We start from the raw sequence: 115,000 nt of genomic DNA, 5'->3' as shown, positions 1-115,000 counted from the left end.
GTATTTTTTTATTAGAGTACAGAGGTAGTTTTCAATGAGTGAATTTAGATTATTTTCTTTTGATAATAATCATGGTTGCTAATAAAAATGTCAATCCTGATAGTATTGCAAATGATATCCGGTAAACAGTAATTGTTTTGTATACACATTGTTTTTGTTTATATGTAAGCTATTCTGAACTGCTTGTTTGTCATCCTCCAGTATGTTCTTCTTCTCATTGTGCCATTTTGTAGTGATGCATGTATCTGAATGGAGTGCTTCCTTACAAGTCATAACGTAGAGCTGTATGTGACCGACCGGCTCGATTCGGTCTTATGTACAGTGAGGGAAAAAAGTATTTGATCCCCCTGCTGATTTTGTACGTTTGTCCACTGACAAAGAAATTATCAGTCTATAATTTTAATGGTAGGTTTATTTGAACAGTGAAAGACAGAATAACAACAAAAAAATCCAGAAAAACGCATGTCACAAATGTTATAAATTGATTTGCATTTTAATGAGGGAAATAAGTATTTGACCCCCTCTCAATCAGAAAGATTTCTGGCTCCCAGGTGTCTTTTATACAGGTAACGAGCTGAGATTAAGAGCACACTCTTAAAGGGAGTGCTCCTAATCTCAGTTTATTACCTGTATAAAAGACACCTGTCCACAGAAGCAATCAATCAATCAGATTCCAAACTCTCCACCATGGCCAAGACCAAAGAGCTCTCCAAGGATGTCAGGGACAAGATTGTAGACCTACACAAGGCTGGAATGGGCTACAAGACCATCGCCAAGCAGCTTGGTGAGAAGGTGACAACAGTTGGTGCGATTATTCGCAAATGGAAGAAACATATATATATAATAACTGTCAATCTCCCTTGGCCTGGGGCTCCATGCAAGATCTCACCTCGTGGAGTTGCAATGATCATGAGAACGGTGAGGAATCAGCCCAGAACTACACAGGAGGATCTTGTCAATGATCTCAAAGCTGCTGGGACCATAGTCACCAAGAAAACAATTGGTAACACACTACGCCGTGAAGGACTGAAATCCTGCAGCGCCCGCAAGGTCCCCCTGCTCAAGAAAGCACATATACAGGCCCGTCTGAAGTTTGCCAATTGTCACGATCGTCTACGAGAGAGGAGGACCAAAGCGCAGCGTTGGTAGCGAACATATTGATTTTAATGTAATACACGAAAATACAAAACAAAACACGATCATGACAGAAAAAACCCACCAAGATGGGACCAAGCAGCGTGTCCAGGAGCCGTCGCCAGGGAGATCCCTCACAGATCTCCTTCGCCTCCTGGACTGGGTCAAGCCGAGTGAGGAGGAGAAGGGCTTGACACTATGGCAGAAGGGCGAGAGGCTGGCGAGGGATATGGAGACCTGGTCCACGGGTAGGAGAGACGCCCCGAAAATTTTTAGGGGGGGGCTCACGACGTCGGACCAGCAGGAGGCCGCGATAGAGCGGCCCAGTGGGTTGCTGGAGAAGGCCGCCGGGTTACGGGGGCCACTGGTCGAAGAGGGGATGGAGGAAGTAGAGGCACGGCGAGAGGTACTGGCGTGTGTTGCCAGTCCGGTCCGGCCCGTTCCAGATCCCGGTGTAGGGCCAGTGGTGTGTGTCCCTAGTACAGTCCGGTCCATCCAAGCTTCCGCACCAAGCCAGTGGTGTGCGTCGTCAGTCCGGCACGGCCCGTGCCTGCTCTCCGCATCAAGCCTGTGGTGCGTCTCGTCAGCCCGGCTCTGCCCGTTCCTGCTCTACGCACCAAGCCAAAGGGGTGCGTCGCCAGCCCAGCCCGGCCTGTCCCTGCTCTACGCACCGGGCCAAAGGGGTGCGTCGCCAGCCCAGCCCGGCCGGTTCCTGCTCCGCGCATCAAAACTACGGTGTGCGTCGCCGGCCCAACCCGGACTGTTCCTGCCACTCGCACCAGGCTAAGGGTGCGAGTCGTCAACCTGGGTCAGCTCGTTCCGGCTACTCGCACCAAACCAAGGGGGCGAGTCGTCAACATGGTTCAGCCTGTGCCTGCTACGCGCACCAAGCCAGGGAGGCGAGTCGTCAGCCTGAGGAGGTCCGTTCCGGCTCCACGCACCAAGCCGAGGATGCGTATCGTCAGCCAGGTCCGGTCCGTCCCTGCCTCACGCGCCAAGTTAGGGGTGCGCGTCATCAGTCCGGATCCAGCCAGCTGGGTTGGATCGGACCGGGGCCATTACGGGGGGATGGATGTAGGATGGTGGTCAAGCCCGGAGCCAGAGCCGGAGCCGCCTCCGAGGAGCAACACCCACCCAGCCCTCCCCTATTTGGGTTCTTTGAGGCGCGGTCGCAGTCCGCGCCTTTAGGGGGGGGTACTGTCACGCTCTGGCTCCGGGACTTTGTATTATTGAGCCAGGGTGTGTTCATTTTTTGTGTTTGGGGATTATTTGGGTTGTCTATGTGGTTGTTTCCTTGTTTGGTCGTGTGACACCCAATCAGTGGTAACGAGTGTCAGCTGTCGGCTCGTTATCTCTGATTGGGAGCCATATTTAAACTGTGTGTTTTCACCTTGTGTTTGTGGGTTTTTGTTCTATGTTCCTTTACGGTCATTGTAACTGTGGACTTCACGAATCGTTTTATTGTTTTGGTTTTTGCACTTTAGTATAATAAAGTCATCATGTTCGCTCAACGCGCTGCGTATTGGTCTGCTCCTTTTGAAGACGATCGTGACACCAATGAACATCTGAATGATTCAGAGGAGAACTGGGTGAAAGTGTTGTGGTCAGATGAGACCAAAATCGAGCTCTTTGGCATCAACTCAACTCGCCGTGTTTGGAGGAGGAGGAATGCTGCCTATGACCCCAAGAACACCATCCCCACCGTCAAACATGGAGGTGGAAACATTATGCTTTGGGGGTGTTTTTCTGCTAAGGGGACAGGACAACTTCACCACATCAAAGGGACGATGGACAAGGCCATGCACCGTCAAATCTTGGGTGAGAACCTCCTTCCCTCAGCCAGGGCATTGGAAATGGGTCGTGGATGGGTATTCCAGCATGACAATGACCCAAAACACACGGCCAAGGCAACAAAGGAGTGGCTCGAGAAGAGGCACATTAAGGTCCTGGAGTGGCCTAGCCAGTCTCCATACCTTAATCCCATAGAAAATCTGTGGAGGGAGCTGAAGGTTCGAATTGCTAAACGTCAGGCTCGAAACCTTAATGACTTGGAGAAGATCTGCAAAGAGGAGTGGGACAAAATCCCTCCTGAGATGTGTGTAAACCTGGTGGCCAACTACAAGAAACGTCTGACCTCTGTGATTGCCAACAAGGGTTTTGCCACCAAGTACTAAGTCATGTTTTGCAGAGGGGTCAAATACTTATTTCCCTCATTAAAATGCAAATCAATTTATAACATTTTTGACATGCGTTTTTCTGGATTTTTTTGTTGTTATTCTGTCTCTCACTGTTCAAATAAATCTACCATTAAAATTATAGACTGATCATTTCTTTGTCAGTGGGCAAACGTACAAAATCAGCAGGGGATCAAATACTTTTTTCCCTCACTGTAGCTACATTTATCAGCAGCGTGATAGACTAGTGTCCTGTCCAGGGGGTGTACTGTACATCAAGCTGTCTCACTACAGAAACAGGAGATAGACTAGTGTCCTGTCCAGGGGGTGTACTGGTACATCAAGCTGTCTCACTACAGAAACAGGAGATAGACTAGTGTCCTGTCCAGGGGGTGGACTGTACATCAAGCTGCCTCACTACAGAAACAGGAGATAGACTAGTGTCCTGTCCAGGGGGTGTACTGGTACATCAAGCTGTCTCACTACAGAAACAGGAGATATACTAGTGTCCTGTCCAGGGGGTGTACTGTACATCAAGCTGTCTCACTACAGAAACAGGAGATAGACTAGTGTCCTGTCCAGGGGGTGTACTGTACATCAAGCTGTCTCACTACAGGAACAGGAGATAGACTAGTGTCCTGTCCAGGGGGTGTACTGGTACATCAAGCTGTCTCACTACAGAAACAGGAGATAGACTAGTGTCCTGTCCAGGGGGTGGACTGTACATCAAGCTGTCTCACTACAGAAACAGGAGATAGACTAGTGTCCTGTCCAGGGGGTGTACTGTACATCAAGCTGTCTCACTACAGAAACAGGAGATAGACTAGTGTCCTGTCCAGGGGGTGGACTGTACATCAAGCTGTCTCACTACAGAAACAGGAGATAGACTAGTGTCCTGTCCAGGGGGTGTACTGTACATCAAGCTGTCTCACTACAGAAACAGGAGATAGACTAGTGTCCTGTCCAGGGGGTGTACTGTACATCAAGCTGTCTCACTACAGAAACAGGAGATAGACTAGTGTCCTGTCCAGGGGGGTGTACTGTACATCAAGCTGTCTCACTACAGGAACAGGAGATAGACTAGTGTCCTGTCCAGGGGGTGTACTGGTACATCAAGCTGTCTCACTACAGAAACAGGAGATAGACTAGTGTCCTGTCCAGGGGGTGTACTGTACATCAAGCTGTCTCCCTACAGAAACAGGAGATAGACTAGTGTCCTGTCCAGGGGGTGTACTGTACATCAAGCTGTCTCACTACAGAAACAGGAGATAGACTAGTGTCCTGTCCAGGGGGTGTACTGTACATCAAGCTGTCTCACTACAGAAACAGGAGATAGACTAGTGTCCTGTCCAGGGGGTGTACTGTACATCAAGCTGTCTCACTACAGAAACAGGAGATAGACTAGTGTCCTGTCCAGGGGGTGTACTGTACATCAAGCTGTCTCACTACAGAAACAGGAGATAGACTAGTGTCCTGTCCAGGGGGTGGACTGTACATCAAGCTGTCTCACTACAGAAACAGGAGATAGACTAGTGTCCTGTCCAGGGGGTGGACTGTACATCAAGCTGTCTCACTACAGAAACAGGAGATAGACTAGTGTCCTGTCCAGGGGGGTGTACTGTACATCAAGCTGTCTCACTACAGAAACAGGAGATAGACTAGTGTCCTGTCCAGGGGGTGTACTGTACATCAAGCTGCCTCACTACAGAAACAGGAGATAGACTAGTGTCCTGTCCAGGGGGTGTACTGTACATCAAGCTGTCTCACTACAGAAACAGGAGATAGACTAGTGTCCTGTCCAGGGGGTGTACTGTACATCAAGCTGCCTCCCTCACTGTACAGAAACAGAAGAAAGGATCTATGGGATCTTCTGGCTCAGATTAGGCTACGTAACACGTGCACACCGCTGATATGAGTCAAACAATGCCTCTACACAGAAAACTGACTCCAAATGAACTCTATCCTGATCTACAGTTCAAGTCGGAAGATAGTTTGGCAAGTCGGCTACTTTGTGCATGACACAAGTAATTTTTCCAACAATTGTTTACAGACAGATTATTTCACTTATAATTCACTGTATCACAATTCCAGTGGGTCAGAAGTTTACATACACTAAGTTGACTGTGCCTTGAAACAGCTTGGAAAATTCCAGAAAATGATGTCATGGCTTTATAAGCTTCTGATAGGCTAATTGACATAATTTGAGTCAATTGGAGCTGTACCTGTGGATGTATTTCAAGGCCTACCTTCAAACAGTGCCTCTTTGCTTGACATCATGGGAAAATCAAAAGAAACCAGCCAAGACCTCAGACATTTTTTTGTAGACCTCCACAAGTCTGGTTCATCCTTGGGAGCAGTTCCAAACGCCTGACGGTATCACGTTCATCTGTACAAACAATAGTACACAAGTATAAACACCATGGGACCACGCAGACGTCATACCGCTCAGGAAGGAGACACGTTCTGTCTTCTAGAGATGAACGTACTTTGGTGAGAAAAGTGCAAATCAATTCCAGAACAACAGCAAAGGACCTTGTGAAGATGCTGGAGGAAACAGGTACAAAAGTATCTATATCCACAGTAAAACGAGTCCTATATCGACATAACCTGAAATGACGCTCAGCAAGGAAGAAGCCACTGCTCCAAAACCGCCATAAAAAAGCAAGACTACGTTTGCAACTGCACATGGGGACAAAGATTGTACTTTTTCGAGAAATGTCCTCTGGTCTGATGAAACAAAAATAGAACTGTTTGGCCATAATGACCATCGTTATGTTTGGAGGAAAAAAGGGGTCGCCTGCAAGCCGAAGAACACCATCCCAACCGTGAAGCACGGGATTGGCAGCATCATGCTGTGGGGGTGCTTTGCTGCAGGAGGGACTGGTGCACTTCACAAAATAGATGGCATCATGAGGAAGGAAAATGATGTGGATATATTGAAGCAACATCTCAAGACATCAGTCAGGAAGTTAAAGCTTGGTCGCAAATGGGTTTTCCAAATGGATTATGACCCCAAGCATACTTCCAAAGTTGTGGCAAAATGGCTTAAGGACAACAAAGTCAAGGTATTGGAGTGGCCATCACAAAGCCCTGACCTCAATCCTATAGAACATTTGTGGGCAGAACTGAAAAAGCGTGTGCGAGCAAGGAGGCCTATAAACCTGACTCAGTTACACCAGCTCTGTCAGGAGGAATGGGCCAAAATTCACCCAACTTATTGTGGGAAGCTTGTGGAAGGCTACCCGAAACCTTTGAGCCACGTTAAACAATTTAAAGGCAATGCTACCAAATACTAATTGAGTGTATGTAAACTTCTGACCCACTGGGAATGTGATGAAAGAAATAAAAGCTGAAATAAATAATTCTCTCTACTATTATTCTGACATTTCACATTCTTAAAGTGGTGATCCTAACTGACCTAACACAGGGAATTTTTACTAGGATTAAATGTCAGGAATTGTGAAAAACTGAGTTTAAATGTATTTGGCTAAGATGTATGTAAACTTCCGACTTCAACTGTATATCATATAGGAGATAGGATAGCTATGTCTTCTGTCCTGTATCCAACCCCCCACTGTCCCACTGCAAAGCCCCTACCTATCGGTGTAGGACGAAGTTGCCCTTAGATGCTGATCTTTGGTAAGGTTAGGAAGGAGAGGTTTAAGCTGATCCCAGATCTGCTCCTAGGAGACATATCACCCCTGAAAACTCACTTCCCCTGTATTCTATAACGTCTCCAGTTTACTACAGACATCTATCCTGTAAAGGTTCATCTGTAGGTAATAATAGTAATAATAATAATAATAATAATAATAATAATAATAACAATAATAATAATAATAATAATAATATATAATATGCCATTTAGCAGACGCTTTTATCCAAAGCGACTTACAGTCATGTGTGCATACATTTTTACGTATGGGTGGTCCCGGGGATCGAACCCACTACCCTGGCGTTACAAGCGCCATGTTCTACCAATTGAGCTACAGAGGTAAAAGGATATGCTTGTACAATAAGCTTAATATGAAAATACATTTGCACATGTCCTTTAAAAATGCAATTATTCACAGTATGTTGCATTGTTGTCGGGGGAGAAGTGATGGCCGGAGACAGACGTCACCATCCCAAAGCGGCACGATCGGGTTGAATTAACATTGGCTGGACAGCACCTCCTACTGAAGAGTTGATCTATCTACAGTTACCCTTTGGTCTCCCATCCAGGGTTTTAACCAAGCCCAGCCCTGCTTAGCCATGATATTTTCCACTGACTAATACCAATGTGGTATCATGAGAATGCTTAGCGAGAGCTCTCTTAATAACTAAATATATTTACTATCACAATCATTCCAAATCAAATGGTATTTGTCACATGCTTGGTAAACAACAGGTGTGGACTAACAGTGGAATGCTGACTTACTTCCCAACAATGGAGAGAGAAAGAAAATAGAGAAATTATAGAAAAGTAAAACACGTAATAAGAAATACACAATGAGTAACGATAACTTGGCTATATACGCGGGTTACCAGTACTATTGAACTATATACGCGGGTTACCAGTACTATTGAACTATATACGCGGGTTACCAGTACTATTGAACTATATACGCGGGTTACCAGTACTATTGAACTATATACGCGGGTTACCAGTACTATTGAACTATATACGCTGGTTACCAGTACTATTGAACTATATACGCGGGTTACCAGTACTATTGAACTATATAAGCGGGTTACCAGTACTATTGAACTATATACGCGGGTTACCAGTACTATTGAACTATATACGTGGGTTACCAGTACTATTGAACTATATACGCGGGTTACCAGTACTATTGAACTATATATGCGGGTTACCAGTACTATTGAACTATATACGCGGATTACCAGTACTATTGAACTATATACGCGGGTTACCAGTACTATTGAACTATATATGCAGGTTACCAGTACTATTGAACTATATACGCGGGTTACCAGTACTATTGAACTATATACGCGTGTTACCAGTACTATTGAACTATATACGTGGGTTACCAGTACTATTGAACTATATACGCGGGTTACCAGTACTATTGAACTATATACGCGGGTTACCAGTACTATTGAACTATATACGCGGGTTACCACTTCTGACTTCTGTGTGTGTGTGTGTGTGTAGCCAGTTTTTTGTCCCCACACTTTGGTTCTGAAATCATCATCACACACTAATTAACTTGTAATTTTTGCAGATTAAGTGTTTGAGCTAATAAAACATGATATCATCGCAAAAAGAAAAACATTACAACATGTGAAGTTTGTCAATACATTGCAGTAAATGAGAAAAGCGTCGTCCAACTGAAGCTTGTCAATAGGTTACAGTAAATGAGACAACTACAGGCCTATCACAAACCTCCCCTTCCTCAACAACTACAGGCCTATCACAAACCTCCCCTTCCTCAACAATTACAGGCCTATCACAAACCTCCCCTTCCCAAGCAAGTGGTGCGCGTCGCCAGTCCGGCCCGGCCTGTTCCTGCACATCGCACCAAGCCAGTGGTGCGCGTCGCCAGCCCGGCCCGGCCTGTTCCTGCTCCTCGCACCAAGCCAGTGGTGCGTGTTCCTAGTCCGGTCCGGCCCGTGCCTGCTCCTCACACCAGACCAGTGGTGCGTTTGTCCAGTCCGGCACGGCCCATGCCCGTTCCACCGGTGCCTGGTCCGGCACCGGTCAGCTGCTCCACTCCGGAGCCAGAGCAGTCCGCTCCACCGGTGCCTGATCCAGCTCCGGTCAGCGGCTCCACTCCGGAGCCAGAGCAGTCCGCTCCACCGGTGCCTGATCCAGCTCCGGTCAGCGGCTCCACTCCGGAGCCAGAGCAGTCCGCTCCACCGGTGCCTGATCCAGCTCCGGTCAGCAGCTCCACTCCGGAGCCAAAGGAGTCCGCTCCACCGGTGCCCAGTCAAGCTCCGGTCAGCGGCTCCAGTCCAGACCCAGACGGCATCCGCCAGAGGACCAGGAACTACCGGCCTGAGGAGAGACACATGAAAAGTGGGTGAGACACGGTAGTGAGGGCGAAGGAGCAGCCGGTACAATACCTAATTTATCAGCCGGAGGACCTTAAACGGCCCCACACACCGGGGGCTCAGTTTCTTGCAGGGCAGGCGGAGAGGGAGGTTATTAATGGACAGCCAGACATGATCACCAGGCTGGAATATGGGGGCCTCACTCTGGTGGCGGTCGGCTTGGTCCTTCTGCCAACGAATGGCCCTCTGGAGATGGACATGGCCGGCGTCCCAGGCCTGTCCGGCCTGGCGGAACCACTCGTCGACAGCGGGCGCATCGGTCTGGCTGGGTGTCCAAGGGGCCAGGGCTGGCTGGTACCCCAGGATGCACTGGAAGGGAGTGAGCCCCGTGGAAGAGTGAACGAGGGAGTTCTGGGCATATTCTGCCCAGGGAAGAAACCTCGCCCAGTCACCCTGCCGGTCCTGACAGTGGAAATGAAGAAACCTCCCCAGCTCCTGGTTCATGCACTCCACCTGCCCATTCGACTGAGGCCTATACCCACAAGTGAGGCTGGCCGTGGCCCCGATCTTCTCCAGAAAAGCTTTCCACACTCGGGAGGTGAATTGGGGGCCACGGTGTCCTCCGGAAGTCTATAATGCCGGAAGACCTGTTGGAACAGGACCTCAGCGACCTGGAGAGCAGAAGGAAGACCAGTTAGTGACAAAAAAATGGCATGATTTGGAGAACCGATCTACGACCACCAGGACTGTGGTGAAGCCGTCAGAATGTGGGAGGTTGGGGACAAAGTCTATGGACAGGTGTGACCAAGGTCACTGAGGCACTGGGAGAGGAACTAGTTTGCCTGCCGGGGCGATCCGAGGTGTCTTCGTTTGGGCACACACGTAACAGGAGTTGATATAGCGGGAGACATCAGTAGCCAAGGATGGCCACCAGTGTTTTTGTGAGAGAGAATGTAGGGTGCGCGTAATACCGGAGTGCCCTGCCGTAAGGGTAGTGAGCGCCCAGATCAGCAGGTGGTCACGGACCTTGGTGGGTACATACACGCAACGCGCCCCGATGAGAGACGAGGGCAGGATAGGACCCCCAGATACTTCCTTTCTCTGGTATGGTGCATCCTGGAGAGTGTGTCGGCTTTCACATTCTGGGATCCTGAAAGCAAGTAAGAAATTGGGCCCACCTGGCTTGACGAGAGTTCATCCGTTTCGCTGCCCGTATGTGCTCCAACTTCCGGTGGTCAGTGAGAATCCGGAATGGATGGACTGCGCCCTCCAGCCAGTGTCTCCATTCCTCCAGAGCGAGGACCACTGCCAACAGCTCCCTGTCTCCAACTCCATAGTTCCTCTCTGCGGGGGTAAGCTTTTTCGAGAAAAAGGCACAGGGATACATTTTCTCTGGCTTACCCTGCCGCTGGAAGAGGACCCCACCCACACCCTCCTCAGATGCGTCCACCTCCAGGATGAAAGGACGAGCTGGATCTGGATGTTTTAGGAGGGGCGCTGTGGTGAACCTCTCCTTCAGCCTCTTGAAGGCAGTGTCAGCCTCAGGGTTCCAGGCCAGTTTCTGAGTCCCACCCTTAAGGAGAGAGGTGAGCGGGGCGGCTATGGAGCTGAAGGACCTGATGAAAGGCCAGTATAAATTTGCGAAGCCCAGGAAGTTCTGTAGGACCTTGATGGTGGTGGGGACTGGCCATCACCTGACGGCATCCCTCTTCGCTCTTTCCATGAACACCCCCTGAGGACTGATCCTGTATCCCAGGAAGGAGATGGCCTGTTGGTGGAATTCCCATTTCTCCCCCATCACCAACAGGCTGTGTTCCCGGAGGTGGATTAAGACCGCTCAGACGTCCCTGACGTGCTCCTCGAACGTAGCCGAGTAGATCAGGATATCATCGATGTACACCACTACATGTCTACTCAGCATGTCCCGGAACACGTCATTGACGAAGGACTGGAACACGGAAGGTGCGTTGGCGAGGCCGTAGGGCATGACGCAGTATTCATAGTGGCCTGAGGTAGTGCTGAATGCCGTCTTCCACTCGTCTCCTTCCCGGATTCGGATCAGGTTGTAGGCACTCCTCAGGTCCAACTTGGTAAAGTACCGGGCCCCTAGCAGCTGCTCGATGGCCGACGGAACCAGAGGGAGGGGGTACAGGTGCTTGGTGGTGACTGCGTTCAGACCCCGGTAGTCAATGCACGGCCTCTGTCCTCCGTCTTCTTTGGCCACGAAGAAGAAGCTGGCGGAGGCAGGAGAGGTAGAGCGTCTGATGAACCCCTGTTTCAGGGTCTCCACCACATACTTCTCCATGGCCTCAGTCTTCGCTATGGAAAGGGAGTAAATGCGACTCTTCTGGGGGTGTTGTCCCTCCAGCAGGTCAATGGTGCAGTCCCAGGGCCTGTGAGGAGGGAGACACTTGGCCTTGGAGGCAGAGAAGACATCGGAGAGATCTGCGTACTCATGTGGAATGTTGGGCTGGAGGGCAGACTCCGGACTCTCCACTGACGTGGAACAACAAACCACTGGCAGGTAGGTCCTCCGGCATGATCCAGTTGATGGTGGGGTTGTGTAGTCTGAGCCAGGGCAATCCCAAGACGATCCGGTGAAGGGGTGACGTGACGATGTGGAAGGACAGCTTCTTGTGGTGCTCCGGTACTGTGGGAATGGTGATGGTGATGGAGAGCGTGATGTGCGTAATGGTGCCTGATCCAAGTCGTTAATTGTCCAGCGAGGTGACGTGTAGCGGAGAAGGCAGTGGCACGGTGGCCAACCCCCATTCAGAGACCAGCTACCTATCGATAAGGTTCCCCGCTGATCTGGAATCTATCATTGCCGTGGAAAGTGAAGAGAAGGAAGAACCATTCACCGTTAGGGGAACGAAAAACAATGGTTTGGTGACAGGTGATGACGGAACACTCACGGAGCGGCGACGGGAGTCATACCGCCTAGATAGGGAGCCGCCAGGAGATCTGTGGTCCGTGTTGGTGTAGGGGGTGCTGCCCACCTCTATGGGTGAGGACTCGGAGGCAGGGCGGCTTCCATAGCTCAGATGGGGTGAGCGTCGAGGCTCCGGGTGGTGTTGGGAATGCCGTCGATCTTTCAACATGTCGTCAAGACGAATGGACGTGGCAAGTTCCGTCGTGATGTCCTCCCGTAAGCCTCTCCTGAAGGCTATGCGCAGAGCACGCTTATTCCAGCCAGATGACGCCGACACCGTGCGAAAGCTCACGGCGTACTCGAATGCGGCCTCCTCTATTTGTTGTAGCCGGAGGAGACGCTCACCCCCGTCCTTTCCCTCAGTGGGATGATCGAACACCGCCCTGAAACGAGCGAGGAAGGTGGAGTAGGGAAGCGCCGCGGCCTCACCTCCTTCCTATCCTGGCTTTGTCCGATGGAGATGCCCCAGGCTGATGCGCCAGATACAGTGATACCTGTAGCAGGAAGCCTCTATATTTAGTAGTTTTCCCGTCATAGCGCTCCGGCAGGGCGAGGGGTCCCTCAGACGTTGGTGATAGCCCGGGAGGAGGTGGACTGGGTGCACTCACCGCTCCCTGAGGTGGAACCGGAGCGATGGTCAGTTTATGCAGCGTTTGGAGCACTTCCTGCATGGCGGCGTTCAGCTGGGCAATCCGCTGCTGGTGCTGGTCCAGGCACTGGGAAACTCCAGGAGGATTACCTGCTGCATCCATCTTCATGTGGTGTGTGATTCTGTGACGAGTACTGAGGATACGAAGAGGCAGGACGCAGACGCAGAATCAACAATGTAAAGGTTTACTTAACACTGAGCAAGAGAACAACAAAGAGCGAGAACACGACACGACATTAACAATCACACACAACACAACACTGAACAGTCCAGGGCTATATAGGGGTGGTGATGAGATGATGAGGTGCAGGTGCGCTGGAGGTGATTAGGGTGCGTTGGGTTTCCATTCCGGTGTTGCCGAGGTGGTGCGCTCAGATCGGTGGCTCAGTAGACCGGCGAATCAGAGCGCCGGAGGGGAGCAACGGGAGGAGACGTGACAGGTAGAAATCCTGGGGGATAGATACCCTGTACGCAGAAAAGAATTGATAAAAACGTCCAAAATAATGGGAGCACCGCACTAAGAAAATGAATACAGTATGGCCAAATGGAGGAACGTTTGATGTCTCAGTATGTGAAGAAATGGGCACATTGGTAAAGAACTATAAAGCAGGTGACAAAAGGGAAAAAGAGACAGAAAGAAAGAGAAAGGGCAATGCTAAAGATGTCCCAGGCAGAAGGAGAAGGGCTACTAAACAGAATGTGAAAGGCTAGGAGCATGTTGAGAAAGGGTGATGAAAAGAGAAACAGAAAGAAAGTGGACTGGTCCATAGGACCCCCACCATACACCAGCGGACAGCACTCACTAGTGTCTGGAGTGGTAGGAATAAAATGAGAAATAGAACTGGAAGAGGAGAGAGGGTGTAGAAAGGTTTAGAAAGACTGAAATGAACTGAAATGAACTGATTTCTTTGATGATGAAAAATATGAGAAACAGTTATAAAATCTTTGATATGTTGATGTATTTTAAATAGTTCCATGCACTTCAACAAACTGCCTGATCACGAAACAATGACCTCACCAATGACCTCACCAATGACCTCATTACCTAGTGATATGGCTCCTGAGTAGAAAATCAACCCCTAGCCTCTATCTCTTCTAGAGACCTAACCTAATCTCCTAGCCCTTATCTCCTAGGCCTTATCGCTTAGCCCCTATCTCCTAGCCCCTATCTTCTGACCCCTATCTCCTAGTCTCCTATCTCCTAGCCCCGATCTCCTAACCCCTATCTCCTAGCCCCTATCTCCTAAACCCTATCTCCTAGCCCCATCTCCTAACCCCTATCTCCTAGCATACTATCTCCTAACCCCTATCTCCTAGCCCCTATCTCCTAACCCCTATATCCTAGCCTCCTAGCCTCCTCTCTCCTAACCCCAATCTCCTAGCCCCTATCTGATAGCCCCTATCTCCTAACGCCTTTGGGTCCACTCTACTCTATTCTACTCTATTATATTATATTATATTCTACTGTATTCTATTGTACTATATTCTACTCTATTCTACTCTACTCTACTCTATTCTACTATACTCTATTCTATTCTACTCTATTCTACTATACTCGATTCTATTCTACTCTACTCTATTCTATTCTACTCTACTCTACTCTACTCTATTCTATTATATTCTACTCTATTCTACTCTATTCTACTCTATTCTATTCTATTCTACTATACTCTACTCTATTCTACTCCACTCTACTCTACTCTACTCTACTCTATTCTACTATACTCTACTATATTATATTCTATTCTATTCTACTCTACTCTATTCTACTCTATTCTATTCTACTCTATTCTACTCTACTCTACTCTACTCTATTCTATTCTATTCTATTCTATTCTATTCTATTCTATTCTACTCTACTATACTCTACTCTGTTCTACTCTTTTCTACTCTATTCTACTCTATTCTACTATACTCTACTCTATTATATTATATTATATTCTATTCTATTCTACTCTACTCTACTCTATTCTATTCTACTATACTCTACTCTATTCTACTCTATTCTACTCTATTCTACTCTATTCTACTATACTCTACTCTATTCTATTCTACTCTACTCTATTCTACTCTATTCTACTATACTCTACTCTACTCTATTCTACTCTACTCTACTCTACTCTACTCTACTCTACTCTACTCTACTATACTCTACTCTACTCTATTCTACTATACTCTACTCTATTCTATTCTACTCTACTCTACTCTACTCTACTCTATTCTACTATACTCTACTCTACTCTATTCTACTCTATTCTACTCTATTATATTCTACTCTACTCTATTCTACTCTATTCTACTATACTCTACTCTATTCTATTCTACTCTACTCTATTCTACTCTATTCTACTATACTCTACTCTATTCTACTCTACTCTACTCTACTCTACTCTACTCTACTCTACTCTACTCTGTTCTATTATATTCTACTCTATTCTACTCTACTCTATTATACTCTATTCTATTCTATTCTATTCTACTCTACTCTACTCTATTCTACTCTATTCTACTCTATTCTACTCTATTCTACTATACTCTACTCTATTCTATTCTATTCTATTCTATTCTATTATATTCTACTCTATTCTATTCTATTCTACTATACTCTACTCTATTCTACTCTATTCTACTCTATTCTATTCTAATCTTACTATATTCTACTATACTCTACTCTACTCTATTCTATTCTATTCTACTCTACTCTACTCTACTCTACTCTATTCTACTCTACTCTATTCTATTCTATTCTACTCTACTCTACTCTATTATACTCTACTCTACTCTACTCTATTCTACTCTACTCTATTCTATTCTACTCTATTCTACTCTATTCTACTATACTCTACTCTATTCTATTATATTCTACTCTATTCTACTCTATTCTACTCTATTCTACTCTATTCTACTATACTCTACTCTATTCTATTCTATTCTATTCTACTCTACTCTATTCTATTTTACTCTACTCTATTCTACTCTACTCTACTCTATTCTACTCTACTCTATTCTATTCTACTCTATTCTACTCTATTCTACTCTATTCTACTATACTCTACTCTATTCTATTCTATTCTACTCTATTCTACTCTATTCTACTATACTCTACTCTATTCTATTCTATTCTACTCTATTCTATTCTACTCTACTCTACTCTTTTCTACTATACTCTACTCTATTCTACTCTATTCTATTCTACTCTACTCTATTCTACTCTACTCTATTCTACTATACTCTACTCTATTCTACTCTATTCTACTCTATTCTACTCTACTCTACTCTACTCTATTCTATTATATTCTACTCTACTCTACTCTATTCTATTCTATTCTATTCTATTCTATTCTATTATATTCTACTCTATTCTACTCTATTCTATTCTATTCTACTATACTCTACTCTACTCTATTCTATTCTATTCTACTATACTCTACTCTATTCTATTCTATTCTACTATACTCTACTCTATTCTACTCTATTCTACTCTACTCGATTATATTCTAGCGGTCAGTAAGGTGAGGACGTGGGTCATGGACAGGGAGGAGTTTCAGAACATCATGAGGATGACGGCAGAGGCACGACATGAGCAGTACCACTACTTCCTCAAGAGGGAAAACTGACTCACATACACACACACACACAATGTGTGGGTTTGTGGACTGGACCACATCCTTGTCCTCTCAGTATCTGATAGTTAAAGAAACGCAGAGCATCAAAGGGATCTTTCCATTCTCAAACTAGACGGATAATTGAGTATTTGTTTTAACAGAATGGGAATGCTGCTTTGAATTAAGACTGAATTCAATCATGTTATTAAAGTTGAAGTGTTAAACTCAATTAGATTACTTTGAAAGCAAAGTACTTCAGACCAGCCCGTGTATATGTTCACTGTGTTCACATGAGAAACTAGAGCCCGTATTTATCAAGCGCCTCGGAGTACTGATCCAGGATCAGTTTAGCCTTTTAGGTCATAATGAATAAAGACGACCTGGACAGGGAGAACCTGATCCTAGATCAACACTCCTATTAGATGGTCCCAGGTATAATAACAGGACAGGATGGTTTTAATGTTTGAAAGTAGATAATAATGATGTTACGTTAACTATCCTTACTGTTTGAGAAACATAAAGCATGTTGTAGTTTATTAGAGTTAACCAGAATGAGAAGAGGCAAAACATTGTTATGGTTTTTATTGTATTGTCCTCTGCTAGTGTCTCACTGTTGGCTGATCTACCAGAGGACAAACTCAGCAAGATAGTGGACTGTCTAGAAGTGGTAAGTTACCCTTAAACTGGCTATCAAATCAAATCAAATGTCTGCCAGTGTCTAGCAGGCCTCCAGTCTGCCAGCTCCTCACAGGCCTCCAGTCTACCAGCATCTAGCAGGCCTCCAGTCTGCCAGCATCTAGCAGGCCTCCAGTCTGCCAGCATCTAGCAGGCCTCCAGTCTGCCAGCACCTCACAGGCCTCCAGTCTGCCAGCTCCTCACAGGCCTCCAGTCTGCCAGCACCTCACAGGCCTCCAGTCTGCCAGCATCTAGCAGGCCTCCAGTCTGCCAGCATCTAGCAGGCCTCCAGTCTGCCAGCACCTCACAGGCCTCCAGTCTGCCAGCACCTCACAGGCATCCAGTCTGCCAGCATCTAGCAGGCCTCCAGTGTACCAGCATCTAGCAGGCCTCCAGTCTGCCAGCATCTAGCAGGCCTCCAGTCTACCAGCATCTAGCAGGCCTCCAGTCTGCCAGCTCCTCACAGGCCTCCAGTCTGCCAGCATCTAGCAGGCCTCCAGTCTACCAGCATCTAGCAGGCCTCCAGTCTGCCAGCTCCTCACAGGCCTCCAGTCTGCCAGCTCCTCACAGGCCTCCAGTCTACCAGCATCTAGCAGGCCTCCAGTCTGCCAGCACCTCACAGGCCTCCAGTCTACCAGCATCTAGCAGGCCTCCAGTCTGCCAGCATCTAGCAGGCCTCCAGTCTGCCAGCATCTAGCAGGCCTCCAGTCTACCAGCATCTAGCAGGCCTCCAGTCTGCCAGCATCTAGCAGGCCTCCAGTCTACCAGCATCTAGCAGGCCTCCAGTCTACCAGCATCTAGCAGGCCTCCAGTGTACCAGCATCTAGCAGGCCTCCAGTCTACCAGCATCTAGCAGGCCTCCAGTCTGCCAGCTCCTCACAGGCCTCCAGTCTGCCAGCATCTAGCAGGCCTCCAGTCTACCAGCATCTAGCAGGCCTCCAGTCTGCCAGCATCTAGCAGGCCTCCAGTCTGCCAGCATCTAGCAGGCCTCCAGTCTGCCAGCATCTAGAAGGCCTCCAGTCTGCCAGCATCTAGCAGGCCTCCAGTCTGCCAGCATCTAGAAGGCCTCCAGTCTGCCAGCATCTAGCAGGCCTCCAGTGTACCAGCATCTAGCAGGCCTCCAGTGTACCAGCATCTAGCAGGCCTCCAGTCTGCCAGCATCTAGCAGGCCTCCAGTCTACCAGCACCTCACACCACCCTCCTGACCAACAAAACAGCTCTCATATTATTCCAAGTGTGTCCCAAACGGTACCCTATTCCCTTTGTAGTGCACTACTCTCTGGACCCTGGTCAAAGTAGTGTACTATATAGGGAATAGGGTACCGTTTGGGCTGCAGTCATATCATGGGGTATTGTTATTAAAGCCCCTGGAAGTCTTTATGCAAATTGAGGATCTGTTATCACTAGATGCTCTTGTTGGAGATTAGAATGTCTTTTCTAACATTTTCTAACAAGAACTGCGTTGGGTTCCTTTAGAACATCCAACTATGTTTTGTCCTGTTACGTACCAATTAAGTGGAGCAATGGACCAGTGAACATCCTTGGCTCCACATTCCAGAAAGAATAAAGGATATTGTAAAGGAGAACTGTGATTTGAAAACAGACAAGTCCTACTGCCGAGGAAACGTAAAGCTTTGTCTTTACAGGACAGAGTGACGCTGATAAACACCTTCATTGTCTCTCATCTATCTTTTCCTGTCACTTCCATCCCCAGATAAGCTTTTCTTTAAGCAGTTTGAAGCCAAGATCTTTCAGTTTATATAGAATGGTAAACCATTTATTGGCCACATGTGCCGAATACAACAGGTGCAGACATTACAGTGAAATGCTTACTTACAGCCCTTAACCAACAATGCATTTATTTTTAATAAAAAAGTAAAATAAAACAACAACCAAAAAGTATTGAGAAAATAAGAGCAGAAGTAATATAAAATAACTGTGGGGAGGCTATATACAGGGGGGTACCGGTGCAGAGTCAATGTGCGGGGGCACCGGCTAGTTTAGGTAGTTGAAGTAATATGTACATGTGGGTAGAGTTAAAGTGACTATGCATAAATAATTAACAGAGTAGCAGCGTAAAAAGATGGGGTGGGGGGGTGGGGGTGGGGGGGATGTGCAAATAGTCCGGGTAGCCATGATTAGCTGTTCAGGAGTCTTATGGCTTGGGGGTAGAAGCTGTTGAGAAGTCTTTTGGACCTAGACTTGGCACTCCGATACCGCTTGCCGTGCGGTAGCAGAGAGAACAGTCTATGACTAGGGTGGCTGGAGTCTTTGACAATTTTGAGGGCCTTCCTCTGACTCCGCCTGGTATAGAGGTCCTGGATGGCAGGAAGCTTGGCCCCAGTGATGGACTGGGCCGTACGCACTACCCTCTGTAGTGCCTTGCGGTCGGAGGCCAAGCAGTTGCCATACCAGGCGGTGATGCAACCAGTCAGGATGCTCTCGATGGTGCAGCTGTATAATTTTTTGAGGATCTGCAAATTGGAGTGGGTCTAGGGTTTCTGGGATAATGGTGTTGATGTGAGCCATGACCAGCCTTTCAAAGCACTTCATGGCTACAGACGTCAGTGCTATGGGTCGGTAGTCATTTAGGCAGGTTATCTTAGTGTCCTTGGGCACGTGGACTTTGGTGGTCTGCTTGAAACATGTTGGTATTACAGACTCAGTCAGGGACATGTTGAAAATGTCAGTGAAGACACTTGCCAGTTGGTCAGCACATGCTCGGAGTACACGTCCTGGTAATCCGTCTGGCCCTGCGGCCTTGTGAATGTTGACCTACTTAAAAGTCTTACTCACATCGGCTACGGAGAGCATGATCACATAGTCATCCGGAACAGCTGGTGCTCTCATGCATGCTTCAGTGTTGCTTGCCTCGAAGCGAGCATAGAAGTGGTTTAGCTTGTCTGGAAGTCTTGTGTCACTGGGCAGCTCGCGGCTGTGCTTCCCTTTGTAGTCTGTAATAGTTTTCAAGCCCTGCCACATCCGACGAGCATCAGAGCCGGTGTAGTACGATTCAATCTTAGTCCTGTATTGACTCTTTGCCTGTTTGATGGTTCGTCGGAGGGCATAGCGGGATTTCTTATAAGCGTCCGGATTAGAGTCCCGCTCCTTGAAAGCGGCAGCTCTACCCTTTAGCTCAGTGCGGATGTTTCCTGTAATCCATGGCTTCTGGTTGGGGTATGTACGTACAGTCACTGTGGGGACGACATCATCGATGCACTTATTGATGAAGCCAGTGACTGATGTGGTGTACTCCTCAATGCTATCTGAAGAATCCCGGAACGTGTTCCAGTCTGTGCTAGCAAAACAGTCCTGTAGCTTAGCATCTGCGTCATCTGACCACTTTTTTATTAACCGAGTCACTGGTGCTTCCTGCTTTAGTTTTTGCTTATAAGCAGGAATCAGGAGGATAGAATTATGGTCAGATTTGCCAAATGGAGGGCGAGGGAGAGCTTTGTATACGTCTCTGTGTGTGGAGTAAAGGTGGTCTAGAGTTTTTTTCCCTCTGGTTGCACATTTAACATGCTGGTAGAGATTTAAGTTTCCCTGCATTAAAGTCCCCGGCCACTAGGAGCGCCGCCTCTGGATGATTGTTTTCCTGTTGATTTATGGCCTTATACAGCTCATTCAGTGCCGTCTTAATGCCAGCATTGGTTTGTGGTGGTAAATAGACAGCTATGAAAAATATAGATGAAAACTCTCTTGGTAAATAGTGTGGTCTACAGCTTATCATAAGATACTCTACCTCAGGCGAGCAAAACCTCGAGACTTCCTTAGTATTTCATTTTGTGCACCAGCTGTTGTTTACAAATATACACAGACCGCCACCCCTTGTCTTACCGGAGTCAGCCGTTCTATCCTGACGATGTAGCGTATATCCCGTCAGCTGTATGTTGTCCATGTCGTCGTTCAGCCACGACTCGGTGAAACACAAGATATTACAGTTTTTAATGTCCCGTTGGTAGGATAACCGTAATCTTAGGTCATCCAATTTATTCTCAAATAATTGAAGATTGGCTAATAGGATTGATGGGAGCGGCAGTTTACTCGCTTGCCGTCGGATCCTTACAAGGCACCCTGACCTACGTCCATGATATCTCCGTCTCTTCCTCATGCGAATGACAGGGATTCGGGCCTTGTCGGGTGTCTGTAGGATATCCTTTGCGGACGCCTCGTTGAAGAAAAAATCTTCATCCAATACAAGGTGAGTAATCGCTGTCCTGATATCCAGAAGCTCTTTTTGGTTATAAGAGAAGGTGGCAGAAACATTATGTACAAAATAAATTACAAATAACGTGGAAAAACACACATAATAGTACAATTGGTTAGAGGGCTGGTTAGAGGGCTGTAAAATGGCAGCCATCTTCTCCGGCGCCATTAATCATGATTAACCGCAGTCGGCGGTCCAATTCATCCCAAAGGTGTTCGATGGGGTTGAGGTCAGGGCTCTGTGCAGTCCAGTCAAGTTCTTCCACACCGATTCTGACAATCCTTTTCTGTATGGACCTCGCTTTGTGCACGGGGGCACTGCTATGCTGAAACATGAAAGGGCCTTCCCCAAACTGTTGCCACAGAATGGTCTAGAATGCCATCGTATGCTGTAGCGTTAAGATTTCCCTTCACTGGAAATAAGGGGCCTAGACTGAACCATGAAATACAGTCCCAGACCATTATTTCCACTGCTCCAGAGTCCAATGGCGGCGAGCTTTACACCACTCCAGCCGACGCTTGGCATTGCGCATGGTGACCTTAGGCTTGTGTGCGGCTGCTCGGCCATGGAAACCCATTTCATGAAGCTCCAGACGAACAGTTCTTGTGCTGATGTTGCTTCCAGAGGCAGTTTGGAACTCGGTCGTGAGTGTTGAAACCGAGGACAGACGATCTTTACGCTCTTCAGCACTCGGCGATCCCGTTCTGTGAGCTTGTGTGGCTTACCACTTCGTGGTAAAGGTCCCGTGTAGCTCAGCTGGTAGAGCATGGCGCTTGCAACGCCAGGGTTGTGAGTTCGTTTCCCACGGGGGGCCAGTATGAAAAATGTATGCACTCACTAACTGTAAGTCGCTCTGGATAAGAGCGTCTGCTAAATGACTAAAATGTAAATGTGGTTGAGCCGTTGTTGCTCCTAGACGTTTACACTTCACAATAACAGCACTTACAGTTGACCAGGGCAGAAATTTGATGAACTGACTTGTTGGAAAGGTGGCATCCTATGACGGTGCCACATTGAAAATCACTTAGGTCTTCAGTAAGGCCATTCTACTGCCAATGTTATACAATTTTATACACCTGAAATATCCGAAAGCACTAATTTGAAGGGGTGTCCACATACTTTTGTATATATAGTGTATATATGTAGACATTTAAGGAGTTACATACATGTAAAAAAAAAAATATATATATATATACAGTATCAGTCAAATGTATGGACACACCTACTCATTCCAGGGTTTGTCTTTATTTTTACTATTTTCTTACATTGTAGAATAATAGTGAAGGCATCAAAACTATGAAATAACACATATGGAATCATGTAGTAACCAAAAAAGTGTTAAACAAATCAAAATATATTTTATATTTTAGATTCTTCAAATAGCCACCCTTTGCCTTGATGACAGCTTTGCACACTCTTGGCATTCTCTCAACCAGCTTCACCTGGAATGCTTTTCTTGGCATTACACACAGGGGGCACATATAGTATATACACAGGGGGCACATATAGTATATACACAGGGGGCACATATAGTATATACACAGGGGGCACATATAGTATATACACAGGGGGCACATACAGTATATACACAGGGGACACATATAGTATATACACAGGGGGCACATATAGTATATACACAGGGGGCACATATAGTATATACACAGGGGACACATATAGTATATACACAGGGGGTACATATAGTATATACACAGGGGACACATATAGTATATACACAGGGGGCACATATAGTATATACACAGGGGACACATATAGTATATACACAGGGGGCACATATAGTATATACACAGGGGGCACATATAGTATATACACAGGGGACACATATAGTATATACAGTGGGGAAAAAAAGTATTTAGTCAGCCACCAATTGTGCAAGTTCTCCCACTTAAAAAGATGAGAGAGGCCTGTAATTTTCATCATAGGTACACGTCAACTATGACAGACAAATTGAGGAAAAAAAATCCAGAAAATCCCATTGTAGGATTTTTTAATGAATTTATTTGCAAATTATGGTGGCAAATAAGTATTTGGTCACCTACAAACAAGCAAGATTTCTGGCTCTCACAGACCTGTAACTTCTTCTTTCAGAGGCTCCTCTGTCCTCCACTCGTTACCTGTATTAATGGCACCTGTTTGAACTTGTTATCAGTATAAAATACACCTGTCCACAACCTCAAACAGTCACACTCCAAACTTCACAATGGCCAAGACCAAAGAGCTGTCAAAGGACACCAAAAACAAAATTGTAGACCTGCACCAGGCTGGGAAGACTGAATCTGCAATAGGTAAGCAGCTTGGTTTGAAGAAATCAACTGTGGGAGCAATTATTAGGAAATGGAAGACATACAAGACCACTGATAATCTCCCTCGATCTGGGGCTACACGCAAGATCTCACCCCGTGGGGTCAAAATGATCACAAGAACGGTGAGCAAAAATCCCAGAACCACACGGGGGGACCTAGTGAATGACCTGCAGAGAGCTGGGACCAAAGTAACAAAGCCAACCATCAGTAACACACTACGCCCTAGGGACTCAAATCCTGCAGTGCGAGACGTGTCCCCCTGCTTAAGCCAGTACATGTCCAGGCCCGTCTGAAGTGCATTTGGATGATCCCGAAGAGGATTGGGAGAATGTCATATGGTCAGATGAAACCAAAATAGAACTTTTTGGTAAAAAACTCAACTCGTCATGTTTGGAGGACAAAGAATGCTGAGTTGCATCCAAAGAACACCATACCTACTGTGAAGCATGGGGTTGGAAACATCATGCTTTGGGGCTGTTTTTTCTGCAAAGGGACCAGGACGACTGATCCGTGTAAAGGAAAGAATGAATGGGGCCATGTATCGTGAGATTTTGAGTGAAACCCTCCTTCCATCAGCAAGGGCATTGAAGATGAAACGTGGCTAGGTCTTTCAGCATGACAATGATCCCAAACACACCGCCCCGGGCAACGAAGGAGTGGCTTCGTAAGAAGCATTTCAAGGTCCTGGAGTGGCCTAGCCAGTCTCCAGATCTCAACCCCCATAGAAAATCTTTGGAGGGAGTTGAAAGTCTGTGTTGCCCAGCGACAGCCCCAAAACATCACTGCTCTAGAGGAGATCTGCATGGAGGAATGGGCCAAAATACCAGCAACAGTGTGTGAAAACCTTGTGAAGACTTACAGAAAACGTTTGACCTGTGTCATTGCCAACAAAGGGTATATAACAAAGTATTGAGAAACTTTTGTTATTGACCAAATACTTATTTTCCACCATCATATGCCAATAAATTCATTAAAAATCCTACAATGTGATTTTCTGGATTTTTTTTTCTCATTTTGTCTGTCATAGTTGACGTGTACCTATGATGAAAATTACAGGCCTCTCTCATCTTTTTAAGTGGGAGAACTTGCACAATTGGTGGCTGACTAAATACTTTTTTTCCCCACTGTACACAGGGGGCACATATAGTATATACACAGGGGGTACATATAGTATATACACAGGGGACACATATAGTATATACACAGGGGGCACATATAGTATATACACAGGGGGTACATATAGTATATACACAGGGGGCACATATAGTATATACACACTGAACAAAAATATAAACGCAAAATGCAACAATTTCAAAGATTTTACTGAGTTACAGTTCATATCAGGAAATCAGTCAACTTAAATAAATCTATCAGGCCCTAATCGATGGATTTCACATGACTGGGAATACAGATATGCATCTGTTGGTCACAGATACCTTTAAACGTAAGGGCGTGGATCAGAAAACCAGTCAGTATCCGGATCTCTTCACAGTATCTCTGTACATTCAAATTGCCATCGATAAAATGCAATTGTGTTCATTGTCCATAGCTTATGCCTGCCCATATCATAACCCCACCGCCACCATGGGGCACTCTGTTCACAACGTTGACATCAGCCTGCCATCTGCCCAGTACAGTTGAAACCAGGATTAATCCGTGAAGAGCACACTTCTCCAGCGTGCCAGTGGCCATTGAAGGTGAGCATTTGCCCACTGAAGTCAGTTACGACACCGAACTGCAGTCAGGTCAAGACCCTGGTGAGGATGACAAGCACACAGATGAGCTTCCCTGAGACGGTTTCTGACAGTGTGCAGAAACTCTTCGGTTGTCCAAACCCACAGATTAATCAGCTGTCTGGGTGGCTGGTCTCAGACGGTCCTGCAGGTGAAGAAGCCGGATGGAGAGGTCCTGGGCTGGCGTGGTTACATGTGATCTGCGGTTGTGAGGCCGGTTGGACGTCCTGCCAAATTCTCTAAAACGACGTTGGTCGAGAAATTAACATTCAATTCTCTGACAACAGCTCTGGTGGACATTCCTGCAGTAAGCATGCCAATTGCACGGTCCCTTAAAACGTGAGACATCTGTGGCATTGTGTTGTGTGACAAAACTGCAGTGGCCTTTTATTATCCCCAGCACAAGGTGCACCTGTGAAACGCTGTTTAATCAGCTTCTTGATATGGCACACCTGTCAGGTGGATGGATTATCTTGGCAAAGGAGAAATGCTCACTAACAGGGATATAAACAAATGTGTGCACAAAATGTTAGAGAAATAAGCTTTTTGTATGTATTTCTGGGATCTTTTATTTCAGCTCCTGAAACATGGGACCAACACTTTACATGTTGCATTTATATTTTTATACTTTCTTATATTTCAGAAAGTATTCAGACCACTTGACTTTTTCCACATTTTGTTACGTTACAGCCTTATTCTAAAATGGATTGAATTGTTCAATCTACTCACAATACCCCATAATGGCAAAGCAAAAAAAGGTTTTTAGAAATGTTTGCTAGTTTATTAAAAATAAAAACTGAAATATTAAATTTACGTAAGTATTCAGACCCTTTACTCAGTACTTTGTTGAAGCACCTTTGGCAGTGATTACAGCATTGATTCTTCTTGGGTATGACGCTACAAGCTTGGCACACCTGTATGTGTAGGCCGTCATTGTAAATAAGAATTTGTTATTAACTAACTTGCCTAGTTAAATAAAGATAAAAATAAAAAATAAAATAAAAATGGGGAGTTTCTCCCATTCTTCTCTGCAGATCCTCTCATGCGCTGTCAGGTTGGACGAGGAGCATTGCTGTACAGCTATTTTCAGGTCTCTCCAGAGATGTTCAATCGGGTTTAAGTCCGGGCTCTGGCTGGGACACTCAAGGACATTTTTACATTTAGTGAGTGCATAATTTTTTTTTTCTTCATACTGGTCCCCCGTGGGAATCAAACCCACAACCCTGGTGTCACAAGCACCATGCTCTACCAACTGAGCTACACGGGTCATAGACATGCAGAGACTTGTCCCGAAGCCACTCCTGCGTTGTCTTGGCTGTGTGCTTAAGGTGGTTGGCCTGTTGGAAGTTGAACCTTCGCCCCAGTCTGAGGTCCTGAGCGCTCTGGAGCAGGTTTTCATCAAGGATCTCTCTGTACTTCTGCTATGAGTGAAGGAAAAAAATTGGTCTCAGCCAACAATTATTTGAATAATTCAATTGATATTTTGTGCACAAAGGTGATCACTAAAGTGTCTTATTAGGAATTTTCTCATCTGACTTCTCTATGTGGCCGTGTTTGGAAATGGTCTTTCTCGGCCGGGCGTCAGTTAAACTGCAGTACCGAAGCAGAACTGGAGGAGCAGTCGAAAATGTGCTTCTAGATCGGAACCCCTAGCTGTTCACACGCGTATCTGCCCCCTCATTGGCTAGAATGATCCCACCTGATCTCGCCTCCTCCCGACTGCCTTCCATTTTTGAAGACGTTTCTTTTAATTGTTAGAGTGGCCGCTTGAGTACCTGGTAAATATAATGGATCATCTGTGTTGTGCTAGCTAAACTTAACGATAACGAATAAACACAGTAGCATGCTGGCCATACAAAGACAACAGGTATTTCTAAATATCTGCCTATTATTGTAATCATTTATGTTTGTGTATTAGCGAGTAGCCAGCAATGATTGGTAGCCAGCTAGCTAGCTAACACATTAGCTGGCGTTAGCGGTTTCATTTCACAACAGAAAGGTCAGATGATGAATTCAGACAGAGCTAGCTACTGGTTTTGTAGGAAAATTAAGTAAGCCAGAATAGATCCAACACATGCCAGCCCGAAGTCTTTAGGCTTAGCTAAGCAATAAGTCAGTAGCAAGCTAGCTAAATGTCACGTCATGGTGGCTAGTTTAGTTAGCCAACAATATTGTGACAACATGCTAACAGCTAGCTTCCGCAAAGAAACAATTTGCCAGTCAAGTTGTTTTAAAATGTAACGAAAGTATTTGCTAGTTAATATGTGATCCACACAACGTGCTGGCAGTTGTTAGTAAACAGTTGGGCCTTAATAGTTAGCGTGCCAAACTGCTAGAAGCTAACTTTAGCTAGTTAGCTAGCCTAGCTTTTGAGGAAGTAACAGATATGGAGGTAAGCCAAATGAATGAACTGTCATTATCTGTGATCTCTGTATGAGCTAGTGGCCACTTAGTGCTTGTCCAGGGGTTCGTCAGTGCGCGTTTTTCCACAAGTACCCTGGACCAGAGCTAGTGGCCACTACATTCCCCAGAAGTACTGATGAAGTAGCAATGAATTTGATTTGAACTAGCTACATCTCTCTTTGTCTCTCTCCACAGGCCTAGTAGAAACACCATGGAAGAGTCAGGAGGCAGGCCACGCTACCCTAAGCAGGGAGGCCGGGAGAGGGGCGCGGTGGCAAACGAGGCAGAGGCCTGGAGGAACCAGGACGCTGGGAGGGGATACAGCCCCAAGCCGGAGAGGCGTGGCCAGGGGAAGAGGGGACGCCCCAAGAAGGGAGTGATGGGACCCCTCAGCAGCTCCCCTGGAGGGGGGGTGTTCAAGGGGGGCCAAAGCCCCTCTCAGAGGGAGGGTTTCCAGAGACCCAGGTACAAAATACACTTATTCCTAAGACTGAACAGTTAACATTTCCCAATAGGAAAAACATGTCACACTAAGTTGCCATGCTAAAACTTTGCAGGTACCCGGAGAGCCAGCAGGTGGAGGGCCTGGTCGAGGGCAGGGAGGAGAACTGGAGAGAGCGCCCCTCACAGCGCTGGAGGAGAACGTCTCAGGGAGAGGACCCAGGGGAGGACAGGGAGCAGGGACGGAGAGACAACACTGACAACACACCTCACAGCTCAGGTAGAACCAAACAAAGACCTGGGTTATCTTCAGTAGGCATGGGGTGGTGTTACCTATAGGTTATTTGCATGGGGTGCGTTCCACATTGCAGCCGATTTTAAAGGCGTGTCGAGACTGACTGATTAACAAGTCATCTTGCATCATAAATAACTACTTAATATTAGTTGTAGATCAGTCATTCACAATTTACCCACAATTTACATGGCTGTGGAGTCAGGAAGGTGTGTGAATGACTATGGGTAACGTAGCTTGGTTTCTCCAGGGGGGAGGAACTGTAGGTACCGTGACCGGAGGCGGGGTCTAGGTGAGGAGGACCGTGGGCCGGTGGTGGATGAGTCATCTCTGTCAGCCAAAGAGCTGCTGGGACTGAAACAGGCAGAGGAGAAGATCGGCAGAGAGGAGATCTTTCGTCTGAAGAAGGTGAGGCATCCATCAGGAGGGGAGTACCGTGTCACTCCACTCTCATCCTTCAGTATTCCCAACGTCATACATTTTGTTCTGGACCCGCACGCACACAACTGATTCAACTAATCAGAGGCTAAACTTACTTCCTGAGTCCTCTACGGACACTGTGAGCGCGTTCCTCTGGCCAGGCGTTGCCGACTCATGCCAGATCTTACGATGCCTGCATAGTTATTTTACGTATCAGCTGACCCCGTCACATGTTATAGCAGTCTGGTGCCTGGCGGCGCAGTCGATGCATTGGTTGATGCAGGGGAACGCGACCAATGGCACGTCTCTCTCTCTTCTCCCTGTCTCAGAGGTCCCGCAGTAAACCCAGTGCTGTCTACACCTGCTCTCTGTGTGAGGTACTTCTGGACTCTGTCTCTGAAGCTCACAGACACGTCAAAGACAAGTGGCACAAGAGGAGAGCGAAGGTGAGAACACCTACTATTACTACTCACTTCTATCTTCCAAAACAATGATTACAGACACGATATGTATTTATTATTATATGACCCCTATGTGTCTCTGTGTTTAGGAGCGTCGTGAGGAGGCGGTGCTGACGGATCTCGCGCCCCCTGGGGTGGAGCAGGTGGTGGCGGTGAGCGTGGCGTTGGAAGGCGTGGTCAGAGAGAGGGGGATGAGTGACCAGGATGTAGAGAACAGACGACAGATTGTCTCCAACATGCAGGAAGTCCTGATGTCCGTCCTGCCTGGTGAGAGAACGCTGTGTGTGTGACTAGAAGTCCTAACGTCCGTCCTGCCTGGTGAGAGAACGCTGTGTGTGTGACTAGAAGTCCTAACGTCCGTCCTGCCTGGTGAGAGAACGCTGTGTGTGTGACTAGAAGTCCTAACGTCCGTCCTGCCTGGTGAGAGAACGCTGTGTGTGTGACTAGAAGTCCTAACGTCCGTCCTGCCTGGTGAGAGAACGCTGTGTGTGTGACTAGAAGTCCTAACGTCCGTCCTGCCTGGTGAGAGAACGCTGTGTGTGTGACTAGAAGTCCTAACGTCCGTCCTGCCTGGTGAGAGAACGCTGTGTGTGTGACTAGAAGTCCTAACGTCCGTCCTGCCTGGTGAGAGAACGCTGTGTGTGTGACTAGAAGTCCTAACGTCCGTCCTGCCTGGTGAGAGAGACGCTGTGTGTGTGACTAGAAGTCCTAACGTCCGTCCTGCCTGGTGAGAGAACGCTGTGTGTGTGACTAGAAGTCCTAACGTCCGTCCTGCCTGGTGAGAGAACGCTGTGTGTGTGACTAGAAGTCCTAACGTCCGTCCTGCCTGGTGAGAGAACGCTGTGTGTGTGACTAGAAGTCCTAACGTCCGTCCTGCCTGGTGAGAGAACGCTGTGTGTGTGACTAGAAGTCCTAACGTCCGTCCTGCCTGGTGAGAGAACGCTGTGTGTGTGACTAGAAGTCCTAACGTCCGTCCTGCCTGGTGAGAGAACGCTGTGTGTGTGACTAGAAGTCCTAACGTCCGTCCTGCCTGGTGAGAGAACGCTGTGTGTGTGACTAGAAGTCCTAACGTCCGTCCTGCCTGGTGAGAGAACGCTGTGTGTGTGACTAGAAGTCCTAACGTCCGTCCTGCCTGGTGAGAGAACGCTGTGTGTGTGACTAGAAGTCCTAACGTCCGTCCTGCCTGGTGAGAGAACGCTGTGTGTGTGACTAGAAGTCCTAACGTCCGTCCTGCCTGGTGAGAGAACGCTGTGTGTGTGACTAGAAGTCCTAACGTCCGTCCTGCCTGGTGAGAGAACGCTGTGTGTGTGACTAGAAGTCCTAACGTCCGTCCTGCCTGGTGAGAGAACGCTGTGTGTGTGACTAGAAGTCCTAACGTCCGTCCTGCCTGGTGAGAGAACGCTGTGTGTGTGACTAGAAGTCTAACGTCCGTCCTGCCTGGTGAGAGAACGCTGTGTGTGTGACTAGAAGTCCTAACGTCCGTCCTGCCTGGTGAGAGAACGCTGTGTGTGTGACTAGAAGTCCTAACGTCCGTCCTGCCTGGTGAGAGAACGCTGTGTGTGTGACTAGAAGTCCTAACGTCCGTCCTGCCTGGTGAGAGAACGCTGTGTGTGTGACTAGAAGTCCTAACGTCCGTCCTGCCTGGTGAGAGAACGCTGTGTGTGTGACTAGAAGTCCTAACGTCCGTCCTGCCTGGTGAGAGAACGCTGTGTGTGTGACTAGAAGTCCTAACGTCCGTCCTGCCTGGTGAGAGAACGCTGTGTGTGTGACTAGAAGTCCTAACGTCCGTCCTGCCTGGTGAGAGAACGCTGTGTGTGTGACTAGAAGTCCTAACGTCCGTCCTGCCTGGTGAGAGAACGCTGTGTGTGTGACTAGAAGTCCTAACGTCCGTCCTGCCTGGTGAGAGAACGCTGTGTGTGTGACTAGAAGTCCTAACGTCCGTCCTGCCTGGTGAGAGAACGCTGTGTGTGTGACTAGAAGTCCTAACGTCCGTCCTGCCTGGTGAGAGAACGCTGTGTGTGTGACTAGAAGTCCTAACGTCCGTCCTGCCTGGTGAGAGAACGCTGTGTGTGTGACTAGAAGTCCTAACGTCCGTCCTGCCTGGTGACAGAACGGCCGGAGTAGACTAGCGGGGTAGACGAGTCCAGCCGTACATATACTGTTGGTTGGTTTTGCTCCTAGCAGAACTCCCTAAAGACCTTAGCTTGAAAAACAATATTACGGGTTGTCCCTCTTGAGCCACCGTAGCAACAACATAGCCAGTAACACTTCCTCAAAATAGTCTGAATTAATCTAAGATAAATCTGCCGAGAAGGGCTTAGTCGTGCGATTTTCCATCTAACTAAGATGTTTGGTGCAGTACTTCTAAACATGTGCGTGAAAACTAGTAGTGTGCCTCTCAGTAGGGCCCAGCTGATGCTGCCCTCTCTCCTCTCAGTAGGGCCCAGCTGATGCTGCCCTCTCTCCTCTCAGTAGGGCCCAGCTGATGCTGCCCTCTCTCCTCTCAGTAGGGCCCAGCTGATGCTGCCCTCTCTCCTCTCAGTAGGGCCCAGCTGATGCTGCCCTCTCTCCTCTCAGTAGGGCCCAGCTGATGCTGCCCTCTCTCCTCTCAGTAGGGCCCAGCTGATGCTGCCCTCTCTCCCTCTCAGTAGGGCCCAGCTGATGCTGCCCTCTCTCTCTCAGTAGGGCCCAGCTGATGCTGCCCTCTCTCCTCTCAGTAGGGCCCAGCTGATGCTGCCCTCTCTCCTCTCAGTAGGGCCCAGCTGATGCTGCCCTCTCTCCTCTCAGTAGGGCCCAGCTGATGCTGCCCTCTCTCCTCTCAGTAGGGCCCAGCTGATGCTGCCCTCTCTCCTCTCAGTAGGGCCCAGCTGATGCTGCCCTCTCTCCTCTCAGTAGGGCCCAGCTGATGCTGCCCTCTCTCCTCTCAGTAGGGCCCAGCTGATGCTGCCCTCTCTCCTCTCAGTAGGGCCCAGCTGCCGCTGCCCTCTCTCCTCTCAGTAGGGCCCAGCTGATGCTGCCCTCTCTCCTCTCAGTAGGGCCCAGCTGATGCTGCCCTCTCTCCTCTCAGTAGGGCCCAGCTGATGCTGCCATCTCTCCTCTCAGTAGGGCCCAGCTGATGCTGCCCTCTCTCCTCTCAGTAGGGCCCAGCTGATGCGCCCTCTCTCTCCTCTCAGTAGGGCCCAGCTGATGCTGCCCTCTCTCCTCTCAGTAGGGCCCAGCTGATGCTGCCCTCTCTCCTCTCAGTAGGGCCCAGCTGATGCTGCCCTCTCTCCTCTCAGTAGGGCCCAGCTGCCGCTGCCCTCTCTCCTCTCAGTAGGGCCCAGCTGATGCTGCCCTCTCTCCTCTCAGTAGGGCCCAGCTGATGCTGCCCTCTCTCCTCTCAGTAGGGCCCAGCTGATGCTGCCATCTCTCCTCTCAGTAGGGCCCAGCTGATGCTGCCCTCTCTCCTCTCAGTAGGGCCCAGCTGATGCTGCCCTCTCTCCTCTCAGTAGGGCCCAGCTGATGCTGCCCTCTCTCCTCTCAGTAGGGGCCCAGCTGATGCTGCCCTCTCTCCTCTCAGTAGGGCCCAGCTGATGCTGCCCTCTCTCCTCTCAGTAGGGCCCAGCTGATGCTGCCCTCTCTCCTCTCAGTAGGGCCCAGCTGATGCTGCCCTCTCTCCTCTCAGTAGGGCCCAGCTGCCGCTGCCCTCTCTCCTCTCAGTAGGGCCCAGCTGATGCTGCCCTCTCTCCTCTCAGTAGGGCCCAGCTGATGCTGCCCTCTCTCCTCTCAGTAGGGCCCAGCTGATGCTGCCATCTCTCCTCTCAGTAGGGCCCAGCTGATGCTGCCCTCTCTCCTCTCAGTAGGGCCCAGCTGATGCTGCCCTCTCTCCTCTCAGTAGGGCCCAGCTGATGCTGCCCTCTCTCCTCTCAGTAGGGCCCAGCTGATGCTGCCCTCTCTCCTCTCAGTAGGGCCCAGCTGATGCTGCCCTCTCTCCTCTCAGTAGGGCCCAGCTGATGCTGCCCTCTCTCCTCTCAGTAGGGCCCAGCTGATGCTGCCCTCTCTCCTCTCAGTAGGGCCCAGCTGATGCTGCCCTCTCTCCTCTCAGTAGGGCCCAGCTGATGCTGCCCTCTCTCCTCTCAGTAGGGCCCAGCTGATGCTGCCCTCTCTCCTCTCAGTAGGGCCCAGCTGATGCTGCCCTCTCTCCTCTCAGTAGGGCCCAGCTGCCGCTGCCCTCTCTCCTCTCTCTCGTGTTGAATGACAGCAAACACTTCAATGAAGAATCCCATCCATAATTCCCACCTCCACTGTTGAAACATCACCAATGAAGGGGCGTGTAGGCTACCGAACTTCGACTTGCCTCAAGAAAAGAAGTGCTTGAAACAGCCGGAACACCAAAACAAACAAACATCTCACAAAAGGTTGTCATAATATGAACTGGCTTAATACAGTATATGAACTGTTTGGACAGGTTTTACTTCCTGTCTTCAGGCTGATGGCTGGGTTGATAAAGGCTGGACCAACCATGCTGGGTGGGTTGATAAAGGCTGGACCAACCATGCTGGGTGGGTTGATAAAGGCTGGACCAACCATGCTGGGTGGGTTGATAAAGACTGGACCAACCATGCTGGGTGGGTTGATAAAGGCTGGACCAACCATGCTGGGTGGGTTGATAAAGGCTGGACCAACCATGCTGGGTGGGTTGATAAAGGCTGGACCAACCATGCTGGGTGGGTTGATAAAGGCTGGACCAACCATGCTGGGTGGGTTGATAAAGGCTGGACCAACCATGCTGGGTGGGTTGATAAAGACTGGACCAACCATGCTGGGTGGGGATGATGGCTGGGTTGATAATGACTGTACCAACCATGCTGGGTGGGGATGATGGCTGGGTTGATAATGACTGGACCAACCATGCTGGGTGGGGATGATGGCTGGGTTGATAATGACTGTACCAACCATGCTGGGTGGGGATGATGGCTGGGTTGATAATGACTGGACCAACCATGCTGGGTGGGGATGATGGCTGGGTTGATAATGACTGTACCAACCATGCTGGGTAGGGATGATGGCTGGGTTGATAACGACTGGACCGACCATGCTGGGTGGGTTGATAAAGATTGGACCAACCATGCTGGGTAGGGATGATGGCTGGGTTGATAACGACTGGACCGACCATGCTGGGTGGGTTGATAAAGATTGGACCAACCATGCAGGGTGGGTTGATAAAGGCTGGACCAACCATGCTGGGTGGGTTGATAAAGACTGGACCAACCATGCTGGGTGGGTTGATAAAGGCTGGACCAACCATGCTGGGTGGGTTGATAAAGGCTGGACCAACCATGCTGGGTGGGTTGATAAAGGCTGGACCAACCATGCTGGGTGGGTTGATAAAGGCTGGACCAACCATGCTGGGTGGGTTGATAAAGACTGGACCAACCATGCTGGGTGGGGATGATGGCTGGGTTGATAATGACTGGACCAACCATGCTGGGTGGGGATGATGGCTGGGTTGATAATGACTGGACCAACCATGCTGGGTGGGGATGATGGCTGGGTTGATAATGACTGGACCAACCATGCTGGGTGGGGATGATGGCTGGGTTGATAATGACTGTACCAACCATGCTGGGTGGGTTGATAATGACTGGACCAACCATGCTGGGTGGGGATGATGGCTGGGTTGATAATGACTGTACCTACCATGCTGGGTGGGGATGATGGCTGGGTTGATAATGACTGGACCAACCATGCTGGGTGGGGATGATGGCTGGGTTGATAATGACTGGACCAACCATGCTGGGTGGGGATGATGGCTGGGTTGATAATGACTGGACCAACCATGCTGGGTGGGGATGATGGCTGGGTTGATAATGACTGGACCAACCATGCTGGGTGGGGATGATGGCTGGGTTGATAATGACTGGACCAACCATGCTGGGTGGGGATGATGGCTGGGTTGATAATGACTGTACCTACCATGCTGGGTGGGGATGATGGCTGGGTTGATAATGACTGGACCAACCATGCTGGGTGGGGATGATGGCTGGGTTGATAATGACTGTACCTACCATGCTGGGTGGGGATGATGGCTGGGTTGATAATGACTGTACCTACCATGCTGGGTGTGTTGATAAAGATTGGACCAACCATGCTGGGTAGGGATGATGGCTGGGTTGATAACGACTGGACCGACCATGCTGGGTGGGTTGATAAAGATTGGACCAACCATGCTGGGTAGGGATGATGGCTGGGTTGATAACGACTGGACCGACCATGCTGGGTGGGTTGATAAAGATTGGACCAACCATGCAGGGTGGGTTGATAAAGACTGGACCAACCATGCTGGGTGGGTTGATAAAGACTGGACCAACCATGCTGGGTGGGTTGATAAAGACTGGGTCCTTGTTTCTGAGGGACTGCCCCCGCATGCTGGACTAGTAAAGTTTCCCTTCTTCTTGTTTCAGAGGTGAAACTCCGGCTCTATGGGTCGTCCTGCACCAAGTTTGGTTTTAAGGATTCTGACGTCAACATTGATATCCAGTTCCCCCCTCATGTGAGTAGCGTGTGTTTACATCTCATCCTATTTCTTTAATTAGCAGTTCTCCTGTTCTTCAGTGTTGTACTGTCACATGTCTTCCTCTGTGTTGTATCTATACTGAACAAAAATGTAAATCTGCGCGGCAGTCCGACGGGAGCTGGTTGTGGGTGTGACTAAATAAAAGCAGGGCGTTCTACCTGACAATTGTAGAACTTGGATACTGTCTCGTTGGCCTAACGTTATGTCCTAATCTGACTTTGGTGCAGGTCATGTTGTTCTTCACATTACCGTCTCTGGTAAACACTCACTATATTATTACTACATAAAATAAAATCTAAGTTTATTTGTCACATGCACAGGATACAGAAGGTGTAAACCGCTCCAACTCAACTCTGGACCTCCAAGCCAGTTCCACTGCATTTTTTAATTGTTCTCTATTCAGGGACTGATTTTAGACCTGGGACACCAGGTGGGAGCAATTCATTATCAGGTAGAACAGAAAACCAGCAGGCTCCGGACCTCGTAGGGTAAGAGTTGAGTACCCCTGGTGTAAACGGTACAGTGAAATGGTTACTTGCATAGTGGAGTCTTTTGTTTAGACGTGTAGCTAGCTAGCTAAACAATGAACCATAATCCCAACTCATAACGTTACTACTATGCATGAATCTGCAGGTAGCTAAAGCTAACCAACTAGGTTCAATGTTAGCTAACTGAAGAATTTCTGCACAAACTGTCAGAAACCGTTTCAGGGAAGCTCATCTGCGTGCTCGTCGTCCTCACCAGGGTCTTGACCCGACTGCAGTTCGGTGTCATAACCGACTTCAGCAAATGCCCACCTTCAATGGCCACTGGCACGCTGGAGAAGTGTGCTCTTCACAGATTAATCCCGGTTTCAACTGTACCGGTCAGATGGCGTCGTGTGGGCGAGCGGTTTATTGATGTCAACGTTGTGAACAGAGTGCCCCATGGTGGCAGTGGGGTTATGGTATGGGCAGGCATAAGCTACGGACAACGAACACCATTGCATTTTATCTATGGCAATTTGAAAGCACAGAGATACCGTGACGAGATCCTGAGGCCCATTGTCGTGCCATTCATCTGCCGCCATCACCTCATGTTTCAGCATGATAATGCACGGCCCCATGTCACAAGGATATGTACACAATTCCTGGAATCTGAAAATGTCCCAGTTCTTCCATGGCCTGCATACTCACCAGACGTGACCTATTGAGCATGTTTGGGATGCTCTGGATCGACGTGTACAACAGCTTGTTCCAGTTCCCGCCAATATCCAGCAACTTCGCACAGCCATTGAAGAGGAGTGGGACCACATTCAACAGGCCACAATCAACAGCCTGATCAACTCTATGCGAAGGACACGTGTCGCGCTGCAAGAGGCAAATGATGGTCACACCAGATACTGACTGGTTTTCTGATCCACAACCCTACCTTTTTTATATATGGAACAACTTTTTTTTTTAAAGGTATCTGTGACCAACAGATGCATATCTGTATTCCCAGTCATGTGAAATCCAAAGGTTAGGGCCTAATGAATTTCCTTATATGAACTCAGTAAAATCTTTGAAATTGATGGATGTTGCGTTTGTATTTTTGTTCAGTGTTTATACTTTAGGAGTTTTGAAATGTGCCTGTATTCACAGATGCATCAACCAGAGGTTCTGTTGCTGGTTCAGGAGAGTCTGTCTGTCAGTAGTGAGTACCTTTTTACCTCTTGTGATGCTACGCTAGCTAGAAAAACCCCATAATAACCAATTATACTTTTAGCGTTAAACATTGTGATCGCCATCAATGGAGTGATCACTCTGAGATGTTGTTGATCGTTGTTTGTGATGACGACAATGATGGTGGTTGTGATGGTTGTTTGTGATAAAGAGGATGGTGTTTGTGGTGATGGTGGTTGTTTGTGATGGTGATGATGGTGGTTGTGATGGTGATGATGGTGATGGTGATGATGATGATGGTTGTTTCCAGTTCTCTATGGTAACCTGGAGGCAGACTTCCATGCCAGGGTACCTGTGGTCATCTGTAAAGACGAGGGCAGGTCAGTCCTTCATTAATCACATCCATTGTTAGTGAAACATTAGACTGTTCTTTCTAATGTGCTGCTATCTGACTATATGACAGTTGTATTGTTTAGCACTAATCTTCCTGAAAATAACCACATCTCCCTTTGACTGATGTGAAAATGTGGCTGATGGGACCTGTAGTTTTTGGGTACAGGAAGAACCTGTCTGTTATTGTTGTTGTTGTTCCTCAAGCGGTCTGGTGTGTAAGGTGAGCGCAGGAAATGACAACGCCTGCTTGACCACCTCCTTCCTGTCTGAGCTGGCCAATCGGGAGCCTCTCCTGCTGCCGCTGGTCCTGGGCTTCAGACACTGGGCCCGGGTGAGTTTATTAATTGGCCCACACACCTGTCAATCACCTCAGTAACCTGGTTAATACCTGATCACCGGTTAGCCTAGTAGTGTTTCCTCTAGATGTTTTTTTTTTAGGTGAGGTGCCGAAGTTCCTAAGACATTTTGGCTTGTAGAAACCTCATTCATCACTGAGGGATGAATTAAGTTCAATTTTCACATAATCATGCTACGATGTAAATGGTAGACTAACTTCAAATGTGGGTTGAGTGGCAGTTAGGATTCGCCTCATAGACAGAATGTCCTTTGTGTCCCAGGTTTCAGTGTTTTGACGTTGTTTCTGCCTGTTAGATCTGTCATGTGGACCGAGCGGAGGAGGGAGGTCTGCCCCCGTACGTCCTGGCTCTCATGGTCATCTACTTCCTCCAGCAGAGGAAACAGTCCATCCTGCCTGCCTACCTGGGACACGAGGTACACACACACCTTAACCTGGGACACGAGGTACAGACACAGACCTTAACCTGGGACACGAGGGACAGACACAGACCTTAACCTGGGACACGAGGGACAGACACAGACCTTAACCTGGGACACGAGGGACAGACACACACCTTAACCTGGGACACGAGGGACAGACAGACCTTAACCTGGGACACGAGGGACACACAGACCTTAACCTGGGACACGAGGGACAGACAGACCTTAACCTGGGACACGAGGGACAGACACAGACCTTAACCTGGGACACGAGGGACAGACACAGACCTTAACCTGGGACACGAGGTACACACAGACCTTAACCTGGGACACGAGGGACACACAGACCTTAACCTGGGACACGAGGGACACACAGACCTTAACCTGGGACACGAGGGACACACAGACCTTAACCTGGGACACGAGGGACAGACACAGACCTTAACCTGGGACACGAGGGACACACAGACCTTAACCTGGGACACGAGGAACACACTGCGTCTAACATAACATCTCTCTCCTCCCTCTCAGATAAAGGAGTTCTCCATTAGCCGGCTGTATGACTTCAGGCTGACCATAACACCTCTCTCCTCCCTCTCAGATAAAGGAGTTCTCCATTAGCCGGCTGTATGACTTCAGGCTGACCATAACGCCTCTCTCCTCCCTCTCAGATAAAGGAGTTCTCCATTAGCCGGCTGTATGACTTCAGTCTGACCATAACGCCTCTCTCCTCCCTCTCAGATAAAGGAGTTCTCCATTAGCCGGCTGTATGACTTCAGTCTGACCATAACATCTCTCTCCTCCCTCTCAGATAAAGGAGTTCTCCATTAGCCGGCTGTATGACTTCAGTCTGACCATAACATCTCTCCTCCCTCTCAGATAAAGGAGTTCTCCATTAGCCGGCTGTATGACTTCAGTCTGACCATAACATCTCTCTCCTCCCTCTCAGATAAAGGAGTTCTCCATTAGCCGGCTGTATGACTTCAGTCTGACCATAACACCTCTCTCCTCCCTCTCAGATAAAGGAGTTCTCCATTAGCCGGCTGTATGACTTCAGTCTGACCATAACATCTCTCTCCTCCCTCTCAGATAAAGGAGTTCTCCATTAGCCGGCTGTATGACTTCAGTCTGACCATAACGCCTCTCTCCTCCCTCTCAGATAAAGGAGTTCTCCATTAGCCGGCTGTATGACTTCAGTCTGACCTACGTTGAGGATGGCTTTGTCCACTGGGGTTACTACCCCGTCTCTAAGGACTCCTCCTCATCCTCAACCCCAGAAACCATCTACAGGGAGGGCAAGGTAACTACACCCTGTGGGGGTGGGGGTAACTACACCCTGTGGGGGTGGGGGAGGAAACTACACCCTGTGGGGGTGGGGGAGGAAACTACACCCTGTGGGGGTGGGCGAGGTAACTACACCCTGTGGGGGAGGGCAAGGTAACTACACCCTGTGGGGGTGGGCAAGGTAACTACACCCTGTGGGGGTGGGCAAGGTAACTACACCCTGTGGGGGTGGGCAAGGTAACTACACCCTGTGGGGGTGGGGGAGGAAACTACACCCTGTGGGGGTGGAGGAGGAAACTACACCCTGTGGGGGTGGGGGAGGTAACTACACCCTGTGGGGGTGGGGGAGGTAACTACACCCTGTGGGGTGGGCAAGGTAACTACACCCTGTGGGGGTGGGGGAGGTAACTACACCCTGTGGGGTGGGGGAGGGAAACTACACCCTGTGGGGGTGGGGAGGTAACTACACCCTGTGGGGGTGGGGGAGGTAACTACACCCTGTGGGGGAGGTAACTACACCCTGTGGGGTTGGGGGGAGGTAACTACACCCTGTGGGGAGAGTAACTACACCCTGTGGGGGAGGTAACTACACCCTGTGGGGGGAGGTAACTACACCCTGTGGGGAGGTAACTACACCCTGTGGGGGTGGGAGGTCACACCCTGTGGGGGAGGGGGAGGTAACTTACACCCTGTGGGGGTGGGGAGGTAACTACACCCTGTGGGTTGGGGGAGGTAACTACACCCTGTGGGTTGGGGGAGTAACTACACCCTGTGGGTTGGGGGAGGTAACTACACCCCTGTGGGTTGGGGGAGGTAACTACACCCTGTGGGTTGGGGGAGGTAACTACACCCGGTGGGGGAGGTAACTACACCCTGTGGGGGTGGGGGAGGTAACTACACCCTGTGGGGGTGGGGGAGGTAACTACACCCCTGTGGGGGGGGGGGAGGTAACTACACCCTGTGGGGTGGGGAGGTAACTACACCCTGTGGGGTGGGGGGAGGTAACTACACCCTGTGGGGTGGTAACTACACCCTGTGGGGGAGGTAACTACACCCTGTGGGGGAGGTAACTACACCCTGTGGGGGAGGTAACTACACCCTGTGGGGGAGGTAACTACACCCTGTGGGGGAGGTAACTACACCCTGTGGGGGTGGGGGAGGTAACTACACCCTGTGGGGGGTGGGGAGGAAACTACACCCTGTGGGGTGGGGGGAGGAAACTACACCCTGTGGGGGAGGGGGAGGTAACTACACCCTGTGGGGGAGAGGTAACTACACCCTGTGGGGGAGGGGGTAACTACACCCTGTGGGGAGGTAACTACACCCTGTGGGGAGGTAACTACACCCTGTGGGGGAGGTAACTACACCCTGTGGGGGGAGGTAACTACACCCTGTGGGGGAGGTAACTACACCCTGTGGGGGAGGTAACTACACCCTGTGGGGGAGGTAACTACACCCTGTGGGGGGAGGTAACTACACCCTGTGGGGGGAGGTAACTACACCCTGTGGGGGTGGGGGAGGTAACTACACCCTGTGGGGGAGGGGGAGGTAACTACACCCTGTGGGGGAGGTAACTACACCCTGTGGGGGGAGGTAACTACACCCTGTGGGGGTGGGGGAGGTAACTACACCCCTGTGGGGAGGTAACTACACCCTGTGGGGTGGGGAGGTAACTACACCCTGTGGGGAGGGGAGGTAACTACACCCTGTGGGGGAGGGGGAGGGAAAACTACACCCTGTGGGGGTGGGGGAGGAAACTACACCCTGTGGGGGTGGGGGAGGTAACTACACCCTGTGGGGGGGGGAGGTAACTACACCCTGTGGGGGTGGGGGGAGGTAACTACACCCTGTGGGGGGGGGGGAGGTAACTACACCCTGTGGGTTGGGGGAGGTAACTACACCCTGTGGGTTGGGGGGAGGTAACTACACCCTGTGGGGGAGGTAACTACACCCTGTGGGGGAGGTAACTACACCCTGTGGGGGGGGGAGGTAACTACACCCTGTGGGGGAGGTAACTACACCCTGTGGGGGGTGGGGGAGGTAACTACACCCTGTGGGGGAGGGGGAGGTAACTACACCCTGTGGGGGTGGGGGAGGTAACTACACCCTGTGGGTTGGGGGGAGGTAACTACACCCGGTGGGGGTGGGGGAGGAAACTACACCCGGTGGGGGTGGGGGAGGAAACTACACCCGGTGGGGGGTGGGGGAGGAAACTACACCCTGTGGGGGAGGAAACTACACCCTGTGGGGGAGGTAACTACACCCTGTGGGGGAGGTAACTACACCCTGTGGGGGAGGTAACTACACCCTGTGGGGGAGGTAACTACACCCTGTGGGGGAGGTAACTACACCCTGTGGGGGAGGTAACTACACCCTGTGGGGGAGGTAACTACACCCTGTGGGGGAGGTAACTACACCCGGTGGGGGAGGTAACTACACCCGGTGGGGGAGGTAACTACACCCGGTGGGGGAGGAAACTACACCCGGTGGGGGAGGAAACTACACCCGGTGGGGGGGGAAACTACACCCGGTGGGGGAGGAAACTACACCCGGTGGGGGAGGAAACTACACCCGGTGGGGGAGGAAACTACACCCGGTGGGGGAGGAAACTACACCCGGTGGGGGAGGAAACTACACCCCGGTGGGGGAGGAAACTACACCCGGTGGGGGAGGAAACTACACCCGGTGGGGAGGGAAACTACACCCGGTGGGGGGAGGAAACTACACCCGGTGGGGAGGAAACTACACCCGGTGGGGAGGAAACTACACCCGGTGGGGGAGGAAACTACACCCGGTGGGGGAGGAAACTACACCCGGTGGGGAGGAAACTACACCCGGTGGGGGAGGAAACTACACCCGGTGGGGAGGTAAACTACACCCGGTGGGGGTAACTACACCCTGTGGGGGGGGGGGGAGGTAACTACACCCTGTGGGGGTGGGGGAGGTAACTACACCCGGTGGGGGGTGGGGGAGGTAACTACACCCGTGTGGGGGGTGGGGGGTAACTACACCCGGTGGGGGTGGGGGGGTAACTACACCCGGTGGGGGTGGGGAGGTAACTACACCCGGTGGGGGTGGGGGGAGGTAACTACACCCTTTGGGTTGGGGGGAGGTAACTACACCCGGTGGGGGTGGGGGAGGTAACTACACCCTTTGGGGTGGGGGGTAACTACACCCTGTGGGGTGGGGGGTAACTACACCCTTTGGGGGTGGGGGGGGTAACTACACCCTTTGGGGGTGGGGGGGGTAACTACACCCGGTGGGGGTGGGGGAGGTAACTACACCCTTTGGGTTGGGGGAGGTAACTACAACCCGGTGGGGGGTGGGGAGGTAACTACACCCGGTGGGGTGGGGAGGTAACTACACCCTTTGGGTTGGGGGGAGGTAACTACACCCGGTGGGGGTGGGGGGAGGTAACTACACCCGGTGGGGGTGGGGGAGGTAACTACACCCGGTGGGGGTGGGGGGAGGTAACTACACCCTGTGGGGGGGGGGGGAGGTAACTACACCCTGTGGGGGTGGGGGGAGGTAACTACACCCTGTGGGGGTGGGGGGAGGTAACTACACCCTGTGGGTTGGGGGGAGGTAACTACACCCTTTGGGTTGGGGGGAGGTAACTATACAATGCATTCTGAATGTATTCAGACCACTTGACTTTTTCCACATTTTGTTACGTTACAGCCTTATTCTAAAATGGATTAAATTGTTTTTTTCCCTCCTCAATCTACACACAATACCCCATAATGACAAAGCAAAAAATAATTTTTTGAAATTTCTGTACATTTATAAAAAATATAAAAACGGAAATATGACATTTACATAAGTATTCAGACCCTTTACTCAGTACTTTGTTGAAGCACCTTTGGCAGCGATTACAGCCTCGAGTCTTCTTGGGTATGACGCTACAAGCTTGGCACACCTGTATTTGGGGAGTTTCTCCCATTCTTCTCTGCAGATCCTCTCAAGCTCTGTCAGGTTGGATGGGGAGCGTCGCTGCACAGCTATTTTCAGGTCGTTCCAGAGATGTTCGATTGGGTTCAAGTCCGGGCTCTGGCTGGGCCACTCAAGGACATTCAGAGACTTGTCCCGAAGCCACTCCTGCGTTGTCTTGGCAGTGTGCTTAGGGTTGTTGTCCTGTTGGAAGGTGAACCTTCGCCCCAGTCTGAGGTCCTGAGCGCTCTGGAGTAGGATTTCATCAAGGATCTCTCTGTACTTTGCTCCGTTCATCTTTCCCTCGATCCTGACTAGTCTCCCAGTCCCTGCTGCTGAAAACATCCCCACAGCATTTTTTATTTTATTTTTTATTTTATTTTATTTCACCTTTATTTAACCAGGTAAACCAGTTGAGAACAAGTTCTCATTTACAACTGCGACCTGGCCAAGATAAAGCAAAGCAGTGCGATAAAAACAACAACACAGAGTTACATATGGGGTAAAACAAAACAAAGTCAAAAATACAACAGAAATAAATATATATACAGTGTGTGCAAATGTAGCAAGTTATGGAGGTAAGGCAATAAATAGGCTATAGTGCAGGATAATTACAATTAGTATTAACACTGGAATGATAGATGTGCAAGAGATGATGTGCAAATAGAGATACTGGGGTGCAAAAGAGCAAAATAAATAACAATATGGGGATGAGGTAGTTGGGTGGGCTAATTTCAGATGGGCTGTGTACAGGTGCAGTGATCGGTAAGCTGCTCTGACAACTGATGCTTAAAGTTAGTGAGGGAGATAAGAGTCTCCAGCTTCAGAGATTTTTGCAATTCGTTCCAGTCATTGGCAGCAGAGAACTGGAAGGAATGGCGGCCAAAGGAGGTGTTGGCTTTGGGAATGACCAGTGAGATATACCTGCTGGAGCGCAGACTACGGGTGGGTGCTGCTATGGTGACCAATGAGCTAAGATAAGGCGGGGATTTGCCTAGCAGTGATTTATAGATGGCCTGGAGCCAGTGGGTTTGGCGACGAATATGTAGTGAGGACCAGCCAACAAGAGCGTACAGGTCACAGTGGTGGGTATTATATGGGGCTTTGGAGACAAAACGGATGGCACTGTGATAGACTACATCCAATTTGCTGAGTAGATTGTTGGAGGCTATTTTGTAAATGACATCGCCGAAGTCAAGGATCGGTAGGATAGTCAGTTTAACGAGGGCATGTTTGGCAGCATGAGTGAAGGAGGCTTTGTTGCGAAATAGGAAGCCGATTCTAGATTTAACTTTGGATTGGAGATTCTTAATGTGAGTCTGGAAGGAGAGTTTACAGTCTAACCAGACACCTAGGTATTTGTAGTTGTCCACATACTCTAGGTCAGACCCGTCGAGTAGTGATTCTAGTCGGGTGGGCGGGTGCCAGCAGCGTTCGATTGAAAAGCATGCATTTAGTTTTAGTGTTTAAGAGCAGTTGAAGGCTACTGAAGGAGTGTTGTATGGCATTGAAGCTCGTTTGGAGGTTTGTTAACACAGTGTCCAATGAAGGGCCAGATGTATACAAAATGGTGTCGTCTGCGTAGAGGTGGATCTGAGAGTCACCAGCAGCAAGAGCGACGTCATTGATATACACAGAGAAAAGAGTCGGCCCAATAATTGAACCCTGTGGCACCCCCATAGAGACTGCCATAGGTCCAGACAACAGGCCCTCCGATTTGACACATTGAACTCTATCTGAGAAGTAGTTGGTGAACCAGGCGAGGCAGTCATTTGAGAAACCAAGGCTATTTAGTCTGCCAATAAGAATGCGGTGATTGACAGAGTCGAAAGCCTTGGCCAGGTCAATGAAAACGGCTGCACAGTACTGTCTATTATCGATCGCGGTTATAATATCGTTTAGGACCTTGAGCGTGGCTGAAGTGCACCCATGACCAGCTCGGAAACCGGATTGCATAGCGGAGAAGGTACGGTGGGATTCGAAATGGTCGGTGATCTGTTTGTTAACTTGGCTTTCAAAAACTTTTGAAAGGCAGGGCAGGATGGATATGGGTCTGTAACAGTTTGGATCTAGAGTGTCACCCCCTTTGAAGAGGGGGATGACCGCGGCAGCTTTCCAATCTCTGGGGATCTCAGACGTTACGAAAGAGAGGTTGAACAGGCAAGTAATAGGGGCTGCCAGTACCATGCTTCACCATAGGGATGGTGCCAGGTTTCCGCCAGACGTGACACTTGGCATTCAGTAAAATCTTGGTTTCATTAGACCAGAGAATCTTGTTTCTCATGGTCAGAGTCCTTTTAGGTGCCTTTTCGCAAACTCCAAGCGAGCTGTCATGTGCCTTTTACTGAGGAGTGGCTTCCGTCTGGCCACTCTACCATAAAGGCCTGATTGGTGGAGTGCTGCAGAGATGGTTGTCCTTCTGGAAGGTTCTCCCATCTCCACAGAGGAATTCTGGAGCTCTGTCAGAGTGACCATTGGGTTCTTGGTCACCTCCCTGACCAAGGCCCTTCTCCCCCGATTGCCACTGTGTTCTGTGGGGTGGGCGAGGCCACCGCACCCTGTGGGTGCTCAACATTGTCAGTGATTGTGTTTCTCTCTCTCTCTCTCTCTCTCTCCAGGCTCCTCTGGTGTTCCAGAGACCTGTCTCTCCTCCAGCGGTGGGTCTTCTGTGGGTGGAGATGCTGCGTTTTTATTCGCTGGAGTTCAACATGGCGGAGTGTGTCATCAGCGTGCGTACCAGCCTCGTCCTATCACGGGAGGCCAAGGACTGGCCCAAGAAACGCATTGCCGTGGAGGGTATTGTTGCCTTCAGTCTCCTACATGTTTTAGTAGCTATTTTCTAGTTGGAGCCGGATAACCTGTGGTGGTTGAACCCAGCCCAGTGTAGTTAACCGGAATTAAGGTCTCCAATTGTTCACTTTGAATGCTAAACCTGTGTAAGCTGTTTCCAGGTAGACTTTGTGAATGGGGAACAGTTGTTTAGCAAATCATGACACAGATACACAAGTTATGATTTTGAGATGAGTTTATGATCTAATGAAGTCGTGTGTTTTTAGATCCGTTTGCTGTGAAGAGGAACGTGGCTCGTACGTTGAACAGCCAACAGATGTACGAGTACATCCTCCACAGCCTCAAATCTACCTACAAGTACTTCGCCCTGCCCCTCAGGCTCCCCTCAGCCAACCACACGACAGCAGAGCCGCGAGGAGCCAATCACAAGCCAGGGCCTGGACATAAGGCTCCGAGTGACGTTGGCCTTGTTCAATCAGGGTTGAGTGGTCTCCTCCTGGAGTCCCAGGCAACCACTAAGCAGAAAGGAGAGGCAGATGTGCAGGATTCTGACTGTATGGAGGAAGAGGAGGAGAGCCCTCCAGAGTCCGACCAAGAGAAAGAAGAGGAAGACTTGGGGAAGAACAGCCTGTCTGAAGAGGAGGAGGAGGATGGAGTATATCCCAGACATCACCTAGACAGTGTGACCACAGAGGACGAAGAGCTGTTCCCATTGGACGAGGTCTCAGGAGAGGAGCAACTCTCCGATGAGGAGGGGCCAGACCTAGACACTCCCGGCTCATTGGATGAGGAGGATGAGGTAGCCCCACCCACAGTACCAGAGGACCCGCCCAAGCAGGAAGCACCAGACAACAGGACCGAGGGGGCCAGTGTTCTCTGCTATGGGTTCACCAGACAGGCGTTCACCCGCGGCAGGGTAGATATGACCACGTGATCACACATTTTCTTTCAAAGTTCTTGCAAACAAAGTCTAAAACTGTTATGATTTGCTAACCTTGTGTCTGTGTGTGGTTCAGTCCCACACAGTGGTGTGCGGTGTGTGTAAGCGGGACGGCCATCTAAAGAAGGACTGCCCTGAGGACTTCCAGAGGGTACAGCTAGCCCCTCTCCCTCCCATGACGCCCGCCTTCCTCAAAACACTCAACACCGTCTGCCAACAGTGCTACCGTAAGTCTGCCTGTGTGTGCGCGTGTTACCTGTTCTTCAAATGATCTGTACATTCTGTACAGGATGTACCGTTCCACGTCGTTACTTTAAAATATATTTAATTTAATATTTCCCGGGAATTTACTGTTTATTTGATTGAATTTCCCAGGAGACTTTGCTCTAGATGAGGTGGAGGTGGGAGTGAGAGAACACATCCTACTGGACCTGGAGAGCTTCGTCAAACGCCAGTTCACTGGTGAGACGCCATGACACACCTGATACTCTGGGGAAATAATGTTCACCTCTAAAAGTTGTTGTCTAAAGGAAGATTGGAGGAGAGATGTCCACTCTCCATGTGGTAGCAGATATGTAGTTGTTATTTCTTGTGACTGACAGGTTCCATACTTTAACTGTTTGGTTGACTGGTTGCTTGATTGATTGACAGGTTCCGTACTTTAACTGTTTGGTTGACTGGTTGCTTGATTGATTGACAGGTTCCGTACTTTAACTGTTTGGTTGACTGGTTGCTTGATTGATTGACAGGTTCCGTACTTTAACTGTTTGGTTGACTGGTTGCTTGATTGATTGACAGGTTCCATACTTTAACTGTTTGGTTGACTGGTTGCTTGATTGATTGACAGGTTCCGTACTTTAACTGTTTGGTTGACTGGTTGCTTGATTGATTGACAGGTTCCGTACTTTAACTGTTTGGTTGACTGATTGCTTGATTGATTGACAGGTGCCAGGCTGAGACTGTTTGGTTCATCTAAAAATGGCTTTGGCTTCAAGCAGAGTGACCTGGACATCTGTATGGTGCTGGACGGAGAGGACACCGCTGAAGTAATCTCTCTGCTTTTCTCCTTCTCTCTTATCAAGACAACTATTCTCTCTATCGATAAACCATTAAGTGAATCCCATAAACACACCTCTTCTGAAATCCTGTTTTGAAAAGTAATAATGTATTTTCCCCTGCAGGGTCTGGACTGTATCAGCATCATAGAGTCTCTGGCCAGACTGCTGAGGAAACACCCAGGTCAGTGTCTAGACACTACCCTATAATAATGGTTATCTTTCTAGTCCCTTAATGCTGTATCTGCCCCCAGGTCAGTGTCTAGACACTACCCTATAATAATGGTTATATTTCTACTCCCTTAATGCTGTATCTGTCCCCCCCCCAGGTCAGTGTCTAGACACTACCCTATAATAATGGTTATATTTCTAGTCCCTTAATGCTGTATCTGTCCCCCCCAGGTCAGTGTCTAGACACTACCCTATAATAATGGTTATCTTTCTAGTCCCTTAATGCTGTATCTGTCCCCCCCCAGGTCAGTGTCTAGACACTACCCTATAATAATGGTTATCTTTCTAGTCCCTTAATGCTGTATCTGCCCCCCCAGGTCAGTGTCTAGACACTACCCTATAATAATGGTTATATTTCTAGTCCCTTAATGCTGTATCTGTCCCCCCCCAGGTCAGTGTCTAGACACTACCCTATAATAATGGTTATCTTTCTAGTCCCTTAATGCTGTATCTGTCCCCCCAGGTCAGTGTCTAGACACTACCCTATAATAATGGTTATATTTCTAGTCCCTTAATGCTGTATCTGTCCCCCCCCAGGTCAGTGTCTAGACACTACCCTATAATAATGGTTATCTTTCTAGTCCCTTAATGCTGTATCTGTCCCCCCCCCCAGGTCAGTGTCTAGACACTACCCTATAATAATGGTTATCTTTCTAGTCCCTTAATGCTGTATCTGTCCCCCCCAGGTCAGTGTCTAGACACTACCCTATAATAATGGTTATCTTTCTAGTCCCTTAATGCTGTATCTGTCCCCCCAGGTCAGTGTCTAGACACTACCCTATAATAATGGTTATATTTCTACTCCCTTAATGCTGTATCTGTCCCCCCCAGGTCAGTGTCTAGACACTACCCTATAATAATGGTTATCTTTCTACTCCCCTTAATGCTGTATCTGTCCCCCCCAGGTCAGTGTCTAGACACTACCCTATAATAATGGTTATCTTTCTAGTCCCTTAATGCTGTATCTGTCCCCCCCAGGTCAGTGTCTAGACACTACCCTATAATAATGGTTATCTTTCTAGTCCCTTAATGCTGTATCTGTCCCCCCAGGTCAGTGTCTAGACACTACCCTATAATAATGGTTATCTTTCTACTCCCTTAATGCTGTATCTGTCCCCCCCAGGTCAGTGTCTAGACACTACCCTATAATAATGGTTATCTTTCTAGTCCCTTAATGCTGTATCTGTCCCCCCAGGTCAGTGTCTAGACACTACCCTATAATAATGGTTATCTTTCTAGTCCCTTAATGCTGTATCTGTCCCCCAGGTCAGTGTCTAGACACTACCCTATAATAATGGTTATCTTTCTACTCCCTTAATGCTGTATCTGTCCCCCCCAGGTCAGTGTCTAGACACTACCCTATAATAATGGTTATCTTTCTAGTCCCTTAATGCTGTATCTGTCCCCCCCCCAGGTCAGTGTCTAGACACTACCCTATAATAATGGTTATCTTTCTAGTCCCTTAATGCTGTATCTGTCCCCCCAGGTCAGTGTCTAGACACTACCCTATAATAATGGTTATCTTTCTACTCCCTTAATGCTGTATCTGTCCCCCCAGGTCAGTGTCTAGACACTACCCTATAATAATGGTTATCTTTCTAGTCCCTTAATGCTGTATCTGTCCCCCCCAGGTCAGTGTCTAGACACTACCCTATAATAATGGTTATCTTTCTAGTCCCTTAATGCTGTATCTGTCCCCCCCAGGTCAGTGTCTAGACACTACCCTATAATAATGGTTATCTTTCTACTCCCTTAATGCTGTATCTGTCCCCCAGGTCAGTGTCTAGACACTACCCTATAATAATGGTTATCTTTCTAGTCCCTTAATGCTGTATCTGTCCCCCCCAGGTCAGTGTCTAGACACTACCCTATAATAATGGTTATCTTTCTAGTCCCTTAATGCTGTATCTGCCCCCCCCAGGTCTAAGGAACATCCTCCCCATCACTACAGCTAAAGTCCCCATCGTCAAGTTCTACCACGTCAGAACGGGCCTGGAGGGAGACATATCCCTCTACAACACGCTGGCCCTGTACAACACACGTCTGTTGGCGTCCTACGCTGCCGTCGACCCCCGAGTCAAGATACTGTGCTACGTCATGAAGGTCTTGGCCAAGGTGAGCCGAACACACGCCGATGGCCCAGCACGTTTAGCACTGCACTAGAAGCTTCTGATGATAATTGAATGAGTCTGTCTCTCCCCTGGTCTAGATGTGTGATATAGGTGATGCGTCCCGAGGCAGTCTGTCATCCTACGGCTACACCCTGATGGTGCTATTCTACCTCCAACAGAGGAACCCACCCGTTATACCTGTGCTGCAGGAGGTAACTCACACGGGTGATATTCTACCTACAACAGAGGAGTTAGCTGACTCGGGGGTTAGATTAGCTGACTCGGGGGTTAGATTAGCTGACTCGGGGGTTAGATTAGCTGACTCGGGGGTTAGATTAGCTGACTCGGGGGTTAGATTAGCTGACTCGGGGTTAGATTAGCTGACTCGGGGGTTAGATTAGCTGACTCTGGGGGTTAGATTAGCTGACTCGGGGTTAGATTAGCTGACTCTGGGGGTTAGATTAGCTGACTCTGGGGGTTAGATTAGCTGACTCTGGGGGTTAGATTAGCTGACTCGGGGGTTAGATTAGCTGACTCTGGGGGTTAGATTAGCTGACTCGGGGGTTAGATTAGCTGACTCGGGGGTTAGATTAGCTGACCTCGGGGTTAGATTAGCTGACTCGGGGGTTAGATTAGCTGACTCGGGGGTTAGATTAGCTGACTCGGGGGTTAGATTAGCTGACTCGGGGGTTAGATTAGCTGACTCGGGGGTTAGATTAGCTGACTCTGGGGGTTAGATTAGCTGACTCTGGGGTTAGATTAGCTGACTCTGGGGTTAGATTAGCTGACTCGGGGGTTAGATTAGCTGACTCGGGGGTTAGATTAGCTGACTGGGGGTTAGATTAGCTGACTCTGGGGGTTAGATTAGCTGACTCGGGGGTTAGATTAGCTGACTCTGGGGTTAGATTAGCTGACTCTGGGGTTAGATTAGCTGACACGGGGGTTAGATTAGCTGACTCGGGGGTTAGATTAGCTGACTCGGGGGTTAGATTAGCTGACTCGGGGGTTAGATTAGCTGACTCTGGGGGTTAGATTAGCTGACTCGGGGGTTAGATTAGCTGACTCTGGGGTTAGATTAGCTGACTCTGGGGGGTTAGATTAGCTGACTCTGGGGGTTAGATTAGCTGACTCTGGGGGTTAGATTAGCTGACTCGGGGGTTAGATTAGCTGACTCTGGGGGTTAGATTAGCTGACTCTGGGGGTTAGATTAGCTGACTCGGGGGTTAGATTAGCTGACTCGGGGGTTAGATTAGCTGACTCGGGGTTAGATTAGCTGACTCGGGGGTTAGATTAGCTGACTCGGGGGTTAGATTAGCTGACTCGGGGTTAGATTAGCTGACTCTGGGGTTAGATTAGCTGACTCTGGGGTTAGATTAGCTGACTCTGGGGTTAGATTAGCTGACTCTGGGGTTAGATTAGCTGACTCGGGGGTTAGATTAGCTGACTCTGGGGTTAGATTAGCTGACTCTGGGGTTAGATTAGCTGACTCGGGGGTTAGATTAGCTGACTCGGGGGTTAGATTAGCTGACTCGGGGGTTAGATTAGCTGACTCGGGGGTTAGATTAGCTGACTCGGGGGTTAGATTAGCTGACTCGGGGGTTAGATTAGCTGACTCTGGGGGTTAGATTAGCTGACTCGGGGGTTAGATTAGCTGACTCTGGGGTTAGATTAGCTGACTCTGGGGTTAGATTAGCTGACTCTGGGGTTAGATTAGCTGACTCTGGGGTTAGATTAGCTGACTCTGGGGTTAGATTAGCTGACTCTGGGGTTAGATTAGCTGACTCTGGGGTTAGATTAGCTGACTCTGGGGTTAGATTAGCTGACTCTGGGGTTAGATTAGCTGACTCTGGGGTTAGATTAGCTGACTCTGGGGTTAGATTAGCTGACTCTGGGGTTAGATTAGCTGACTCTGGGGTTAGATTAGCTGACTCTGGGGTTAGATTAGCTGACTCTGGGGTTAGATTAGCTGACTCTGGGGTTAGATTAGCTGACTCTGGGGTTAGATTAGCTGACTCTGGGGTTAGATTAGCTGACTCGGGGGTTAGATTAGCTGACTCTGGGGGTTAGATTAGCTGACTCGGGGTTAGATTAGCTGACTCGGGGTTAGATTAGCTGACTCTGGGGGGTTAGATTAGCTGACTCTGGGGGTTAGATTAGCTGACTCGGGGTTAGATTAGCTGACTCGGGGGTTAGATTAGCTGACTCTGGGGGGTTAGATTAGCTGACTCGGGGTTAGATTAGCTGACTCGGGGGTTAGATTAGCTGACTCGGGGGTTAGATTAGCTGACTCGGGGGTTAGATTAGCTGACTCGGGGGTTAGATTAGCTGACTCTTTTACTGGCTCCAGAATGTTCACATTGTTTACTCAATAGAGAGATTGATGTAACTTCATGTGTTTTGTGGATTTATTGATGTAACTTCATGTTTGTGGATTTATTGATGTATTGATGTAACTTCATGTGTTTGTAGATTTATTGATGTAACTTCATGTGTTTGTAGATTTATGACGGGGAAGCGAAGCCAGAGGTTTTGGTGGATGGATGGAACGTCTACTTCTACGATGATCTGGATAACCTAGTGAGTCACTCAGCTGGATAACCTAGTGAGTCACTCAGCTGGATAACCTAGTGAGTCACTCAGCTGGATAACCTAGTGAGTCACTCAGCTGGATAACCTAGTGAGTCACTCAGCTGGATAACCTAGTGAGTCACTCAGCTGGATAACCTAGTGAGTCACTCAGCTGGATAACCTAGTGAGTCACTCAGCTGGATAACCTAGTGAGTCACTCAGCTGGATAACCTAGTGAGTCACTCAGCTGGATAACCTAGTGAGTCACTCAGCTGGATAACCTGGTGAGTCACTCAGCTGGATAACCTGGTGAGTCACTCAGCTGGATAACCTGGTGAGTCACTCAGCTGGATAACCTGGTGAGTCACTCAGCTGGATAACCTAGTGAGTCACTCAGCTGGATAACCTGGTGAGTCACTCAGCTGGATAACCTGGTGAGTCACTCAGCTGGATAACCTGGTGAGTCACTCAGCTGGATAACCTAGTGAGTCACTCAGCTGGATAACCTAGTGAGTCACTCAGCTGGATAACCTGGTGAGTCACTCAGCTGGATAACCTGGTGAGTCACTCAGCTGGATAACCTAGTGAGTCACTCAGCTGGATAACCTGGTGAGTCACTCAGCTGGATAACCTGGTGAGTCACTCAGCTGGATAACCTAGTGAGTCACTCAGCTGGATAACCTAGTGAGTCACTCAGCTGGATAACCTAGTGAGTCACTCAGCTGGCCTGCTGCTGGCACCAGCGTGACATAAATATGGGTGTTATTTACAATGGTGTTTGTTCTTCACTGGTTGCCCATTTCTTGTGGCAACGGCCCACAAATCTAGCTGCTGTGATGGCACACTGTGGTATTCCACCCAACAGATATGGGAGTTTATCAACGTTTGATTTGTTTTCAAATTCTTTGTGGGTCTGTGTAATCAGAGGGAAATATGTGTCTCTAATATGGTCATACATTTGGCAGGAGGTAAGGAAGTGCAGCTCAGTTTCCACCTCATTTTTTTGGCAGTGTGCACATAGCCTGTCTTCTCTTGAGAGCCAGGTCTGCCTACGGTGGCCTTTCTCAATAGCAAGGCTATGCTCACTGAGTCTGTACATAGTCAAAGCTTTCCTTAAGTTTGGGTCAGTCACAGTGGTCAGGTATTCTGCCACTGTGTACTCTCTGTTTAGGGCCAAATAGCGTTCTAGTTTGCTCTGTTTTTTTGTTAATTACTTGACACATTGGAAATAATTATATATTTTTTCTCATGATTTGGTTGGGTCTACTTGTGTTGCTGTCCTGGGGCTCTGTGGGGTCTGTTTGTGTTTGTGAACAGAGGCCCAGGACCAGCTTGCTTAGGGGACTCTTCTCCAGGTTCATCTCTCTGTAGGTGATGGCTTTGTTATGGAAGGTTTGGGAATCGCTTCCTTTTAGGTGGTTATAGAATTTAACCCCGTCTCTCTCTCTCTCTCTCTCTCTCTCTCTCTCCCTCTCTCGCCCTCTCTCTCGCCCTCTCTCTCTCGCCCTCTCTCTCGCCCTCTCTCTCTCTCTCTCTAGCCTGAGCGCTGGCAGCAGAGGAACATGGAGTGTGTAGGGTCTCTGTGGCTGGGCCTGCTGCAGTTCTACACTGAGACCTTTGACTTCAGAGAACACGTCATCTCCATCAGACAGAGAGCAGCTCTTACCACCTTCAACAAGCAGTGGACCTCCAAGTACATCGTCATCGAAGGTCAGTACTTCATTTATTCCTATTGAACTCCTAGCACAGTTTTCTTGACAGTAAACATGGCACTTTTTGGAGGGGATTGAGTGGAGCGATGGTGTGGGCAGGCTTCTGTTCCAGCCCACCACTGACTGACCTGGTTCAGCCCACCACCGACTGACCTGGTTCAGCCCACCACCGACTGACCTGGTTCAGCCCACCACCGACTGACCTGGTTCAGCCCACCACCGACTGACCTGGTTCCACTCATCATCAAGTTTGAGTGTTTAGCATTGCTGGGTTATAATGAAAGCCTGCACACCCTGCAGCACTCCAAGGCCAGGGAGGGTTGGGATCCAGTGATCTAGTTATCTGATCTAATGTTGTTGTTCTCTCCAGATCCTTTTGACCTGAACCATAACCTGGGAGCTGGCCTGTCCAGGAGAAGTAGGTGTCTGTCTGTCTGTCTCTGTCCAGGAGAAGTAGGTGTCTGTCTGTCTGTCTCTGTCCAGGAGAAGTAGGTGTCTGTCTGTCTGTCTCTGTCCAGGAGAAGTAGGTGTTGTCTGTCTGTCTGTCTCTGTCCAGGAGAAATAGGTGTCTGTCTGTCTGTCTGATAGCACACCGACCTCACAGCATCACATCTTCCTCTCAATAATCTCTCTCGCTCTCTCTCCTTCTCTCTCCCTCTCGGTCTCTCTCTCCTCTCTCTCTCCTTCTCTCCTTCTCTCTCCCTCTCGGTCTCTCTCTCCTCTCTCTCTCCTTCTCTCCTTCTCTCTCCCTCTCGGTCTCTCTCTCCTCTCTCTCCTTCTCTCCTTCTCTCTCCCTCTCGGTCTCTCTCGGTCTCTCTCTCTCTCTCCTCTCTCTCTCCTTCTCTCCTTCTCTCTCCCTCTCGGTCTCTCTCTCCTCTCTCTCTCCTTCTCTCCTTCTCTCTCCCTCTCGGTCTCTCTCTCCTTCTCTCGCTCTCTCTTTCATAGTGACCAACTTCATCATGAAGGCATTCATTAATGGTAGGAGAGTGTTTGGAACGCCAGTCAAGACCTACCCTCCTGAGTACACTAGTCAGATGGTTAGTATTCACTACCTACCCTCCTGAATACGCAGATGGTTAGTATTCAGGTAGCCTAGTTGTTGAGGGTTGGGCCAGTAACCGAAAGTTTGCTGGTTCGAATCCCTGAGCCGACTAGGTGAAAAATCTTTCTGTGCCCTTGAGCAAGGCACTTAACCCTAATTGCTCCTGTAAGTTGCTCTGGATAAGAGCGTCTGCTAAATGACTAAAATGTAAATGTTGATGTATTCAATATTGTCTTGGAAGAAGTGCATTCAAAACAAGTGCACTCACAAATCAAATCTGTGGTTGTGTTTCTGTCAGGAGTATAATGGTAATGTGCTGTGGTTGAGTCTCTGTCCTGATCTCTAATAGGATAATACAGCACTCATGTATCGTTCTAATTTATAACAGTAATATGTGGTTTTGTGTTTGACCCTGAGGTTTATAACAGTAATATGTGGTTTTGTGTTTGACCCTGAGGTTTATAACAGTAATATGTGGTTTTGTGTTTGACCCTGAGGTTTATAACAGTAATATGTGGTTTTGTGTTTGACCCTGAGGTTTATAACAGTAATATGTGGTTTTGTGTTTGACCCTGAGGTTTATAACAGTAATATGTGGTTTTGTGTTTGACCCTGAGGTTTATAACAGTAATATGTGGTTTTGTGTTTGACCCTGAGGTTTATAACAGTAATATGTGGTTTTGTGTTTGACCCTGAGGTTTATAACAGTAATATGTGGTTTAGTGTTTGACCCGGAGGTGTATAACAGTAATATGTGGTTTTGTGTTTGACCCTGAGGTTTATAACAGTAATATGTGGTTGTGTGTTTGACCCGGAGGTATATAACAGTAATATGTGGTTTTGTGTTTGACCCTGAGGTTTATAACAGTAATATGTGGTTTAGTGTTTGACCCGGAGGTGTATAACAGTAATATGTGGTTTTGTGTTTGACCCTGAGGTTTATAACAGTAATATGTGGTTTAGTGTTTGACCCGGAGGTGTATAACAGTAATATGTGGTTGTGTGTTTGACCCGGAGGTTTATAACAGTAATATGTGGTTGTGTGTTTGACCCGGAGGTTTATAACAGTAATATGTGGTTTTGTGTTTGACCCTGAGGTTTATAACAGTAATATGTGGTTTTGTGTTTGACCCTGAGGTGTATAACAGTAATATGTGGTTGTGTGTTTGACCCGGAGGTATATAACAGTAATATGTGGTTGTGTGTTTGACCCGGAGGTTTATAACAGTAATATGTGGTTGTGTGTTTGACCCGGAGGTATATAACAGTAATATGTGGTTGTGTGTTTGACCCGGAGGTTTATAACAGTAATATGTGGTTGTGTGTTTGACCCGGAGGTATATAACAGTAATATGTGGTTGTGTGTTTGACCCGGAGGTATATAACAGTAATATGTGGTTGTGTGTTTGACCCGGAGGTATATAACAGTAATATGTGGTTGTGTGTTTGACCCGGAGGTTTATAACAGTAATATGTGGTTGTGTGTTTGACCCGGAGGTTTATAACAGTAATATGTGGTTGTGTGTTTGACCCGGAGGTTTATAACAGTAATATGTGGTTGTGTGTTTGACCCGGAGGTATATAACAGTAATATGTGGTTGTGTGTTTGACCCGGAGGTATATAACAGTAATATGTGGTTGTCCCTCTCAGGAGTTCTTCTTTGACCCGGAGGTGTTGACAGAAGGACAGCTGGCTCCTAACGACCGCTGCTGCAGGATATGTGGCAAGATCGGACACTTCATGAAAGACTGTCCCATGCGCAGGAAGTAAGGAGTGCCACTAGCCGTGTGGTGTGTGTGTTTTGACTTTGTGTGTGTGTGTGTTTTGACTTTGTGTGTGTGTGTCTCTCTGTGTGTGTGTGTCTCTCTGTGTGTGTGTGTCTCTCTGTGTGTGTGTGTGTGTCTGTGTGTGTCTGTGTGTGACATCCTCCTCTCCAGGTCTAGGCAGTGTCGTGAGCAGGAGGGAAGGAGGGACTGGGCGGCGTCTGAGGGGGGAAGGGAACGTCGTCAGGGCGACCGCTGGAGGCGACAGGAAGAGAAGCGATGCTGCTTCCTGTGTGGGAGCAACGCCCACATCAAGAAGGACTGCCCCCAGTACAGAGGTCCGGCAGGTCAGTACTGAGTCTGTCTGACTGACATTCTGTCCCTGGCTGGCTGGCTGGCTGTCTCTGGCTGGCTGTTTGTCTCTGGCTGGCTGGCTGTCTCTCTCTGGCTGGCTGGCTGTCTCTCTGGCTGTCTCTCTGGCTGGCTGGCTGTCTCTCTGGCTGTCTCTCTGGCTGGCTGGCTGTCTCTCTGGCTGGCTGGCTGGCTGGCTGTCTCTCTGGCTGGCTGGCTGGCTGGCTGGCTGTTTGTCTCTCTCTGGCTGGCTGGCTGTCTCTCTGGCTGTCTCTCTGGCTGGCTGGCTGTCTCTCTGGCTGTCTCTCTGGCTGGCTGGCTGTCTCTCTGGCTGGCTGGCTGGCTGGCTGTCTCTCTGGCTGGCTGGCTGGCTGGCTGGCTGTTTGTCTCTCTCTGGCTGGCTGGCTGTCTCTCTCTGGCTGGCTGGCTGTCTCTCTCTGGCTGGCTGGCTGTCTCTCTCTGGCTGGCTGGCTGTCTCTGGTTGGCTGGCTGTCTCTCTCTGGCTGGCTGGCTGTCTCTGGTTGGCTGGCTGTCTCTCTCAGGCTGGCTGGCTGGCTGGCTGTCTCTCTCTGGCTGGCTGTCTGTCTCTCTCTGGCTGTCTCTCTCTGGCTGGCTGTCTCTCTCTGGTTGGCTGTCTCTCTCTGGCTGGTTGGCTGTCTCTCTCTGGCTGGCTGTCTCTGGCTGGCTGTTTGTCTCTGGCTGGCTGGCTCTCTCTCTCTCTCTGGCTGGCTGGCTGTCTCTGGCTGGCTGGCTGTCTCTCTCTGGCTGGCTGGCTGTCTCTCTGGCTGGCTGTCTCTCTGGCTGGCTGGCTGTCTCTCTGGCTGGCTGGCTGGCTGGCTGTTTGTCTCTCTCTGGCTGGCTGGCTGTCTCTCTCTGGCTGGCTGGCTGTCTCTGGTTGGCTGGCTGTCTCTGGTTGGCTGGCTGTCTCTCTCTGGCTGGCTGGCTGTCTCTCTCTGGCTGGCTGGCTGTCTCTCTCTGGCTGGCTGGCTGTCTCTCTCTGGCTGGCTGGCTGTCTCTCTCTGGCTGGCTGTCTCTCTCTGGTTGGCTGGCTGTCTCTCTCTGGCTGGCTGGCTGTCTCTGGTTGGCTGGCTGTCTCTCTCAGGCTGGCTGGCTGGCTGGCTGTCTCTCTCTGGCTGGCTGTCTGTCTCTCTCTGGCTGGCTGTCTCTGGCTGGCTGTCTCTCTCTGGTTGGCTGTCTCTCTCTGGCTGGTTGGCTGTCTCTCTCTGGCTGGTTGGCTGTCTTTCTCTGGCTGGCTGTCTCTGGCTGGCTGTTTGTCTCTGGCTGGCTGGCTGTCTCTCTCTCTCTGGCTGGCGGCTGTCTCTGGCTGGCTGGCTGTCTCTCTCTGGCTGGCTGGCTGTCTCTCTGGCTGTCTCTCTGGCTGGCTGGCTGTCTCTCTGGCTGGCTGGCTGGCTGTCTCTCTGGCTGGCTGGCTGGCTGGCTGTTTGTCTCTCTCTGGCTGGCTGGCTGTCTCTCTCTGGCTGGCTGGCTGTCTCTCTCTGGCTGGCTGGCTGTCTCTGGTTGGCTGGCTGTCTCTCTCTGGCTGGCTGGCTGTCTCTGGTTGGCTGGCTGTCTCTCTCAGGCTGGCTGGCTGGCTGTCTCTCTCTGGCTGGCTGGCTGTCTCTCTCTGGCTGGCTGGCTGTCTCTGGTTGGCTGGCTGTCTCTCTCTGGCTGGCTGGCTGTCTCTGGTTGGCTGGCTGTCTTTCTCAGGCTGGCTGGCTGTCTCTGGTTGGCTGGCTGTCTCTCTCTGGCTGGCTGGCTGTCTCTGGTTGGCTGGCTGTCTCTCTCAGGCTGGCTGGCTGTCTCTCTCTGGCTGGCTGTCTCTGGCTGGCTGTCTCTGGCTGGCTGGCTGTTTGTCTCTCTCTGGCTGGCTGGCTGTCTCTCTCTGGCTGGCTGTCTGTCTCTCTCTGGCTGGCTGTCTCTCTCTGGCTGGCTGTCTCTCTCTCTGGCTGGCTGTCTCTCTCTGGCTGGCTGGCTGTCTCTCTCTGGCTGGCTGTCTCTCTCTGGCTGGTTGGCTGTCTCTCTCTGGCTGGTTGGCTGTCTCTCTCTGGCTGGTTGGCTGTCTCTCTCTGGCTGGCTGTCTGTCTCTCTCTGGCTGGCTGGCTGGCTGTCTCTGGCTGGCTGTCTGTTGTAGAAAGTGTTGTGGTGTTGATGTTTCTGTCTGATGCAGGTGCCAAAGCAGAAAACTCCTCTCCCTCTACGAGCCACATGAGGAATTTAAGAGAGAGAGAAAGACGGGTACGATGAATATTCACACAAACATTGACACACACACAAGCGCGCGCACTTGTTCTAACCCTCCTGTGTGTTCATTTGTCCAGGGCTCCCCTCAACAGGAGAAAAAGAAGCAACAACAAAATGTGATTTGAGTCCACAAGCAGGTCAGTGGTTTTTATGTGTTTGTAGTTGAATATGTATGATTATAATTTCCTATTAGCTTTTCAAAACCAAGGTCAATGAGTATGTTTACATGCACACTAATAATTCGATATGAATCTGATTATGGCAGTAGGCAGGTTATGTAGTAGTCATGGTAACACCTCCCTGTGCTGGTCTTAATGGAAGGAAGAATACGCCGATTAAAACACCTGGTGTTCTGAGCCATCATTGGTAAACGACAGAGTTCCAGCACTGTATTTCACATACAAACTTTATAACTCAGAATTAAATAGTTTTCACAAAAATAACATTTTGAGTGGCGATTTTCTGCATTTATCAAAGTCCCATCAGTAGCCTGATTTTCAGATGTGTCCATGTAAACAGGATTATTAGGGAAATCATTCTTCTTGCAAAGCATGTAAACGTTTTAATCGAACTATTATGTTCATCTGAATATTCACAATAATTGTGTTATTGTGTGCATGTAACCATATGTGGCGGAGTGCTGCCAGGAAAATAACCTCTCCCTCAACGTCAACAAAACGAAGGAGCTGATCGTGGACTTCAGGAAACAGCAGAGGGAGCACGCCCCTATCCACATCGACGGGGCCGCAGTAGGGAGGGTGAAAAGCTTCAAGTTCCTCGGCGTACACATCACTAACAATATGAAATGGTCCACCCACACAGACAGTGTTGTGAAGAAGGCGCATCAGTGCCTCTTCAACCTCCGGAGGCTAAAGATATTTGGCTAGGCCCTAAGACCCTCACAAACTTTTACAGATGCACCATTGAGAGCATCCTGTCGGGCTGTATCACCACCTTGTACGGCAGCCGATGTGAGCAAGACCTTTAAGCAGGTCAACATTCACAAGGCCGCGGGGCCAGATGGATTACCAGGACGTGTACTCAAAGCATGCGCGGACCAACTGGCAAGTGTCTTCACTGACATTTTCAGCCTCTCCCTGACCGAGTCTGTAATACCAACATGTTTCAAGCAGACCACCATAGTCCCTGTGCCCAAGAACACTAAGGTAACCTGCCTAAATGACTACCGCCCCATAGCACTCAGGTCAGTAGCCATGAAGTGCTTTGAAAGGCTGGTCATGGCTCACATCAACACCATCATCCCGGAAACCCTAGACCCACTCCAATTTGCATACCGCCCCAACAGATCCACAGATGACACAATCTCAATCACACTCCACACTGCCCTTTCACACCTGGACAAGAGGAACACCTACGTGAGAATGCTGTTCATTAACTACAGCTCAGCGTTCAACACCATAGTGCCCTCAAAGCTCATTACTAAGCTAAGGACCCTGGGACTAAACACCTCCCTCTGCAACTGGATCCTGGACTTCCTGACGGGCCGCCCCCAGGTGGTAAGGGTAGGCAACAACACGTCTGCCACACTGATCCTCAAAACTGGGGCCCCTCAGTGGTGCGTGCTTAGTCCCCTCCTGTACTCCCTGTTCACCCATGACTGCATGGACAGGCACGACTCCAACACCATCATTAAGTTTGCTGACGACACAACAGTGGTAGGCCTGATCACCGACAACGATGAGACAGCCTATAGGGAGGAGGTCAGAGACCTGGCCGTGTGGTGCCAGGACAACAACCTCTCCCTCAACGTGACCAAGACAAAGGAGCTGATCGTGGACCACAGGAAAAGGAGGGCCGAACACGCCCCCATTAACATCGACAGGGCTGTAGTGGAGCGGGTCGAGAGTTTCAAGTTCCTTGGTGTCCACATCACCAACAAACTATCATGGTCCAAACACACCAAGACAGTTGTGAAGAGGGCACGACAACACCTATTCCCCCTCAGGGGACTGAAAGGATTTGGCAAGGGTCCCCAGATCCTCAAAAAGTTTGACAGCTGCATCATCGAGAGCATCCTGACCGGTTGCATCACCGCCTAGTATGGCAACTGCTCGGCATCCGACCGTAAGGCGCTACAGAGGGTAGTGCGTACGGCCCACTACATCACTGGGGCCATCCAGGACCTGTATACTAGACGGTGTCAGAGGAAAGCTCAAAAAATTGTCAGACTCCAGCCACCCTAGTCATAGACTGTTCTCTCTGCTATGGCAAGCGGTACCGGACCGCCAAGTCTAGAACCAAAAGGCTCCTTAACAGCTTCTACCCCCAAGCTATAAGACTGCTGAACAATTCATCAAATGGCCACCCGGACTATGTACATTGACCCCCCGCCCCTTTTGTTTTTACACTGCTGCTACCCGCTGTCTATTATCTATGTATAGTCACTTTACCCCTACCTACATGTACAAACTACCTCGACTAACCTGTGCCCCCGCACATTGACTCTGTACCGGTACCCCCTGTATATAGCCTCCCTACTGTTATTTCCCATTGACTCTGTACCGGTACCCCCTGTATATAGCCTCTGTACCGGTACCCCATGTATATAGCCTCCCTACTGTTATTTCCCATTGACTCTGTACCGGTACCCCCTGTATATAGCCTCCCTACTGTTATTTCCCATTGACTCTGTACCGGTACCCCCTGCATATAGCCTCCCTACTGTTATTTCCCATTGACTCTGTACCGGTACCCCCTGTATATAGCCTCCCCTACTGTTATTTCCCATTGACTCTGTACCGGTACCCCCTGTATATAGCCTCCCTACTGTTATTTCCCATTGACTCTGTACCGGTACCCCCTGCATATAGCCTCCCTACTGTTATTTCCCATTGACTCTGTACCGTACCCCCTGTATATAGCCTCCCTACTGTTATTACACATTGACTCTGTACCGGTACCCCCTGTATATAGCCTCCCTACTGTTATTACACATTGACTCTGTACCGGTACCCCCTGTATATAGCCTCCCTACTGTTATTTCCCATTGACTCTGTACCGGTACCCCCTGTATATAGCCTCCCTACTGTTATTTCCCATTGACTCTGTACCGGTACCCCTGTATATAGCCTCCCTACTGTTATTTCCCATTGACTCTGTACCGGTACCCCCTGTATATAGCCTCCCTTCTGTTATTTCCCATTGACTCTGTACCGGTACCCCCTGTATATAGCCTCCCTACTGTTATTTCCCATTGACTCTGTACCGGTACCCCCTGTATATAGCCTCCCTACTGTTATTTCCCATTGACTCTGTACCGGTACCCCCTGCATATAGCCTCCCTACTGTTATTTCCCATTGACTCTGTACCGGTACCCCCTGTATATAGCCTCCCTACTGTTATTACACATTGACTCTGTACCGGTACCCCCCTGTATATAGCCTCCCTACTGTTATTTCCCATTGACTCTGTACCGGTACCCCCTGTATATAGCCTCCCTACTGTTATTACACATTGACTCTGTACCGGTACCCCCTGTATATAGCCTCCCTACTGTTATTTCCCATTGACTCTGTACCGGTACCCCCTGTATATAGCCTCCCTACTGTTATTTCCCATTGACTCTGTACCGGTACCCCCTGTATATAGCCTCCCTACTGTTATTTCCCATTGACTCTGTACCGGTACCCCCTGTATATAGCCTCCCTACTGTTATTTCACATTGACTCTGTACCGTACCCCCTGTATATAGCCTCCCTACTGTTATTTCACATTGACTCTGTACCGGTACCCCCTGTATATAGCCTCCCTACTGTTATTTCACATTGACTCTGTACCGGTACCCCTGTATATAGCCTCCCTACTGTTATTTCACATTGACTCTGTACCGGTACCCCCTGTATATAGCCTCCCTACTGTTATTTCCCATTGACTCTGTACCGGTACCCCCTGTATATAGCCTCCCTACTGTTATTACACATTGACTCTGTACCGGTACCCCCTGTATATAGCCTCCCTACTGTTATTACACATTGACTCTGTACCGGTACCCCCCTGTATATAGCCTCCCTACTGTTATTTCCCATTGACTCTGTACCGGTACCCCCCTGTATATAGCCTCCCTACTGTTATTTCCCATTGACTCTGTACCGGTACCCCCTGTATATAGCCTCCCTACTGTTATTACACATTGACTCTGTACCGGTACCCCCTGTATATAGCCTCCCTACTGTTATTACACATTGACTCTGTACCGGTACCCCCTGTATACAGTGGGGAAAAAAAGTATTTAGTCAGCCACCAATTGTGCAAGTTCTCCCACTTAAAAAGATGAGAGAGGCCTGTAATTTTCATCATAGGTACACGTCAACTATGACAGACAAAATTAGAAAAAAAATCCAGAAAATCACATTGTAGGATTTTTAATGAATTTATTGGCATATGATGGTGGAAAATAAGTATTTGGTCAATAACAAAAGTTTCTCAATACTTTGTTATATACCCTTTGTTGGCAATGACACAGGTCAAACGCTTTTCTGTAAGTCTTCACAAGGTTTTCACACACTGTTGCTGGTATTTTGGCCCATTCCTCCATGCAGATCTCCTCTAGAGCAGTGATGTTTTGGGGCTGTCGCTGGGCAACACAGACTTTCAACTCCCTCCAAATATATTCTATGGGGTTGAGATCTGGAGACTGGCTAGGCCACTCCAGGACCTTGAAATGCTTCTTACGAAGCCACTCCTTCGTTGCCCGGGCGGTGTGTTTGGGATCATTGTCATGCTGAAAGACCCAGCCATGTTTCATCTTCAATGCCCTTGCTGATGGAAGGAGGTTTTCACTCAAAATCTCACGATACATGGCCCCATTCATTCTTTCCTTTACACGGATCAGTCGTCCTGGCCCCTTTGCAGAAAAACAGCCCCAAAGCATGATGTTTCCAACCCCATGCTTCACAGTAGGTATGGTGTTCTTTGGATGCAACTCAGCATTCTTTGTCCTCCAAACATGACGAGTTGAGTTTTTACCAAAAAGTTATATTTTGGTTTCATCTGACCATATGACATTCTCCCAATCCTCTTCTGGATCATCCAAATGCACTTCAGACGGGCCTGGACATGTACTGGCTTAAGCAGGGGGGACACGTCTCGCACTGCAGGATTTGAGTCCCTGGCGGCGTAGTGTGTTACTGATGGTTGGCTTTGTTACTTTGGTCCCAGCTCTCTGCAGGTCATTCACTAGGTCCCCCCGTGTGGTTCTGGGATTTTTGCTCACCGTTCTTGTGATCATTTTGACCCCACGGGGTGAGATCTTGCATGGAGCCCCAGATCGAGGGAGATTATCAGTGGTCTTGTATGTCTTCCATTTCCTAATAATTGCTCCCACAGTTGATTTCTTCAAACCAAGCTGCTTACCTATTGCAGATTCAGTCTTCCCAGCCTGGTGCAGGTCTACAATTTTGTTTTTGGTGTCCTTTGACAGCTCTTTGGTCTTGGCCATTGTGAAGTTTGGAGTGTGACTGTTTGAGGTTGTGGACAGGTGTCTTTTATACTGATAACAAGTTCAAACAGGTGCCATTAATACAGGTAACGAGTGGAGGACAGAGGAGCCTCTTAAAGAAGAAGTTACAGGTCTGTGAGAGCCAGAAATCTTGCTTGTTTGTAGGTGACCAAATACTTATTTTCCACCATAATTTGCAAATAAATTCATTAAAAATCCTACAATGGGATTTTCTGGATTTTTTTTTCTCAATTTGTCTGTCATAGTTGACGTGTACCTATGATGAAAATTACAGGCCTCTCTCATCTTTTTAAGTGGGAGAACTTGCACAATTGGTGGCTGACTAAATACTTTTTTGCCCCACTGTATAGCCTCCCTACTGTTATTTCCCATTGACTCTGTACCGGTACCCCCTGTATATAGCCTCTCTACTGTTATTTCACATTGACTCTGTACCGGTACCCCCTGTATATAGCCTCCCTACTGTTATTACACATTGACTCTGTACCGGTACCCCTGTATATAGCCTCCCTACTGTTATTTCCCATTGACTCTGTACCGGTACCCCCTGTATATAGCCTCTCTACTGTTATTTCACATTGACTCTGTACCGGTACCCCCTGTATATAGCCTCCCTACTGTTATTTCCCATTGACTCTGTACCGGTACCCCCTGTATATAGCCTCCCTACTGTTATTTCCCATTGACTCTGTACCGGTACCCCCTGTATATAGCCTCCCTACTGTTATTTCCCATTGACTCTGTACCGGTACCCCCTGTATATAGCCTCCCTACTGTTATTTCCCATTGACTCTGTACCGGTACCCCCTGTATATAGCCTCCCTACTGTTATTACACATTGACTCTGTACCGGTACCCCCTGTATATAGCCTCACTACTGTTATTTCCCATTGACTCTGTACCGGTACCCCCTGTATATAGCCTCGTTATTGTTATTTTGTTACTTTTTATTATTTTTAACTTTTTTGCCTCACTGTATGTATGTATGTATGTATGTATGTATGTATATACAGTGAGGGAAAAAAGTATTTGATCCCCTGCTGATTTTGTACGTTTGCCCACTGACAAAGACATGATCAGTCTATAATTTTAATGGTAGGTTTATTTGAACAGTGAGAGACAGAATAACAACAAAAAAATCCAGAAAAACGCATGTCAAAAATGTTATAAATGTATTTGCATTTTAATGAGGGAAACGCTCACTAACAGGGATGTAAACACATTTGTGGCCAAAATAACATTTTGATTTACTCAATGTTTCAGGACCTTACAGCAGCATTCCCCGATGGTCAGTGCATCTCTTCCTTGCTGTCTTCCATAATGCTGTCTTGCGTCCACCTGTGTTCCAGGCAGTCTAGCCAGCAGGCACATGGGTCGGTCTGATCCCAGGAGGAGCCCAGTGGACCGAAGACCAGAGAGCGAGGAGGAGAGAGACGGAGGAGGCAGCGCTCAACCTCTGGGTTCTACTCTACTCCCTCTGAGCTCTGGACAAAACCTCCAGTCCACCAGCCTGAATCTAGAACACCCGAAACCTAGAACTTGGAACCGGAACACCCCAGCCTTCTGTTGGAACCTGGACCCTGGAACCTAGAACCCCAGGGCCTGAGCCCCAGACAGAGGATGTCTCCCAAATGGCACCCTATTCCCTATATAGTGCACTACATTTGACCAGAGAATGGCACCCTATTCTCTATATAGTGCACTACATTTGACCAGGGTCTATAGTGCAGTCTATAGGGATTAGGGTGCCATTTGGGCTGCAGATAAACAGAGCGAGAGGGTATTTTATGTTTTAACCACCACTCCTAATGTCTGAGGAGCTTTTTAAAGTGTCATATTGTTTTAACTGAAAATACATGTTTTCTTCCTTCTCTCTGTTAGTTCACCCCCCCAACACCAGGGGGGGGTGTTTTATTTAGTTTTAATAATGGTGATTATTTGTTTAATTTTCTTGTGCACTGATGTCCTCCCAAACACCCCTCTCCTCCATTTTGGACAGTAGATCCAGTTCGAACCGGGCTGTGTGTGTGTGTATCTCTATACACTCGTACGTGCGCAGAGGATTTAAATCTGGATTTTAGAATTGGCCCTGAAACAAATGGGGACTATTGATTAATAATGGACAGCCCCTCCATGCCAGAACATCCAAAGATGGTAGCTAGCTAGAGCTCCATTCCACTCCGCTCCTTCCTGCCCCCTCTGAACACGCTGTGGGTTTGTAATGATGTCATGGCAGTGACTCTGTATTTGGGTTACCAGTACCTAAATGGACCCTTAGCTTCCAACTCCCATGTGTGTAGATCTGAGATGATTGGACAGGTGTAGTAATACAGTGAAACCTTAAGGTGGCGCTAGTTACCACCAGATTTCTTATACACACCAAATCAATTATACTTATCGATCTACACTCTCGCATGATATGGGATCGGGCTGAGGGTTGATTTGGGGTTCTGCGTACATCAGTGCTGAAGGATTTTGGGGTGGGGTGGGAAAACGGGAAATATGCTTTAGTTTGTATGATGCATTTGGTGGCCAGTGCCTTTGATTGGTGGGACAGGTAGCTGTAATGTGAAGCCCTGCCCCCCTGCCCTGGGCTAATGTTTGCTGCTAGTATTCTGTCTGAGACCTGCTTATCAAATAAACGTTCATTTAATGTCCAGATTATTTTTTTTGTCAGTACTTTTCTGTCATTAGTTTAGAAAATAAACCCTCACACTGGCTTTCTTTTGGAATTACTCAATTTTAGGTTGATTCACACATTTCTATGTAGGCTCCTCAAATTGTGTACTGGCAGCAGTCCTACTGAGATTATTATTCACTCGATTGTAGGGCCCCTGTAGCTCAGTTGGTAGAGCATGGCGCTTGCAACGCCAGGGTTGTGGGTTCGTTTCCCACGGGGGGCCAGTATGAAAAATGTGTGCACTCACTTAACTGTAAGTCGCTCTGGATAAGAGCGTCTGCTAAATGACTAAAATGTAAATGTAACTACATACATAAAATGGGATACGTGTACTGCAATGTTGTGGTTTTAAAACTTTAAATGACCTTTGTAGCCAGCCAAATGACCTTATTTCTTTGTTGCGTTGCACAAGTTTTTGGAAGTGTCCTACAAGTGTCGTAACTGTACTTTGTCTATTGGCTGAACTGCCGGTCGACTAAGAAATCGCCCTATCGTGGATCTGCGCCTGCGTAGACCGGTGTTTTCACGTTAGCCAACGGGGCTACATTTAACGTTTAGACGGCTAAACATGTCTGCCTCCATGGTGGTTCGAGCGACCGTCAGAGCTGTTAGTAAAAGAAAGATATTAGCTACAAGAGCTGCGTTAACTCTGGTAAGTGTGTAGAAGTATTCGGCATCGCTATTTTCTCTTTAAACTGACGGTTTGTGTTATGACTGCTTGCTCCGAAGTGACAAAGTGAGCTAGCTAGCTAACGTTACACCAGGGGCCCTAGTAGTTGATACATTGCTGCCTGTAGTTTTAGATAATAATAATAATATGCTATTTAGCAGACGCTTTTATCCAAAGCATATGTTGTTTTCTGCTGACGCTCATTACGTGTTATGTATGCTCCTAATGCTTTTGACGAACAGTGAGTGAGAAGTGTGTTAAATGTATTTAGCTAAGATAGCTAATATCGTTAACGTCATTGATTATGAATACACTAGCTTCAGCTAGCGAACTTGTAGTTGCAGAGATTGTTACACCAGATCATGTCATGTGATTTAACCAAATATTTTTGGTAACGTTAACCATTACTGGTAGGCTGGACACATTACTTTTTAAACACTTTTCTGATTAAAATGAGTTAGTTGCATCCGCCATGGAGCCCATTTTTATAATATTACGCTATGACCCAGCTGCTCGCCGTAGTTTTAGTAATCGCGAAGAAGCAGGTCTTTATTTTAGGGCATTTTTCCACCCTGCCAGTTTCTGTTGGTTGTATTGAGCACCGTGTCACCGACTCGCCATCAAGAACGTTTTATTCCCAGCCCGTTGTTCTGCGTCACAATGCCAGCTTCACTATAGTTCTCAATGAGACCTGCCCGCATTAACCTCCTAGGCTTACTACCTCAGGTTACTTACTATAAACAAGGTTAAGGTTACTTACTGTTCGCCTGGGTACACGCTGTGGTGACCCACGGTGCCAGAGATGGCTGGCGCCTACCCATCAAAAGTTAAACATAAAATTAACACCTGCCAAATGTGGGTAGATTTTGGAATTGGCGGGTAAAAGGCGCTACATGGTCAATCCGTGTCTGCATTGGCCGTGCGGCATTTACGGTGATACTGACTCTGCAGAAGTCGCATTCATACTTCTTGCGAAACAGCGCCCCTCTGTCTCTATATGTGTAGGCCATCTATCTGATTCTGTCTGGTCATAAAGAGTATGACATTGTTGCCGCTGGAAGCTCTGAATGCAAGGGAAGCCAGCCAGCATTTGGCCTCCCTTGATATTTTTCCGGCCAAGGCAGCAGCTACTCTTCCTGGGGTTTATTATGGATCCCCATTAGTTCCTGTCAAGGCAGCAGCTACTCTTCCTGGGGTTTATTATGGATCCCCATTAGTTCCTGCCAAGGCAGCAGCTACTCTTCCTGGGGTTTATTATGGATCCCCATTAGTTCCTGCCAAGGCAGCAGCTACTCTTCCTGGGGTTTATTATGGATCCCCATTAGTTCCTGCCAAAGCAGCAGCTACTCTTCCTGGGGTTTATTATGGATCCCCATTAGTTCCTGCCAAGGCAGCAGCTACTCTTCCTGGGGTTTATTATGGATCCCCATTAGTTCCTGCCAAGGCAGCAGCTACTCTTCCTGGGGTTTATTATGGATCCCCATTAGTTCCTGCCAAAGCAGCAGCTACTCTTCCTGGGGTTTATTATGGATCCCCATTAGTTCCTGCCAAGGCAGCAGCTACTCTTCCTGGGGTTTATTATGGATCCCCATTAGTTCCTGCCAAGGCAGCAGCTACTCTTCCTGGGGTTTATTATGGATCCCCATTAGTTCCTGCCAAGGCAGCAGCTACTCTTCCTGGGGTTTATTATGGATCCCCATTAGTTCCTGCCAAGGCAGCAGCTACTCTTCCTGGGGTCCAAACACATTAAGGCACTTACATCACACACAAAACAAAAGATAAAACAGTACATCATATAACATTATTACACCACTACCTATCTACAATACAACATGTATAATACCACCATACAACAATATTACAATGTGCGTGTGTGTGCGCTACCGCGTGTGTCTGTACCTGTGTGTGTCACTTCACAGTCCCCTTTGTTCCGTAAGGTGTATTTTTATCTGTTTTTTAAAATCTGATTCTACTGCAGTTACCTGATGTGGAATAGAGATCCATGTAGTCATGGCTCTATGTACAGTCGTGGTCAAAAGTTTTGAGAATGACACAAGTATTGGTCTTCACAAAGTTGGCTGCTTCAGTGTTATGAGATATTTTTGTCAGATGTTACTATGGTATACTGAAGTATAATTACAAGCATTCCATAAGTGTCAAAGGCTTTTATCGACAATTACATTAAGTTTATGCAAAGAGTCAATATTTGCAGTGTTGACCCTTCTTTTTCAAGACCTCTGCAATCCGCCCTGGCATGCTGTCAATTAACTTCTGGGCCACATCCTGACTGATGGCAGCCCATTCTTGCATAATCAATGCTTGGAGTTTGTCCGAATTTGTGATTTTTGTTTGTCCACCCGCCTCTTGAGGATCGACCACAAGTTCTCAATGGGATTAAGGTCTGGGGAGTTTCCTGGCCATGCACCCAAAATGTCGATGTTTTGTTCCCCAAGCCACTTAGTTATCACTTTTGCCTTATGGCAAGGAGCTCCATCATGCTGGAAAAGGCATTGTTCGTCACCAAACTGTTCTTGGATGGTTGGGAGAAGTTGCTCTCGGAGGATGTGTTGGTACCATTCTTTATTCATGGCTGTGTTCTTAGGCAAAATTGTGAGTGAGCCCACTCCCTTGGCTGAGAAGCAACCCCACACATGAATGGTCTCAGGATACTTTACTGTTGGCATGACACAGGACTGATGGTAGCGCTCACCTTGTCTACTCCGGACAAGGTGTTTTCCGGATGCCCCAAACAATCGGAAAGGGGATTCATCAGAGAAAATGACTTTACCCCAGTCCTCAGCAGTCCAATCCCTGTACCTTTTGCAGAATATCAGTCTGTCCCTGATGTTTTTCCTGGAGAGAAGTGGCTTCTTTGCTGCCCTTCTTGACACCAGGCCATCCTCCAAAAGTCTTTGCCTCAATGTGCGTGCAGATGCACTCACACCTGCCTGCTGCCATTCCTGAGCAAGCTCTGCACTGGTGGTGCCCCGATCCCGCAGCTGAATCAACTTTAGGAGACGGTCCTGGCGCTTGCTGGACTTTCTTGGGCGCCCTGACGCCGCCTTCACAGCAATTTAACCTCTCTCCTTGAAATTCTTGATGATCCGATAAATGGTTGATTTAGGTGCAATCTTACTAGCAGCAATATCCTTCCCTGTGAAGCCCTTTTTGTGCAAAGCAATGATGATGGCATGTGTTTCCTTGCAGGTAACCATGGTTAACAGAGGAAGAACAATGATTTCAAGCACCACCCTCCTTTTAAAGCTTCCAGTCTGTTATTCTAACTCAATCAGCATGACAGAGTGATCTCCAGCCGTGTCCTCGTCAACACTCTCACCTGTGTTAATGAGAGAATCACTGACATGATGGCAGCTGGTCCTTTTGTGGCAGGGCTGAAATACAGTGAAAATGTTTTTTTTTTGGATTAAGTTCATTTTCATGGCAAAGGAACTTTGCAATTCATCTGATCACTCTTCATGACATTCTGGAGTATATGCAAATTGCCATCATCAAAACTGAGGCAGCAGACTTGGTGAAAATTAGTATTTGTGTCATTCTCAACTTTTGATCACGACTGTATGTGTACTTGCATGTCACTCCATGTGGTGTGTTTTCACAGACATTGCAATTCGTCATTACTCGTCTGCCAAAGTTCCCGCCTTCTCTCCCTCCATCCCTCTCTCTCTCTCTCTCCGCCTCCCATTGTCTAGACTTGGAGACTGTGAAGAGACCTCTGGTGGCATGTCTTGTGGGGTATGCATGGGTGTCCAAGCTGTGTGATAGTAGTTTAAACAGACATCTCGGGGCATTCAGCTTGTCAACACTTCTTACAATAACAATTAGTGATGAGGTCAATCTCTCCTTCACTTTGAGCCATGAGAGATTGACATGCATATTAATGTTAGCTCTCCGTGTACATTTAATGGCCACCCGAGCTGCCCTGTTCTGAGCCAATTGTAATTTTCTTAAGTCCCTCTTTGTGGCACCTGACCTCACGACTGAACAGTAGTCCAGGTGCGACAAAACTAGGGCCTGTAGGACCTGCCTTGATAGTGCTGTTAAGAAGGCAGAGCAGCGCTTTATTATGGACAGACTTCTCCCCATCTTTGCCACTGTTGTATCAATGTGTTTCGACCATGACAGTTTACAATCCAGGGTTACTCCAAGCAGTTTAATCACCTCAACTTGCTCAATTTCCTGATTATTCATTACAAGATTTAGTTGAGGTTTAGTGAATGATTTGTCCCAAATACAACGCCCAGCCACCCATTCTGAAACTAACTGCAGCTCTTTAATTGTTGCAGTCATTTCAGTCGCTGTAGTTGCTGACGTGTATAGTGTTGTCTTCCGCATACATAGACACACTGGCTTTACTCAAGCCAGTGGCATGTCGTTAGTGAAGATTGAAAAAAGTAAGGGGCCTAGGCAGCTGCCCTGGGGAATTCCTGATTCTACCTGGATTATATTGGAGAGGCTTCCATTAAAGAACACCCTCTGTGTTCTGTTAGACAGGTAACTCTTCATCCACATTATAGCAGGGGGTGTAAAGCCATAACGCATACGTTTTTCCAGCAGCATACTATGATCGATAATGTCAAAAGCCGCACTGAAGTCTAACAAAACAGCCCCACAATCTTTTTATCATCAATTTCCCTCAGCCAGTCATTTGTATCTGGTCACAATTTTTCCCAAAAGTTTACTAAGGGTTGGTAACAGGCTAATTGGTCGGCTATTTGAGCCAGTAAAGGGGGCTTTACTATTCTTAGGTAGGGGAATAACTTTTGCTTCCCTCCAGGCCTGAGGACACACACTTTCTTGTAAGATTGAAGATATGGCAAATAGGAGTGGCAATATCGTCCGCTATTATCCTCAGTAATTTTCCATCCAAGTTGTCAGACCCCGGTGGCTTGTCATTGTTGATAGACCACAATCATTTTTTACCTCTTCCACACTCACTTTACGTAATTCAAAATTACAATGCTTGTCTTTCATTATTTGGTCAGATATACTTGGATGTGTAGTGTCGGCCCTTTTTGCGGGGATGTCATGCCTAAGTTTGCTAATCTTGCCAATTAAAAAATCATCATCAAGTAGTTGGCAATATCAGTGGGTTTTGTGATAAATCTGATTCAATGAATAATGGAGCTGAGTTTGCCTTTTTGCCCAACATTTTATTTAATGTGCTCCAAAGCTTTTTGCTATCATTCTTTATATAATTTATTTGTTTCATAGTATAGTTTTTTCTTTTTATTCAGTTTAGTCACATGATTCTCAATTTGCATTATGTTACGAACCCCGTGGCTTTAAACGTCTAGGGTGGATGGACAAGAGACCCGTAACATAATTCATGCAAATTAGAAGCGTGACATGGAACAGTGAGAACAAAAACTACACGACAACCATAAACTACCGTCAAACATAAAAGGTTTATTTTTGAACACACGGTAAAGGTTTGGGAAAAAGGGCTGAGCAGAACCCAAGAAATGAAACAATAGTGTAAAAAAACCCTAAACTGATCTTGCCTGCCTCAAGAACCGCTAAGCTACTGCTAATCATACAAAAATACAGTGGGTGGTCCGCTCAGGTCTAACTAGTGTTTTTAGACAGTTTTCTTCCTACGGGTAATGTACGCCCAAGGGCAACTTGCTTAAATTCCCCTTTTCCCAGAAACACACAAAGTTACCAAACAAAGTAATCAGCAAATGAGTGAGTACACAAAACACAGGACACCACAGTATCCATACTCACATACGGAAATAGTCTCTAACAACAAACACAACTGACCGGCTTTTAAACAATGGGATGTGTGATTGAAAAACAAGAAACAGGTGGTGCAATGCAGAGGAATGTCCACTGATTGGTCCACCTCAGCAATCAGCAGACACCCCAACGACCACCAATCAGGAACATACAGGACACCTGTGATTAGGGCAGAAGGAGAGGAAAAACACAAAAAGACACAGGATACCTGTATCCGTAACACAGTACATTTGCCAATCAGGGTTTTTGCCCCGGGAACCAAGATGTTTCTTACCATAGAACTGCCGATGGCGACAGCTGGTGCAATGGCTGAGGAGGTCCGGACGTTCTTTCGCCTCGAGTGGTTTCGCAAACCACTCGACGACCGAAGAGCGGTGGAGCCCGATGGACCCGAGCCAGCTGTAGTATCCATTGAGGATGATGAATGGGCCGTAGTCTCAGACATCCTCACGATCTGATGAGGGTGGGAGCTCTGAGGATCTGAACCTGAGGGAGACAGAACAGAAGACGAAGGAGCAGGTACCTCCGGATCTGATCTGATCTAGGGAAATTTTTGCAGATTTATTTAAAATAAAAAACATACGTTATTTACATAAGTATTCAGACCCTTTGCTATGAGACTCGAAATTGAGCTCAGGTACATCCTGTTTTCATTGATCATCCTTGAGATGTTTCTACAACTTGATTGGAGTCCACCTGTGGTAAATTCAATTGATTGGACATGATTTGGAAAGGCACACACCTGTCTATATAAGGTCCCACAGTTGACAGTGCATGTCAGAGCAAAACCCAAGCCATGAGGTTGAAGGAATTATCTGTAGAGCTCCGAGACAGGATTGTGTCGAGGCACAGACCTGGGAAAGGATACCAAAACATTTCTGAATCATTGAATGTCCCCAAGAACACAGTGGCCTCCATCATACTTAAATGGAAGAAGTTTGGAACCAACAAGACTCTTCCTAGAGCTGGCCGCCCGGCCAAACTGAGCAATCGGGGGAAAAGGGCCTTGGTCAGGGAGGTGACCAAGAACCCGATGGTCACTATGACAGAGCTCCAGAGTTCCTCTGTGGAGATGGGAGAACCTTCCAGAAGGACAACCATCTCTGCAGCACTCCACCAATCAGGCCTTTATGGTAGAGTGTTGCCAGACGGAAGCCACTCCATCATTCATTGAATCAGATGACTCATTCATCACAAAACCCACTGAAATAGCCAACTACTTTAATGACTTCTTCATTGGCAAGATAAGCAAACTTAGGTATAATAATAATTATAATATACCATTTAGCAGACGCTTTAATCCAAAGTGACTTACAGTCATGTGTGCAAGAAAATTTAAATGTAAATGCATACATTTTTACGTATGGGTGGTCCCGGGGATCGAACCCACTACCCTGGCGTTACAAGCGCCGTGCTCTACCAGCTGAGCTACAGAGGACCACAGGTATGCTAGGCAAGGTATGACATGCCAGCAACAAACGCTGACTCTACGCATTGAAGTATATCTAACCAAATTATGAAAGACAATTGTACTTTTGAATTCCGTTAAGTCAGTTTGGAAAAGGTGAAACAATTATTGTTGTCTATCAACAATGACAAGCCACCGGAGTCTGACAACTTGGATGGAAAATTACTGAGGATAATAATGGACGATATTGCCACTCCTATTAGCCATATCTTCAATTTAAGCCTACTAGAAAGTGTGTTCCCCCAGGCCTGGAGGGAAGCAAAAGTCATTCCCCTACCTAAGAATAGTAAAGCCCCCTTTACTGGCTCAAACAGCCGACCAATCAGCCTGTTACCAACCCTTAGAAAACTATCGGAAAAATTGTTTGACCAGATACAATGCTATTTCACAGTAAACAAACTGACAACAGACTTTCAGCACGCTTATAGAGAAGGACATTCAACAAGCACAGCACTTACACAAATGACTGATGATAAAATTATTGTGGGGGCTGTCGTTAGACTTCACTAGAGATGAACGTACTTTGGTGCGAAAAGTGCAAATCAATCCCAGAACAACAGCAAAGGACCTTGTGAAGATGCTGGAGGAAACAGGTACAAAATTATCTATATCCACAATAAAACGAGTCCTATATTGACATAACCTGAAAGGCCGCTCAGCAAGGAAGAAGCCACTGCTCCAAAACCGCCATAAAAAAAGCCAGACTACGGTTTGCAACTGCACATGGGGACAAAGATCGTACTTTTTGTAGAAATGTCCTCTGGTCTGATGAAACACAAAGAGAACTGTTTGGCCATAATGACCATCGTTATGTTTGGAGGAAAAAGGGGGTCGCTTGCAAGCCGAAGAACACCTTCCCAACCGTGAAGCACGAGGGTGGCAGCATCATGCTGTGGGGGTGCTTTGCTGCAGGAGGGACTGGTGCACTTCACAAAATAGATGGCATCATGAGGAAGGAAAATGATGTGGATATATTGAAGCAACATCAAGACATCAGTCAGGAAGTTAAAGCTTGGTCGCAAATAGGTCTTCCCATTTTTACTAGGATTAGATGTCAGGAATTGTGAAAAACTGAGTTTAAATGTATTTGGCTAAGGTGTATGTAAACTTCCGACTTCAACTGTATACACACTACCAGTCAAAAATTTGGACACACCACTTCCAGCAGCATCTGGTCTCCCATCCAGGGACTGACCAGGACCAACACTGCTTAGCTTCAGAGGCAAGCCAGCAGTGGGATGCAGGGTGGTGTGCTGCTGGGGTAGAGAGAGATGCAGGGTGGTGTGCTGCTGGGGTAGAGAGAGATGCAGGGTGGTATGCTGCTGGGGTAGAGAGAGATGCAGGGTGGTATGCTGCTGGGGTAGAGAGAGATGCAGGGTGGTATGCTGCTGGGGTAGAGAGAGATGCAGGGTGGTATGCTGCTGGGGGACTGCCATAGACTGCACTGTCATAACTGTTGTTAATGGTGTGTTGCCAACCCCTTTCCTTTGGTTTTTCCTCCAGACTCCTCCTGCTGTGAATAGGATCAGGACCCTACTGGAGAACAAGCCAGAATATGTAAGTATCCCTGCAATATAACCCTCCAACCTTTTCCACCTTCTAACTAACCCTTCCCACTGAGGGGATGATATATAATAGCTCCTGAGTGGCGCAGTGGTCTAAGGCACTGCATCTCAGTGCTAGCTGTGCCACTAGAGATCCTGGTTCGAATCCAGGCTCTGTCGTAGCCGGCCGCGACCGGGAGACCCATGGGGCGGCGCACAATTGGCCCAGTGTCATCCAGGGTGGGGGGGGCCAGTATGAAAAAATAATGTATGCACTCACTAACTGTAAGTCGCTCTGGATAAGAGCGTCTGCTAAATGACTTAAATGTAATAACCCTCCTAACCCAGAACCCAAAACACTGGTCCTGGAGAAAATAGGCTTTTGTTCCAGACTAACTTGTTCTGTAGTGTTCCAGATTGATGTGAAGGCGGTTTGGGGTTAGGAGTAGTGGTATATTTAACCAATAATGCCCGAGGGGGGTGTGGTATATGACCAATATACCACGGCTAAGGGTTGTTCTTACGCACAACGCAACGTGGAGTGCCTGGATACAGCCCTTAGCCGTGGTATATTGGCCATATACCACAAACACTGAGGTGGCTAATTACTATTATAAACTGGTTACCAATGTAATTAGAGCAGTATAAATACATGTTTTGTCATATGACTATGTGATCACGCTCTCCGTAGCCGATGTGAGTTTTAAGCAGATCAACGTTCACAAGGCCAGGTGGGCCATTATCAGGGCCAGATGGATTACCAGGACGTGTACTCCGAGCATGCGCTGACCAACTGGCAAGTGTCTACGCTGACATTTTCCACCTGTCCCTGACTGAGTCTGTAATACCAACATGTTTCAAGCAGACCACCATAGTCCCTGTGCCCAAGAACATCACCAACAAACTATTATGGTCCAAACAGACCAAGACAGTCGTGAAGAGGGCACGACAAAGCCTATTCCCCCTCGAGACTGAAAAGATTTGGCATGGGTCCTCAGATCCTCAAAAAGTTCTACAGCTGCACCATCGAGAGCATCCTGACTGGTTGCATCACTGCCTGGTATGGCAACTGCTCGGCCTCCGACCGCAAGGCACTACAGAGGGTAGTGCGTACGGCCCACTACATCACTGGGGCCAAGCTTCCTGCCATCCAGGACCTCTATACCAGGCGGTGTCAGAGGAAGTTTCCAGCCACCCAAGTCATAGACTGTTCTCTCTGCTACCGCACGGCAAGCGGTACCGGACCGCCAAGTCTAGGTCCAAAAGGCTTCTTAACAGCTTCTACCCCCAAGCCATAAGACTCCTGAACAGCTAATCATGGCCACCCGGACTATTTGCATTGCCCCCCCCACCCTACCCCCTCTTTTACGCTGCAGCTACTCTCTGTTTATTATCTATGCATAGTCACTTTAACTATACCTACATGTACATATGACCTCAATTACCTCGACTAACCGGTGCCCCCGAACATTGACTCTGTACCGGTACCCCCTGTATATAGCCTCCCTACTGTTATTTCCCATTGACTCTGTACCGGTACCCCCTGTATATAGCCTCCCTACTGTTATTTCCCATTGACTCTGTACCGGTACCCCCTGTATATAGCCTCCCTACTGTTATTTCCCATTGACTCTGTACCGGTACCCCCCTGTATATAGCCTCCCTACTGTTATTTCCCATTGACTCTGTACCGGTACCCCCTGTATATAGCCTCCCTACTGTTATTTCCCATTGACTCTGTACCGGTACCCCCTGTCTATAGCCTCCCTACTGTTATTTCCCATTGACTCTGTACCGGTACCCCCTGTATATAGCCTCTGTACCGGTACCCCCTGTATATAGCCTCTCTACTGTTATTTCCCATTGACTCTGTACCGGTACCCCCTGTATATAGCCTCCCTACTGTTATTACACATTGACTCTGTACCGGTACCCCCTGTATATAGCCTCCCTACTGTTATTACACATTGACTCTGACTCTGTACCGGTACCCCCTGTATATAGCCTCTGTACCGGTACCCCCTGTATATAGCCTCCCTACTGTTATTTCCCATTGACTCTGTACCGGTACCCCCTGTATATAGCCTCCCTACTGTTATTTCCCATTGACTCTGTACCGGTACCCCCTGTATATAGCCTCCCTACTGTTATTACACATTGACTCTGTACCGGTACCCCCTGTATATAGCCTCCCTACTGTTATTTCCCATTGACTCTGTACCGGTACCCCCTGTATATAGCCTCCCTACTGTTATTACACATTGACTCTGTACCGGTACCCCCCCTGTATATAGCCTCTGTACCGGTACCCCCTGTATATAGCCTCCCTACTGTTATTTTATTTTACTGCAGCTCTTTAATTATTTTTTATTTTAACTTTTTACTTATCTATTTTTTACTTAACACTTATTTATCTTAAAACTGCATTGTTGGTTAAGGGCTTGTAAGTAAGCATTTCACTGTAAGGTCTACACCTGTTGTATTCGGCGCATGTGGCAAATAACATTTGATTTGATATACCACGGCTGTCAGCCAATCAGCATTCAGGGCTCGAACCACCCAGTTTATAATGGTTGTTAATGAATGTAATTACAGTTGTAATATCTAAACGTTAGACGGGTTCTAGACCCATTAAAGGAAACGATAAAACAGAACAAGCTGTTTATTAAACAGAGGATTACAGAATAAATACGCATTAACAAGAGTACACCAAAATGACTTAGATATGTTACTTCCACTAGATTCGTTTTCTGAAATAGAACACTGCTTTCACAGAGATTCAGCTGACCACGTTCACAAGTTGACCAAAAACAGTGACAAACAATACTGTACTTCTTATGGTTGGAAAGAAAGAACACTTAACCACGGCATTTACTTAAACAATAGACATTTCAGAAATACTAGTGACTTTCCTTACTGGAGGGTGCTGCCTGGACCTCAAACCAGCAGAGCCTCTCCAAACAAACCAACTGGAGAAAAAAAAAAGACATTATTGCACACCCCAAACATTTCTTCAAGACAGCACGGTCACAAAATGGTTGCTCACAGAAATAAACCAACAGCACCGTGCAGCCTATAGACACTAAGGACCTTCCAGGTACAACACTCTCTCACCTGAACAGGTGTTGTGTTGGTCTGAGAGTAGGTGTGAGTGGTAGTGGTATAATGGTGTTTTTGTGTTGTGTCCAGATTGGTCTGAGAGTAGGTGTGAGGACGAGGGGCTGTAATGGTATGACCTACACTCTGGACTTCACCAAGCAGAAAGACAAAGCTGACGAGGAGGTGCTGCAGGACGGTGAGCAACGTTATCATCGTGTTAGTTCCTTAACGTTAGCGTAATGTTAGACCAAGGTCTCATTTTATCCCCATCTCAGCACGATGTTGGTATGTAATAGATTGTCTGTGGTTGAATTGTATAACTTTACCATCAACGTCTCCCCAATGTTATGTTGAAATGTTTTTCAAAACATTAAATGCATTAAGTGATATGTATATGGAGCGATTTCAGTGCCGATATAATTTATATATAATATAATTTGAATTCAATTCAAATTGAATCATTTAATTTATAAATTGAACTTGTATTTCATGATTTGAAACTGAATTGAATGAATATTGCAGTTTTAAATATAAATGTAATTGAATATTAAAATGATATATATTCAGTTTCAATATGGTACATATTGCATTCATTGTCTGTGTTTCAAGTTTACAAACTATAATTTCAAGTTGACCAAAGTTTCATATATTAAACTTTTCAGATGATTCCGTTTTCAAATCGAGTTCTCTAAGTTCAGATTCAAAACCAGAGACAACATCCTGGTACTTTGCCAGCCAGGAAAGGTGGAATCAGAAGCTAGTGGTACCAACGGAGGTGTTTCTGGCAGTTATCTGAAACCACGTGGAATAGATTTTCTTCCTAATGAATCTAGTGTTTGAACTGTTTGGGCTATAAGCTATTATGACCCCATTCCTCTATGACATCATAATAGAGCTGCTTGGCTATAGAGTGCCCTTGGTGAATTCTCATCCGAGTGGAGAAGTGCAACTAACGCCCAGCAGAAATTACAATAAGAAGCATTTTACGTCTGCATTTACAAAACGCAGCAAGATATATCTCGTGTAAAACACAGACTTCTGCATTACCCGACCCCTACATTTAACTTGCTAGTTAATCTAAGGAAGTGGTTGAATGAATAAGGTGACGGGGCATCGTATTGTGCAGCTCTTTGGATGAGTTATCTGTTCAGCTACTAAACACCATCTTCATTTCCTCTTGTTGTTTCTCTCCTCTCCGTTCTCAGCCCGTCTGCTCCTCCCCCCTCTTCTCCAAGCAGAGCAGGCAGGCCCGTTGCCCTAGCAACTCCAAGCAGAGCAGGCAGGCCCGTTGCCCTAGCAACTCCAAGCAGAGCAGGCAGGCCCGTTGCCCTAGCGACTCCAAGCAGAGCAGGCAGGCCCGTTGCCCTAGCGACTCCAGACTCCAAACAGACACTCCAGAGCCAGTGCTGTTCTCCCTTCAGACAAGCGTCAAAACTTTGTTCATTTGTACAATGTCTCTCGTCCACATTTTGCTTGTACATTTCCAAACTCACCAAAAATGACATTCGGTAGCTCCTACCTACAGTGCCTTCGGAAAGTATTCAGACCCCTTGACTTTTTCCACATTTTGTTACGTTACAGCCTTATTCTAAAATTGATTAAATTGTTTTTACCCCCTCATCAATCTATACACAATACCCCATAATGACAAAGCAAAAACAGGTTTTTAGAAATGTTTGCTAATTTTATATAAAAAAAAAAGGATATTACATTTACATAATTATTCAGACCCTTTAATCAGTACTTTGTTGAAGCACCTTTGGCAGCGATTACAATCTCGAGTCTTCTTGGGTATGACGCTACAAGTTTGGCACACCTGTATTTGGGGAGTTTCTCCTATTCTTCTCTGCAGATCCTCTCAAGCTCTGTCAGGTTGGATGGGGAGCGTCGCTGCACAGCTATTTTCACGTCTCTCCAGAGATGTTCGATGGGGTTCAAGTCCGGGCTCTGGTTGGGCCACTCAAGGACAGTCTGAGATTTGTCCCGAAGCCACACCTGCGCTGTCTTGGCTGTGTGCTTAGGGTCGTTGTCCTGTTGGAAGGTGAACCAAGGAGAGTGATGGAGTGCTGCATCAGATGACCTGGCCTCCATAATCACCCGACCTCAACCCAATTGAGATGGTTTGGGATGAGTTGGACCGCAGAGTGAAGAAAAAGCAGCCAACAAGTGCTCAGCATATGTGGGAACTCCTTCAAGACTGTTGGAAAAGCATTCCTCATGAAGCTGGTTGAGAGAATGCCAAGAGTGTGCAAAGCTGTCAAAGGCAAAGGGTGGCTACTTTGAAGAATCTCAAATATAAAATATATTTTGATTTGTTTAACCCTTTTTTGGTTACTACATGATTCCGAATGGGTTACACTCTTAAAGGGAGTGCTCCTAATCTCAGCTTGTTACCTGTATAAAAGACACCTGTCCACAGAAGCAATCAATCAATCAGATTCCAAACTCTCCACCATGGCCAAGACCAAAGAGCTCTCCAAGGATGTCAGGGACAAGATTGTAGACCTACACAAGGCTGGAATGGGCTACAAGACCATCGCCAAGCAGCTTGGTGAGAAGGTGACAACAGTTGGTGCGATTATTCGCAAATGAAAGAAACACAAAATAACTGTCAATCTCCATCGGCCTGGGGCTCCATGCAAGATCTCACCTCATGGAGTTGCAATGATCATGAGAACGGTGAGGAATCAGCCCAGAACTACACGAACTACACGATCTTGTCAATGATCTCAAGGCAGCTGGGACCATAGTCACCAAGAAAACAATTGGTAACACACTACGCCGTGAAGGACTGAAATCCTGCAGCGCCCGCAAGGTCCCCCTGCTCAAAAAAGCACATATACATGCCGGTCTGAAGTTTGCCAATGAACATCTGAATGATTCAGAGGAGAACTGGGTGAAAGTGTTGTGGTCAGATGAGACCAAAATGGAGCTCTTTAGCATCAACTCAACTCGCCGTGTTTGGAGGAGGAGGAATGCTGCCTATTACCCCAAGAACACCATCCCCACCGTCAAACATGGAGGTGGAAACATTATGCTTTGGGGGTGTTTTTCTGCTAAGGGGACAGGACAACTTCACTGCATCAAAGGGACGATGGACGGGGCCATGTACCGTCAAATCTTGGGTGAGAACCTCCTTCCCTCAGCCAGGGCATTGAAAATGGGTCATGGATGGGTATTCCAGCATGACAATGACCCAAAACACATGGCCAAGGCAACAAAGGAGTGGCTCAAGAAGAAGCACATTAAGGTCCTGGAGTGGCCTAGCCAGACTCCAGACCTTAATCCCATAGAAAATCTGTGGAGGGAGCTGAAGGTTCGAGTTGCCAAACGTCAGCCTCGAAACCTTAATGACTTGGAGAAGATCTGCAAAGAGCAGTGGGACAAAATCCCTCCTGAGATGTGTGCAAACCTGGTGGCCAACTACAAGAAACGTCTGACCTCTGTGATTGCCAACAAGGTTTTTGCCACCAAGTACTAAGTCATGTTTTGCAGAGGGGTCAAATACTTATTTCCCTCATTAAAATGCAAATCAATTTATAACATTTTTGACATGCTTTTTTTCTGGATTATTTTGTTGTTATTCTGTCTCTCACTGTTCAAATAAACCTACCATTAAAATTATAGACTGATCATTTCTTTGTCAGTGGGCAAACGTACAAAATCAGCAGGGGATCAAATACTTTTTTCCCTCACTGTAAATGCCACATGTCAAGTTTCGTGCAGATCGGTCAATCGGTGCCAGAGGAGTAGCGTTTTTAAGTGATTTTCACAAAATTCAAAATGGCGGAAAATCCATCATGGCAGACTATGAATTCTTGAGGAAAACATTTTCCTTGTGAGGAGAGGGACCTATGGACTAAATTTAATGACTCTAGGTCACAAGGGGTGCGGGGCCTGACCTTTCAAAGTTAGCATTTTCAATCGCTTGTTATAGCGCCACCATGTGGCCAATTGGCATGGTAACGCATGAGAGGGTGTGGCCCTTGGGCCTTTACCATGTTGCTAAGTCGCACAGTCCTGGGCCTTTTCATCTCACGGGTATTTGATAGTTTTTCCACCAAATGGCAGAAAAAGGACCATAACAACAATAATAATGAACCAGAACAAAGACAATGGGGTTTCACCAGCGTCAACACTGACTGCAGCGATGACCCGGGGTCCAAGCCTTTGGCTGAACCCCTAAATATAGCTGACTGCAGCGATGACCCCGGGTCCAAGCCTTTGGCTGAACCCCTAAATATAGCTGACTGCAGCGATGACCCCGGGTCCAAGCCTTTGGCTGAACCCCTAAATATAGCTGACTGCAGCGATGACCCGGGGTCCAAGCCTTTGGCTGAACCCCTAAATATAGCTGACTGCAGCGATGACCCAGGGTCCAAGCCTTTGGCTGAACCCCTAAATATAGCTGACTGCAGCGATGACCCCGGGTCCAAGCCTTTGGCGCCCGTTCCGCCCTGTTTGCCTTTTTCGCCCTCTCAAATATTATGCTTTATTTTAGAAGTCATACAATTTGGTTCAGGTACAACACCAACAATCCCTCATTGTTTAGCGATGTCTATCTGAAAGTGGCAGCGGTGGGATTTGAACCTGGGCCGTGGTGGGTTGGCTTGCATTACAAGACAAAGGCACCAACGCTCAGAGTTGAACACTGTGGAAGAGCTTCCATGTATGTATGAATTGCAGGTTCCAGTCTTGACTCAATCTCTTGCACAAGTCTTATAACATATAATATTGTCTCGTATGTCATTCAGCAGGTGGCTTTTATCCAAAGCAACTGTGTGCATACATTCAGGTGGTCGCGAGAATGGAACCCGCTATCCTGCTGCTGCAAGAACCTACTACCAACTGAGCTACGGAGGACCACCACGTGGGCAATGGACAACTGCACACTCCAGGAAAAAGTGTAGGGTATTGACATGAATAGCCTGCAAGTGGCTCCAACCCTCCAAGGGCACAAACATAGACGTCTATAATGTACTGTACTGCAGTCCCCTGTAGCTCAGTTGGTAGAGCATGGCGCTTGCAACGCCAGGGTTGTGGGTTCGTTTCCCACGGGGGGCCAGTATGAAAAATGTATGCACTCATTAACTGTAAGTCGTTCTGGATAAGAGCATCTGCTAAAATGACTAAAATGTAAAAGTAAAATACTGTAATGCTCTACTTTACGTAGGGGATAAACACCTACATTCTGTACATTACCGTGGAAATAATGGACGACGCAGTGAAGGTCATTTTTCCAAGGTAATGTATAGATGGCTTTTGTCCTGCTTATACCACATTTACCAAAGAAAACAATACTAAAGCACTCATTTACCGGTAGAAATAATAATAATTGTGTTTATATTTCCATAAGCAAATTCATACTTTTAACATCTTTTGGTTGCTCGTTCGATTTAGTGATATATTGAAGGATGTTGTTATCCCTTTCTCGCTAGCTAGCCAACTAGCTACGGCTAACTAGCTACGGCTAACACAGTCACGACCTCTGCAGCCAGAATAGCAGCAGAACAGCTGTTTTCTATTGACATTCATTTGGATACATCCATAACAATGAGCTGACGATGCCCGATTTAGCCTGGCATAGTGCCGGCTCGTCAGGACACTGTTCTTTACCATGGAGATCACATATCAAACACTAGGCTAAACGCTAGCTAAATAGTTTGTTGCTAGCAAACCTGCCAATATGACAACCAAATTAAAAAATATCAGTTGCTGAAAACAAGCTGGTCAAACTAGAAATGTAATGTGGGAGGATTTGATCGCATAGGTCCATTTGTGTCGTGACCAGAGAAGGTCATGCTCAGCACACACAAAAAAAGATGTCTGCAAAAACAAATCACTTGCTAGCTACCTTTTTCTTTGTTGAACCTGTGTTTGCAGTGTATCCAATTTCGGTTTGTGTGGTTGTTGGTTTAGCTTTCTGGAACTTTGTATCTAATACGATCTACATATGTAGGTGCATATTGCTAAGTTAAAAATGTTGAAGATTTTACACCATTTTCAAAATGGCAGATCTATAACGTTTGTAGCGCCACCATTTTGTCCGAGTTGCACCACGTGTAACCAGATGTATTTGTGCATAATTTTACACCACCCCACCAAGTTTGGTCTCTGTAGGTCTTACCATTTCAGAGCTATAGCTCTCCAAAAATAATCCAAACAATTCTAATGGGGATTCCAGACCCTTCGCTGCTGAAGCCCAAATGATAATGAACCAGAACAAATACAGGAGGGTTTTACCAGCATCGCTGCTGAACCCCAAATTAATTCAAATTCAATATCTTAATACCAATTCAAAATTATGGAATTCAAATACAATTTCTGTTGGCTCTGAAATCACTCCATATATGTGTTAAGTGATATTGGGTGTATAATACTGAGTGGTGTGGTCCTGCAGGTGTATAATACTGAGTGGTGTGGTCCTGCAGGTGTATAATACTGAGTGGTGTGGTCCTGCAGGTGTATAATACTGAGTGGTGTGGTCCTGCAGGTGTATAATACTGAGTGGTGTGGTCCTGCAGGTGTATAATACTGAGTGGTGTGGTCCTGCAGGTGTATAATACTGAGTGGTGTGGTCCTGCAGGTGTATAATACTGAGTGGTGTGGTTGTGTGGTCCTGCAGGTGTATAATACTGAGTGGTGTGGTCCTGCAGGTGTATAATACTGAGTGGTGTGGTCCTGCAGGTGTATAATACTGAGTGGTGTGGTCCTGCAGGTGTATAATACTGAGTGGTGTGGTCCTGCAGGTGTATAATACTGAGTGGTGTGGTCCTGCAGGTGTATAGTACTAAGTGGTGTGGTTGTCCTCTCCTGCAGGTGTATAGTACTGAGTGGTGTGGTTGTGTGGTCCTGCAGGTGTATAATACTGAGTGGTGTGGTCCTGCAGGTGTATAATACTGAGTGGTGTGGTTGTGTGGTCCTGCAGGTGTATAATACTGAGTGGTGTGGTCCTGCAGGTGTATAGTACTGAGTGGTGTGGTTGTGTGGTCCTGCAGGTGTATAGTACTGAGTGGTGTGGTCCTGCAGGTGTATAGTACTGAGTGGTGTGGTTGTGTGGTCCTGCAGGTGTATAATACTGAGTGGTGTGGTCCTGCAGGTGTATAATACTGAGTGGTGTGGTTGTGTGGTCCTGCAGGTGTGCGTGTATTCATAGAGAAGAAGGCCCAGCTGACTCTGCTGGGGACAGAGATGGACTTTGTGGAGTCCAAGCTGTCCAGTGAGTTTGTCTTCAACAACCCCAACATCAAGGGCACCTGCGGCTGTGGCGAGAGCTTCAACATCTGAGAGAGGTTCCTGCTGTGGCCTTCCTACACACACGTCATCTAATGTCCCCTAACAGTAGTCCTCCACACACACACACACACACACACACACACACACACACACACACACAGCCGAACCGTCCTCACACACCGTCCCATCCCCTTCCCTACCCAGAGGCCCGTGAGGTGAGTAGAGGAAGGACAGAACTGTAAAGCTTTGGGCCTTGGAGCGAGGTGGTGATCCTTAGGTCAGTAGGGAATTTGATCGTGTAGCCAAACACTGCTCTTTACCTGTGAGCCGTTCGACTCCCCCACTGAAGTCCTAGCTGCCCTAGTCTCAGACCAAGGACCACGTAGACACGCTGGTTCTGACAGTTAGACTAGACCGTAACAGAAGACTTGGAGAGCTAGACGGAGTATAGACAGCAAAGGAGATGTTGGTTAGCCAATGGAACGCGGCACAGGAAAGTGTCATCCAGCCACATGATGCAGGTGTCAGTGGGGCGCAACATTACAGAACATTCAGATAGAAATGTGTTGTATAGAACATATGTCTCCTGAGTGGCGCAGTGGTCTAAGGCACTGCATCGCAGTGCTAACTGTGCCACTAGAGATCCTGGTTCGAATCCAGGCTCTGTCGCAGCCGGCCGCGACCGGGAGACTCATGGGCGGCGCACAATTGGCCCAGCGTCGTCCAGGGTAGGGGAGGGAATGGCCGGCAGGGATGTAGCTCAGTTGATAGAGCATGGTGTTTGCAACGCCAGGGTTGTGGGTTTGATTCCCACGGGGGGCCAGTATAAAAAAATATGTATTCACTAACTGTAAGTCGCTCTGGATAAGAGCGTCTGCTAAATGACTAAAATGTAAATGTAAATGTAAATATGATTCTTTCAATCATAGAATAAGAAGAGTCACGTCAGCTCTATTCGTTACATTTCTGTCTGCAACGTTCAGAATGTTTCACCCGACTGAGGTTGAAGAGTTCCTGACCTGAGTGGCTTTGAAACTGATCTTGCCGTTTGTACATTATTTTGTTTTACTTGGTTGTTTGAAATGCATAGTATAAATGTGTGTGTGTATATACGAATGTACAAGACCCCTTAAACTGTATAACGCACAAAACCCCATTTCTCACCTCTAGAGGTTTCTGTTGGTTTCTTTCTGCTCCATTCCAGAACCACAGTAAGTGTTGGACATATAGCTATCAATACTGCAAATATGTAACTAGTGCAATACGTCTATGTACAGTTGTTGTGATGTTTAGACTATAATAAATAGATTTGAAATATAAAGTGGTTTGTGTCTTTTGGCTTTTTTAACCCGGTAAGTCGACTGAGAACACCTCATTTACAGCAACGACCTGGGGAATAGTTACAGGGGAGAGGAGGGGGGATGAATGAGCCAATTGGAAGCTGGGGATCTTCACTGACCACTGAGAGTCAGGACACCCATTGAACGTCCCATCCGAAAGACGGCGCCCTACACAGGGCAATGTCCCCAATCACTGCCCTGGGGCAATGTCCCCAATCACTGCCCTGGGGCAATGTCCCCAATCACTGCCCTGGGGCAATGTCCCCAATCACTGCCCTGGGGCAATGTCCCCAATCACTGCCCTGGGGCAATGTCCCCAATCACTGCCCTGGGGCAATGTCCCCAATCACTGCCCTGGGGCAATGTCCCCAATCACTGCCCTGGGGCAATGTCCCCAATCACTGCCCTGGGGCAATGTCCCCAATCACTGCCCTGGGGCAATGTCCCCAATCACTGCCCTGGGGCAATGTCCCCAATCACTGCCCTGGGGCAATGTCCCCAATCACTGCCCTGGGGCAATGTCCCCAATCACTGCCCTGGATAGTTTTTTTTTTTTTTACCAGAGGAAAGAGTGCCTCTTACTGGCCCTCCAACACCACTTCCAGCAGCATCTGGTCTCCCATCCAGGGACCTCCTACTGGCCCTCCAACACCACTTCCAGCAGCATCTGGTCTCCCATCCAGGGACCTCCTACTGGCCCTCCAACACCACTTCCAGCAGCATCTGGTCTCCCATCCAGGGACCAACCAGGACCAACCCTACTCAGCTTCAGACGCAAGCCAGCAGTGGGATGCAGGGTGGTGTGCTGCTGCGGGAGAGAGATGCAGGGTGGTATGCTGCTGGGGAGAGATACAGTTGAAGTCGGAAGTTTACATACACCTTAGCCAAATACATTTAAACTCTGTTTTTCAAAATTCCTGACATTTAATCCTAGTAAAAGGTCAGTTAGGATCACAACTTTATTTTAAGAATGTGAAATGTCAGAATAATAGTAGAGAGAATGATTTATTTCAGCTTTTATTTCTTTCATCACATTCCCAGTGGGTCAGAAGTTTACATACACTCAATTAGTATTTGGTAGCATTGCCTTTAAATTGTTTAACTTGGGTCAAACGTTTCGGGTAGCCTTCCACAAGCTTCCCACAATAAGTTGGGTGAATTTTGGCCCATTCCTCCTGACAGAGCTGGTGTAACTGAGTCAGGTTTGTAGGCCTCCTTGCTCGTACACGCTTTTTCAGTTCTGCCCACAAATTTTCTATAGGATTGAGGTCAGGGCTTTGTGATGGCCACTCCAATACCTTGACTTTGTTGTCCTTAAGCCATTTTGCCACAACTTTGGAAGTATGCTTGGGGTCATTGTCCATTTGGAAGACCCATTTGCGACCAAGCTTTAACTTCCTGACTGATGTCTTGAGCTGTTGCTTCAATATGTCCACATAATTTTCCTTCCTCATGATGCCATCTATTTTGTGAAGTGCACCAGTCCCTCCTGCAGCAAAGCACCCCCACAGCATGATGCTGCCACCCCCGTGCGTCACGGTTGGGATGGTGTTCTTCAGCTTGCAAGCCTTCCCCTTTTTCCTCCAAACATAACGAGGGTCATTATGGCCAAACAGTTCTATTTTTGTTTCATCAGACCAGAGGACATTTCTCCAAAAAGTACGTTCTTTGTCCCCATGTGCAGTTGCAAACCGAAGTCTGGGTTTTTTATGGCAGTTTTGGAGCAGTGGCTTCTTCCTTGCTGAGCGACCTTTCAGGTTATGTCGATATAGGACTCGTTTTACTGTGGATATAGATACTTTTGTACCTGTTTCCTCCAGCATCTTCACAAGGTCCTTTGCTGTTGTTCTGGGATTGATTTGCACTTTTTGCACCAAGGTACGCTCATCTCTAGGAGACAGAACGTGTCTCCTTCCTGAGCGGTATGACAGCTGTGTGGTCCCATGGAGTTTATACTTGCGTACTATTGATTGTACAGATGAACGTGGTACCTTCAGGCGTTTAGAAATTGCTCCCAAGGATGAACCAGACTTGTGGAGGTCTACAATTTTTTTTGTGAGGTCTTGGCTGATTTCTTTTGATTTTCCCATGATGTCAAGCAAAGAGGCACTGAGTGTGAAGGTAGGCCTTGAAATGCATCCACAGGTACACCTCCAATTGACTCAAATTATGTCAATTAGCCTATCAGAAGCTTCTAAAGCAGGGGTGTCAAACTCATTTTAGCTCAGGGGCCACATGGAGGAAAATCTATTCCCAAGTGGGCCGGACCGGTAAAATCATGGTATATATAACTTAAAAACAACAACTTCAGATTGTTTTCTTTGTTTTAATACTATCAACATAAAACATAAAGCTGGAGCCTGAGGACAGTGTGTCCAAAATAGTACAAGCACAACATCACTATTAATCATAAAACACGTCAAGTTTATTTGAAAATTCTAAAGAAAAAGAACACACAAACACACAATGCCTCAGTGATTCACAGAACTGTTTCACAGATCACAGAACTATATCAGGGTGTCATTTCTCAGGCAGAAATGTAGATACAAATAATGAAATCCTGTTCCCCAAACAAGTGCAAGAACCACAGAGTCAAGAATAGGTTAAATATACAAATAAAATAAAAACAATTAAAAACAAAAGCACATCAACATAAAAACATATAAACATAAAGCTGGAGCCTGAGGACAGTGTGTCCAAAAGCACAACATCACTATTAATCATAAAACACCTCAAGCTATTTGAAATTCTGAGGACAAACAACACACAAACACACAATGCCTCAGTGATTCACAGAAGTATATCACAGATCACAGAACTATATCAGGGTGTATCATGCAGCACTTTAAGTGGGGGTTGCATAGTTTATTTGACTCCTGATACCTGGCATCTTTTAGCTTTCACCAGCGCATCAATATCAGGCGTCACATCCTGAGTGGCAGCCAACTTCAGGATGTGATTCAAGTGCTTGTGCGTGAGCCTTGAGCGCAGCTTTGTTTTATTCATGACGTTATCCATCTTTAATGACTTGCAACACAAAGCCTCCTGGTGCAAAATACAGTGAAAAGTCCAAAAATCACGTCCTCCATTTGCAGATTGCACTTTCTCTCTGAACTTTGTCACAACGCCTGCTTTTTTCCCGATAATTGAGGGCGCACCATCTGTAGCCAGGCTGACAGCGCGGGACCAGTCCACTCCGACCCTGTCCAGCGCGCCGACGAGTGCAGTGAAAATATCAGCTGCTGTCGTTGTATCTGTCATCGGCACCAATTCCAAGAACTCCTCGGTGACGGTCAATGTGTCATCAACTCCGCGGATGAAAATGGCCAGTTGTGCAACATCTGTAATGTCCGTGCTTTCATCAATTGCAACCGAAAACGCAATAAATGACTTTACTTTTGCTTCAACTGGCTGTCCAAATCCACTGAAAGATCGGAAATCCTGTCTGCAACTGTGTTTCTTGTCAGGCTGATATTTGCAAAAAGCCTGGTGCTTTTCAGGGCACACAATCTCTGCTGCCTTCATCATGCATGTTTTTACAAATTCACCCTCACTAAATGGTTTTGAAGCCACTGCGATTTCATTAGCAATGAGGTAGCTAGCTTTCACTGCAGCGTCACTGATGTCTCGGCTGTGAGTAAACACAGACTGCTGTTTCTTCAGACCCACCAACAGTTCATTCACCTTCTCTCTTCTCCGCTGTCCTTGAAAGTTGTCATATTTGTCGGCATGAAGACTCACATAGTGGCGACGAAGGTTATATTCTTTCAGCACTGCAACATGCTGTGAACACACCAAACATACAGCTTTCCCATTCAATTCCGTGAATAAATAGAAGGATGACAATTTTTCTTGGAACACTCTGCACTCTGCGTCCACTTTTCTCTTTTTTTGACAGAGACATATTGGGGCAATGAGGGTGCCAAAGCACATAATGTTAAAAGTAGAAGCCGTAATAAATATCACGGGCAAAACAAAGTAGCTCATCCGGACTGGCTGCACTTGCTTGACCTATTTGCTCTGCCCCGGTATAAACAGTTTGCTTGCTTAACACAATTGCTATTGCGCCATCCAGTGGACACAATTGGAACAGCAGTTTATTTTATTGAAAAATTGCAGCTCATTTTTATACTTTACAAAATCATCTCGCGGTCCGGATTAAACCCGTTTGCGGGCCTGATCCGGCCCGCGGGCCGGACGTTTGACACCCCTGTTCTAAAGCCATGCCATCATTTTCTGGAATTTTCCAAGCTGTTTAAAGCACAGTCAACTTAGTGTATGTAAACTTCTGACCCACTGGAATTGTGATACAGTGAATTATGAGTGAAATAATCTGTCTGTAAACAATTGTTGGAAAATTACTTGTGTCATGAACAAAGTAGATGTCCTAACCGACTTGCCAAAACTATAGTTTGTTAACAAGACATTTGTTGAGTGGTTGAAAAACAAGTTTTAATGACTCCAACCTAAGTGTATGTAAACTTCCGACTTCAACTGTATTTTCCCAGTGATGTGAAGATCCATAGATTAAAGCCAAATGAATTTAAAATCTTTGAAATTGTTGCATGTTGCGTTTATATTTTTGTTCAGTAGGTAACTAAATAAAATGGCTACCCAGACTATCTACCCTTTATGTGTTTTGTTATTTTATTTTTGAATTTTGCACATTCACAGGGTCGTACACACTCACTCCAACACGCACACACACAAACACTCACTCCAACACGCACACACACAAACACTCACTCCAACACGCACACACACAAACACTCACTCCGTCATCTTTTCACACACACATAATATGCACATACATTTATACTGACTACACACCCCCACAACCACTCACACATACAAGCTGCTGCTACTCTGTTTATCTCATATCCTGTTGCCTAGTCACCTGATCCCTATACATATCTACCTCTATCACTCCAGTATCCCTGCACATTGTTAAAATGGTATTGAACTGACCCTGTATATAGTCACCTATCCCTATACATATCTACCTCTATCACTCCAGTATCCCTGCACATGTAAATAACTGACCCTGTATATAATATGCTTACTTAATTTATTGTGTTCTTATTTTTAGATTGTGTGTTTTTGTTGTACCTTGTTATTTTTAGTACTACATTGTTACTGATTACTGCATTGTTGGGGTTAAAGCTGCAAGAATGGCATTTCACTGTTCTTGCATGTGACTTAAAAAAAAAACTTGAAACATGGTATCGCCCCTAGGTGTGAAGAACCACTATCACCCTTTGTCTGGGAGAGAGCGAGAACGCTTGGAGGAACTCAGTTGTCTATAACAGTTCAGCATTTTAGACAGACAGTAAAAGGAAGTTCAACATATGACATTAAAATGACACATCGCTACATCAGTCTTCATTGTAATCAGAGGGCTAATATCAATACCAAGTAGACCAGTCTCTCTTGACTGTATTACTTTTTCTTTTTATAAGAAACAATGTGTTGGATATTTCAATTTTTTTGCATAGTCAACTGACACACACACATCCCACCAGACATGCCACCAGGGGTCTTTTCAGAGTCCCCAGGTCATGTCGCTTATTCCTGGAGCCGGCCCTGCCACGACCCCTACACCTGAAACAAAAGGCAGACATACTTCCACACACACTTTGCCGACACTCTGTTTGTGTAATGGTGAATGATGGGCTGTCGTCTAGCGCAGAAAGACACTGAGCTCTGTATAGTTCAATGTGAGAACAGTGTGCCCACCAGAGGGCGCTCACATGCTGCTGAGCCACAACAACACCTGAAAGACCAGACACACACCATCACACACACACTGACTGACTGGCTACCCAACCTGACTGACTGGCTACCTGACCGTCTGGCTACCTGAATGACTGGCTAGCTGACTGACTGGCTACCCAACCCGACTGACTGACTGGCTACCTGACTGACTGACTGACTGGCTACCTGACTGACTGGCTACCTGATTGAATGACTGACTACCCAACCTGACTGATTGACTGGCTACCTGACTGACTGACTACCCAACCTGACTGACTGACTGACTACCTGACTGAGTGACTAACCGACTGACTCTGACTACTCATGCTGACTGACTGTCTGACTGACTACCGAACCTAACTGAATGACTAACCAACCTGACTGTTTGACTGATTACCCAACTGACTACCCAACCTGACTGACTGTCTGACTGATTGACTGATGAACTGACTGTCTGACTACCCAACCTGACAGACTGTCTGACTGACCATGCAACCTGTCTGACTGACTGACTACCCAACCTGTCTGACTGACTGACTACCCAACCTGGCTGACTGACTGACTACCCAACCTGGCTGACTGACTGACTACCCAACCTGTCTGACTGACTGACTACCCAACCTGTCTGACTGACTGACTACCCAACCTGGCCTTCTGACTGACTACCCAACCTGGCTGACTGACTGTTTGACTGACTGACTACTCAACCTGTCTGTCTGACTGACTGACTACCCAACCTATCTGACTGACTACCCAACCTGTTTGACTGACTGACTACCCAACCTGTCTGACTGACTGACTACCCAACCTGTTTGACTGACTGTTTGACTGACTGACTACCCAACCTGACAGACTGTCTGACTGACCATGCAACCTGACTGACTGACTGACTACCCACCCTGACTGACTGACTACCCAACCTGTCTGACTGACTGACTACCCAACCTGTCTGACTGACTGACTACCCAACCTGTCTGTCTGACTGACTGACTACCCAACCTGTTTGACTGACTGACTACCCAACCTGTTTGACTGACTGACTACCCAACCTGTCTGACTGACTGACTACCCAACCTGTCTGACTGACTACCCAACCTGGCTGACTGACTGACTACCCAACCTGTTTGACTGACTGACTACCCAACCTGTCTGACAGACTGACTACCCAACCTGTCTGACTGACTGACTACCCAACCTGTTTGACTGACTGACTACCCAACCTGGCTGACTGACTGACTACCCAACCTGTCTGACTGACTACCCAACCTGGCTGACTGACTGACTACCCAACCTGGCTGACTGACTGACTGACTACCCAACCTGGCTGACTGACTGACTACCCAACCTGGCTGACTGACTGACTACCCAACCTGGCTGACTGACTGACTACCCAACCTGGCTGACTGACTGACTACCCAACCTGGCTGGCTGACTGACTGACTACCCAACCTGTTTGACTGACTGACTACCCAACCTGTTTGACTGACTGACTACCCAACCTGGCTGACTGACTGACTACCCAACCTGGCTGGCTGACTGACTGACTACCCAACCTGGCTGACTGACTGACTACCCAACCTGTTTGACTGACTGACTACCCAACCTGGCTGACTGACTGACTACCCAACCTGGCTGACTGACTGACTACCCAACCTGGCTGACTGACTGACTACCCAACCTGGCTGACTGACTGACTGACTGACTACCCAACCTGTTTGACTGACTGACTACCCAACCTGGCTGACTGACTGACTACCCAACCTGACTGACTGACTGACTGACTGACTACCCAACCTGGCTGACTGACTGACTGACTACCCAACCTGGCTGTCTGACTGACTGACTACCCAACCTGGCTGACTGACTGACTACCCAACCTGGCTGGCTGACTGACTGACTACCCAACCTGGCTGACTGACTGACTACCCAACCTGGCTGACTGACTGACTGACTGACTACCCAACCTGTTTGACTGACTGACTACCCAACCTGGCTGACTGACTGACTACCCAACCTGACTGACTGACTGACTGACTGACTACCCAACCTGGCTGACTGACTGACTGACTACCCAACCTGGCTGTCTGACTGACTGACTACCCAACCTGGCTGACTGACTGACTACCCAACCTGACTGCACCCGAAAACCTAAAGGGCAACAAGTCCCTGAAGCAACTGGTAATTACATACTCACACACACAACTCAAACACCATCTCTCAAAAACACACATAATCACTACCGTCCACAACCAATATTTATTCTCTTTGTTGTCTCTACCCTCTTTTCTTTCAACACCACTCCCCTCCCTTCTCTCCATCCCTCTCGAGCTCCCCTCCCTTCTCTCCATCCCTCTCGAGCTCTCTATCTCTGAAGTCAGTGCTGTCTGTCTGTCCATGGCTGTGGCTTTGACAGAGTGCTTTGAACTGAGAGCTGATATTTTACAGAATGACCACGGTGTAGGAGGACACTGGACCGAACATTGACCACAGATCAACCACCATCTCCTGGGTGGGTGTCCAGAACATCTTCGTCGGAGTGAGCTAAAAGAGGGATACCCCAAACAGGTGACCAACCTCTACCTTTGATACATTATTCTAAACACAGATCAAATATCAATTAGACTGACATTCTTTTCACCTTTGTTTTACCAGGTTTGATTAGAACATGAATTTGAAGAAAATATTATAGAACAAATATTGTAACATCCTTTTTCCACTATTGCTTATTTTAGATTAGGGCAGAGGACTAGCTACAGTGCTTGTGCATAATGACGGACAGCCCTGTGGAGACCAGCCCCAGCCCCTAACCGTAACGGAGCCCTTAAACTTAGTGTGTAACCAGTCAGCCTCTCTGGAGGACCAGGGCCCCCCGGTGCTGGTGGATAGCTGGCTGGTTCCCACCCTGTTCAGCTTCATCATGCTGGTCGGCCTGGTGGGAAACTCTCTGGTCATCCACGTCATCACCAAGCACCAGCAGATGAAGACCGTCACCAACTTCTATATAGGTACTGTTATGTATGTCAACTCTGTTATGTCAACTCTGTTACGTCAACTCTGTTACGTCAACTATGTTATGTCAACTATGTTCCATCAACTATGGTCCATCAACTATGTTCCATCAACTATGTTCCATCAATTATGTTATGTCAACTCTGTTCCATCAACTATGTTCCGTCAACTATGTTCCATCAACTCTGTTACGTCAACTCTGTTCCATCAACTCTGTTCCGTCAACTCTGTTCCATCAACTATGTTACGTCAACGATGTTATGTCAACTATGTTATGTCAACTCTGTTACCGTGCTGTTATATCAACTCTATTACCAACTTATACTACGTGTATGTACTGTTTGTGCTGTGTCCCTTCAGTGAAGGGTGTCCCTTCAGACATCTTGTTCCTGGTGTGTTGTGTCCCCTTCACCGCTACCATCTACCCTCTAACCTCTCTGTCCTGTGTTCCTGGCTACCCTCTAACCTCTAACCTCTCTGTCCTGTGTTCCTGGCTACCCTCTACCCTCTAACCTCTCTGTCCTGTGTTCCTGGCTACCCTCTAACCTCTCTGTCCTGTGTTCCTGGCTACCCTCTAACCTCTAACCTCTCTGTCCTGTGTTCCTGGCTACCCTCTAACCTCTAACCTCTCTGTCCTGTGTTCCTGGCTACCCTCTAACCTCTCTGTCCTGTGTTCCTGGCTACCCTCTAACCTCTCTGTCCTGTGTTCCTGGCTACCCTCTAACCTCTAACCTCTCTGTCCTGTGTTCCTGGCTACCCTCTAACCTCTCTGTCCTGTGTTCCTGGCTACCCTCTAACCTCTCTGTCCTGTGTTCCTGGCTACCCTCTACCCTCTAACCTCTCTGTCCTGTGTTCCTGGCTACCCTCTACCCTCTAACCTCTCTGTCCTGTGTTCCTGGCTACCCTCTAACCTCTAACCTCTCTGTCCTGTGTTCCTGGCTACCCTCTAACCTCTCTGTCCTGTGTTCCTGGCTACCCTCTAACCTCTCTGTCCTGTGTTCCTGGCTACCCTCTAACCTCTCTGTCCTGTGTTCCTGGCTACCCTCTACCCTCTAACCTCTCTGTCCTGTGTTCCTGGCTACCCTCTAACCTCTCTGTCCTGTGTTCCTGGCTACCCTCTAACCTCTAACCTCTCTGTCCTGTGTTCCTGGCTACCCTCTAACCTCTCTGTCCTGTGTTCCTGGCTACCCTCTAACCTCTCTGTCCTGTGTTCCTGGCTACCCTCTAACCTCTCTGTCCTGTGTTCCTGGCTACCCTCTACCCTCTAGCCTCTCTGTCCTGTGTTCCTGGCTACCCTCTACCCTCTAACCTCTCTGTCCTGTGTTCCTGGCTACCCTCTAACCTCTAACCTCTCTGTCCTGTGTTCCTGGCTACCCTCTAACCTCTAACCTCTCTGTCCTGTGTTCCTGGCTACCCTCTAACCTCTCTGTCCTGTGTTCCTGGCTACCCTCTAACCTCTCTGTCCTGTGTTCCTGGCTACCCTCTACCCTCTAACCTCTCTGTCCTGTTTTCCTGGCTACCCTCTACCCCCTAACCTCTCTGTCCTGTGTTCCTGGCTACCCTCTACCCTCTAACCTCTCTGTCCTGTGTTCCTGGCTACCCTCTAACCTCTCTGTCCTGTGTTCCTGGCCACCCTCTAACCTCTCTGTCCTGTGTTCCTGGCTACCCTCTAACCTCTCTGTCCTGTGTTCCTGGCTACCCTCTAACCTCTCTGTCCTGTGTTCCTGGCTACCCTCTAACCTCTCTGTCCTGTGTTCCTGGCTACCCTCTAACCTCTCTGTCCTGTGTTCCTGGCTACCCTCTAACCTCTCTGTCCTGTGTTCCTGGCTACCCTCTAACCTCTAACCTCTCTGTCCTGTGTTCCTGGCTACCCTCTACCCTCTAACCTCTCTGTCCTGTGTTCCTGGCTACCCTCTAACCTCTAACCTCTCTGTCCTGTGTTCCTGGCTACCCTCTACCCTCTAACCTCTCTGTCCTGTGTTCCTGGCTACCCTCTAACCTCTCTGTCCTGTGTTCCTGGCTACCCTCTAACCTCTAACCTCTCTGTCCTGTGTTCCTGGCTACCCTCTAACCTCTCTGTCCTGTGTTCCTGGCTACCCTCTAACCTCTCTGTCCTGTGTTCCTGGCTACCCTCTACCCTCTAACCTCTCTGTCCTGTGTTCCTGGCTACCCTCTACCCTCTAACCTCTCTGTCCTGTGTTCCTGGCTACCCTCTAACCTCTAACCTCTCTGTCCTGTGTTCCTGGCTACCCTCTAACCTCTCTGTCCTGTGTTCCTGGCTACCCTCTAACCTCTCTGTCCTGTGTTCCTGGCTACCCTCTAACCTCTCTGTCCTGTGTTCCTGGCTACCCTCTACCCTCTAACCTCTCTGTCCTGTGTTCCTGGCTACCCTCTAACCTCTCTGTCCTGTGTTCCTGGCTACCCTCTAACCTCTAACCTCTCTGTCCTGTGTTCCTGGCTACCCTCTAACCTCTCTGTCCTGTGTTCCTGGCTACCCTCTAACCTCTACTGTCCTGTGGTCCTGGCTACCCTCTAACCTCTCTGTCCTGTGTTCCTGGCTACCCTCTACCCTCTAGCCTCTCTGTCCTGTGTTCCTGGCTACCCTCTACCCTCTAACCTCTCTGTCCTGTGTTCCTGGCTACCCTCTAACCTCTAACCTCTCTGTCCTGTGTTCCTGGCTACCCTCTAACCTCTAACCTCTCTGTCCTGTGTTCCTGGCTACCCTCTAACCTCTCTGTCCTGTGTTCCTGGCTACCCTCTAACCTCTCTGTCCTGTGTTCCTGGCTACCATCTACCCTCTAACTTCTCTGTCCTGTTTTCCTGGCTACCCTCTACCCCCTAACCTCTCTGTCCTGTGTTCCTGGCTACCCTCTACCCTCTAACCTCTCTGTCCTGTGTTCCTGGCTACCCTCTAACCTCTAACCTCTCTGTCCTGTGTTCCTGGCTACCCTCTAACCTCTCTGTCCTGTGTTCCTGGCTACCCTCTAACCTCTCTGTCCTGTGGTTCTGGCTACCCTCTACCCTCTAACCTCTCTGTCCTGTGTTCCTGGCTACCCTCTAACCTCTCTGTCCTGTGTTCCTGGCTACCCTCTAACCTCTAACTCTCTGTCCTGTGTCCTGGCTACCATCTAACCTCTCTGTCCTGTGTTCCTGGCTACCCTCTAACCTCTCTGTCCTGTTTTCCTGGCTACCCTCTAACCTCTCTGTCCTGTGTTCCTGGCTACCCTCTAACCTCTCTGTCCTGTGTTCCTGGCTACCTCTACCCTCTAACCTCTCTGTCCTGTGTTCCTGGCTACCCTCTAACCTCTATCTGTCCTGTGTTCCTGGCTACCCTCTAACCTCTCTGTCCTGTGTTCCTGGCTACCCTCTAACCTCTCTGTCCTGTGTTCCTGGCTACCCTCTAACCTCTCTGTCCTGTGTTCCTGGCTACCCTCTAACCTCTCTGTCCTGTGTTCCTGGCTACCCTCTAACCTCTCTGTCCTGTGTTCCTGGCTACCCTCTAACCTCTCTGTCCTGTGTTCCTGGCTACCCTCTAACCTCTCTGTCCTGTGGTTCTGGCTACCCTCTACCCTCTAACCTCTCTGTCCTGTGTTCCTGGCTACCCTCTAACCTCTCTGTCCTGTGTTCCTGGCTACCCTCTAACCTCTAACCTCTCTGTCCTGTGTTCCTGGCTACCACCTCTAACCTCTCTGTCCTGTGTTCCTGGCTACCCTCTAACCTCTCTGTCCTGTGTTCCTGGCTACCCTCTAACCTCTCTGTCCTGTGTTCCTGGCTACCATCTACCCTCTAACCTCTCTGTCCTGTGTTCCTGGCTACCCTCTAACCTCTCTGTCCTGTGTTCCTGGCTACCCTCTAACCTCTCTGTCCTGTGTTCCTGGCTACCCTCTAACCTCTAACCTCTCTGTCCTGTGTTCCTGGCTACCCTCTAACCTCTAACCTCTCTGTCCTGTGTTCCTGGCTACCCTCTAACCTCTCTGTCCTGTGTTCCTGGCTACCCTCTAACCTCTCTGTCCTGTGTTCCTGGCTACCCTCTAACCTCTCTGTCCTGTGTTCCTGGCTACCCTCTAACCTCTCTGTCCTGTGTTCCTGGCTACCCTCTAACCTCTCTGTCCTGTGTTCCTGGCTACCCTCTAACCTCTCTGTCCTGTGTTCCTGGCTACCCTCTAACCTCTAACCTCTCTGTCCTGTGTTCCTGGCTACCCTCTACCCTCTAACCTCTCTGTCCTGTGTTCCTGGCTACCCTCTAACCTCTAACCTCTCTGTCCTGTGTTCCTGGCTACCCTCTAACCTCTCTGTCCTGTGTTCCTGGCTACCCTCTAACCTCTCTGTCCTGTGTTCCTGGCTACCCTCTAACCTCTAACCTCTCTGTCCTGTGTTCCTGGCTACCCTCTAACCTCTCTGTCCTGTGTTCCTGGCCACCCTCTAACCTCTCTGTCCTGTGTTCCTGGCTACCCTCTAACCTCTCTGTCCTGTGGTCCTGGCTACCCTCTTCCCTCTAACCTCTCTGTCCTGTGGTCCTGGCTACCCTCTTCCCTCTAACCTCTCTGTCCTGTGTTCCTGGCTACCCTCTAACCTCTCTGTCCTGTGTTCCTGGCTACCCTCTAACCTCTAACCTCTCTGTCCTGTGTCCTGGCTACCATCTAACCTCTCTGTCCTGTGTTCCTGGCTACCCTCTAACCTCTCTGTCCTGTGTTCCTGGCTACCCTCTAACCTCTCTGTCCTGTGTTCCTGGTTACCCTCTACCCTCTAACCTCTCTGTCCTGTGTTCCTGGCTACCCTCTAACCTCTCTGTCCTGTGTTCCTGGCTACCCTCTAATCTCTCTGTCCTGTGTTCCTGGCTACCATCTACCCTCTAACCTCTCTGTCCTGTGTTCCTGGCTACCCTCTAACCTCTCTGTCCTGTGTTCCTGGCTACCCTCTAACCTCTAACCTCTCTGTCCTGTGTTCCTGGCTACCCTCTAACCTCTCTGTCCTGTGGTCCTGGCTACCCTCTAACCTCTCTGTCCTGTGTTCCTGGCTACCCTCTACCCTCTAACCTCTCTGTCCTGTGTTCCTGGCTACCCTCTAACCTCTAACCTCTCTGTCCTGTGTTCCTGGCTACCCTCTAACCTCTCTGTCCTGTGTTCCTGGCTACCCTCTAACCTCTCTGTCCTGTGTTCCTGGCTACCCTCTAACCTCTCTGTCCTGTGTTCCTGGCTACCCTCTAACCTCTCTGTCCTGTGTTCCTGGCTACCCTCTACCCTCTAACCTCTCTGTCCTGTGTTCCTGGCTACCCTCTAACCTCTAACCTCTCTGTCCTGTGTTCCTGGCTACCCTCTAACCTCTAACCTCTCTGTCCTGTGTTCCTGGCTACCCTCTAACCTCTCTGTCCTGTGTTCCTGGCTACCCTCTAACCTCTCTGTCCTGTGTTCCTGGCTACCTCTACCCTCTAACCTCTCTGTCCTGTGTTCCTGGCTACCCTCTAACCTCTCCCTGTCCTGTGTTCCTGGCTACCCTCTACCCTCTAACCTCTCTGTCCTGTGTTCCTGGCTACCCTCTACCCTCTAACCTCTCTGTCCTGTGTTCCTGGCTACCCTCTAACCTCTCTGTCCTGTGTTCCTGGCTACCCTCTAACCTCTAACCTCTCTGTCCTGTGTTCCTGGCTACCCTCTAACCTCTAACCTCTCTGTCCTGTGTTCCTGGCTACCCTCTAACCTCTCTGTCCTGTGTTCCTGGCTACCCTCTAACCTCTCTGTCCTGTGTTCCTGGCTACCCTCTAACCTCTCTGTCCTGTGTTCCTGGCTACCCTCTAACCTCTCTGTCCTGTGTTCCTGGCTACCCTCTAACCTCTAACCTCTCTGTCCTGTGTTCCTGGCTACCCTCTACCCTCTAACCTCTCTGTCCTGTGTTCCTGGCTACCCTCTAACCTCTAACCTCTCTGTCCTGTGTTCCTGGCTACCCTCTACCCTCTAACCTCTCTGTCCTGTGTTCCTGGCTACCCTCTAACCTCTCTGTCCTGTGTTCCTGGCTACCCTCTAACCTCTAACCTCTCTGTCCTGTGTTCCTGGCTACCCTCTAACCTCTCTGTCCTGTGTTCCTGGCTACCCTCTAACCTCTCTGTCCTGTGTTCCTGGCTACCCTCTACCCTCTAACCTCTCTGTCCTGTGTTCCTGGCTACCCTCTAACCTCTAACCTCTCTGTCCTGTGTTCCTGGCTACCCTCTAACCTCTCTGTCCTGTGTTCCTGGCTACCCTCTAACCTCTCTGTCCTGTGTTCCTGGCTACCCTCTAACCTCTCTGTCCTGTGTTCCTGGCTACCCTCTAACCTCTAACCTCTCTGTCCTGTGTTCCTGGCTACCCTCTAACCTCTCTGTCCTGTGTTCCTGGCTACCCTCTAACCTCTAACCTCTCTGTCCTGTGTTCCTGGCTACCCTCTAACCTCTCTGTCCTGTGTTCCTGGCTACCCTCTAACCTCTCTGTCCTGTGTTCCTGGCTACCCTCTAACCTCTCTGTCCTGTGTTCCTGGCTACCCTCTACCCTCTAACCTCTCTGTCCTGTGTTCCTGGCTACCCTCTACCCTCTAACCTCTCTGTCCTGTGTTCCTGGCTACCCTCTAACCTCTAACCTCTCTGTCCTGTGTTCCTGGCTACCCTCTAACCTCTAACCTCTCTGTCCTGTGTTCCTGGCTACCCTCTAACCTCTCTGTCCTGTGTTCCTGGCTACCCTCTAACCTCTCTGTCCTGTGTTCCTGGCTACCCTCTACCCTCTAACCTCTCTGTCCTGTGTTTCCTGGCTACCCTCTACCCCTAACCTCTCTGTCCTGTGTTCCTGGCTACCCTCTACCCTCACCTCTCTGTCCTGTGTTCCTGGCTACCCTCTAACCTCTAACCTCTCTGTCCTGTGTTCCTGGCTACCCTCTAACCTCTCTGTCCTGTGTTCCTGGCTACCTCTCTCTAACCTCTCTGTCCTGTGTTCCTGGCTACCCTCTACCCTCTAACCTCTCTGTCCTGTGTTCCTGGCTACCCTCTAACCTCTCTGTCCTGTGTTCCTGGCTACCCTCTAACCTCTAACCTCTCTGTCCTGTGTTCCTGGCTACCCATCTAACCTCTCTGTCCTGTGTTCCTGGCTACCCTCTAACCTCTCTGTCCTGTGTTCCTGGCTACCCTCTAACCTCTCTGTCCTGTGTTCCTGGCTACCCTCTAACCTCTCTGTCCTGTGTTCCTGGCTACCCTCTACCCTCTAACCTCTCTGTCCTGTGTTCCTGGCTACCCTCTAACCTCTCCTGTCCTGTGTTCCTGGCTACCCTCTAACCTCTCTGTCCTGTGTTCCTGGCTACCCTCTAACCTCTCTGTCCTGTGTTCCTGGCTACCCTCTAACCTCTCTGTCCTGTGTTCCTGGCTACCCTCTAACCTCTCTGTCCTGTGTTCCTGGCTACCCTCTAACCTCTAACCTCTCTGTCCTGTGGTTCTGGCTACCCTCTACCCTCTAACCTCTCTGTCCTGTGCTCCTGGCTACCCTCTAACCTCTCTGTCCTGTGTTCCTGGCTACCCTCTAACCTCTCTGTCCTGTGTTCCTGGCTACCATCTACCCTCTAACCTCTCTGTCCTGTGTTCCTGGCTACCCTCTAACCTCTCTGTCCTGTGTTCCTGGCTACCCTCTAACCTCTCTGTCCTGTGTTCCTGGCTACCCTCTAACCTCTCTGTCCTGTGTTCCTGGCTACCCTCTAACCTCTCTGTCCTGTGGTTCTGGCTACCCTCTACCCTCTAACCTCTCTGTCCTGTGTTCCTGGCTACCCTCTAACCTCTCTGTCCTGTGTTCCTGGCTACCCTCTAACCTCTAACCTCTCTGTCCTGTGGTTCTGGCTACCATCTAATCTCTCTGTCCTGTGTTCCTGGCTACCCTCTAACCTCTCTGTCCTGTGTCCTGGCTACCCTCTAACCTCTCTGTCCTGTGTTCCTGGCTACCCTCTAATCTCTCTGTCCTGTGTTCCTGGCTACCATCTACCCTCTAACCTCTCTGTCCTGTGTTCCTGGCTACCCTCTAACCTCTCTGTCCTGTGTTCCTGGCTACCCTCTAACCTCTCTGTCCTGTGTTCCTGGCTACCCTCTAACCTCTAACCTCTCTGTCCTGTGTTCCTGGCTACCCTCTAACCTCTAACCTCTCTGTCCTGTGTTCCTGGCTACCCTCTAACCTCTCTGTCCTGTGTTCCTGGCTACCCTCTAACCTCTCTGTCCTGTGTTCCTGGCTACCCTCTAACCTCTCTGTCCTGTGTTCCTGGCTACCCTCTAACCTCTCTGTCCTGTGTTCCTGGCTACCCTCTAACCTCTCTGTCCTGTGTTCCTGGCTACCCCTAACCTCTAACCTCTCTGTCCTGTGTTCCTGGCTACCCTCTACCCTCTAACCTCTCTGTCCTGTGTTCCTGGCTACCTACCTCTAACCTCTCTGTCCTGTGTTCCTGGCTACCCTCTACCCTCTAACCTCTCTGTCCTGTGTTCCTGGCTACCCTCTAACCTCTCTGTCCTGTGTTCCTGGCTACCCTCTAACTCTAACCTCTCTGTCCTGTGTTCCTGGCTACCCTCTAACCTCTCTGTCCTGTGTTCCTGGCTACCATCTACCCTCTAACCTCTCTGTCCTGTGTTCCTGGCTACCCTCTAACCTCTCTGTCCTGTGTTCCTGGCTACCCTCTACCCTCTAACCTCTCTGTCCTGTGTTCCTGGCTACCCTCTAACCTCTCTGTCCTGTGTTCCTGGCTACCCTCTAACCTCTCTGTCCTGTGTTCCTGGCTACCCTCTAACCTCTAACCTCTCTGTCCTGTGTTCCTGGCTACCCTCAACCTCTAACTCTGTCCTGTGTTCCTGGCTACCCTCTAACCTCTCTGTCCTGTGTTCCTGGCTACCCTCTAACCTCTAACCTCTCTGTCCTGTGTTCCTGGCTACCCTCTAACCTCTAACCTCTCTGTCCTGTGTTCCTGGCTACCCTCTAACCTCTCTGTCCTGTGTTCCTGGCTACCCTCTAACCTCTCTGTCCTGTGTTCCTGGCTACCCTCTAACCTCTCTGTCCTGTGTTCCTGGCTACCCTCTAACCTCTCTGTCCTGTGTTCCTGGCTACCCTCTACCCTCTAACCTCTCTGTCCTGTGTTCCTGGCTACCCTCTAACCTCTAACCTCTCTGTCCTGTGTTCCTGGCTACCCTCTACCCTCTAACCTCTCTGTCCTGTGTTCCTGGCTACCCTCTAACCTCTAACCTCTCTGTCCTGTGTTCCTGGCTACCCTCTAACCTCTCTGTCCTGTGTTCCTGGCTACCCTCTACCCTCTAACCTCTCTGTCCTGTGTTCCTGGCTACCCTCTAACCTCTCTGTCCTGTGTTCCTGGCTACCCTCTAACCTCTCTGTCCTGTGTTCCTGGCTACCCTCTAACCTCTCTGTCCTGTGTTCCTGGCTACCCTCTAACCTCTAACCTCTCTGTCCTGTGTTCCTGGCTACCCTCTAACCTCTCCTGTCCTGTGTTCCTGGCTACCCTCTAACCTCTCTGTCCTGTGTTCCTGGCTACCCTCTAACCTCTCTGTCCTGTGTTCCTGGCTACCCTCTAACCCTCTAACATCTCTGTCCTGTGTTCCTGGCTACCATCTAACCTCTAACCTCTCTGTCCTGTGTTCCTGGCTACCCTCTAACCTCTCTGTCCTGTGTCCTGGCTACCCTCTAACCTCTAACCTCTCTGTCCTGTGTTCCTGGCTACCCTCTACCCTCTAACCTCTCTGTCCTGTGTTCCTGGCTACCCTCTAACCTCTAACCTCTCTGTCCTGTGTTCCTGGCTACCCTCTAACCCTCTCTCTAACCTCTCTGTCCTGTGTTCCTGGCTACCCTCTAACCTCTAACCTCTCTGTCCTGTGTTCCTGGCTACCCTCTAACCTCTCTGTCCTGTGTTCCTGGCTACCCTCTAACCTCTCTGTCCTGTGTTCCTGGCTACCCTCTACCCTCTAACCTCTCTGTCCTGTGTTCCTGGCTACCCTCTAACCTCTCCTCTGTCCTGTGTTCCTGGCTACCCTCCCCTCTAACCTCTCTGTCCTGTGTTCCTGGCTACCCTCTAACCTCTCTGTCCTGTGTTCCTGGCTACCCTCTAACCTCTCTGTCCTGTGTTCCTGGCTACCCTCTTCCCTCTAACCTCTCTGTCCTGTGTTCCTGGCTACCCTCCCTCTAACCTCTCTGTCCTGTGTTCCTGGCTACCCTCTAACCTCTCTGTCCTGTGTTTCCTGGCTACCCTAACCTCTAACCTCTCTGTCCTGTGTTCCTGGCTACCCTCTAACCTCTCTGTCCTGTGTTCCTGGCTACCCTCTAACCTCTCTGTCCTGTGTTCCTGGCTACCCTCTAACCTCTCTGTCCTGTGTTCCTGGCTACCCTCTAACCCTAACCTCTCTGTCCTGTGTTCCCTGGCTACCCTCTAACCTCTCTGTCCTGTGTTCCTGGCTACCCTCTAACCTCTCTGTCCTGTGTTCCTGGCTACCCTCTAACCTCTCTGTCCTGTGTTCTGACTACCCTCTACGTCCTGTGTTCCTGGCTACCCTCTAACCTCTCTGTCCTGTGTTCCTGGCTACCCTCTAACCTCTAACCTCTGTCCTGTGTTCCTGGCTACCCTCTAACCTCTAACCTCTCTGTCCTGTGTTCCTGGCTACCCTCTAACCTCTCTGTCCTGTGTTCCTGGCTACCCTCTAACCTCTCTGTCCTGTGTTCCTGGCTACCCTCTAACCCTCTGTCCTGTGTTCCTGGCACCCTCTCAACCTCTCTGTCCTGTGTTCCTGGCTACCCTCTAACCTCTCTGTCCTGTGTTCCTGGCTACCCTCTAACCTCTCTGTCCTGTGTTTCTGGCTACCCTCTAACCTCTCTGTCCTGTGTTCCTGGCTACCCTCTACCCTCTAACCTCTCTGTCCTGTGTTCCTGGCTACCCTCTAACCTCTCTGTCCTGTGTTCCTGGCTACCCTCTAACCTCTAACCTCTCTGTCCTGTGTTCCTGGCTACCCTCTAACCTCTCTGTCCTGTGTTCCTGGCTACCCTCTAACCTCTCTGTCCTGTGTTCCTGGCTACCCCTAACCTCTAACCTCTCTGTCCTGTGTTCCTGGCTACCCTCTAACCTCTCTGTCCTGTGTTCCTGGCTACCCTCTACCCTCTAACCTCTCTGTCCTGTGTTCCTGGCTACCCTCTAACCTCTCTGTCCTGTGTTCCTGGCTACCCTCTAACCTCTCTGTCCTGTGTTCCTGGCTACCCTCTAACCTCTAACCTCTCTGTCCTGTGTTCCTGGCTACCCTCTAACCTCTAACCTCTCTGTCCTGTGTTCCTGGCTACCCTCTAACCTCTAACCTCTGTCCTGTGTTCCTGGCTACCTCTCTAACCTCTCTGTCCTGTGTTCCTGGCTACCCTCTAACCTCTCTGTCCTGTGTTCCTGGCTACCCTCTAACCTCTCTGTCCTGTGTTCCTGGCTACCCTCTAACCTCTCTGTCCTGTGTTCCTGGCTACCCTCTAACCTCTCTGTCCTGTGTTCCTGGCTACCCTCTAACCTCTGAACCTCTCTGTCCTGTGTTCCTGGCTACCCTCTACCCTCTAACCTCTCTGTCCTGTGTTCCTGGCTACCCTCTAACCTCTCTCTCTGTCCTGTGTTCCTGGCTACCCTCTAACCTCTCTGTCCTGTGTTCCTGGCTACCCTCTAACCTCTAACCTCTCTGTCCTGTGTTCCTGGCTACCCTCTAACCTCTCTGTCCTGTGTTCCTGGCCACCCTCTAACCTCTCTGTCCTGTGTTCCTGGCTACCCTCTAACCTCTCTGTCCTGTGTTCCTGGCTACCCTCTACCCTCTAACCTCTCTGTCCTGTGTTCCTGGCTACCCTCTACCCTCTAACCTCTCTGTCCTGTGTTCCTGGCTACCCTCTAACCTCTCTGTCCTGTGTTCCTGGCTACCCTCTAACCTCTAACCTCTCTGTCCTGTGTTCTCTGGCTACCCTCTAACCTCTCTGTCCTGTGTTCCTGGCTACCCTCTAACCTCTCTGTCCTGTGGTCCTGGCTACCCTCTAACCTCTCTGTCCTGTGCGTTACCCTCTACCCTCTAACCTCTCTGTCCTGTGTTCCTGGCTACCCCTAACCCTCTAACCTCTCTGTCCTGTGTTCCTGGCTCACCCTCTAACCTCTCTGTCCTGTGTTCCTGGCTACCCTCTAACCTCTCTCCTGTCCTGTGTTCCCTGGCTACCCTCTAACCTCTCTGTCCTGTGTTCCTGGCTACCCACCTCTAACCTCTCTGTCCTGTGTTCCTGGCTACCCTCTAACCTCTCTGTCCTGTGTTCCTGGCTACCCTCTACCTCTAACCTCTGTCCTGTGTTCCTGGCTACCCTCTAACCTCTCTGTCCTGTGTTCCTGGCTACCCTCTAACCTCTAATCTCTGTCCTGTGTTCCTGGCTACCCTCTAACCTCTCTGTCCTGTGTTCCTGGCTACCCTCTAACCTCTCTGTCCTGTGTTCCTGGCTACCCTCTACCCTCTAACCTCTCTGTCCTGTGTTCCTGGCTACCCTCTAACCTCTAACCTCTCTGTCCTGTGTTCCTGGCTACCCTCTAACCTCTCTGTCCTGTGTTCCTGGCTACCCTCTAACCTCTCCTGTCCTGTGTTCCTGGCTACCCTCTAACCTCTCTGTCCTGTGTTCCTGGCTACCCTCTAACCTCTCTGTCCTGTGTTCCTGGCTACCCTCTACCCTCTAACCTCTCTGTCCTGTGTTCCTGGCTACCCTCTAACCTCTAACTCTGTCCTGTGTTCCTGGCTACCCCTCTAACCTCTCTGTCCTGTGTTCCTGGCTACCCTCTAACCTCTCTGTCCTGTGTTCCTGGCTACCCTCTAACCTCTCTGTCCTGTGTTCCTGGCTACCCTCTAACCTCTATGTCCTGTGTTCCTGGCTACCCTCTAACCTCTCTGTCCTGTGTTCCTGGCTACCCTCTACCCTCTAACCTCTCTGTCCTGTGTTCCTGGCTACCCTCTAACCTCTCTGTCCTGTGTTCCTGGCTACCCTCTAACCTCTCTGTCCTGTGTTCCTGGCTACCCTACTAACCTCTCTGTCCTGTGTTCCTGGCTACCCTCTAACCTCTACCTCTGTCCTGTGTTCCTGGCCACCCTCTAACCTCTCTGTCCTGTGTTCCTGGCTACCCTCTAACCTCTCTGTCCTGTGTTCCTGGCTACCCTCTACCCTCTAACCTCTCTGTCCTGTGTTCCTGGCTACCCTCTAACCTCTCTGTCCTGTGTTCCTGGCTACCCTCTAACCTCTAACCTCTCTGTCCTGTGTTCCTGGCTACCCTCTAACCTCTCTGTCCTGTGTTCCTGGCTACCCTCTAACCTCTCTGTCCTGTGTTCCTGGCTACCCTCTACCCTCTAACCTCTCTGTCCTGTGTTCCTGGCTACCCTCTAACCTCTCTGTCCTGTGTTCCTGGCTACCCTCTAACCTCTCTGTCCTGTGTTCCTGGCTACCCTCTAACCTCTCTGTCCTGTGTTCCTGGCTACCCTCTAACCTCTCTGTCCTGTGTTCCTGGCTACCCTCTCTCTAACCTCTCTGTCCTGTGTTCCTGGCTACCCTCTACCCTCTAACCTCTCTGTCCTGTGTTCCTGGCTACCCTCTAACCTCTCTGTCCTGTGTTCCTGGCTACCCTCTAACCTCTCTGTCCTGTGTTCCTGGCTACCCTCTAACCTCTCTGTCCTGTGTTCCTGGCTACCCTCTACCCTCTAACCTCTCTGTCCTGTGTTCCTGGCTACCCTCTACCCTCTAACCTCTCTGTCCTGTGTTCCTGGCTACCCTCTAACCTCTCTGTCCTGTGTTCCTGGCTACCCTCTACACCCTCTAACCTCTCTGTCCTGTGTTCCTGGCTACCCTCTAACCTCTCTGTCCTGTGTTCCTGGCTACCCTCTACCCTCTAACCTCTCTGTCCTGTGTTCCTGGCTACCCTCTAACCTCTCTGTCCTGTGTTCCTGGCTACCCTCTAACCCTCTCTCTTGTCCTGTGTTCCTGGCTACCCTCTACCCTCTAACCTCTGTCCTGTGTTCCTGGCTACCCTCTAACCTCTAACCTCTCTGTCCTGTGTTCCTGGCTACCCTCTATAACCTCTCTGTCCTGTGTTCCTGGCTACCCTCTAACCTCTCTGTCCTGTGTTCCTGGCTACCCTCTAACCTCTCTGTCCTGTGTTCCTGGCTACCCTCTAACCCTCTAACCTCTCTGTCCTGTGTTCCTGGCTACCCTCTAACCTCTAACTCTCTGTCCTGTGTTCCTGGCTACCCTCTAACCTCTAACCTCTCTGTCCTGTGTTCCTGGCCACCCTCTAACCTCTCTGTCCTGTGTTCCTGGCTACCCTCTAACCTCTCTGTCCTGTGTTCCTGGCTACCCTCTAACCTCTCTGTCCTGTGTTCCTGGCTACCCTCTAACCTCTCTGTCCTGTGTTCCTGGCTACCCTCTAACCTCTCTGTCCTGTGTTCCTGGCTACCCTCTACCCTCTAACCTCTCTGTCCTGTGTTCCTGGCTACCCTCTAACCTCTAACCTCTCTGTCCTGTGTTCCTGGCTACCCTCTACTCTCTAACCTCTCTGTCCTGTGTTCCTGGCTACCCTCTAACCTCTCTGTCCTGTGTTCCTGGCTACCCTCTACCCTCTAACCTCTCTGTCCTGTGTTCCTGGCTACCCTCTAACCCTCTAACCTCTCTGTCCTGTGTTCCTGGCTCCTACCCTCTAACCTCTCTGTCCTGTGTTCCTGGCTACCCTCTAACCTCTCTTGTCCTGTGTTCCTGGCTACCCTCTACCCTCTAACCTCTCTGTCCTGTGTTCCTGGCTACCCTCTCCTAACCTCTCTGTCCTGTGTTCCTGGCTACCCTCTAACCTCTCTGTCCTGTGTTCCTGGCTACCCTCTAACTCTAACCTCTCTGTCCTGTGTTCCTGGCTACCCTCTAACCTCTCTGTCCTGTGTTCCTGGCTACCCTCTAACCTCTCTGTCCTGTGTTCCTGGCTACCCTCTAACCTCTCTGTCCTGTGTTCCTGGCTACCCTCTAACCTCTCTGTCCTGTGTTCCTGGCTACCCTCTAACCTCTCTGTCCTGTGTCCTGGCTACCCTCTAACCTCTAACCTCTCTGTCCTGTGTCCTGGCTACCATCTACCCTCTAACCTCTCTGTCCTGTGTTCCTGGCTACCCTCTAACCTCTCTGTCCTGTGTTCCTGGCCACCCTCTAACCTCTCTGTCCTGTGTTCCTGGCTACCCTCTAACCTCTCTGTCCTGTGTTCCTGGCTACCCTCTAACCTCTCTGTCCTGTGTTCCTGGCTACCCTCTACCCTCTAACCTCTCTGTCCTGTGTTCCTGGCTACCCTCTCATAACCTCTCTGTCCTGTGTTCCTGGCTACCCTCACCCTCTAACCTCTCTGTCCTGTGTTCCTGGCTCACCCTCTAACCTCTCTGTCCTGTGTTCCTGGCTACCCTCTAACCTCTCTGTCCTGTGTTCCTGGCTACCCTCTACAACCTCTCTGTCCTGTGTTCCTGGCTACCCCAACCTCTAACCTCTCTGTCCTGTGTTCCTGGCTACCCTCCCTAACTCTGTCCTGTGTTCCTGGTACCCTCTAACCTCTCTGTCCTGTGTTCCTGGCTACCCTCTAACCTCTCTGTCCTGTGTTCCTGGCTACCCTCTACCCTCTAACCTCTCTGTCCTGTGTTCCTGGCTACCCTCTACCCCTAACCTCTCTGTCCTGTGTTCCTGGCTACCCTAACCTCTAACCTCTCTGTCCTGTGTTCCTGGCTGCCCTCTAACCTCTAACCTCTCTGTCCTGTGTTCCTGGCTACCCTCTAACCTCTCTGTCCTGTGTTCCCTGGCTACCCTCTAACCTCTCTGTCCTGTGTTCCTGGCTACCCTCTACCCTCTAACCTCTCTGTCCTGTGTTCCTGGCTACCCTCTAACCTCTAACTGTCCTGTGTTCCTGGCTACCCCACCCTCTAACCTCTCTGTCCTGTGTTCCTGGCTACCCTCTAACCTCTAACCTCTCTGTCCTGTGTTCCTGGCTACCCTCTTACCTCAACCTCTCTGTCCTGTGTTCTGGCTACCCTCTACCCTCTAACCTCTCTGTCCTGTGTTCCTGGCTACCCTCTAACCTCTCCTCTCT

General features: G+C 48.6%; 2 protein-coding genes across 5 annotated transcripts; both read left to right on the top strand.

Moving 5' to 3' along the window:
• The first annotated feature begins 27,123 nt into the window (after positions 1-27,123).
• Positions 27,124-68,982, top strand: LOC121584469 (terminal uridylyltransferase 7). 3 transcript variants are annotated; one of them, XM_045225653.1, is made up of 29 exons: positions 27,124-27,211; positions 28,032-28,301; positions 28,394-28,557; positions 28,820-28,977; positions 29,319-29,435; positions 29,540-29,717; positions 35,894-35,982; positions 37,629-37,680; positions 37,960-38,029; positions 38,247-38,373; positions 38,694-38,813; positions 39,979-40,119; positions 46,652-46,829; positions 47,090-47,739; positions 47,840-47,990; positions 48,139-48,225; positions 48,709-48,809; positions 48,945-49,002; positions 50,971-51,164; positions 51,259-51,372; positions 53,660-53,737; positions 55,267-55,438; positions 55,811-55,858; positions 56,386-56,477; positions 58,134-58,249; positions 58,421-58,593; positions 60,765-60,832; positions 60,916-60,975; positions 67,668-68,982. In XM_045225653.1, exons 2-28 carry the CDS (start codon positions 28,048-28,050, stop codon positions 60,961-60,963), a joined length of 3,798 nt encoding a protein of 1,265 aa, XP_045081588.1. In that variant the 5' UTR covers positions 27,124-27,211; positions 28,032-28,047; the 3' UTR covers positions 60,964-60,975; positions 67,668-68,982. The 3 variants fall into 3 exon arrangements, with proteins under 3 accessions (XP_045081588.1, XP_045081589.1, XP_045081587.1); XM_045225652.1 differs by having other exon boundaries at positions 27,160-27,300; XM_045225654.1 differs by lacking the exons at positions 55,811-55,858; positions 56,386-56,477; positions 58,134-58,249; ... (2 more) ...; positions 60,916-60,975; positions 67,668-68,982 and having other exon boundaries at positions 27,157-27,300; positions 53,660-53,762; positions 55,267-55,351.
• Positions 68,983-69,508: 526 nt separating this feature from the next.
• Positions 69,509-89,356, top strand: LOC121584468 (iron-sulfur cluster assembly 1 homolog, mitochondrial). Of its 2 annotated transcripts, XR_006661847.1 has the most exons (5): positions 69,509-69,650; positions 78,400-78,453; positions 81,630-81,735; positions 86,294-86,445; positions 88,678-88,758. XR_006661847.1 is itself a non-coding variant. In XM_045225651.1 (4 exons), exons 1-4 carry the CDS (start codon positions 69,567-69,569, stop codon positions 88,824-88,826), a joined length of 393 nt encoding a protein of 130 aa, XP_045081586.1. In that variant the 5' UTR covers positions 69,509-69,566; the 3' UTR covers positions 88,827-89,356. The 2 variants fall into 2 exon arrangements, 1 of the variants encoding a protein (XP_045081586.1); XM_045225651.1 differs by lacking the exon at positions 86,294-86,445 and having other exon boundaries at positions 88,678-89,356.
• The last annotated feature ends 25,644 nt before the right edge of the window (positions 89,357-115,000 follow it).

Source organism: Coregonus clupeaformis, chromosome 16 (genome assembly GCF_020615455.1).
Source record: "Coregonus clupeaformis isolate EN_2021a chromosome 16, ASM2061545v1, whole genome shotgun sequence".
NCBI classification, from domain to species: Eukaryota; Metazoa; Chordata; class Actinopteri; order Salmoniformes; family Salmonidae; genus Coregonus; species Coregonus clupeaformis.
This window is presented reverse-complemented; position numbering and strand designations above follow the sequence as displayed.

Bases quoted from the DNA above. Each gene is read 5' to 3' on its own strand.
- LOC121584469 (XM_045225653.1), top strand. From the start codon at position 28,048: ATGGAAGAGTCAGGAGGCAGGCCACGCTACCCTAAGCAGGGAGGCCGG. The intron at 28,558-28,819 runs GTAGAACCAAAC...TGGTTTCTCCAG, and splicing joins CAACACACCTCACAGCTCAG to GGGGGAGGAACTGTAGGTAC. The intron at 47,991-48,138 runs GTAAGTCTGCCT...TGAATTTCCCAG, and splicing joins CGTCTGCCAACAGTGCTACC to GAGACTTTGCTCTAGATGAG.
- LOC121584468 (XM_045225651.1), top strand. From the start codon at position 69,567: ATGTCTGCCTCCATGGTGGTTCGAGCGACCGTCAGAGCTGTTAGTAAA. The intron at 69,651-78,399 runs GTAAGTGTGTAG...TTTTTCCTCCAG, and splicing joins CAAGAGCTGCGTTAACTCTG to ACTCCTCCTGCTGTGAATAG. The intron at 81,736-88,677 runs GTGAGCAACGTT...GTGGTCCTGCAG, and splicing joins CGAGGAGGTGCTGCAGGACG to GTGTGCGTGTATTCATAGAG.